Source organism: Thalia democratica, chromosome 6 (assembly GCF_965202585.1).
Source record: "Thalia democratica chromosome 6, ktThaDemo2.hap1.1, whole genome shotgun sequence".
Classification (NCBI taxonomy): domain Eukaryota; kingdom Metazoa; phylum Chordata; class Thaliacea; order Salpida; family Salpidae; genus Thalia; species Thalia democratica.
Window position 1 is genome coordinate 26,787,094 of NC_139170.1, and position 116,995 is coordinate 26,904,088.

Here is a 116,995-nt window from a genome sequence, read left to right on the forward strand (position 1 = left end):
TCTCATAGTTCCTAAACAAGGACTGCCTCACACCATTGGGGAAACAACGTTTATTCCTGTCTTAAAAAGTTTTGGAAAAAGTCATTTATTATAAAAACACCAGTAATGTTTTACGTTCTATTCATTTAAGCAACAACACTGTGAAAAGACGAATAGATAAAATTTCAGAACGTATTGAACAACAGTTAGTTCGTATGATGTGCAATAATTTTTTTTTCGATGCAGGTTAACTAGTCTACTTTGCCGGAGAATAAATGTAATTTTCTTGTTTGCGTACGTTTAATAGTTGATAATACAACATACGGAGAACTAGCGTTCTCCCAACTAATGGAATCGTATAGCATAGAACGGAATGTGTTTGAAAAATTGAAATTTTTTTTTAAGTAAATAAAATATCTTCCAAACATCTTATAGGAATTGCAACAGATGGTGCTCCGTCTATGATAGAAAAGTATCATGGATTAATCACATATTACGAAGAGTTAAACCCTGACGTATTTACTACTTATTGCGTTATATATCGCCAACAGTTAGTTGCAAAAAACTTGAGCGTCCGTTTAAAGGACTAATTAAATTTTGTGATAAAAGCTGTCAAGAAAATAAAAAGGCATGCTTTACAAAGTCGTCTGTTTAAATAGGTGTGCAATGACAATGACGAAGTTTTTGATAAGTTGATAATGCATACAGAAAAGATTTATTTGGTTATCAAAAGGAAACTGTCTAGAAAATTTTTGGATGTTTTTAATTCTGTTATTGATTTTTTTTCTGATTAGGTATTGGTAGACTATCTTTCTAAAAGAAAAATAGACATTGCTTACATGTAAGACTTATATGGTAAGATCAATAATCTTAAAAAAAACTTTACAAGGTAAAAACTTGAATCTTGTGAAAGTCAAAAGTAAGATAACCAGTTTCAGAAACCAACTTAAACTTTATGGAAAAAATTCAAAAACACTTTTCACAGTTTGCAAGTTTTTAAAACTTTAAACTTCAAATAAGTTAAGGTGAGTATTTTCAAATCATCTGGAACAGCTTAAATGTGATATTCATAAACGGTTTATTGACGTTTTTCAATTAAACGTCCCAAAGTGGATTTTGGATCCCTTAGAAGCTGATATTTTTGAAGTAAACGTTGACTTACAGCAAACTTTTTCAGACGTGCAAACTGACATTGAACTTAAAGTAAATTTTACCAAAGAACGATATGAAAGCTTTTGGACTAAACAAAAACTAAGGCAAAAGTAACCAATCATATGGGAAGAAGTTAGATTGTTATTTATAGCTTTTCTTTCTAGTTATGTTGTTGAGAAAGCTTTCAGTTCAGTTATCAACATCTTGAGCAAAAGATCTAATCTAGATATTTGTAAAGGAAGTGACTTAAGGCTTTATTTGACTAATTTAGAATCAGATATAGAAAAACTTGTAAGCAGTCATGAAACTTATCCTTCACATTAGATTAGACTTCAGTAGCAGACGTTATTCTTTTTTTTAATATTTCTTATTTAACCTGGATAGTATGTATTTGAGTATTCTTTTATAATAACAGTTTTGTTAAGTTATTTATTCTACAACAGGTTTGCTTAATGCCTAATGAACATTAACAACGATAGACTTCCTATTGAGTTCGCACTTTTTACCCAAAAAAAAAAGCAAATTTACATTTTCTTAAATTTGATAGAAAATTATATAACTACTTAAGTATTAATAAAATAAAAACTTTATTATACTTAATAGCTTATATTAATCTATTTTCTTTAATGAATGTTTATTTTGTATTTTAATTAATTTTACGTTTTTTCATAACATTATTGCATTATAACATATTGAAATTTGCCATTTTGTAAAAAAAGTGATAATGTATTTTTGAGTTCACGATTTTTGATTTGTTTAAAGTGCAAACTCAAGCTGAAGTCTACTGTATTTATTGAGTGGTTTATGTTTGAAAACTATTAATAGTTATGTTTTGACTTGGTTAATTTTGTAGTTTATACTTGTCGTTTTACATTACAATAAAAGTTTTTATAACACAGTGAATAAAATATTTGTTTGAAAGATATTTATTTGACAGTTTTTTGTTATTACTTGTTTAATCTGTATAAATAAAAAAAAATGATAATCATTAATATTTTTATTTTAAAAGATTATAGATTTTAGGTTTCTATTTGAAATGACTTTCACTATTTCATCTAAAAGATTCTTAACGTCAGTTTTATTTTCTTACTTGATTTATTATTGTTTAAAAATGTATATAATAAAGAATGTTAAAATGGTAGTACAACTGTTTTTTGTTTCATCTCAGTTCAAAATATTTTGAAAGTTAAAATGTGTTATTTATTTTGATAGTTCAACCCTAGCTTTTAATTTTTCACTTTTTTTTTCCTCTGTTAAATTTTTATAGGTTGATAGCTAGAAAATAAATCGATTTTTGAACAGAATTAAATAAGCCATCAAAAGACTGCTACAGTTACAAAAAAAATTAATTTAATAAAAACTGTTTTAATTTATTACTTTATTACTTTCTGATCACAAAATCAACTGTAAAACCTTTATTTTTAGTTTTTTTAAATTTAATACAAAAAAAAAATGTTAGGAGTAAGTAATAGTTTTTTAAAGGTTATTCCAAGTCAAATACTATTTCATGGTATTCTAATACGAAACAGATAGTTTAAAAAGTTTAACCTTACAACTAACTTGTTTATATTATCTTTCAGCATTAAAATTTATAATTTTACTGCATTAACAGAAGATATTGATAAAACCACTTTTCATGTGAGATAATCAACCAATCGGTTAAACTTCCTCAAATTAGACCAGCAATGATGTCTTAATATTTATATTTTATGTGTAAAATAAGCTGTACATTCTTATGTAGTTTTTTAATCTATGGTATAGTAATTTTAGAATATGCCTATTTATAAAATAATTTAAGTATGTTGTGCGACTTAAATAAGTTACTTAGCTTCACTTCTAAATGTCCGAAATTCGTTATACAAAAGATTATTATAATGTCAGGTTTCAGTTAAGATTTTAGATGGGTAACATACGGTCCAGATCAAGTCAAATTTCTGCCCGCTAAGTAACTTGAAAACTACTTGTGCAAAACAAATAAAATTTAGTTTTTTGATACTTAATATTTTGAAATATGCTTTCAATTTGGTTTTCAGTTCACAATAGTACTTCCTGATCACAATAATACTAAATCAATTTATTACAATTTTGCTCGAGTTTTATAATTTTCTAATATGTTAGTTCTATAAATTATGCACCCCGCAAGTACATTTTTTTAACAAGTTGACACTAGAATGGAATTTTTAGTAAAAATGACTTTTTGACTACAAAAGTCGTCCACAACTAACCTAAACGTTTCATTAGTTTCAATACAATTCATATTTAAACAGAATTGGTTACAGATTACACAAGGCTTTTTAATAATTAAGTATTTTAATACACTTCACTGGACTTAACAGAAAATGACTGTAACTATTTTTCAAGCTCTGTAAATTACTTTAAACACAGCCCAAAATGCGTGCATAAGAAGTTCCAGACTAAATTACATTTCGAATACAACTTTTTTGGCTCAAAAGTGATTACTCAAGAGAAGAAAAAACTTTATAAAATCATGGGGGGCGATTTTTTTTCAAATCTATGAAAAGGGGGCGATTTAGTAAATGAGTTTGGGAAACCCTGGTTTAAAATTATCAAGTTGAAAACTTGTAACGCCTGTACCAGGGGCGTCGCGTGGGGTGGAACGCTGGAGCTGTAGCTCCACCTAAAAAAATTAAAAATTATGCTAACTTTATTTTTGACTTTAGAGTTTAAGCCTTAAAAGACGCTGCTTTAAATGGGTCCCTGCCAGACTTCTTAAAATGCTAAGAGTTACTATAGTAATTCAGCAATTAAGCGCATAAACTTAGGTTAGTTTCAAGTTAGTAATTTCACGCTCGAGTAAACAAAATAGTGCTTTTTAACATGTTTGGTCCCTGCTTCAGCTGTACAACCCCAAACTACGTTAAATTAACTTTACAGTAACCTCTCGCTTATTTACGCACATTGTGTCCACAGAAAAAGTGCGTAAAGATAAGAGGGATCGTAAAGATACGAGAGATACCAAATGTACTTACTATAATGGCTGTTTTTTGATATTGCTTTTAGTTAAAAGCATACTTGGGTCTTTCCCACTTTTGACAATTTGTTTACTTTATTTATAAATATGAAAACAAATGATAAAAGTATACATAAATTTAAAAAATATATTTAAAATTATTTAAAATAATAATACTTTTAGATAAATTTTACTAATTTTTTTAATAAGTAGATTTTATCTTTATGTAAATGTGACTTATTTGATACTAAACATATATATTATATCCTACTTAGTAAGTTAAATTTATAATTAAGTATTTGTTGACAATTAAGAAATGGTGTGGTGTCTATTTTAAAATTTGTGTTGCTTTATTTTTTAAAGGGCAAGAGTGCTTTATTATTTATTTGTGTTTTATACAGTCATTATTTCATTACACTTACATTATTCTTTGAGAATTTTAATTTAATCTCTTATTGTAAACATAATATTTGATATACTGAGATATAACTAAATGTTTATTAACCAGTCAAGGAACATATGTTTACAAAGTCTGAAGATATAGAGAGCTGAGATAGCATTTAAAAACATGTTTTAAAATAAAACAATAGAATAAAACTAATTTGTGCAATATTAAAAAAACTAAGATTTTTATATTTTTGATTATTAGAATTCTAAAATGCGTAACTAAACGAGAGTGCGTAACGTCATGAGTGCGTAAAGATGCGAGAGGTTACTGTATTTTAAAGTTGAGAAATTGAGTTTTTAAATGATATAAAAAAATATTTTAACATAAAAAAAAGAAAGTTATGTTATCATGAAGTTGTACAAAAATACAGCCAAATGTGTACATGAACATCGTTAATTTCTTTGCTAAATTAGTTATTTTCACAATTTTATTTTTTATATTCAAAACCTTCCTAAAATTATAGCTGCAAGCTCAATCTGTGTCAGCTGTATTTTAGATGTTTACAAGTTTTCAACACAAAAAATATCGAAAAGTTGAATTCTGACTTACATGTGAATTAAATCATGATCGCTGTTTAAAATTTACTACAACTTGAGAACAATAAGACAAATTGAGCTCGAGCAGGGAATACTCAAGCAGAGGCAACTCGAACAGGAAAAACTCGAGCAGAAAAACTTGCAGGCCCTGTACTAGTTGTTTTTTGTTAGAATTGAATCGTGCACAATTTGTGCTAGTAATTAAAGGCAGTATAACATGAATTTAGACATGCATATTACACATAACTCTGAATTATTAAAAATAGAATTATCATAATTTGATTAGTCGTGCACCCCACTTTAGGATAAGACAGACTAACAGAAAATCATTAAAACTTCGATTTTTATCAGCAATGTTAACGACACTTTGTCAATTTTTAATTCAACTCACTGCCTCAGCTTAAGCATATGCAATGAGTTGAATTAAAAATATTTATATACACAGTTAGTACAAAGATCTAATTGCAGGGAAGAGCAATACTTAAGAAACTCGATAAAATTAGTTTATATTATTCAAGCAGGGCATAAGAAGAGCTTTTAGTTGTCTTCTTAAACTAATTAAAACTTTCTATTGACGTTTAAAGTTAAATACAACTAAAATTGTAAACTAAAGTGCCAGATTAAAAGAGTAATAAAAATATTCTACACCTTAAATTATATACGAAAGCACTGCAAGCCACATCTTTACGCTTAAATTACAAAAAACGCTTTTCTGTAAAGACTAAATAATCAAATTTATAAAAGTAAACATAGTATTTAAAAGCTTACTCAAATTTAAATTTATTTTTATGATAACTATACTTTAAGCAAAAAAAAATTGTTCAATGTACTTTAACTATTTGTTTAAAAAAACAGTTTTATTCCTTATTACAACAATATTACCGTATTGTTTTTACAATAGAAAACATGTTTTTGCATTTTATAAAAAAACTCATATACGACAACTCATTTCTTTAGGCACTATATTTTAGTTATTATGAAATTACTTTTTAACACAATTTTTATGTATCGTCTAACCATCGTCAATTTCTAGAGGTCCAAACAAATAAAGCTTGTCGGAAAATCAAAATTTTCTTCACTCATGGATATTTAGTGTATATATTCATAGATCACTCATGAAGTTCTTGCTGGCCAAACTACTAAGCCTAGTATAAAAACTAAAAAGAAGTTGAGATATTTTTACTGAAAAGGTTTAAAAAAAAAAGTATAGCTTGTATTTCGAACTTAAATAAAAGCTTTTAAAACGACCTGAAAAAACTTGTAATTTATTGTCTAAACTTTTTAGAACAATTTATTCAAAAACTAGAACAGGAGCGTGTTTTGACTGATTTCCTGGAGCCACAATCGCTTAGTTACACTTCTATTAATGATTTAATGAATAATGAAAAAACATTCAAATAATTTGTGCCAAAAAGAGTGATTACTAAGCTTTATCATTTAATTAAACACAGTTATAAACACTGTTTTTGTACACAAAAACTTCATTTACTGACGAAATTTTCTCTAATCAGTTCTACAAAGATAAACGTAGTAACGTACATTAGAAAAAGCATGCAAAAATTGTGTACGATATGTATTTAGTTTAAGTATTAGATATGTACACGATGAATATATTTTTGAAACAGTTTATGAATTTTATCTAAAATAATCATCTTAAATATAAACCAGGTGTGAAGTTAATGAACTAAAAAAGAATTTAGGAACAACAGTATGAATTCATGATATGAAATTATTTAAGATATTAGTTGACAATAACGTAAAAATTAACAGTTAAATTAGATAGCTATTAGTCATACTACGAAACTTTAAAAAAAAAACAAAAAAACATGCATATACAACTTTAAAGTTCTCAAATTTTTATCCAAAATAAATTTTTTACCAAGTTAAAGATCAAAAATTACTTTACAACACTATCTTAGCATTATTTGCATTATCTTAATGAAATATGTTTTCTTTTTCTTTTTAAAACTAAATAAATTTAATTCTAAAAACTTTTATAAATTTCAAAAATCACTGAAGATCAAATAAAGGATGATGATATAAAATAAGTTTATAAAGAGACACAAAAAAATTACAAGTGTTATAAAGTGAAACAAAATTAAAAAAGCATGATATCATTATTTAAACCTGGCTATAATAATTGTTAACTAGGTATTTGATTAAAAGTTTTCAAGTAGATTTGAAAGATGATACCACAACGGTATATAAAGGATAAATAAAGCCACAATTTATACAATAACATTTACAAGAACTTTAAAAAGATTTATTAATTTTACTATCGTATTGATTTTTAGAAAAACTAGTTATATTGCTTTTGTTTTTTCTTGAATAGTACAAGTTTAAAAAAATACATACATTTTTATAGTGATTTATTATATATCTTACTTTAAAAACTTTTGTTTACTCGCTTTAATGTCATTTTAACAACCAAAAAATTAAATGAAAACAAACATTTGTACAAAAGAAGAAAAAATTTCCAGTTTTGCACTTTCTCACTCGTTCTTAATCAAGATATATTAATTAGAATATTTGTATCTTTTTTTCTGGTAAAGTATAAAACTACTTACATAAGCTGTGAAGTACACTGTTTCATATAAACGTAAAAATCCAATATTGAATTTAACGTTGACAACAGAATATGTAGCTCTATACTTCATAGTTTTAAAACTAAGTAGCTAAAAATAAAGAAGAAAATTAAAATAATTATAACATACGAAATGCTAGGTGTAACTCATCAACTATTAGTATGTTTGTTTGAATGAAATATTAAGAAGTATATAACTAATAATGTTAAGTATACATATAACAAATATTTTTTTGATAACTCTTCAAAAATATAGGTTTAATCGTTTGCTAACAAAAGATCCTAGTGAAATAACTTCACTGGAGAATAAATAAAAACAAATTGTACAGTAATCTTCCTTTATTGTACCAACATATGTTTCTGCGTGTTAACGAACTAATGGTTGATGTTTTATTTTTGTTCAAAATAGATTACAAACATAAAAACTAAATTAACAAATTTTGCAATACAAATTAGGTACTTGAAACAACCTCATTTATATTGTGACGTAATTAATAGATGTAATGAATGTATTTTGTACGTTTATTAACAACAGTAAATTTGATTCGGTTATTCTTTCCATTAACGTGAGTGCTTTGTTTATATTATGATTTGTTGTTTTGTTGTGTATTTTAGTTTACTTTACTTGTTTTAGACTTAATAGTTACAAATATTATATAGTTTTATAACAGTCGGATTTAATATTAAGTAGTTTACCTATTATCTGTAGAAATTATTTTATTTTAATGAAAACATGTATACACCTACTTTATTCTATGCTTCTATTCTTTCATTACAGTAATTAATTTTTACAGAACCCAGTTGAAGTGTGTTGATTCGTTAACACACAGAAAAATATGTTGGTACAATAAAGGAAGATTACTGTACAAATTGTTTTTATTTTTATGATAGTAGTTTTAAACAAAACGATCATAGTTTTAATTTATCAGTTATAAATTTAAATCTTAATAAATATCTACTTTTGAAATTTCAACTTAATTTTACGTTAGAAAAAAAACTATAATATATAGTATTTCAAAAAGATACAAAAAATTATTTAGAAGCTTCTTTTACATATTTATTGAGAAGTAAATTGCCTTAAATTTTATTTTTATAAAATATTTTTTTACTACTAAAATTTTTTTTTAAATATTTTAGAATTTAGACTAACACTGTTTGTCATTCTATAACTAATATGATCTTAAGTTATAAATAAAAAGTTACATTTTTTCTAATAGACACTAATTTTTCATATTGATACTAAAAATCACTCGAATCTGTTAATTTGTTTTACTAAATAAACTTATAATGTTTATTGTTTTTCAGTATATAATAACATTCTTTAAAAAGCTTGTTTAACAAACTGTCAGTTTTATTTTTTTTTAATTATCAATTTTTTTTTAATTTACTTTAGATTAAGTCCCTTAAAAGCCTACGAGTGTAGGAACTGATTTAAATTATTTTTAATAAGCTTCTTTTACGTTATTTTGAGAGTATACTGTATGCTTTTTTTAGATATTAATTTTTTGTAATAAAATATTTTACTAAAATTTATTACTTTTTTATATCTAAACTTATACTTATTTTAAATACTTTAAAATGTATTTGTTGTGTAAAAATCAAACAAAACGACAAAAAAAAATATTACTGTGTCTCATTAAAAGACGAAGCTATTTAAACACTATTTTATTCTTTAAAGTTTTTAAAATAAATTAATGTTTAGGTATTGATTTCAGTTTCTAATTGAAGTCTAAATTATAAAAATGTTAGTAAATTAAAACTCTCACGCCTATAAGTTACTTCAAAACTTTTATTATTAGTAACTAAGTTTTAATTTAAATACTTTTGAATAATACTTTAAGGTGTTAACTAAATTTATGTCTTTAATTTGTTTCAAATTATTAAAAACTAAGGTATAAACTTAAAGTAATTTCATTTACAGAACTTTTATTAAGTTAGTCTCTGTTTTACAAAACACTAAAAAATTTATTAATGAATTGTAAAAAAAAAAATTAAATAAAAATTTTAACATAAAACTATATTTTATGAGTTTTATTAGCAATCAAGTTATGAATATTAATTGATAATACTAATATACTTTTGTTACATAGAAAAACAAAAATACAATTGTATAAAGTTATAATTATTTAAAATGGTTAAATTTTATAACTACAAAGTTATGTGTTTGCAGCTTAACTTTGATAAAAAGGAATACTTTAAATCTTTCTTCTGAAACGACTGGGAATCTACCTATTTCCATAAATAATGACACTTAAAAGAAATGTAAATTAATTTATATTTTGATAGTAAACTTCCAATTTTAGCTAATTTTTTCATCTTGTTATTTTACTTTTTACGTATTTATTGAGTTGAAAAACCTGGTTTTTGAAAATAAACGTACAGTTTGTTTTAGATACAAGAAAATACTTGTAAATATGTCCTTACAGAAAATTTAAGTTTATACTTTTTTAGTATTTACTAAAATCTTTCAACTGTTACTAAAGGATTAAGCTTCCGATGCATAAAAATTACATCGTTTTTAGGCTTTTTGCATCATAAGAGTATCAAAAAAAAATTTAAAAGATTTCTTTCGTTAGAAAGTGGTTTCCCTTTGTTTAAATCAATGAACTTAAATTTGAACTTTTAGGTTTTTAAGTAGTTAACTAAAATTTTAAAAGCTACAGTTAAATTTGATGTTTATTTCAAACATTTTAAATAACTAAATTTTGCGTATACGTCGAACTTTTTTTTTGCAGTATAAACTTAAAATTGTTTTTTTGTTTGTTTTTGTTGCACAACCGTATTAAAGTTCATAACACAGTGTAAGAGATTTTTTAATAACAATTAAAAAATAAATTTGAGTTTAAGTTTTTTAATAAAAGTACCAAAATTCCATCTACGATAGTTGCTAAAACTATTTATTTAAACTTGAAACATATAACTTTTTGTAAAATATTGTACAAACTTAATTTTTCAAAGAAATGCATAATTTAGCTTAGTGTAATGCTTCAGTTACTTGCAACCAGAAAGAAAAAAATTCCTGTTATTTTTATACAACGATGAAACTTGGTAATTTTAGAAGGCTTAAGTTCGAAAAAATGTCCTAATTTAAACTTTAGTTGTACTTTTGTACCCTGAGTAGAAGCTTGCTTAATTATCATATACTTTTTTCGCAATAAAACTTTTTATAGTACTTTTTAAAAACTCAACTCTCTGTTAACTTAGATTCATAATTATTAAAAAATGATTTAATAAAATATTATTTAATTTTAAAATAAAATATTGTAGGTCAATATAAATTTAAGCAACAACTTTTTAATTAGTAATAGTAACTTTACAAATTTTAAAAAATAGTAGAGTAAAATATTCAGCTATAAAAACTTTCCGATTAATGAGACATTACTAGTAAAAGTTGTTACAATAACAAAATTTGGTTTTTTAGTTTCTATAAATAACAACATGTTGCTATTTATTTGTTTTCTTTTAGTTACACATATATCAAAAAAGTTTAATAAATTTCTTTATTTTTAAATTAAGGATTAATAAGTTAATTTTCTGTAAAAAGATGTTGTTAGTGTCTTAAATGTCATAAGTTTTATATCAATGCTAATTAAAAATAGTTCATTTATAGATAGAATATCATAACTAATTTTTATGAAATCATTTACTTTTGAAATGAGAAAAATCATGTCTCTTAACAAACAATTTTAAATAGAAAGCTTTATTTTACTTTATTTTATTTTAAAAACTTTTTAGAAGAAAAATCACTTATTTTGAAAATAGATCAGACTAAGACAATCTTAAATGAAAGTTTATATCATCAACTTTGATTGTTTTATTTAAAAAAATAGATTATAAAAAGTTTTATATAGTTAGTGGTTACGCTATACAATTAATTTTAGTTTACCTTAAAAAATTATGTAATTTTTACTTTCATGCATGTTTGATTTTAAAACTAGAGTTAAGTAATTCAAAAAAATTGTAAGTTTTGTTTGGTGATGTTATATAAGACTAAAATTTATTAATTTATTGTAAAGTTATTTCCTTAACAAATAACTCTTGTAGTTTTCTGTATGAAATTACATTAAAACAAAGTTTTTTACTAGTAGAGGCTGACTCGTGATAACATCATAGAGAGACTGGACCAATTAAAACTACCTTAAAATTAATTTTAGTTCGTATGCAGTACATTATATATTGTAATATATATATGTAAATAAAATTGAAAATTATCTAATTTAATGAAGTTTAAGTTTTTCAGCAACCCTTATAATACCATCACAATTTGTTACTGTTAAGTGTGTTTATTACGAACAGAAGAAAAAGTTAAAGTCTTTAATGTAGTTTTTTAATATTTACACAAACAAAAGTTAAAGACAAAAATATATATAGTGCACTTAAAATGTTGTCAAAAAAAAAGACTTTTGTTTTAAAAGTGCATAAAAGGATAATTCAATAAACTATTATATGACAACCCAAACAGTGTAATGTGTGATAAAGTAATAAATATATTTTAAGGCTCAACATATTATTCGTTAAGGTGAAAATTAACGAAAATACTGTTATGTCAACCGTAACGTAATGTTTTTGTTGTTTTATACAGGAAACAGAAACAAGCTGAATAATTTTTTTTCAAATTATACGACAAAATATTGTAGTAGTACTATAATTTACAAATCTAGCAAAGGTAATTAAAATTTATAACCTTTCTCTTTAAAAGTCTTCAGATTTTTTTTGATTTAATTTAGATTACTATTTACTTTGGCATATTTAGCCATTTTTTTATAATTAATGATAAATGTTAATTGCAGCTAGCAAAGGAATTAAATGAAAACATTATTTTAATAATTAGTTATTACTATAAAAAGCGATCACGCTTTTATAATATTTAAAACTACTAGTGTTTTCATACAAGTTTAGTTTCAAAACTTTGTGTTATTACAGTTAGTTTTAAAATAACATATTAAGCTCTAATTTTTTTTTTAAGTGACAAAATACTAGTTTTGTAGGCCAGAAAATATTAATATATACTTTTAAGTATTTTGCATATAATACAAGCACTAACACGGTTTAAAAATTTATTGTTGTGAAATAATGAGTTATCGTTATTTTAATTTCAAAATTATTTTTTGTTCTTAAAAAAAAAGCATTTAATGTAAACACACAATAACCGTCTTAATTGTTTTAAAAAGTATAGTGCTTACTTATTAAAAAAATAAATTCTGAAATATTCAATAATTTGGTTTTTTCTAAAACATTTTTAAGCTATAAAATAACAAAAAAGTTTTGCAATATCAATGGAAAACATTAAGGAACAGTTTTATTGAGATTACTTAACGAGAAAAAATGTTTAATTAAGATTGCAAAATAAATAAGTTGTTTTAGAAAAATAAAACGAAAATGATAAGATTTATTTAAAACTTAAATTGTAAAACACAACAAAAAATTATCTAAATTAATTTAATAATTACAAGGAGTTTATCGCTAAGAAGGGTGTGAAGCCAATTTGTAGGGAGGTGGGCCGATTAAACTGAGAATCGCAGGTAGAAAAACCAATGAGTTCCACAATCCAAATATTACTGTACTCACAAAAATCTGAAACAAAAAATTGTATTTAAAACATTTTGCATTAACTGATGAAATAATACTTTTATTTTAAAAGTTTACAGTATTATTTTTACAGAGTATCTTATAAAAATAAAAAAATAGTATGCTAAGATAGAATATTTTAGAAAAAGTTTACGGATTTTGTAATGTAAAATTTATTTTAGTTCTAAAAGACTTTATTAAATTTTTAAAACTATGTAATAAAACTTTTAAAAAATCAAAAAAAAAAACCTTTAGTAATTAGACAAAAATTATACACGTTTAATAAATACATCAAACAAAGCATACTTTGAAAAATGTCAACGTGACGTAAATGTTTGAACCAGCCAGCATAATGATTGGTAAAAATGTGCTGAAACCACCATTGAAAACTGCTGGTCCCATATTGATTAAAGAAGCTTTTGCTCTTTCGCTTTTAGTACCCTTGTACACCATAAACTTGTACCCGATATGAGAGGAGTAGTCTACGGCTAACCCAATAGATAAAATTAAACAAACCATTGTTCCTGCTTCAATTGTGAGACCTAAGATTTTTTTAAACGACTTAAAAGATTTTAACTGGTTTCTTGTTATATGACATAATCTAAAATACAAAAAAAAAAAATTATACACATCTATGAAAACACTTTCACTATAGCTAGCCTCATTTTACTATACTCATTTAAACAATAAAAGTATCTTATTAAAACTAACCCCAAAAAAATGTTACGCCTGCAACATTTATTATTGTGAGTAAAACACTGATAATGACCCAAAAACAAGCTTGAAGTGATGAAATTAGAAAAAATATAATAACCGTCACAGCAACAAAAGTCAATACTAAGTTGGTTACAATTTCTTTTTGCACCAACAAAATTGAGTCAAGTGATAGATAGTTTCTAGAATTTTTTTTAATAGATTAATTTTGTTCTGCGTTACAATACTATTTTTAATTATTTTTAACACTTATTTTGTTGAAAAATTTTGAATTTTGATGTTGGTTGATATTTTATTATTAAAGACTTAAAATAAATACTGATATTAGATAAATTAGATTAGTTTCTTTTAGTTGTGTAAAGATAATGTTATTAAAGCTTTTTTTTGGCACTAATAAAATAAATTTAGGAAATTTTGAACGATTAAAACACCTTTTACTAAATTTTAACAAGTTATATTTGATTTAGAAAAAATATTTTACATTAATTTTTTCGAAAAAAGCACCAAATAAGTTTTTATAACCTATGATTATTTAAATGTTGCCCATATTCTCACAACTTGTTTAACAACTCTTCGTTCAAAAACATAATCATTAAGAGATTTGTTTTATAATTTTTAATATTTTTATTAATTCGTCGAAATAAATCGTACTGTTTTCTTTTTGAAAACAATCACTTAGCGTAAACACTATAAACACTAGAAAGAAACACGTAAAAGTTTTTATTTAAACCTTAACTACCAATAAGAAACTATTTATAGATGTTTTTATACTTCCTCAGGTTGGCGTAGTTTTACATTTTATTTTTGTTTATACTTTGTTGTTTTGTGAAAAAACACGTTTTTTTTATTAAAAAACGATATTAAAATCATACATACCTCATCATTAAAACAAGACTTTGAAATTTTTTTATGAAAAGACTTAAAAATTTTCTAATAATTAAGTAATTGAATTTTATAAATTCTAGATCTCGATAACAGATAAAACAAATTAATAAACAATAAAAGCAGCTTCTTTAGTTCTCAGTTTTTTTTTAGTATGCTAGATTTTTTATAAACATTAACAAGTTTTACAAATACTAATTTTATGCAATTACCAATAAAACTGTTATTCAATAAACTAGTATTGAAAATTCTTAAGAGTTTGAAAGTATTTTAAGCTTTAAACTTAAGTTATTTCTTAGCAACTTAACATTTTTTAATCATTCAAATATTTTCATAGCGTTTTAATCCTAATCTACTGGACATTATAAACTTTTCTGATAATTCATAGTTAGGCTGGTAATTAATCTTCAAGTCTAGAAACATAGCGTAAAGTGTAAAAATAAACACGGTATGGTTTCATTACGTTTTATAGTAGCGAACCAAAGTGCTACTTTAATTTGAAAAACTTATAGTTTTCAAAAATTTTTACTTGTACCAAAACTTTTTTAATAATTTTTTGAAGTCAAGTGTATAATAACAGAAGAAAAGTTAAAGATAAGAATTTTTTTATGATTTTTTTATAATATACGATATGAAATAAAGTTTTGAGAAAAAACAAGCTCAGCAAAAAGAATATATAATATAGAGCATTATTCTTAATCGTTTAAAATTTTTATTGACTCTAAAGTTGTAAACAATTTGTTTATTATGTAGTTTTATCACTTAACATGTCATCTATTTTACATATGTTTTTACAAGACCAACTAATAAACTTTTATTTTTTTTAGAACCTGTTAACGAGATTTTTAGTTATAACAAAACTAAATTTAGTAACATAACTAAATTTTCTTAATGTTAAGATCCGAAAGAAGCTGTTTGATAACAAAGTCTTGATAACTCACTCATTCAAGGGAAAAACTTCTCCATCGGGCCACCGGAATAATGAGCATATGTCTCTTATAGCTCTCATTCCTGGCAACGCATACGATTGGAGATCTACAGGTTTTTGAGTACACCTAAATCTTGATGCCGTCAAGTTATTGTGTTCTGGATGAATATTCACGTCCTATACATAAATGTTTGTTTAAGTTTTAATTGGTTTCGGTTGACATAGAAGAACTTAATTTAATACAAACTTTTAAAAGAACTTACAACTCTAAATATGGGATGCTCACTTAAAAAATTAATAACACTTGCACTGTAGGTTGTTGAGCTGTTTCTGAAAATTAAATCGTCTGATACATCTATACCTAACTTAGAATTCCAGCTGATAAACTCATCAAACCAGCTAAAAAAAATAAATACAAAAATTACAATTTATTATGATTAAAAATTGAGTTACTTAACAAAATTAGTTGTTGTGCTTTCAATTAATACATTTTATTTAAGTAAAATAAGAACACTCACTTAAACAACTATTTCTTGGAATAAAATTTTAACAAAAAAAAAACTTTTATATATTTAATAATATGTAATTTCAAATTAAGTTTTACTTTTACTTATATTGAAGTTGTTTTAACAATAAATTTTTAAAGAGCTTCACAATTAAGGAGCCTTTATACAATTATGACAAAAGTTAAATTGTTAAAAAGTTTATTACTTAACAATTGTTTCACGCTAGTGCGATGATCACAAGTAAAAGTAAACAAACTAATAAGTTGCAACGGACTAACAATTTATATAGTTTTAGATAAGTAATTAGTTGATTAGGTGATTGGTTAACTAATTGAATTTTAGTAATATTCAGCAAGATAAATTATAATTAACGTAAATACAATCATAACAAAAATCAAACGACAAAACAAAACTATATAATGAAAAACAAAGGTAGATTAAACTTAAATCTAGCAAATTAAGACTTTAAATAAAATTTTGTAAAATGTCTACATTTTCCCACCAGTTCTGATCTCAAGTTTAAAAGTTTGTTTTTATCTGCAAATGCGATTTCGAGTCTTTCTAAGTTACATAGGGTGCAAATTTTACTGGGCTTATTTTGGTTACTGCGATGAACAATTTCCCATTTCATCATTTTTCTTCAATCAGGGTTGCAATTCTTTATTTTGTGAATGAATCTACTTAATCTTGTGCTTTCTTTCTTCTTTACATTATTAAAGAATTGTGTATGTTCGTAAAATCTACTTTTGAATTGTACCAATTGTTGAACCAATGTAAATATGTTCTTTTTTGTTATACATGACTGTTGCTTTATAAATGACTCCTTTGGTAAGACATTCACCTTTAACTGGACAATTATTTTTTGATCTACAATTGCATAATTTGCGGTTTTCTTCAGTTGTATCATTTGAGTTTTGAAGTAATTTCTGGTTGTGATTGGACAGTTCTTTTTCCAAATTGGACATGCAAGAATATGAAATCTTAATTGTATTTCTATTAAATATAGAACCATAAAAGCCTGATTTAGGAAAATGTCTGGATACTAATTTTAGGAATTCTTTCCCAATATTCGTCTTTATAGAATTACTGAAAGGAGGATTGAAGTAAAAAACTTTTTTTTTTCTTAATTTTCTTCTACTTTTTCCAACAGGATTACTGTGAACATATGATAGTTTTGCTTTAAAGCCACTATTTCTAAGGTTTTTTCATACGGATCTTTTATCTTGTCAAATATGTCTTTAGTTTTTGATAGTGATGGTAACCTTTTTTGTATCATTGATGGGATTTCTTTTTTTATTGGGTATGGGTGGTTTGAATTAAAGTTCATATAAATATTCTTAGCATTTTCTTTTCTAAATGGAAGGTGTCTTTCTCCAGGTCCATAGTTATGTCCAAAAAATCCACCCTCTGTGTACTGAGTTCAATTGTCACTTTTAAGTTATGTTGCTGAAATACTTTCGTTAGGGATTTTCTCAGTTGTTCAATAAATCTTGGTGATCGTTTTTTCACTATAAGTAAACCGTCATCTCGATAAAGGCCGCAATTGGATATTTCGATCTTCTTATCATTAATAATCTCATTTAGGATAAATAATCCATCCAGTTCACAAACCTCTGCTCCATGAATGCTTCCCATTATGATATCAAAAAGATCATGAGCAGAATTCTTTTTTATCCAGCATTCATTATTGAAAAATAGGATAGTTTTACATGAGTGAAAAATAATTTCAGCTTGATCATTACTAATATCAATATATTTTCTTGCAAATTGAATATACTTTGTTAATAGTTCTTTGGAAATGCTAGGACTTAGCAGCAATATCTAGCGAGGAAATGGGTCAAATATGCACGAGGAAACTTTTGCGAGAAGACACTTTTTTTTTGAATAATTATTTTTGAACAAAAATTAAAAAAACAACATAAAAAGAAAAAATTAATAACAAAATGAAAATTACTGAGTTAGGAGTAACAGTATCAGTAAAAAATATTAAGAAAAAAAAAGTTATATTAATAAGAATAAATATACCGACCAAGGGTAAGGGTTAGGATGATAACAGTTATAGAAAAAAAAGTATAAAAAAATATATAAATAAAAATAAAATAAATAGGTAAAAAAAGTGAAAAGAAAGCAAAGCTATTGACCAAGAATAAGTGTGATAGTAAAAACAATGTAATATAAAATAATAGAAACATAATAATTAATTTAAAAAATAAGAAGAAAGCAAAGCTACCGATCACGGGTAAAGATAAGGGTAACAGTGATAGTTGAAAAAGTACCAAAGCATAAATGATAAGTTTATAAAAAATAAATTACCAAGCATAAGTAATTCTTAGGGGTAACAGTGATGGTAAAAATAAAAATGAACAATATATGTATATATATTTATATATATATATATTTATTTATTTATAGTATATATATATATATTAAATAATAAGTTTTAAACTCGTGCAAAAGTGACCTTTCGTGCATTTTAGAAACCTACTTTTCTAGTGGTTTGCCTTCAGTTTACTCAAAACAATTTATTTAAACATCAGAACTATTCATAATCACAAGAAAAGTTGCTGCTTAAGATAGTTTATAACATTTATTTAGTCAATTTCACTCTGTAAAAGTAGAAATCTGCGGCAGAGTTTAATAAAAATAATCACATAATATACAATACCTTTTATTTTTATTAAAAATGTACTTTAATGAAAAGTATACATTTTGTTTTATTTTATGAATTTTATGAAAACAATTACTTTTCCTTTTCAAAAAAATAGTTAGTTAAAAAAACTTAGTAAATTTCAATTACTAATAAAAATTCTTTTGAAAAAGACTTTTGAAGATTTTAAACTATTACTAAAAATAAATAAACATACCCATAACAGCTGTTTTCAACGACATATTCGTTAGACTCTAGTTCTTTCTTTAAGTCCTGTTCCATCATACGATTTCGAAAGAAGTCACCATCAACCATATTGATCGTTGTTACAAACTGGTTTTCAGCAAAATATTTTTTTTCAGCTTTGAAATAGTCGCTTAAGTAGCTGAATATTAAATGCAAAGCCTTAATAACGTAGATATTAAATGAGAGTATAATTTTTGCTAAATTCCTGTGCTTATAAGCTATATGTGTCAACTTCAATTAGTTACCTCGCAGTTTTTTTACAAATATATAAATTTATAGTAAAAAACAAAGCTGATTTTAGTCATAGTTTTCTAATATAATATTATATGTATTTTTTGAGTTTTTTAACTAAACTTTATTTTTTTTGTATAATAGTTAAACAGAAAGTACAAAAAGCTACCTTTTTTAAACTAAAAAATATATTTTAAAGTATGTATAGAGCTTATCATAAACTAAATGCTATTAAAATTAAAATAACTTAACGGTTAGCTTAGAAAAATATTTTAAATAGAAGTACATATTTATATTTATTTTGTTACCAATGTTATTAAAAACAAAATCAGTGCTGTTTTTAAATTTCTATGAAACCTTAACTTAAGCGAATAAATTATAACATTAAAAGCAAAATAACCTATTAGAGTCATAGAACCATTTTTCATCATAATCATAGGTTAGATTGGAAACACCCCAGCACATAATTCCCGTTACTGTAAAAGTTGATAGCAAAACAAAAATCTTTACGATTGTGTTAGTTGCGACATAAGACAAAACTTTGCTGAAGAACTTTTTCTGTAACTGTAAAGTTTATTGTAAAACATAACATAGCTTCTTAATTTTTTTACAAAATATTTACTATAATAAGCAGTTTATTCTTTTTTATTTGTTATAAATGAATGCTGTTAAAACTTTGTAGGATATTGAAAAATGTCTATAATAGTGTAAACCCTAAGATTTAAAAAAGAAAACAATAATAATTTAATCTGTTACATTATTTTACGTTAGAACTGTTTTGACTTTTTTAACAAACATAGTAAAAACGTTTTATCAGAAAACGATAAGATTAAAATAAGATTCTATTGTTGTCTTAATTTGATAAAGTTTTTATGCTCTATATTGTAGGCCATTGGTCATATAAGAAACAACTGCAATAAAATGGTATATAAGAACTTTATAAATTCATAGTTGCTTATATAAAAGTAAGGATCCACACATAACTTATTCTGAATACAATTATTGTCCAATTTATTTTTCAAAGAACGTGTATTCAATTTTTTGAATTTGTTTTATTTTTTTTTTTTGTTAAAATTTTACATTTTATTTTGTAATTTAGTTAATAAACGATTTAAAAATTAAATTTCTTTAAACAATTAAAGCTTATTTTGTGTGGTTTACGCGTCATTAACTTTTAATTATGTAATCAAAACTAAAACTGATAGCCGTTGTTTTGATGTCTTCTAAACTTTCTTTCGATAAAACTGGTTTAAAAATAAAAAACATTTTTAAATATTTATCTTTTAAGTCATCACATAGTAAAAAAAAAAACATAAGTAGATAAATTTTCACCTGCATATTCGCATATTTGTTTTCTTTATAAGTAGACTTATGTTTATAACAACTTAAAAGAAACCCATCGTGCTTTTTCATTTTTCTTCTTTCATCAATAATTAGTGCAGGAAAGAAAAATGTTACCTAAATAATAATAACCAAAACTGTAAGTAACTTAAATACTTCTAAAACCATTCAAAAAATACATTACATTTTTAAAAGGTAAAATTCAGTTTTATGGAATATCAAGAGCTTTTTAATACTTTTTTTTGTTTCTAATCATGTTATGAGCTTAAAATGTTTTAAAATAATCTAGTTAATAAATTTTTCGGTAGTTCAAAATTGCTTTAAATTAAATTTGTATTTTTTTTTTGCTAGTTTGTGATAAAAATTGATAATAAAATTAAATACTAGATTAAAAAACTGTGGTTATAAAAAGAGATTAAAAATTTTCTTTGAACTAGCTCATAAAGCTAAAACTTTATATTTTATTGAACTATAAAAGAAAAGTGCTCAAAAAGTTTGGTTTAAGGACCTGTTCTTCGAAAGAGCCACCAGGTAATTTTAACTTTTTTAGTTAACTTTTTATTTATTAAACAGGTTTTTTATCAATTGTAAATCACTAATACAATGTTTCACATCAGTGATTTTAAACTTAAGTTATTAAAGTCTTTATAAAGAGGTGCAAGCATAATAACAATTTTTACATTCAATTAGATTTTCAATTTTTGATATTGTAAAACAAAATTGTAAGTTTGAATTTTCAAACTTATTAGATTAGGAAAACAATTTGTATTTTTTAACTTGCATATAATTTACATTCTTAAAGTTTTTTCAATGACTACTTTAAGCAGTAAAAGTTTATGAAAAATGTATCAATATGTAAAGTTAATTTAAAACTGTTTAGATTTTTTGTTTTTAATACTAGTTGAACTTTAACTCTATACTCAACATAAAGCTATGCAAAAATAAATTATCTAACTAAATCTAGAAAATAAAAAACATTGTAGGAATAAGTCGAATATAATCTACAATATAAATACTTTATTGTTATTTTATGAAGTTTTAAGTTATAAAATACCTAGTATACTTTTTTTTGTTCAATTGTATTTACTTTAAATGTTAAAGCTTTGCATAATAAGTTTCTACTTTGATTTTAAATAAGATACTTACTTGCATGATAAAAAGTGTAACTACACCTAGAGACAAAGTAACACAAAATGATGACAGAAACGGAATTGTTGAGGAAATTCCAATGCAGAACGCAATTAAATCTGTCATTGAAGTCACAGTAATTGAAGCACCAGCTAGCTGTTTATTGTGTTGATATAAATTATAGTTAAACAAAAAGTTAAAAAATGTAATTCGTTCTGCAACATAATTTTTATTGTTTCTTCTAAAATGAAACTAATGTTATTTATATATGATTTATCTACAGAGCATTATACTTTAAGGGATTTTTTTTTAACTTCTGTGAAATAAATTTTTATTAAAACTTTAATTTATAAGATAGAAACCTATTGTTTTAAAGTTAACTACAATAGTAAATTCACAAAGAAAAATTTAAAACACTCCTTTAAATCATTTGATTAGTTTCTATTCAAATTAAATAATATTAAAAAATATCAAAGTTTAGCTAATGTGTCACTTTAATTAAAAAATATTAAATAGGCATACGAAGTTTTTTGAGGACCACAGGTTAGCACAATAAATGTTAATCAAAAATTTTGAGCTGAAAATTTATTTTCTATAAATTCTAAGACTATTCATCTAAGTAGATTAAAATCGACACGTATACAAACACTTAATGCAGATCCAGCAATTTCTTCAATACTCTTATGTTTGTTTTCTGGCATCGAAACTACGTTATCCCAAGTTCTTAAAATTACAAACATGTCATCAACTCCAATACCTAAAAGTAGAAAAGGCGCTAAGAGTCCAAGTTGTGTCCAAGGGTATAAAAGTGCAGCTGACAAACCAATTGTGAAGCCTAAAGATAAACCAATTGAGACTAAGCTAGCAACTGAGACCCAAAACCTGAATTTGAATAAAATAATTGGTTTAAAAGAAATACTCTAGACAGATAAAGAAAGCTTTAACTTTAAAAAAAACCATGGAGTCTTAAAGCTTACTTTATATTCTAAAAAAAAAGTCTTTCGTATCAGCAACAAAAATAAATATAGAAGTTTTACTACACAGTACTATTAGTTTTTTTTAATAAAACTGTTGAAAACAGTATTAAAGTACGTAATAATTTACCTGTGACCAACTAAAGACCAATTTCCGGTCATAACAAGAATATACAAAAAAATAAGAAAGCCTCCATAAATTAAACGAGGCATGTCAGCATAAAATGTTTTGTCAAACTCTATGGTCTCACTTTGGGCTCCTCTAACATACACTTCGTCTAAATTTGGATGTTCCGAACCATTTAAGCTTAATTCAACAAACTTTAGTTCCCAATCAGACTCTGTATACCTAGAAGTAACAAAAACGTTTGTTTCGTGTTTAGTTAACAAACAATATAGTGGTGTTTAGCATTTAAGACAGATGACAGCTCCATACAAATTCTTTTTGAACGTCAAACTGTTTTTAACTTACCATGTATAATATCGCATAAAATGAGCTGTAGCATTTGTTACATTATTATTTGAATTTCTCACTGTAGCACCTGTTTATTTTTGTTTTAGTTAGTATTAAAGTTACCTACCGTTATGCCTAGCTTCATTGTTTCTTAAAATTTTATAAAAGTTGTAAAAACATCATTTAGTTAATCTACATAAACTATTTTTTTTAAATGATAATAGGTTTATTTTAAAGTCGTAACTAGGTGACAAACATAAAAAGATCAAATAAGATTCTTAAACATATTTTACTTTTTATTTTACTATAATTTCTTCTATGTATTCCTAAAACTTAAGTTTATCTTTGAAATAAAAAATTCAACTTATTTTATATTATTTTAGTTGTTTTAAATACTCAGAGTTAAAAAAAGGTACATAAGGGGGTATTTAACCTTTTAATAACCATTTTAAAGAGATACACATAACTTTTTCATAGTTTAATTCATTTTGACCGTGTTTCGACTTTACATTATTTTCATCAAAAATAAAACAGTGCAATATATTTAAGTTTAGTGCTAAAACTAAAAATATTAGACAAATTATTTAACACGATTTTTAATGTTGTACATTAAAAATTATAAAGTACGGTAAAGTTACAACACTTATAAAAAAGTTTAGGTAAATAAAAATTTTAAAAAAATTGTAAAAGAAGTTGCTTGTAAAGAGATGTAAAATCATGTGGTGTACAACTTTAAAACCGAAAGGTTCCATCGTATACCAGGTCCTAAGACCAAACTTTTAGGCGTTTTTTTATCGTCCAATAAACAATATAGTAAAAGATATTCAATTAAAAAGTCATAATGTGTGGGTAATACCCGGTTTAATTAAATGTTTGTTTTAAATTGAACTATAACGATTAATTAAATATGATTCACTAATATTTTAAAATAATGCAGAAATAAAGTTGAGACCTTGATAAGTGAAGAAATTTTGATTAAACGTTATACTCCAACTGTTATGTTTTTACTGTAATTTAAATGTTTATTTACCCATATTTTATTTTAAGTCTTGTAATTTTACCGTACTCTATTATTTTAAATTTTATTTTAATTAGATTATCTTATATATCAGTTTTTAATACCAATTTTAGTTATATTGCACACGGTCAAAACACGGTCAAAAAGAAATAAACAATAAAAAAGTTATGAGGTTATCTTTAATTTAATTTAATGATGAATAAAAAATAACAAATTTTGAACTAGTAATTGATATGAGCTTCAGTAAACATTTGTAAAAGAAAAAAAAAAAGTTTTAAACTTAAAGTTGAAATTAAAGATAAACTTAAGAGATTTTAATTAACCTAGGTTACAAAAAGTTTTTTAGATTAAAACTAAGTAACAAATAAAATAAAAAAGTTAGGTAAATTTTTCAAAATTAGATATGGTTAACTGTTGTAAAAAATTAGGGAAAATTAGTTTTAAACAAATAAACTAAAAACTTTTATATTGTTAATTACTAACTTCTCAGGCTTAAACATAACTATGTTAAAAATAATGAGTTATTTATCTAGGTAAACTTAAATAATTTTTCGTATGAAATCAAATACATTAAAAAATATTATAATCAATAAAACTTTTAGTTTGATTTACTTGAGTGTTATCAATGATAGTTAATAATAAATATACATTATATGTAATTTTTTTAAACAAACACAAATTTCTAGTTATACCTTTCTTTTTTTCTAATAATTTCTTTTTGTATATGTGTAATATATGAGATATTGTTACAGCCTTATGTACTGAAATTTCCTTTTGCACTCTTTTTTACAATCAAAAATGGTAATTTAACGATTAAAGACCGTACTTAATATAAATACTCCATGAACTTAAAAAAGTACTTGTACTATACTAAGTTGTTTATTAAACGACCATAAAGGCTTAAATTTTAGTTTTAAAACCGGATGAACGACAGAAAACTTAGTTTTATTAATCGTATACAATAATCGTTGTACGATTCCATAACTAAAAAGTAAACGTAAAAGTTTACTTAAGTTACTCCTCGATCAATTTAACTTAGAATACAATATTAACTATCTTAAAGTTAATAATCCTACAATAACCTAGTCAAAACAGGCACTAAGAGATACTGATAACTATGTTTCTGACTTACTCATACAAGTAAAAGTCATACATAGCCTAGTATAACTAAAACAATGACGTTTAAAGATTTGATAGTATCTAATGGAAATAGTCATTTTATTTAAAACTTGATAAAAAATAAATAAAAATTATTTAAACGGTCTTTATAAATACCAATGTAAAGAATTATATCTTTTTTCAGAATAATTAATTCTAAGTTATTAATTTATATCTAAATTAATCTAAGCACAAAATGTGCAGTATTATTAAAACAAAGATTAAACATAATCTAAAGTAGTTATAAAAGTCAATATAATTAAAAAATAAAAAATGTACAACAAAAAAAACAAAATGATAACAATTCTATATTTTATACCGTATACTTTTTTTTAACTACAATTCGTAAAAAACCACTTACTTAATCGTAAAATTTTCGGCATAATAAAAGTATTTTATAGGCTTTATTTTATTTTTTAAAAAGCTAACTATTTGTATTGTTATCTTTTTATTTAAAAGGTTCAAAAAGTAAATAATACATAGTTTAACTTGAACGTGTAGACAACATGTTTATTTTATAATTCATAGCTTAGACTCGTTATTTTTAAAATAGGGTGTGTTCGTTTGTTAAACTCTTGTTTAGAGCAGCTAAAAGGCACATGACTAATTTAAACAGCAACTTTTATGTATATGTGTATTTAAGCTGGTTCTAAAAATTATGTAAACAACACGTAAAGGGTTCATAAACTATCGTATGTCTGCGTACTAGGTTATACAAGCACCTTTCTAAGTCACTGCATCGATATTATAAGTAGCCATTATTTTGATTTTAATATAACACCATTTATGATCATAAAAGCTTTGAAAAATATGTAAATATCGTTAAACTTACACAAAGTGTGTTTGACTTGCCTTTAATTTTTAATTTCAACTTTATAAACTATACATATTTCACAATTAAAATAGATAATAAATGATGAACTTCACACGACCAACAACAACAGCATCCGAGACAACCTACGACCGGTTTCGTCCTAATTAGGACTCATCAGGCAAGCATAGTCGCGAGAAGCCGCTGTTGTGATCCTACCAAGCGGGGTTAAATACAAAGTACTGAAGCGACCGTTTGTGAGTAAAATTGAAAAAATTTACTAAGTTAAATCCTTCACAGCCTTAATTTGTCTATTTTAACAATTAGGATAAACATTTAAGAATACGACAATTTAATTAAAAAATACTTTTTGTTAACACATACCTTTTATTAAGTTTAGTCTTATCAATATATAATATTCTGTGTATAAGTGTTGTTAGTTCTACAATAATGTTATTACGTAATAAAAGTCTCTCAGTTATAACTGTTTTTATATCTTTTAAACGAAAAATAAATAGAGTCTTAAATATTAAAAAAATATTCAATAATACATTTTTTTACTAAGTCTTAAAAATAAATATTATAAAGACAAACCTAAATTATTTGAAATGACAAACGGTATGTTAGTGTAAGGACTATAAATTACTGGTGAGCTGTTTAGTTTACTTAATACTTTTTCTTTCGTCAGACTTTCAATAGTATCCTTTTCATAAGACCATAACTCAAACAAGCTAGATCTTAAACATTTGGAAGTTCCATATATTGGAAAACAGATAGCTGCGTTATAATCTAAGTATGATTTATTGTTGCTGTCTAGTGTGTTTACCAACCTATAATTTAAGAAATAATGTTCACTACAAAAATATACTAACAATTTTAACATCATGTATGTAAGTAGATATGCTTAACTTTATATTGTTATAATTTTTCTAGTTTATTGAACAACTAAAATAGACGCTCAAAGTAATAAATAAAAAGACGCACAAAAAACCTTTCGGTTATCAAGTCGCACACCACGGGTACCTTTTAACGTCTTGTCAAGGACTGTAACCAACGCGAGATTTTAGTCTTAAGTAGGTAATTAGTTTCTTACACTAAAAGTTAAGTTTTGACGTTTTTATAATTTTTTAAACTAATAGTATTTAATAAAATAACTTAAAACTAAATTAACTTACTTCTTTACAAAAAACTATGAAGTAGTCTAATAATAATTTTGCTTAAATTTACGTTTATTCAAATAGATTAAATTAACAGTAAGTCTAAGTGATGTACTGAAACAATAGTTGATTAAGTTTGAAGTTAATAAAAACAATTAAATACATAAAAAAAATAATATTTACTTATCATCAAATTTTGCCATGCTTCTAATTTTATCTGTTTTCAAAACATCTTTGCTGACAACTATTACGTTGTTTTCTCGCATATAATGCGGAAAATTCTTAGTAACCACGTCAATCTGCTCCCGAAGTAATGCATCTTCAGGAAGTAACAACTCAACACCTTGTGAAATCTTCCTTTGCTGAATTATCGATACTGTGAGAGTAACTGTAAAATGTAGAAGTTTTCGTTATAGGAAACTTGTACTTTAAAACTTTTGTGGTGAAATAATTTAAGATGGAAAGAAGTTGTGTAATATTTGTATAGAAGATTATAGAAAAATTAGCAGTTTTCCCAGACAGTCAAAAAGTTTTCTTTTGTTTTTTTTTGTTTATATTGTCAACACCCATTATTTAAGAATATAACGTTTTTGATGGTTTTAAAACTGGTAACAAATCTAAAAATCATATGAGAAAGCTTTCGACAAATTCAACTGTTTTTATTTTTAATAAGTACAGATTTGTTTTACTCTTACAACACTTTCAAAGTCTGTAACGCATAATTTTAAAGCCAAAGTGGAATTTAATCAGTTTAGATAAAATAGTAGTTTATTATCTTTTTGTAGTCTATATAATTCAAAAAATTATATACATGTATATATAGTTATAAAAATATTTAAGTATTATTCAGTCGAATTATAAAGAATTTTTAGTTAACTTTTGAAACATGCAGAAAATAATCTTAAAGTGCTTGACATTTTAACCGCAGGTTTTAGACTATTTACCACTGGCTTAAGTTTATTCGTCAACAATCTCAAGTTTTCCTGTCAATTATCAATGTACTAATTGAAATTGTTGCGCAAACACAAAGTAGTTTAAGCTAACTTATTAAATTTTGTGTTTATACATAACTTACATAGTTAAAAACACAATTGTGTAACATTATTTATAAATTTAAATTTTCTATCAAGATAGTGTTGTTTTATAAATTTTAAAGAGTGCGTTTTAAAAAGTAGTTTTTTTTCACTACTGTATTTAGCTTAGTACTCTAACTAAAAAAAACACTATCAAGTTTTAGGCATATTGCATTGTCAATAATTTATACATTACTAGTATAAAATTCAATTAATTGTTAAATTGCATAAAGTTTCTTTTTTATCACGCTTATACATTTTAAAACAAAACTTCTGTAATTTTTCTTACTCAATCGAAAGTTAAACAGTTTGAATGCTCATTAATTTTAACAAACCTCCAACAATTATAGACATAGTCATGAATAATTTTGAATGCTTAGCTGCTTTTAATCCAATGATGTAAAAAAACTTTTGCATTGATAATGATATCCAATTTCCGATTTTGTTAACAAAAGCTAGGATAGTTTTCAACCAGGTTTTAAGCCGATACTTTTTAGATTTGTTCTTTTGATCATCTTCATTACCGCTTGTACTCGAACTTGAAGTTGAACTCAAGTTTTCATCTAATATTTGTTTCGGATTTTTTGTTTTTTCATTAAAAGAACTTTCTGTTAGATTTTTGTTTATTTGTAGTTAATGAATCATTTGAAAGTTTTTTAAAAAAGTAATATGTATACTACATATTTCAAATCTAAAACATTGGATACTTTGTTGGAAGACCTTAGTAAAAATTACGCACTTAAAATTGCGAATTAAATTTAAATAAGTTGAAGCGTTTTGTTAAAGGTTTAAAAAATAGTTTTATGTTTATCTTTTTTCAAAAAAAAGTACAATATTTATACTTGGCTATAAGTATTGATAATTTATACTTGTTGTGTCAAATGATATTAAAACTGATTTCAGTTACTAAATTATAAACTATAAAAACAGATTTAACATTTGATAGTTTTGTAGTAAGTTTTTACTAATTAAAAAACTCGAGCTTTGTTATAACTACTTTTAGTATGTAGTTGCTTAATAATTTTAAGTACTTTAAAGTTAAAATTTCTACAAAGACATTCATTTTTTTAGTTAAATGTGTTACCTTAATTAGATAAGAAATTTTCCATTTATTATATTTAATACCGTATTAACGACATTCTAACAAATTATTGAATAATGCAGTAAAAATTTCTATATTTAAAAGTTGTTGCACAACTTATCAAGTTCTAAGTATTCAAGTTCATAAAATTTCGATTCTAATAGTTTTTAGCTATAGTTATTTACCTCTTTTAATATTTTTTTTTAATTTTCTTTACTTTTTAAAAATTTATATAGACCTAAATAAACGTTTATACATTTTTTGAGTCTAAAACATTTTTTGAGATGTTCTTTAAAAAAGTTAAAATGTGCCTATTTTAATAACCAACACACTTAACAAAGAGAAGCGAAGTTGTTTATAAATGAATGCCAAAATAGGAATGCTTTTATGAATTGTTTAGTGGAACTGTGTCAATTGTTTAACACAAAGAAACATATCTTAGTTAAAATATTAATTACTTTGCAAATTGTTGTTATTATTGTACACTTGTACAAAATTGTTTTGTAAGATTATTTATTATTTAACCACTAGCAAGTTATTATTAAATATTTTTATTTGATTTTTTTTTTTTTTTCCATTATAATTTTACTTATTAGTCCTACTTATTTTTTTCAAACTATAATTTATTTTAAGCTTAGAATTTTTTATAATAATTTAAATTGTCAGAATTTAAATGGTCGTTAGTTGAACAGTCATGTAACCTTTAAACATTTGTAAAAGAAGTCAACTATTTATTGATTTAACTTTTAAAAAAAATTAAAAGAAAATTTTTCAGTATAAGAAAATACTAAATCTATTTTTTATTTTTTAGAAAACTAACTTTTATTGTTTGTGGAATAAGCCTGATCAGTAGTAACAGAGGTAGTAACTGTACAAATGGTTGAGTTTGACCTTGAAATCGTGTAAGTTGATGAAGTTTTTAAATTTGAGTCTGTAAAAAAAAACATTTTTTTAAGTAACTAAAAGTTTCAAAAGCTATTTTACGATAAAATATTTATTAATTTACGCAAGTTTGTTCATTATAAGCTTTTTAGTTTGTCTACACAGTTTCTTTCTAAAACCGATGTTAAATTACTTATCATAAAGTTTTATGTTTATTTTTAAACTTTATAAAGTTTTACAAAGCATGCATAATAAAAACACGGTTAAAGATAAAAACAACATTAGCTAAAACAAAAACTTTTAAGGCTTTTAGTTATTTTGGTTTTTATCTACTGCATTTAAAAAATAATCTATACATTAAAAAAAAATAATGTCGTATGACTTTTCTTTTAATACAACTTAAATGAAAACATTTTTATACAATTAATTTTAATATTGTGTAAACAACTTCAACTTCTAATAATAAACACTCACTAGAAAACTCGAAATCGAACGATTCTTTTTTTACAGATTTCTTAGGGTATCTAGTCCAAAATGATACTAGCATTATCATCCACAAATCGTATATTGCTAGTAAAATTAGAAAAATTAAAGTAAGCAACAATGGAGTATTAATAACTACTTTTCCGTTTTGACTTTCCAGTATTACGGCTCTTAGATTTTCACTGCACACTTTTAATGAAGCTCTTACTCCTGAACAATCTTTTTCTGAATACCCACAACAGATAAACTATAGTAAAAATAATAAAAAAATTACTATGTTTTCTAAAATATAGAAGTTTTTGAGAGTAATTTATCACAACGCGTATTAAATTTTTCAAGTAGTTATGTAGTTATCGTTAAAGTCTCATAATTATTGTATGCAATAAAAAATCAAAGCTACTTGAAAAGTAATGTACAGTACTTAAAACAAGTGAGAAATCAAATAGATGAACTTGAAAATATAAGTTTTAGAATTTTTTTTTTACGTTTTGTATTTTGTAATTGACGTATCGGAATTATGCATCAATATACTTAAACCAAAAAAATAGAATTTACTAAATAAAATTAAAAGACCCCTATTGATAATAGTTGTATATTGAAATTTTTAAAACAAAAACTAGAAAAAATTCATTAAATGTTTATTTAAAAGAATTTTTTGGAACAATAACAAATAAGAAATTTTAATAAACTTAAGCATTTAATTAAACGTCTAATACAGTTTTTAGAACAAGTTACAAATAATTCATATACTATGTCTGTACATACAGTGTCAACAAGCAAAGTTCAGTTACTTCATTATTAATGAAAACTAACATGAAACACTTTTCTCAGATTTAGACAGTGATGCTTAACAGATAAAAGTTTCAAAAGCTTATTTAAAAGTACTTAAACAGTAAAATGGTCAAAGTACATTTTGAAAAAAAGTTTATTACTAACGTAGTTTTCTAGCAATTCTATTGTGCTAGAGTCGGCATTATCCCACATTTCTTGGCCGTAGTAATCCACAACATCTTCTCTTACTGCTGCGAAAACAACTACAACTAATACGAAAAGAATATGTGCGACAAAAGCAATTAACACCTGCAAAAAAAAATATACAGTTTACACAAATGATTGTTATACAAAATAAAATTAAGTGGTTTTATATAAACTTTTAACATATAACGGTTTTATCTTTTTTAAGCAATGTTATACTTTACTTAAGTCCATTTTTAATTTTTTGTAAATAATCGTAAATTTAAAAAAAACCAAACAGTTTATTTTATAAAATTTAATAGAGATAATTTACAGAAAACAAAGTTAAGGTTTTTTTAAATGCAGTTACAATTAGTTCAAATTTGCAAATAAATTAAGCTAGCTAAAAGTTGTTTTATAGCCGAATTTCTATAAAACCTTTTTAGATAAAAATTGCTAAAAAAAAGTATTAATTGGTTTTTAAAGCTAATTATTATAATTAAAGCAACTAGATTATGAAATGAAGGATAATTAAGAAAACACAACTTATTAACATTTTTATTTATTAATTAGTTGTTAGTCTGTGCACAAAGTTTAATTGAAAAATACTTTACAATTTAACATTGAGTTTTTAGTTGCATTTTACCATATGTTTTAACAAATATTGTTTATTGAACGCGAAAAAACGCTCAAAAATTTTGGTCCAAGGACCTGGTGCACGAAAAAACCTTTCAGTTATCGAAACAAAAGAAAGTTATTTCAGTTTAAAAAAGTTAACGATAGGTAACGGCTGTTTTTTTTCACAAACGGAATTTTTTTTGAACTAACTCTTAAAATATATACAAGCTAATTTCTACATACCTTTTATGCTTTCTAAAAATAAAAACTAGTTTTATCAAAGTTTTTTATACATGTATATATATATATATATTAATAAAACACAAAGTTTTCAAATACAATTGTTTCACTGTTCTTTAAACAGAACAGATCTTTAGTTTGTTTATTGTAATAATATCTTAAAACTTTAGTCAAAGTGTACATGAAAATAAGCAAAAACTTTAAGGATTGTTACGTCACTAAATAAATCCTTAAAAAATATAACACACACTAAGTTTGCATATATGTAATATATATGTAGTTATATATAGAATTAAGTTATTTAACTTAATAAATTAAATTTTTCACACTGAGCCCACCTTGAGGGCTTTATTAATAAAAAGGTTTATTTAAAGATGCAAAACTCAAAGAACTCGAGTTTCGTGATTACTCACTCATCAGCTTCAAAACAAGTTTAAAATAGCTTGTTAAAATTGTTTTGAAGCTGATGAGTGAGTAATCACGAAACTCGAGTTCTTTGAGTTTTGCATCTTTAAATAAACCTTTTTATGTAGTTATATATATATATATATATAAAATAAGGTTAATGTTTAAACATAAACACTTTCAACTGAGCCCACTTGAAGGGCTTTTAAATAATTTATTCAAATGGCGATTTTAAAAATTCTGGAACATATGTTTCACAAAGCTTTAATTTTTCATAAAGCTCTGATCATCAGCCAGTTAAATTCAAAATACAAAGCACTGTACTAAACAAAGATACAAAAGTTATGCAAAAAAACAAAAAACAGTATGACGTAATATTGTACATTACAAATATTCAGTACAAAAATCGATCTACCTTCTAACTAATTAAACAACTAAAATTAACGAAAACAACAGTTATTTGACTATAAAATGCTTCAAAATTTGTTGTGTTTTAAAAGAAGCTTTTTTATATGTCGACAAGACGATATAAATTCGCTTCGCTTATTTAAACAACCTTCCTTTTTTAACGCATACATAACGGCTGTTGATTCTTTTAAGCACAGCCTACAAACAGGGTTGTTACCATCTGCTATTGGCTGTGCTCTTTTTATCACCTCCCAAGTTAATTTAAAATCAATGTTTTTGCGCTTAAGGCCGCAAACATACTTCGAAAGCTCAGTTTCATTTTCGTATACACCACCTTTAAAGGATTTTTTATGGTTGGCATACCGAAATCTGAATTGAGTGGAGCATAGGCCGATGTAGCACTTCTTTTCAAGGTCAGAGTTAACTGTTGCCTTGTAAATAATGTTCTCTGACCGGCAATTGCCCCCCTTCAAATTGTATTTACAGCCACCGGCGCAATTACACTGATTTTTGATTGAATTACTTTTGTTTAAAATCCTTTGATTATGTGACTTGATTAATCTCTCCAAATTCGCCATACATGAATAACTGATTCGCATATTATGTTTGTTAAATATCTTTGATAATGGGTTATTTTTGTTGAAATGTTTTTTTACTAGATTTATGAATTCTCTGCCGATGTTTGTTTTAACTGAAGTACAGAATGGGGGATTATACCAAATTATATTTCGCTTTCTTTTACTTTTATTGGTCGTTTTGTTTTTTTGCTCCGTTGTTTCAAAATTAAGTTTATCATTGTAACCGCATTTTTTCATTATTAGTTCGTAATCTTGTTTTGTCTTTAAAAAGTTTTCTTCGTTGCTTGATCTTTTATTTAAACGTTTATTAATTATTTTTGGTATTTGGTTTATAATATTTTTTGGGTGGCTAGAATATTTATTTATATACATAATTTTTGCGTTTTTCTTTTTATAAGGTAAGAAAAACTTACCTTATAAAAAAAAAAAAGAAAAACCCTTATAAAAGAAAAACGCAAAAATTATGTATATAAATAAATATTCTAGCCACCCAAAAAATATTATAAACCAAATACCAAAAATAATTAATAAACGTTTAAATAAAAGATCAAGCAACGAAGAAAACTTTTTAAAGACAAAACAAGATTACGAACTAATAATGAAAAAATGCGGTTACAATGATAAACTTAATTTTGAAACAACGGAGCAAAAAAACAAAACGACCAATAAAAGTAAAAGAAAGCGAAATATAATTTGGTATAATCCCCCATTCTGTACTTCAGTTAAAACAAACATCGGCAGAGAATTCATAAATCTAGTAAAAAAACATTTCAACAAAAATAACCCATTATCAAAGATATTTAACAAACATAATATGCGAATCAGTTATTCATGTATGGCGAATTTGGAGAGATTAATCAAGTCACATAATCAAAGGATTTTAAACAAAAGTAATTCAATCAAAAATCAGTGTAATTGCGCCGGTGGCTGTAAATACAATTTGAAGGGGGGCAATTGCCGGTCAGAGAACATTATTTACAAGGCAACAGTTAACTCTGACCTTGAAAAGAAGTGCTACATCGGCCTATGCTCCACTCAATTCAGATTTCGGTATGCCAACCATAAAAAATCCTTTAAAGGTGGTGTATACGAAAATGAAACTGAGCTTTCGAAGTATGTTTGCGGCCTTAAGCGCAAAAACATTGATTTTAAATTAACTTGGGAGGTGATAAAAAGAGCACAGCCAATAGCAGATGGTAACAACCCTGTTTGTAGGCTGTGCTTAAAAGAATCAACAGCCGTTATGTATGCGTTAAAAAAGGAAGGTTGTTTAAATAAGCGAAGCGAATTTATATCGTCTTGTCGACATATAAAAAAGCTTCTTTTAAAACACAACAAATTTTGAAGCATTTTATAGTCAAATAACTGTTGTTTTCGTTAATTTTAGTTGTTTAATTAGTTAGAAGGTAGATCGATTTTTGTACTGAATATTTGTAATGTACAATATTACGTCATACTGTTTTTTGTTTTTTTGCATAACTTTTGTATCTTTGTTTAGTACAGTGCTTTGTATTTTGAATTTAACTGGCTGATGATCAGAGCTTTATGAAAAATTAAAGCTTTGTGAAACATATGTTCCAGAATTTTTAAAATCGCCATTTGAATAAATTATATATATATATATATATATATATATGTTTATACTTATTTACTATAGTTTACAACATACTATATATAGATACTATGGTTTCTATAGAAACAATTCAAAGTTTTTTAAATAAACAACATAATCTTGTTTAACCAACGTTTATTTGTGGACTAAAACGCTAAGTCACTGAAATAATCAGTTATACCCAGTCAGTTTTTTTGAACTAACTCTTAAAATATATACAAGCTAATTTCTACATACCTTTTATGCTTTCTAAAAATAAAAACTAGTTTTATCAAAGTTATTTATAATAATAATTAAGGTTTTTGGTAGTTTATTGTCGATTGGTAAATTAATTTTTGCATAAGCCGTTATGCATGATTTTTGATAGTTTCAAAATTACGTCATAATCTATTTATGCCAAAAATTTTAACTTTCATTAGTGATTTTGTTTTGTGCTTTTAAACTTTTTTTGAAGTTGATGAGTGAATAGTCACGAAACTCGAGTCCTTTGAGTTTTGCATCTTTAAATAAACCTTTTTAATAATAAAGCCCTCAAGGTGGGCTCAGTGTGAAAAATTTAATTTATTAAGTTAAATAACTTAATTCTATTATATATATATATATATTAATAAAACACAAAGTTTTCAATACAATTGTTTCACTGTTCTTTAAACAGAACAGATCTTTAGTTTGTTTATTGTAATAATATCTTAAAACATTAGTCAAAGTGTACATGAAAATAAGCAAAAACTTTAAGGATTGTTACGTCACTAAATAAATCCTTAAAAAATATAACACACACTAAGTTTGCATATATGTATATATATGTAGTTATATATATATGTTTATAGTTATATATATATATATATATATATGTTTATATTTATTTACTATAGTTTACTACATACTATATATAGATACTATGGTTTCTATAGAAACAATTCAAAGTTTTTTAAATAAACAACATAATCTTGTTTTGCCAACGTTTATTTGTGAACTAAAACGCTAAGTCACTGATATAATCAATTATACCCAGTGCAATGATGGGAAGAGCAATATTCCCTTTATACTTTTTCGTTGCTTAACAAAACAAGTTCATATTTGTAAGCTCGTTTTTATCAATGTAGCGCATAGAAATATACGCAAAGTCATTACAACTGTTTTATACAATTATGCCGAACCCTAACTTTATAAAGCAAATTCTATTGTTTTATTTCTCCTTTTAGTTTATGCTTATATTCGCGATCATCTAACTAATATTTGCTGGTTAAATAATAGTTATATTTGTTTCATGCAACTTATTTTAAGAACTTATGAATAACTACTTTCAAGGTGTTTTACTAACGTTAAGAAGAAGGTGACTTTAGGTTTGTACGTTTAATTATTAAATAAACAGGCACATTTTAAAGATAAAAATTTTTATATATACACTTTAATATCTCTATGATTTATTTTCTTTGATATAGTGGTGAATGCTTTTTAAGCCCATACTTTTTATAATAATATAATATTAGCAATTAAAATATAAAGACAGTTTTAGTTTTCATTTTTACAATATACACATTTAGATAATTTATTGTTTTATTAAAGTTACTATATAGTGCTCTATACCTTAATGCAAAGTAAAGCAAAGTATATATTTAATTATTATATTTTTATAAAGTTTAAGTATATACATATGAAGGCTTTAAGTGTTTAAAAAAAACTATTTAATATTTAGGTATAAAGAAAATGAATCAATCTTATAATGTTAAGAATAAATTTAAATAAACAGTTTGTTAATACATAATTTCCGTTTCAAAAGATTTATATAATTAAAATAAAGTTTAAAATAAATGAAGTAAAAGTAGTTTAACAAGCACTTTTATTTAAAAGTGTTTGAAATAATAATAAAAATTCAGAATCAACTTTAGTAGTACTTACTCGACTTTTTAATTTAACGAATCCGTAACATGAATTTTTCCTTAATCTAAGTACTAAATTTTTAGCTTAAAGTAGTAAAGTCAAATCTTCAGTTAAAAGTTAACCTTACAAATTATTAAAATACTTTACTAAGTATCTAATAAAAGTTGTTGCTTGATAAGTAATAATAAACTCACTATAACTTTGATAAAAGTCTGTTTAGTATGTAACGATAAAATTGCAACTCCGTTGACAACAAACGTTGCAAATCCAAAACCAAAAACCCATTTACCAAGAATCTGTTTTATTAAGAGGTGATTTTTTTGTTAATGTTTTAAATCGAAAAGTTTTTAAATTACTTTTGTAAAAACTGCAACTAACTCCTAATGATAAAGCATGATCTCCATAATTTTCAATATTTTTTTCACCGATAATGAGAATTTGAAGAGGAACAAAAACACCACAAAGAAACGCGCCAAGTTCCTATAAAAATAAAAAGTTGTATAAGTTAGTTTGTTGTATGAAAATATATTAAAATATTAAAACGATTAGTTTTGTTTTTAAAATTTTTATGTTAAGATGATTTTTTTAGCTTAATTGTTTAATGTTCTACTGATTTTTAAGCTATCTTATAACTAAAAACAAACACATTAATAAGAACAAAACATAAGTATATATAAATGATAAAAAAAAAATAAAACTGGTTATTAAAAGTACCCATCCAGCAAATGATGATATCTTTAAAGCTTTTTTTAACTTTTCATAAAATCCATACTTCACGCTAAGACTATTTGTTTCGTAAGTAGTTTCGGTCATTAACTTATTTTTACTAAAAAAAAAATACAATTATAACTCTGTATAAGTATTAATTATTCCACAACTCTTTCTAGGTTTTAAAGTTTCTAATATTTTAAATAACAGTTATTAAACTCATACTAATAAAAAACATATAAAGTAAAAAAAAATATACATTTATTAACATAAATTTCTTTCAATACAGAACTTAAAAAACATTAGCTGTAAAATAAAAACATATATACAATAAAAAAAACTTGTATTTAGCTTATTAAGTACTGTTAGTAAAATTTCTAATAGCTGAAAGTTAAACCTTTGCATTTCAATTTTTTATACGATGAAACAAAAGTAGATGTTAATTACTTATAAAACATCGTCTATACAAGTTTCAGTTAAAGTTACTAAACTGTGAATACTAAAAATAAATAGAAGCTTTACTATACTTTTATTAACATCAATAACATTAGTAAATGTCAAGTTTTTAAACTATTTTTGTGCTTGTACGAATACTTTTGCCGACAAACAAAAGGCTTTTCATTTACAATGCTACATATGCTTTTTTCAAGTTTTCTTATTTTTTACCTTCTTCAACTTAAACTTGAATAACTTCTCTCGTACAAATTTTTAGCTTAAGATTTTTTAGAATTTTTAATCTTTTATTTAGAATATTATTTAATGATTTTATAAGTCTTGTGCCATACATTTTTACTTTTAGGTTTGATGTAATAAAACTTCATTTTTGTCTATTTGATATTAGTGATTTTTATACTATTATAAGTGTTTTTTTTTAATATTTAAATCATATACAACTTAAATAACATATGTACACATATAACAAAAATATTTCAGGTTTTATAGTCAAAATTATATTTATACTTTTAACTTTATATTTTTTAAAACTATCAGCATTTTTTTCACATAAAATAACTAAATTCACACAATTTTTTTGAAGAAACTAAATTTTGCAAAGTTATACTTAAAACATCAACATTACAAATTAAATGCAAAACTTATAGAGATTGATATATATATATATATATATATATAATGTATTTTAATTCCGTGTTAATTCTCACTGTTGTTTGAATAACAACAAAAACACAACAGAGAAACGAACTAAGTTCCTTTAAAACTTCAAAAAGCCTTTTCTGCCTACTTCTAAATTTAACGTTTATTATTTGGATGTTTTCAGGCTATCATTAAAATCAAAAATTTAGAAATAATTTGATAAAAACGAAAAGGAATAAATTAATTTAAAAGTAAAATCAAGAAATGACTTTGTTGGTTTAAAAATTTTTGCACCTTCAAACATACAACTAACAAGAGATAACTTTTGACACTTTTTTACGCTTCTTTAATAATAAAGATATTCTTAGATATTATAATTTCCAGTTGATTTTAAACCAGCAAAGCTATCAGCAATAAAAAAAGTAAAAATTTTAGAAATTTGTTTAACACTAGTTCGGTCAATACTTTTTTTTTAAACTTATTTTAGTTGTAAAACTTGTACTTCTTACTTTTAATAACTTACATTTAATTACTGTTTTGAAAATATTTCATTAAAATAAAACACATATTTCTAATGTTTTTATGAAACATTTTTTAAACAAAAAAAAACATTTATAAAAACATAAAGCATAACAACTACAATAGTAATATTTATTAATCGAGTTTTAGTAAGCATTTTTATATTGATAACATACAAAAAATTATACATTAAAAAATGTTAGGTATTTACTTTTAAGTCATATTTTTAGTATTTCACTACCAAATTAGACTCCGATAACAACTAGTTCTGTGATGAAAATTTAAGTAAAGTGATAACTAGTCTCAATTTTAAATTGATATTTGTTTTATTGGCAATTTGTTCTATAGCTAACTGTTTAGCTTTTATTAATAAGTAATATTTAAAAAAAAAAGTTTAGTTATAATAAAAAATATAAACGATTGCTTTAACTACAAAAACTATCTAATGTAAATACTAAATTATTTGTTTAATAACCACAGTATAACTCAAAAAGTCAATTAATTCAAACTTAACTTTATTAGATGAAAATTTCTCTTTTAATCTTTGTCTAATTCTGAAAACCTAGTTGTTCTTTGATAGTTTACTACAAAGTATCAATCTAAAGTAAAGATAAATGATTTTATTAAAGACAAATTTTTTGAAAAGGTCTAGAGGCTGTATTTGTTCTTAAGCTGTTTTAATGTTACTGGTGCAAACGAAGCAGCAGTTTTCTATGGTGCTTTGAAATACCGAATTTAAGGTTTTAGAAACATATGATGAAAATAAACTATTGATTTTAATAAATATTTTAGATAGAAGAAACTTATGTTACTACAAAGATCTTTTAGAATAATTACAACTGTTTAATGATTTTGGAAAGAAGACAAAAACAGCAAATGAGAGCTCATTTTCGGATAAGATTATTTCGTAGGCAAAAAAAAAAATTTTTTAAACAATGTTTAAAGATATTTCCTGTATACTCGATTTTAGTTAGTTTATTTTTTCAACAAGATGCTTCAGTAAGTTGAGTAGATGAAATAATCAAAGATTGCCATCTAACTTTGCCAAAAACAATCTTGGCGTTTTATAAAATTACAGAATACAAAACAATATAAAAAAGTTACTTTAAATCTTCCCTTTTACACACACTTGTTTTCTGTTGGATTTTTTTTTCCTTTATCGGTATCAAATTATTTGTGAAGTTACACTTAAAAATAAATAAATAAATATGTAATACTTTATTTTGTTTCTTCTACAACTGGTTTCGATTATCAATCATTATCAAGTAGAGATTATCTCTACTTGGTAATGATTGATAATCAAAACTAGTTGTACAAATAAGCAAATAAAGTGTTGCAGATTTCTTTATTAATTTTTCGAGTGTAATATTACAAAAAAAAATTAAGAATTAAACAATTATTTTTTATTTATTATAGCTACTAAAACTGTGTTTTGATGTTTAAGATCCAAAATTTTAGTTGTAATCGCATAAATGTTTTTATATAAAAAACTAAAATATAATTTGCCTACAAAAAAGTATAATGGCATTTTTACTACTCAATAAAATAATTTTTCTCAAGTAAAAACCAAAAACATTCATATTAACCTAGTATACTTTAGTTCTATGTTTGCACTTGCTTTATATACTGTATACCTTGGTTCAACATATGAAGTTACACTTAAGATTAATTTATTTAATTATAAAAACTTGAACATAAGTAGAATTAATTTTAATTAGTCTTCAACGGTTCCTTTTTTCTTGTTTTTCTTTTTTACAAAGTTAGTTCGTCGAAAGGTCATGGTGTACTTAATTCATTATAGTTAGTAGCACACTGTTTGATCATTCCTAAAACGATCCTTTAATTGGTAAGTATTTATTGAAAAAGTTTGTATTTTTAAAAATAGGGAGGTCATAAAAAATTTGTTGTAAAAAAGTTGTTCGAAACAGTTATATGAAAAAATAAACAGACGTATTTTCGAAGAAGATCGTAAAATAATGAGACTCGTAACTTGTAACTAAACTTAATTATTACAACTTTGTAAAGTAATAAAATTAAAAGTATTTTATAGAATTACCAGCCAAAATTATAAATTAAACTTAGACTTAAACATTTCTTTAGCCATGAATAATTTTAGTTGTTAAATGTAACTCCAAACTCTTTGGCTTCGAGCTATGATTACCAAAAACAAACTCAAGTTTTTTATACAAACTTTTTAGAATCAATCTCTAAATTAAAGTCCTACATACCGATTGATGAGAGTAGTAGGGTAAAAGCTAGTTTACTACAAAGTAAAACACATTTTCTTTAAATTTTATGAAGTAATTTATAAAAATTAGACATACTTTCAGATACAAAATTACCATGCCTCAAACTTTCAAGTATTTACATAGTAAAACTCATATATTTTTTTTTTTACTTTAGTAAAACTCAGTTAGAACAAACTAATTTGACAGAAAAGGCTAAGCAATAATTAAACTTAATTTGCTTGTCTAATGTTAAACATTTTGTATACGCTAGCTAAAATGTTGCGTCAAACATATTATTGAACAAACAAATCAATTTTTGCTTTGGCAAGGCTTCAGAAACGTTTGCTTGCGAGGAGCAAATGCAAAAGTATCTGTTGTATAGCAAGTTGGCTGTAAAGAAACGCATCCTCGGTTGTTCAGCACTGCGTTTTAATGAGCAACTTAAAGAGCTTGAATGTCAGCAGTGAGGAGTGGAATGAGCTTGCTTATTACCACGACGAACAGCGATCTACTGTATACAAATAACTGGAAAAATGAGAAAAACTTGGCTTTAAGAAACAGAGTCAGACGAAAAAATGAGAATCAAAATCTACTTAGTTATTTTGCTGTATAGATTTTCTTGTGTTTAATTTATTGTTTTGTACTCTGCAAACGGTTTTATTTTTCAGCTTAACACGCACCGCTGACTTTGGATGATAGCGGGCCTATTACTATCTTATATAAAGCAAACACCCCGATTGTTAAAACCATCTACTCGTATAACTTTAAAATTTAACCTTGGTTTGAAATTGTTTAGTAAAAAGTTCAATCCAGTAGTTGGCAAACAGCGTCCCACCACAAAAAAATCTTGCTTGCGAAATGCCTTATAGATAAAAAACAGCTAATGCAAAACCAACTTATTTAAGCTTTTTAAACATAAAAGTTTACAAAAATATTTTTTCACTACGGAGTAAACTATGCATTCTATTTAATTTCATCACACATTTTCAATTATAAACAGTGTTTATAAACTTTTTGAATTACTATGGCCGACAAAGAACGTTTTCCATTTAATGTGAGCTGCGAAGATATTTTTTAGCGATTATAGTCTCATCCTCATAAAAGGCTGCCGACCCTTGGTAACAGGGTTGCCAATCGTTTTTTCAAAAATTTTTCTAGGTTTTTCAAAATTTTTTCAGGTTTTTAAAAGTACACATTTTTGGATCTATTTTTAATTAAAAGTTAAATTTAAGGTAAGAAACTGTGTTAAATAGTATAAAAAGATTGAAAAGGTACTGTAAAGTTACTTAAAACGTGTTTTTTAATAAAAAAAATTTTGGTGATGACAAAATTTTTATATCTATATGATAAATTTTTTAAGTCAAACTGAAATTTTACTACTGAACATGTTAGACTTCTTAAAAATTCCAGGTTTTTTGTTCAAAATTCCAGGATTTTTTCAAAATTTCTTTAATTCCAGGTTTTTTTGCCTCAATTGTAAAATTCCAGGTAAAGTGGCAACCCTGTTGGTAAACACTGAAGATCGCAGAAAAACTTATTTTTGTAGAAATATTCTTTTACAAAGTAAGGTTTGGATTAAATAAATTATATATACAGTTCTGATACCGTTACATTAACTAGAAAGATTCCAGAATGTGTTTGTTTGAAGCAACCAAAATATTTGTTTTACTGATTTTACAGTACATAACTTAAAAAAACTATTAAACAATTTAAGAAATACAATAATATTCCTTATCAATCAAAAAAGTTTCTCATGGATAAGATTAAAGAAACATTCTTATTTTATTAAGTCAACACAAAAATCTAATGATTAAAAAGAGTACAGTATTTTGTTTACTTTTACTTTTGAAGCTAGTAATATTAAGTATTCAGAATTAACAAAAAGATGCTTTAGTCAGCTTCCTTTGTTAATGCGTATTGCATCATAAAGTTTCTCGATTTTTTGTTGTATTAATTTTTAGAAGTATATTTTTTTACTAAACAGTTTTCTAACATTATTCACTACTAGAAGTGAGTCCGTAATTGAATATAAAAATATTAAACCACCCTAGTCTTAGTTTATTTATTCATTTCATGAGTAGAAACACTAACTTAAGTCTTTTTTTATTATTTTTATTACTTAATGTGTATTTTCATTAAATTAATTCGTATGAGATTAAATTTTGTATTGAGATTATAATTTAAGATTGCACGTACTTATAAGTGAGTATAAACAAAAATAAATTATCAAAATAATTACTCTAACTATAGTTTATTCAGCTTCAGTAAGATAAAATCGAGAAGAAAAAAAATTGTATTAACTAAAATATGTTAACTACGGCTAAGAGTTTTTGAAATAACTTTAAAGAAAGATCAGTAAATATATCAAATGAAAATGTTTAAAATTCATATAGACAGTTCAATAATCAAAAATTAATTTAATTTTTTTCTATACTATAAAACCACAGACACATTAAGACAGTATAAACATATATAAGTATTAAACTAAAGGTTAAAATTTAAGTTCTCTATCTTTATACTGAACTCATCCAAAGATTTCAATTTTTTTCCTGTAAAAATATTATAGTTAAATATACATACTTCTTTATATTAATTATACTTATTAAATAATTATAAAAAGAAAACTATAACCTTGATGTTAAGAAAATGTAATTTAAATTTCAAAATAATAAATTACTTTCAATCAACTTTTAATTAAACATTTTCTTAATTGTGTTATATCACAAAAAGTACTTGCCTAAGCTTGTTTAAATTTTTTAATCAATTTAGAACAAAAATAAACTTATCTTCAGTTTAAAAATTATAAAGTTGTAAATTTTATATGATACTAAATTTTTTTAAGAAACTTAAGATTAACTTTAAATATTTAACTTTAGTTTCTACTTACTAGCACAGGATTGCCACTAGTTTTTTCGAAAATTTTTCCAGGTTTTCCAAATTTCTTCCAGATTTTGAAAAGTACACACTTTTGGGTCTATTTTTAGTTTAAAGTTAAGTTTAAGGTAAGAAAATGTGTTTAATAGTATAAAAACATTGAAAAGATACTGTTAAGCTACTTTAAATAAATTTTTTTACAAAAAAAAAAATCTTTTTTTTAGAATAATTTTTTTACAAAAAAAAAAATTATGGTGATAATATTTTTTAATGATGTATTTTTTCAGTCAAATCGAAATTTCACTACTGAACATGTGAAAATTGTTAAAATTTCAGGTTTTTTTAGTGATTTTTGTTCAAAATTCCAGGTTTTTTTTTTGAGAATTTCTCAAAATCCAGTTTTTTTTTTGCCTACATTGTCAAATTCCAGGTTTTTCGAGGTAAAGTGTCAACCCTGCTAGCATCAAAAGTATATTTCTTACAAAAATTATAGTATATCTATTTAGAGGGAAATAATGGTTTGATATGAGAGCATTGCAAAAAAAACGTTAAGTCTTATTTAGCAAATTTAAATATCAAAAAAAACTCAAGACAATTAAACAACGAAAGTGTTTTCGAATGAAGTGGTGTGAGGCTTTAACGATTTTTATTTATAATCAAAAACCGTCGAAATCAGCAAGCATAAAATTAATTTAAAAAGTTAGAAAAACCATGATTGCATGAAATCAAACTTCGAAACTGTTTTAATAAAATCAAAACTGAACATCAGTAAACAAATCAAAACGCAAAATTCTGATTAAGCAACCAAAAATCAAACTTTTCACTACAAGCCTTATACTCTAGTGACGAACGGGAACTTGGGTTTGGTCGCGCAACTTCTTGCAAATGTGGTCGATCACGTCGCTCGTTGAGTTCTTTCCTCCGATGTCAGGAGTGCAAATCTGAATAAATGTCAAATAATCAGCTAACACCAGTATACTCATGATACTTTGTAAGAGTCATAAGAAAATAGTAATTAAAAATTATTCTGCATAAAACTAAAATATAAACATATATTGTATTACGAATTTAAAATTAAATGTATAAAAAGTACATATAGTACTAAGAAACCAACTTTAATCTAACTATAAAAACACTTTAGCAAAGTGAACACGACATTTTATAAGTAATTATAATACCTTAATTGGTATAAAACTAGTAGAACAACTAGTGCAGCAAAGCCGAATAGTTTAAAAAAAACCACAACAAACCAGTTGTAAGCTAACCAGATAAAATAATGGGTGCTAACACATTTATTATTGAAATATAAATAAATATTTATTTATAAGTTTTCTATAAATAAATAATATTCCCCCACTACTCAATTAAAACCATTCAAACACAAGATAAAAATTATTTAAGAAGTATCAATTACTTAAAAATGTTCTATTAACAACATAAAAACTAGAAATAATACAAGATACGCTTGTAACAACGAGTTTAAAACTTAAACCTAACAGTTTAAAAATTATAACTGTTGATGTTTTGAAATAGTTATAAAACACTTATCTTATTCATTACTGATAGTAACAGTTATAACGTCTAAATACCAGACTGATAAGCCTTAATTAAGTTAAAATACAATTTTGTTTGTTGTTAAAGGTCAATAACTTGAACATAAATAGATAGATATAAATTGATACATGATATAAAATTTTTTTAATATTGTATTAAAAATACTGGATGTAAAGTAATCTACAAACTGGTCCACAAAACTAAACTTAAAACGAAAAAGGACTATAGTTATTAGAAATTGTATGATGTTTAAAAATCTAAATATGTTTTAAAACAAACTCCATGAAAAAAAATATAAAGATGTAAATCTACAAAACAGTTCGAATTAATAAGCAATTTAATCTAAAAATAATAGCACTAAACTGAATTTGCAAATCAAAATATATGTGTTACATTAAAGATAAAAAAAAAACTAAAAGAGTGTATGTACAATGTACATGCACACTAGGGGGCTTATAAATAGGGCGACCTTTGAATTTTTAGTTTTAAAAAATATTTACATTTGGCAAATACCACATAACTACCCTGTGAAAAAATTATGAAGATTTAAAGAAACTTTCACCTTTGAATCATTTAATTTTCTTAGAACCACCCAATGTAAATTGTATGGGCAAAAAATGCGACCTTAAGAGTTATTAGCTGGATATTTTACATACATGTGGTAATTATAACAAAAACATATCATGCACAATTTAAGGAAATTTGAAGAAAGTTTCAAAAAGATTTTTCTCAACTTTTTGAATTAAAAAGCTGAAAATATAAAAACACTATTAAAAAGTGGTATAAATTACTTAAAATCAATAAATGCTTTCATAAAACGTTCTTTAAATCGTCTTAAATTGTGCACTATGTGTTTTTTTGATAATTGCCACATGTAAAAAAATTCCAGCTAATAACTCCTTAGGTCGCATTTTTTGATCATACAGTTTGCTTTGGGCTGGTTTTCAGAAAATCGAATAGTGGAAAGGTGAAAGTTTCTTTAAATCTTCATAAACTAATGTACAATTAATGCACCCTAATGTACATTGTAAAATTTAATGTCACATAAATCCTATATGAAATTTAACTTAGTATAAGAAATAAATTTCTTGGAAACTTGACTAAATAATAGTATTAATATTATAAAACTAACTTATAATGACTTATTCTAGGAACAGTAAATGGACTTGATTGTAAATTATTTTGAAATAAATTGTTAGGAGTTCTTTAACGATTGTATTTATTATTGGATGAAACTAATTTTAAAAAATGAAACTTTATCAAGCTCGACTAGACTAACAAAATAAAAAACTTGTATCAAACTTTTCAAAAAGCTATAGAATCTAATAAACTCATCATCAAGTAAAATAAAAGGTGCTACATTACTAAAAAGTAAAAAAGAAACTTACTCAACTTGGACCAAAACTTTAGAGCAGATCATAGTAAAATTAAATATTGGCTGATTTTATTTATTCTGAGTAAAAAAAGAGAGTAAAACACAAATAATGAAAAATGTTAGCTAAAAATCACATCACTATCATTAACATTAGAGTTCTTTTATTAAATATGCAAAAATAAACCTAATTACAACTTTTTTATATTTTAAATATTTCGTTTAGTTTTATTAAAACGTATCAAACAGCTACAATATAAACTAATTAATTTACTTATTACACTTAAAGTTATTTCATAAATCAAAAAATAAAAATAGATTAAGATAATACTTATATATATTAACAAAAATAGCAGATTTTGCCAAAATACTTAATAAACTACAAGAAATTGTACTTATACCTTGTCTTCCATAACAGTGGAAATAATTGCTTGATTTATTATCGATGCATAATTCTTCATTCTGTTGAAATATAAACTTTAGTAACAAGACGGACTAAATTAATTTTAGTTTTTTGTTGTTATTTATAAATCATACAAAAAAATCATTGTTTGAATTATTAGAAGAAACCACACAAAAATTTAGGTTTCAAGCTTTACATACTCAAACAATGAATTTAAATTCGTCATAAAAATAGTAAAAATTAAAAAAGTTCACAGTTAGTTGGTAAAAATGGAAAACATGAAATTAATCAATGTAACAACTGAGTTTAATCTACATTGTAGATTAAAGAAAATTGAAACTTATATTTATTTATTTTATTTAAGGGCATAGGGAGTCAACACTTTTTTACTAAAATTGACATTGGCTTTTATTTCAAAGCTTGGAGTATATAATTTTTATTATACTTTTTATAGATCAAAAAAAATTCAAATAACTTTTGAGATAAAACAGGTTTTGAAAAAAAATTCAATACAAACGTAAGGAGTAAAAACTTTTACTAGGGTTGCCACTCTTTGAGTCAAAAAACTGCCTATAGTCTAGAAAGGTGAACTGGTCTAGGCTGTAGATCGATAAAAATCAAAACTTTTACTCCGTAAAAGTTTTATTGTTATTTAAAAAAACCAATAACTACAAACATACCCAACATATTTCAGCATAAGAGTGCTAGCAAACAGCATAGCGGAAGGATTTGCAATATTCTTTCCTGCTATGCCAGATCCAGTATTACGTGTACCCTGGAAATCAACATTTTTTTACTTTTGATAACTAATTTTTTTTTTTATAATTTCATCATTAGCAAATGTTAAAAACATGTCAAACTTGTTTTGGAGTAAAAAATTAAAGAATTTTATCTTTTGTTTACCATATCAAACATTCAGAGGTAACCTTGATAAATAACTAAATAAAGTATGAAAAGTATTTAAAATACCAATAGTTCAACATGTTTTACTAAAAAAAACATGTAGAAAACTGAAAATAAGTACAAATCTGTTTAATTAAGTAAGCCATGTTATTACAACAATATTAGATTTTAATTTTCTTTATTTGTAAAAAAAAACATAAACAATTTAAGTTTTATTTGTTTCAAAGATTCATTTTAAAGTATACTAAATATAGCTTGAACAATTGGCATAAAACAGCAAATAAAATGCAACTAACCGATTCAAATACACGGTAGGTATCGCCAATATTTGCGCCGGCCACAACACCTGCTCCACCCACCAGTCCACAACAAATGTTGCCTGAACAATTTATTAGAATTAGTAAATTTTATGAGCAACGAAACGTCTTTAGTCAATAAAGTATTTGCGTACTAAAACAGTTGCTTTGATTTCCGATGGGCTCTGCTTGTTTGAATTTTTAGAATTTAACAGCTTATTACATTACATCTTATTTTGATTAACTTTACTTTTCATAACTTCCAGCTTACTTTGTTTTTTTAAGTTACCATTGCTTTAAATAATATGTATCCTTAAAAAACATTAAAAATGCTTCGTTTATTTTTAAACACCTTGGAAACGAAAGAACTTATTATAATAAAAAACGATAAGCTTACTTGACTATTATTATCGCAAATTTAAACGCAAAAACCACATTTACAACAGAACTAAACAAAATAGTAGTTTTACCCACCGACAATGTTTCCGTACATGTTAGGCATGACCATGACGTCGAATTGTTCCGGATTGCTGACCAGCTGCATGCAAGTGTTGTCCACTATCATGCTGTTAAACTCGATGTCAGGAAATTCCTTGGCTACTTCGCTGCAGCATTTCAGAAACAAACCGTCGGCCAGCTTCCTGAAATTTGCCTTGTTAGTGAATGAGACTACTTGTACGAAGTTAAATAAAAGTTCATACTTATAGGGTTAATGGAAACATAACTCTCACCCAAAACTAGTTGTTTAAAATAAGATATATAGAATACATACACTTGTTTAAGTTATTGTCTTTAAAAGTGTATAGAATTTTTTTGAAGTAAAAGTACAGAACGACTAGCACTAACAGATAGCAACAAAATTTTTCTTGAAAAGTTTTACTTATAGATTGCCGTTTTGCCTCATAAATTATTTAAATCAAATAACAGTTTTTTCAAGGTTTGTGCTTAAAATTTAAATACTTCACTTTAACATACTACAAAGAAATAAAACTTTTACAACAACTTTTTATCTTTTTTGTTATAAAACTACATTTATAGAACACTCATATGATGTAAAAATATTCCAAAAATAATGTACGTTAAAGCTTTAAATATATATTTTTAATACAATTTTTTTAATAATAGATCTCATGTTTCCTTTTTTTCTAATCTAGCTATTACCTTTTACAGCATAAAAAAATTACTATATTTCATATCTATTCAAAATATAAATTTAAGCGTTTACTAATAAAAATCCAAGTGAAACAAGTTCACTGGAATATATTTAGTTTAGAAAGAGTATTGCTTAGATTTGTTATTATTGTACTTTTATATCAGGCGTTTAGTGGTCGCGGACTAAATCTTCGCAGGCTGCAGTTGTAATTTTATGTACAACGTGATATTTTACTCTTCATTACAAACCCCAGAAGTCCGGTGTAAGTTTCGTATTTCCTGTCTATTATTCCTGAGATCTTTTTTTTTTTGACTCCTTAAAAAAATCCTAGAATATCTAGTGTAAGTTTCAAAAATTTCTGGTTTGCCGATCTCTGATTCAGAGAAACACAGTTCTTATTATATATCAATTTTGTACCATTTATTCAATATTATTTGATTATAGAAAACTTTTTTATAAAGTCCCTACTTTTAAAAATTATTTTTAAAACTATGGTCATTAAATTTCAAAAAACATAAAAAAATATTTAAAACTATTTACGGAATGTTTATTGACACTTTGATGTCCTTAGCTAAATATACCTATGAGGAAATATTTTGGGAACTTTCAAGATTTTGTATAAACTTAAGCAAATAAATTGCTTTAGAATCATTTTTAAACAATTTTATTTTGCAAAAATGATGATATTTCAAAAATTTATGTTATGCTTTAAATGTCACTTACAGTTTAGATAACGATTGAAGCAAAAGGTTTTTATACATAAACTTTTACAACTTTAGTTTTTTAACGTGACATAATGTTAAACATAATTTTAACTAATTTTGAATTAATTTTCAAAATAAAAATTGGAGTATTTATGTAATAGTTTTGGTAAAAACAAATTTAAAAACTTCAAAGTATTAACTACTTTATTTTCTTTACTTAAAAAAGATTTGATAGGTTTGTTCAATATGTTATTTACTCACCAACATTTTATTAATTATACCAGAAAAACCTACTGCTTATTTATATCTTTTTAACAAAGAAAATCAAACTTTACTTTTCAAAATATTCACACTGACAGCTATAAATTGAAAACTTTTTGTAGAATTAAAGTACAATACTTTTCTGAAGTTAACAATTATCTTGTTATTATTAGTATTTTGGAATTTACACTAACACATAGGTAGGCAACTTTTCTAGTCGGTAGGCCTGTTTTACCAGAAAAGGCCTTTAACGTGCTGGACCTATCAAAAAAAGTCTCAGTAGGTTGCGCAACTTCGGATAGTTATACTGTAAAAATTCAGAAAAGTAAAATTGTGTTGAGATGGTTATTTAATAAGCACTACTGTGGACTGAAAATTAAATTAATATCACACTTGAGTTTTTTTTTTGAGCTTAATATTATTTACTTTTTACAAGTTTTTCAATTAAGTTAATTTAATCGTCAAGTTACTTACCCTTACACTATAAAAATATAGTTTATTATTGATGAATTGTAGTAATATACAAACGCTATAAAAAGATAGTAGTTTAACACAGTATCAATAAAGTAATTTAATGCCTAAAGTAAATTAAGTACTGTATATTAAATGTGTGTTTTGTTTTTGTGTGTAACGCTATTCTATTCACTATTAAGCGTAATAAAGTTTTATAAATAATAGTCAATTACTAATATATCTAAATTTTATTAGAAAACTATCATAATATAGTTTTAATTTTTTTATTTAGTTGAAAAAGAAGTTTTTCATATCAATAGAAACTAACATAATATTTGCCTTGTGAATTGCTGTGACTTTCTTACGACGATTTCTTCTTGCATATTCAAATGCAAATCGAGCGATTCTTGTTGAATTCTTTTCAGTAATTATTTTATAAGTTTCCACTACACCTGGTACCGCCTTAAATTTTAATTAAATTATTAATAATTGAAAATAATGGTTAATTAAGGAAATGTGCATAAAAGCGAAGCTACAGTTTTATCAAAAAAAGTTTAATAAAAGTACTAAATAGATTGCTCTAAACTAAACTACTACTATTTTTTAAATAGTCAAATGTAGAAAAAATACAAGCAGTCATTGATATAAAACTTACTATTTAAGTAATTGAAAATTATAACGTAACTTGTTTGTTACTACTCAAAAGATGCTTGTTCTTATACAAACGTTTATTAATTAATTAAAACATAGATCATAACTTCATAATAGTACACCATTTCAACATAAAAATGCTATGTTTACTATATAGCATAGATACAGCATTATAAAGTATTTAATTTGCTAATGTCAATCACAAGTAATTGACCAAGTTATGCATCAGAAGCTATAAATATTATTGTTTGAGATTTACAAACACTTTTCACTTGTTACATTAAATAAAGTCACATTTAAGAAAACGTGATAACATTGATATTGTCGTAGTAAAAAGTCTTTTTTTGTCACCACGTCTAAAAATGAAAGAATGTTACATAGCTTGAGGTGCTTTGTTTAATCATTTACTTTCAAAATTAGTCTTGTTACAACTGTTAAATTTAACTAGTTAACTAGAATGTAATAATTATTGCTTACTTTAATTAATTTAAACTAAATAAACTAATTTTATTGTATACAGAAATTCCTTACAGTTTGATCATCACGATTATTATAAGTTTATTAGTATAATAAAAATAGCTACTTATGTGGAACATAGAAAAAATGTAAGACTGATAGTAATATTTAACAAATCTTTTAATACTTTAAAAACAAGAAATTTTATTCAAGTGTAGCGTACACAGAGATACGAAGCGTGAGAGTAAAGAAATAAAATTGTGAAAAACAACTGAAAACTAATTTAGTAAACTAATTAATATTTTATGTTAAAAAATTATACAGCTAAGATATTTGAGAGGGTGATAGATAGTAAATAATATTTTTACTTTATCAAAAAAAAAATCTTTTTTGAAAGTTATATAAATTCTAAATCGAAATTTTCATTGAAATTGTAATTAGTTCAAAAGAAATAAATTAGTTTTGTCATTTAAATGATAAAGCTGATTATTTTAAAGTTGTAAAATTTATAATACCATTCAATTAAAATTAACTTTAACTAGTTGTTTATAAAAAGTAAAGTTTAAAAAAAAATGGTTTGTTCAAATTACATTAATTTTTTCAAGCACTCTAGTTAAAAGCCCTAACTCACTTACTTTAATTATAATATTTAATATGGTAACTAAATAAATAGAGTAAACAGAAGAACATAAAAAATTAAAGTACCTCATGTTCAAGCCCAGAGTATTCTCCTTCAGTGTTTTCTCTAATAATTCTAATGTCAATGTTGTCGTGACGAGTTTTGATTGCTGGAATGGATTTAACTTTCAAAACATTTGCAAACAAATCAAGCTCAGTCCTGTTAATTAGGGTTAATAATAAACAGTAAACACTTAGTTATAAACTAAATGGTATACATTTTAATTTTTAATGGGTTTTACTTAATTAATACATCGTATAGTAAGTCACTAATACTTGATTATCATAAACTATAATCATATTACAAGCTATAAAAAATAAAATCTTAATATAGTAAGATTAATTATATATTATAATCATAAATTAAGGCTGTAGTAGTATTTTAATTTTTCAAGTGTTACACTAGCTTATTTTCTGTTTTGCATGCCATCTATTATTTTAATTTAGAAAATGTTATAGTATATATAGGGTTCCCACTATAATTTCACAAAAAAAAATAATAAAGTAATCCATAAAATAAAGCAAATTTATAGGGAAATTATCATAAAAAAAACAATGAATTTTAAACGTTACGAATATATTTTAAAGGTACATAAAGTAAAATATGTTATTAACTGCTTATAAGCACAGTCCTAATAACAAATTTATGAAAATTCGAGGGTTTATAGCTCTAATTTTAGTTAAATAAGCAAACTTTAGATAAATTGTACTTAATATAAAAAAAATAAAGAAAATCGTTAGATGGCGCCACGAAGTCACAATTTTGTACTGAAATTTCAAAGATTTTAATTAGAAAAAAAAAACTTTAATTTTTTTTTACTTTTTTATTCACGGTGTCGTTGTTTTGGCTTTCAAATTTCAACCACCAAGCAAAAAACGTAATTTATAGGGATTTGTAGGGATTTTCACATTTTTTTCCTATGGATTTTTCAGAATATTGCAAATTTCCAGGGATTTATAGGTAAGTGGGAACCCTGTATCAGGGTTGCCACTCGTTTTTTCAAAATTTATTTCAGGTTTTTCAAACTTCTTCCACGTTTTTAAAAGCACACATCTTTTGGTGTATTTTTAGTTTAAAGTTAAGTTTAAGGTAATATGGTAATAATAAGGTAAGAAACTGTGTTAAATAGTATAAAAACATTGAAAAGATACTGTAAAGCTACTTTAAATATGTTTTTTAATAAAAAAGTATTTTGATGAAGACAAAAATTTTTGATTTATATGGTAGATTTTTTGAGTCAAATCGAAATTTTACTACTGAACATGTGAAAATTGTTAAAATTCCACGTTTTTTTTTTGCCTAAATTGTCAAATTCCATGTTTTTCCAAGTTTCCAGGTAAAGTGGCAACCCTGCCTGTATATATGACAAACATTTTTGTTATCAAATTTAACAAAAAAATTAAGGAAGATAGCTTAAATATTTCAATTCAAAAAAAATTAAATTGTTTAAATAATGTTCCTACTTTTAAAACACTAGTTGTAGTTAAACAATTTGAGTTATACAATGTAAAGTTATCAATAAAAAGAACTTTTAAAGTAACAAAGACTAAAAAATTTATACACAAAATACTTTCAAAAATTTTTATTTAATTTTTATAGTGTTAATTTAACAAAACATAGTTTAAATGACTTAGCAAGCTTTTAAGTTTAAAATATATATACTGAGCTACTATGTGTGCAATGTATCAAACTAATTATAAAAGATTCATTAAAGCTTTAACAAGTTTATAATGGCATTTTATCTTGTCAAAGTAGGATATTAACCTTGATTATGATATATATAAACAATTTAAAACAACCTAAGGTAAACATTAGGAGACTTCTGACTCTCTTCAAGTAGATCCAGCTTTGTTTCAATGTTTCCTGACATCATTTTATTAAATTAGTTAAATAAACTAACTTGCTATAGTAGATAAATTTAGTTTGTGTTCAAAGTTCAAACAAAAAGACAATGTTAGGTGTCACTCAATTTTAAGTACTCATAAAATCAGTATAAATAAAGAATATAAATATTTGCATTAAGTATTTCAAACAAAACGATTTAAAGTATAACAGCTTAATATGTTATGCTACTTCTAAAAATACTTTAAATGAAAAACTAGTATAACATATATTCTATTTTAATTCATCATGGTTAAGCCTAATTAAAACTTGAAACATAAAAATCACAAAATAGCTAATAAAATTTATAATTGGCATTAATTAATATATATATCTAGTTTTTGTATCACTGAAGTAAGTTTTTTATTAACTACTTACCATATTTTTAAAACTGTTAAAAATATAAATGTATAAAATGAAAAAAAAATATAATAAGTTCCTTCATGGATACACATATAGTTACAACACCTTAGTTTACATCAGGGGCGTCGCGTGGGGTGTTGAACTGCCACAATTGCAACACCTTAAAATTTTGTAAGAAAAAGTTAAGTATCTATAACGTTTTCGTTTTAATTTAAAGAACAAAATCTTTTATAAAACTCCAATTTAGAATACGACCATTTTGCTCTCTTCACTGCCGCAAACTTTTAGCAGACTGCCGCAAATGAACTCAAAAAAGCAAAATTTCATCAAGAATTACCGCAAACTCAATATCTTGCGGTAAGTAAGCTAAGTTGAAAATTTCCTAAAACAGTACAGACTTAAGTATCATTCCACAAGCTATTGTAAACAAAAAATGAAAACAAAGCTAAGCAGAGAAGAGGTAACTTGAGTAGAAGCAACACAAGCAGAGGCGATTCGAGTAGAGGCAACTCGACTGAGCAACACAAACAGAGGCGATTCGAGCAGAAAAAACTCGAGCAGAAAAAACTCGAGCAGAAGCAAATCGAGCAGAGGCAACTCAAGCAGAAGCAACACAAGCAGAGGCGATCCGAACAGAATCAACTCGAGTAAAAGTAACTCGAGCAGAGGCAACTCGAGCAGAATCAACTCGAGCAGAGGCAACTCGAGCAGGGACAACTTAAGTAGGGGAAAATCGAGCACCGGCAACTGGATTTTTTTTTTTTTTTTGCACCACCTAGGAAAAATACCACGCGATGCCACTGGTTTACATATTATATAAGTAAACTTAGTTCAAGCTTTTATTAGTACTGGAATTAAAACATTTTATTATTGGTTAAAAATATTATACTTAATTGTTATACCATTTTCTTAGGAATATTGAAACACAAAATTGATTTTTTTTAATTGTTACATAAGTTTTCTTTTAAATAGTTTTTAGTTTAAAAAACGCTTAATAAAGAGTAAATGTGAGTTTATGTGTAAAATAAATGAAAATATTAGCTTAAAGAATATTAATTCAAAAACTTAATTCTGAGTTTTTATTTATTTTTAATACCAACAAAAAAAGGTATTAAAACTTTATAACTTTAATTCTAGATGTGATTTCTAAATTGCGTTTTGGTAACTCTCAATATTAACTCAAAAGCTTATTACTTATAAGATAAATTTAAAGATTACTTTACCTAAAATGTCAAATCTTTTTCAGCTTTAAAAAAATTAATATTTTACAAAATTCTAATGTATAATTGCAAATGATAACTCATTTACACTCTGTTTTTATTGAGGTGTTGATACATATTTTATATAAACAGCAGAGTTTTAATTTCAATAGACATCAACAATTCAGAACCCAACAAAAATTATTTTTTCCTAATTTGTTATTTAAAGCCACGTATAAAAACAAATCTTAAAAAAAAACCTATTTATTTTACTACAGGCACCATCTACAATTATAATTATTTTTTAATTAATTTTACAAACTTTAATTGATTAAACCTTTAATTGCAACCCCATTACGCTTAATGGCTGTCATAGCTTCAAAACAAGTGTCTTTAGTACACTCTTTGTGATTAGTAGAAACTTCTTCAAAATCAACAGGAACACCTAGAAAAATTTGAAAATGTGAACAAGCAATTCTTAATTATAACTCAATCTATTGTAAACACAAAACATTTCTACAAATCAAAAAATAGTTTAATCGTTGCTTACTTTTTTATTGATAGTATTAATATCTTATAATGCTCTTGGTTTATTGTGACAAAACAACTTACACTAGTGTTTCTAAAAATGTAAGCATTTGATAAAGATTGCACAAAGCTTACTAAAAATATAAATAATATGAAAAACAAAATTAACTTTACAAAGAAATACTATAAAGTCCATAAACAGTGGGCTGAAAAAAGGGGTCAAGCTGAGACTGCTTTTTTTATTTGCTAGAAAACCAAAATAGTCCAAGTATAATTTTGATTAAAACTAAAATATAGTTGAATAGTACTGGATATATACTTTTAAAACATAAGTTTCCTACTACGAGTACGATTATTTCAAAAACTACTTAAGTTTTTAATCAGTTAAGTTTTGCTATTTGCAGTTAAAAAATACTTTAAATTCTCAATACTTTTTGCGAAAAAAAAGCTTGCAAATACTACAAAACAATACCAGAAATACTTACAATGGGCTATTTTTTTTACTATTTTTATTTAGGATGATATAATATTTATCAAAACATAACATAAGTTATTTTAAGTTTAAAATCTTTCAATGAACAAAAAAAATAATAATTCATAAATAATTGTCAATATGTAACTATTAAAAACCTTTTAAAAAAATTTTTGGTCACATTATTAAAAACTTTAGTTTTTTTTTGTAGCTTTATATATGTGCCATAGCCTGTGAAAAAACATGTGAGGTTTCCTAAAAGCCTTTTGAATTATTTGACTCTCAGTATTCCCTAGATTTGCCCTAAAAATAGCAATCAGTCTATTTTAAAAGGAGAAAATTTAAAAACTAAAAACAAACTAAATATTTGGAATTTTAATAAATCATAGGTAAATTTTTAACTGGAAGTACATCATATCAGATAAAAATTGTAAATAAATAGACATACAACAGTATTTAAGGTAGTTTTGTGTAGCTGTTGTAGGCTTTAATTTTGATGTAAAATTAAGAATTATTTTGGGTTTTAAAAGAAAAATTTACATAAACTAGCTTACATAACTTCTGGAATACTTATGCAGAAAAGAAAGAAAACCAGTATTGAAAAAAAAGGAACTTAATTCTGTACATCAATATAATACACGGTTCTCACACAAAATTTTGCAACTTTAGACAGACATACCCAATTTAGACAGATATTTCCCAAACCCTTGTTGGTTGATGCCCAATTGTTATCAGATAAAACTAGGTACCATATTAGTTTGGTTGTAATGCTGTGGCCTATTAATAATAGGACTTTATAATACATTAGTGATTCTTTCGACTTTAAATTATTTTACTAGATACGGTCCTAGGAAATATCATAAAAAGTTAGTGGTCTAAACTTAAGTTGTTTTGTAATTGCTACAGATATATTTAAAATTCTACTAGATTACTAGCTCACAGCATGCTTGGCTACAAAAACCAAATGTTTGTTTAAAAAAAAATCATATCTTAATAATATATTCAAAATAAAACAAACTGATTCTCAGTTTTATTTCATACCTTCAGAACTTTTTTAATATAGAAGATGAGTAAGAGTTGTTTCTAAATGTAAATTATAAGTACAAATTTATAGTTGAAGTACTTACAATTTTTGTTTACATTTATAAAAACCACACATCGTATATTTTTTCAAATTGTACTTATTTTTATGAACTTTCTTTTAGTTTAACACAGAGAAACATACCCAACTCAATAAAGCAAGTAATTTGAAAACTGCTGTTATAATAATTTATAGCTCTTCTTTCTTCTTATGAATAATCAAAGTATTCAATTAATGTTCTTTCTCAAGTTATTTACTCCAATTTGAACAATAGTCACATTTTAAAAGTCAAGCAATTAAGTATGTTATAATTAAACAAATTTATAAGATTAAATTGTAAAACATAAATTCAATCTTTCAAATGCTTTTAGTTTTTACTAACCCAATATTAACATTGTATTTTTACAATGTGCAATCTTTATCGTTTAACACAATTACAGTAGTTTTATATTTTTTAAATAAATCTTACTTGCACTATTAAACACTTTTTTAACTCCTTGCATTAACTCAGGTCCAACTCCATCACCTGGAATCATTGCAATAGTCATTCTACCTCCGTAGTTTTGAGCAGTTAAATGTCTTTTTACTTGGAAGTTAATCTCATTTCTCAAAACCTAATAGTACTATTAAATTAAAACAAATGTAAACTTTTTTTTTAAGTTGTAATAATGTTTTTTTTAAAGATATTATCATGGGTTTAAATTTTTTTAGTTGATTTTTTATTTGTTACTTAATTACATTAAATACAAACAATTACAGTGTTAAATTTCTTTGAAACAAAATAAACTAGATTACACAAATAAAAATTAGCTGGAGTTTACAGATACAGCTCAGAATTTCTTAAAGAAGGAAGTGTTGTCCATTTTTAGCTAAAAAAACTGTTAATGCGTAGATTGTTTACAATTTTTAAATAATTGTTTTCAATTTATTTTGATGGTAAAAAATAATTAGTCAAAATCTAACCTTTGCCATGATAAACGTTCTCTAGGCAAAAGCAAGTGTGTTAAATCGTGTTTAATTTAACCTACCCCATTAATATTTAACTGAGTAGAAAATTAAGTAGACAGTATCTATAGAAAATAGTTTAACATTTTTTAATACTAAAAAGAGATTATTTTGAAATTTTTAGGTATCTATCAAAAATAAAAGATATAAGTTTAAATGAATTGACAATGTTAAAATAAAATTGATGGTTTAAAATGTTGTCCATACGTTTGTATAATAAACATTGGTATTATCTAACATGATGTCGCACCAATATTGAGCTGAAATATATTATATTAGAAGTCTATTTTAACTATAATTTTAGGCTAAAAAATGATGTCTTATAAAAATATAAATAGAATTCAACTTATTTATCATAAACTAATTAAACTTCAATATCTAATTGCTTTTATTTTACAATATAAAGTAAAGAGTACAACAAAAATTTTTATATCAATTACACTACTGTAAAATAAAAGCAATTAAATATTCAAGTTTTATTAGTTTCTGATAAATACATTTTATTCTGTTTATGAATTTATATAACTTGTTTAAAACAAACTATTTTTTAGACTAAATATATAAACAATGAACTTTACCGCAAGATCAACAACAACCAGGTTGATCTTGCGGTAAAGTTCATTGTTTATTATTGATGGCATAAAACATCTCAACTTGTTGATGATGGCCGATATAAATACTGGCTTAGACTAAATATATTAGGCTTAAAACATTGATTTTTAGTTAAATTTATGGTTAAAAAAGACATCAAATTTAATATAATTTCAACTTGATATTGGTGTGACATCATCCTAGATAATTACCAAAACATTTTACAAAAAATATTATATTTCAGAATTTAACTTAAAACATTATATTTATTGAAAAGTTACAAACACTTTGTCTTTTAAAATCAGTTTTAATTTTTACCCTTATTAACCATAGATGTTAAAAGTTCATAACTAAAGCTCTTATTTATGAGGCAATGCTTTTTTTCTTTAAGTATTTGGGCCCTAAGTTGTGGTCTAGTGTTCCAGAAACTTTTAAAAACCTAAAAAAGGATCCGTTTGAAAATAGTTACAAAAAATTTTTGTTGAGCAAGTATACTAAGTAGGTTTCGAGGGTTATGGTTGAGTAATTTAGTTGTATGCAGATTTTGCTTAATTACTTTTGGTTGTTTTTTTTTTTATCTGTTTCTCATATATGTATGGTCAGTTTAGTTTTGTTTGAGTTTACTCTGATTTAATTAGCTGGTTTTAGTCTCTTGATGGGGAGAGATATTTGTATGGTTGTCAGTGATTGTTTATTTCCTGTTTTCCAGTTTTGTTATATTTTATTTGTTAGCTGTATATATTAATTACTATTGCATAACTATAAGCTTTTTTTTTTAATAATTTTATTAGACTAAAATTAAATTTACCATTACAAGTTTCAGAAACTACTTTTTTTTTAATTTTTTTTAAATATAATTTACTAGCAAGAAGTTTCCGTGATATTTGATATTTGAATATTTAGATATCCTATAAAACCTAATACAAAACATTCAACTTTAAATAAAAAAAGTCAATATTTATATATTTCTGACAACATTGAAAGTTTATATTTAAGTAATTAAAGGTCTTATTTTAATTTCCCATTCCTTACTTTTTGCTATTTGGCCGTTTTTTATGAGCAGTGACATTTATAATACAGTGATTTTTCATTGTATGTTAAAATGTTTATTAACTGCTTTATGCTTTTAATTAAAAAAATCGATACTTAAACTTTTTTGACACGTTGAAACTTTATATTTAAGTTATTAAAAGTCTTATTTTAATTTTACATTCCTTACTTTTTGCAATTTGGCCGATTTTTATGAGCAGTGATATTTCTAATTCAATAACTTATTTAATATACAATGAAAAATCACTGTATTAGAAATGTCATTGCTCATAAAAAACGACCAAATAGCAAAAATTAAGGAATAGACAATTAAAATAAGAACTTTAAAAACTTAAATATAAAGTTTCAATGTTCTCAGAAAAGAATAAGTAGGGACTTTTTTTATTTAAAGTTGAATGTTTTGGATTAGGTTTTATAGGATATCTAAATATTCAAATATCAAATATCACGAAAACTTCTTGCTAGTATATAATTTAATTCTTAATTTTTTTTTGAGTAAATTTCAGTAAAATAGTTAGTTATTAAGCTTTAAGATAGTTAGTTAATGCTAATGTGCTCATTATAATACTAGTTTGATGCATTATCTCAACAACTGATTGTGGGTTCACTATAGTGACAGTGATCACATGATATGATTGTTGGTTTGTTTTTTTTTGTTGTAGTGCTGGTGAACACTTACTTGGGGATTTGAGCATCATAGTTTTCCCACACTTAGAGGTTTTTAGTGTTGAGATTTTAGCCTTGTCAGTGTTCTCCAAATGGCGTGTCACGAAGGTTTTTTTTTATTTGTTTATAAGATAGGTTTTTGGATAGTTAAAGTTAAATATTAATGGGGCAGGTAAAATTACATGTGATGTAACACACTCACTTTTCCCCAGAAAATGTTTATGTTGAAAGGGGTAGAGTTTGAGACTGATGTTTTTTAACGTTAAAAAAATGTTTACCCAGTAGTACTAAAGATTTATATAAGTAAAAAATAAAACTAAACTTGAAAAAAAAACTCACGGATGATGATAATTGTTTTTGAATGAAAGATTTCAACATTGTAGTAAAATACTTTTGGTCCAAGCTAGTGCAAAAAGAGAATATATTGCAAAATATAAATTGTTGCCAATTGCTTCACTGAGCACAAAATAAGTGGCTTAAAAAAAACACTTGTACTCAATTATTCAATATTAAAAACAGACTAAACTTCTTAGGGTAATGAGCGTTAACTTAGTTGGAATAGCCATTTTTGGAACTTTTTTAAAAGCTCAAAACTTAAAACTATGTTACTTCCCTTGTCTTAAAATCTAACTAGAAAATGCTTTTTATTCAAAAAACGATCCTTTATCTACTTTTCACAACAAATTTGATCGAATTGGTGTTTGACTATTAATGCAGTGCCCCTTAAACTTTTTTGACTTTTATTGCATGTTTTTATTCTGAACGTAATTAGTAAAAAAGTTATGATTTAATATTATTTGATCTATTTCTATATTTTCTATCATTAAAATATTTTTTTTTATCCCAATTCAAGATTACGAAAATATTTGAAATTTTTTAAATGTTGCGTATCTTTAAAAAAAATAATTAGAAAACCACACATACAGTTATAAATACTATATTTTTTATATAATAATTACTTATTCAGTAACAGATGTCAAAAAATTAATATTTTTCGAAATCTTAAATTAGTTTTTTTGACCTCTACAACTGAAAAAGTAATCAATTTTTTTTTTTTTACTTATATTTTTATGTGTTTCATTGTATTGCACTATTGTTTTCTAATTATTGAATTTAACACTATCAGACAGATGAAAAAACATATTTTAATTAAATTGTCTAGCTTTACTTTACATTTATTAAATATTAGAATTATTCAAATAGAAAAAGTTCTGATAACATTAAAGCTAAAATAAGTAAAATGTTTAAAAGTTTAAGAATATAATTAATTTAAAAATATATATAAATTATTTTTTTGAAAGATTATAATAAAACTAAAAAATTATGTGTATTCGCCTAAACTACTGTTTAGAAAATTAAAAATTAACGTAATGTTATTTTTTTACAGTTCTATTTTTATTAAGTTAATGTAATTTTGTCCTTGATAAGACGTTAAAAAGTATTCGTTTCGTGGTGTGCGACTTAATAACCTCAGGTTCTTCTTTCACCGGGTCTTATGACCAAATACTTAGAGCGTTTTTTTTTTCTGTCGTTCAATAAACTATAGTAATATTATTATATATTTTTTTGCAATTAAGAACTTAAAACTCAGTTTAACTAAAACTAGACTTTTAATATTAGTTGTATTTAAAATTTAAATATATTAGAACAAATTTCTACATATTGTACATTTTTCAGTTTAAAAATGCTTGATTTATGAGCTTTAAACTTAACTTTATAAAAAAAATTTAACGTTTTTTTTTGTATAACTTGTTTTTGTACTCATTTAGCAAATGAAATATTTTGTATGGTGTAAAAAATTTTAATTAAAACACTGTAAAGAATTTACATTTTATGAACTTTTAAATTTTTTTTATCTAAAAAATTTAAACGTAAGTCACTCTTTTTCAAAAATAATATTGATATCAATATTTTTTAGCTTTATTATTCTGAGGATACGCTAAACGAAATTAATTGTTAAACTATTTTTGAAAATGAATGACTTACGTTTAAACTTTTTTAGTTAAAACCAGTACCAAAATCAAACTATTCAAATTTTTTTTATAGCTGTTTTGATTACCAAAAGTAAGATACCAATAAACAAATGTTAAATTGTAATAGACAAACTGATTGAATAAATTTGTATTTTCTTCTAAAGTGAAGTTAATAGATCTAGTTGTCAAACTGCTAAATAATAAGTAAAATTATATGATCCTAAACTAGCTTTTTTGAATAAGCACAATTTAATTGAAGCATGAAATATGTTTTAATAAATCTTTGTTCATTCAAAATTAGTAATTAATTGTCAGTATTATGTAAGTTTTAAAGATACATTAAAGATTAAGACGTTTTGTGACTTGAAAATAAATAAACATACATATATTAAATAAACACTTAAAAATTTTAATATATTTCTATAAATATGTTTTTATTGTGAATGTTTTTGTTTTAAGGGATTTTGCTTTTAATATGTCTGTATTAGGCAAAATGTAGTAAATTAAGGACCAAAATTTCCTAGGTACGCACAGTCGGTTGGTTACGTACTTCTGCGCTGTGTTCAAAATGCGTACCTAGGTGGCAATCACTGTACTTATGTCATTTAAAATCAAACATTTTTGCCTAAATGTAATATTATTCTGCGAACTGTTCTAGAGTTTTTTATTAAACAAGAATGTACTTACTTTGTGATGAAATAATTCTTTTATGTTTAGTCACATATTTTACAATGCTAAATTGTTATTTGTAAGTAATCAATATTTTTTTCTTATTAAGATTTAAAATATTTGATTCTATTATCACTTAAGACTAAAAGTATTCGGTGTTACTACTTCTAAATTACTTGCAAAATGCAGACAATTAAAAGTTCAAAAGTATACATTTGAATAAAAAAGTATTTAGTTTGTTCAACTTTGTGGGAGTTAAAACAGTTTTACTAAAATTCGTTGTCAATATAAATTTATTTAACAAAAAAATAAAATAACTGTGATAAAATTCGGCACTGTGTAAACTGATATTAACTAAATAAGTTGTGAGTCATAGAAAAGTTTTTGTACTCCATTTATCTGACAGAAAATGTAAAAAAAAACTTATATACATATTTAATATGCTAAAAATTATATATAGATGCTTAACAAGTATGAGAAAGTTGTTTGAAATATTTTCATTCATTAATCAAATAGCTTTATCTTATTTTAACATTTACTGATTTAAGGTAAGTTACGATTTTTAAAATATTTTTTTATATAACATATAACACTTTTTAAGAACTTTCAATAACGTTAAACACTTTTTAATGTATAATACATGCTTAAAGATTTAACACTTAAATGCACCCTCTATAGCAGATGTTCTTACTGACAAAGTAAGTGTATTTATTATTATTGGAGTTTATTGTGCAAAGATGGACTCGGGCATTAAAACCCGAGCCGCTTAAACAATACACACGAAAAAAGAAACAAACAAATTACATTCAATGAAAATCTAAAAACAACACAGTAAATAAAATAAAAAAAATTACAAACAAATAGTCCTGTACGATAAATAATAACTTAGTATGCACATAGAACAAAACGAAATGAATTCTCATATAAAAACCTATGCATAGACTAGAAAAGATTACACATTTACAAAAATTATATAAAAACTTATAATCTGTAGGGGGAAGGCGTAAGGAAGAAAAATTGATCTTAGTGATACTAATATTTTAAAATGAATTTTTATTCGTTAATCACTGTATTTTACTTGTGTTTATATTATTTAAATCGATTTTTTTTAGTTTTAATCGAAATTGTTCCACCCTCCCACACGAAACCACATCCTACGGTAACTTATTCCACATATTTATTGTTCTGCAGAAAAAAGAATTTTGCCACTGGCTGTTATTAAAATTATATTTACATTTTTTTTAAATTATTTCCTCTCAAATTATAATTGGTCCTAGAAAAAACAAAAAACTGATTAAAAAATTCTTTATATTTACCATTAACAATTTTAAAAAGTCTTATCAAGTCAAACTGCCATCTTCTATACTCTAGAAGTCTAGAGACTCCAATCTGAGTTTCACCAATCTATCTTTGTATGAGGTATTTGAAATGTTGCATCCAATACAAACAAAACGGGTAAAATTTCTCTGCACAGACTCAATCCTAATAATGTCTTTTTTTAAAAAGGGTGACCATATTAGGGTATTGTATTCGAGTTTAGGGCGAACGTAGATTTTAAATAATTTAGTAAGAATACTAGCAGAACTGGTCTTAAAACTTTTATGTATTTGATATGATGAGTTTTGAGCAGTTTTGTATAAATAACTTATATGTTTGTTTCATTTTATATTTTCAGATATATGTATTCCCAAGTCTTTAAAAGATTTTACTGCTGGTATTTTAGTTTTATCAATTAAAAGGTTAATAGAGAAGGGTTTATTTTTATTGATGGTTAGAACTTGGCATTTTTTTGGATTTAAATCAAGTTTTCTTGTTTTTAGCCATTCTTGAATATTATCTAATGTTATTTGTAAAGAAGTTTCTGACTTGTTAAATACTTTTGCGTCATCTGCAAATAGACTTATTTCGCTTTGAATGTGAGTATTAAAAGTGATATCGTTGATGTAAATTAAAAAGAGAAGAGGACCAATGACTCCACTTTGTGGTACTCCACTGTGAATTTTTAGAGGATCTGATAATGTGTTGTTAATGAGTGCACTTTGTGTCCTACTATTTAAAAAATCGCTTAACCAATTCACTAAGTTGTCATCAAAACCATATTGAGTAATAATTTTTAATAATCTAATGTGTGACACAGAGTCAAAAGCTTTTTTGATGTCAGTATAGACCACTGTGTCTGATTCATTGTTTAAGTAAGTTATTAGCCAAGTATGTAAACATGTTAATAATTGAATTCTTGATGATCGGTGGGGAACAAAGCCAAATTGTTTTGGTATTAATAAATTAAAGTCGAAGAGGGGGTTAAATATTTTTTGGGAAAAATGTGTTCAAAAATTCGGGAAAACGTACTGGTTAAGGATATTGGCCTATAATTTAATGGGTCGTGTTTGATACCTTTTTTGTATACTGGAATTACATAAGATGTTTTCCATTGTTTAGGTATTTCTGACAATGCTAGGGAGCAATTAAAAATTAATAATAAATGAAAAACTAATGATGGAATAGCATGCTTAATAAAATAAGGTGGAGTTTTCTCTGGCGTTCTAATAATTTTATCTTTAAGATGCTTCGTCGATGTGTTAATGTCTCCAGAACTTATAATAAAACTTTTCATTTTACTACATTTTTTTTTAGGTTGCTTAAAACTTTGATAATTTTGATCTTGTTTAAATACATTTTGAAAATTTTTATTGAAGAGTGTGGCTCTTTCAAAATCTAAATTACTGTTTTGTTTTTATGGTGATCAAATAGGGGAGGCAATGAAGTAGTTAATTTAATTTTAGATTTAACGTAGCTATAAAACTTTTTTAAATTTGGGTTAGTGGATAAGGATTTTTCATATTCTAAATTGTATTTTTTAACAGCTAATTCATATTCTTTTGATTTAATTTTATAGTCTTTGGAGAATGATTTATTTTTCTTACTTTTTTTGTAAAGAATAAGTTTTTCTTTTAATAATTTTTTAATGTTAGATGGATATTTTTTGCATTTGTTATTTTTAGGGTAAGGTGGAATAAAAAGTTTAGTTGAAGTTTGAATTAAGTCGATAAATTGGTCATAAAAGTGTTGGAGATTTTTTGATTTATTAAATAATGAAGTCCAATCAATGTTTGACAAGTATTTGTTAATATTTTTAAAATCAGCCTTTTTAAAATTATATGAAACTACTTTAGAATTATGTATTTTTTGACTTTCAGTTTTAATGTTAAATGAGATCAAGTTGTGGTCACACGTGGTTGTTAATGGGAAGCTAGTTAAAAGAGATGTTACTTTATCTAAACCCAAATGGTTGCAAATTAATAAATCGAGTATGTTCCCACTTTTATGAGTTGGTTTTTCAATTACTTGAGTTAAAAAATTATCTGTGCAGAATCAAGAAAAAATTCATGGGATTCATTAAAGCTTGTATAAGGAATTCTCCAGTTAATGCTTGGCAGATTGAAATCCCCAAGAATAAAATAAGAATAGCTATTCGGTAAAAACAACTTAATCAGTTTAATTACATTTTTAACAGTTGGGGTACATTTCGCAGCCAGTGGAGGAAGGTAGATACACAAAAATCTTAGTTTAGTCTTTTTAAAAATCACATCTATACATAAATATTCAAAACCAAGGGTATTAATCAAGTTTATATCATTTTTAACACTAAAAACTTTAAAGGAATCTTTGTAGAGAACTGCAACACCTCCAACCCTACTCATCCTATCGTTTCGGACAATGTTATAATTACGAGGACAAATAACGGCATCGTTGACTTTAGGAGTCAACCAAGTTTCAGTTAAAAAAAATAAGTCAATATCTTTCATATATAAATAATTTTCTAAAATATCAACTTTATTTAAAACAGATCGTATATTAGTATAAAAAATATTTAAATTACTGTTAATATAACTATTTATAGAAGACTGATTAATTTTATCAGAACTAGCAGATAGATTAAATTTTTTATAAAAGTTTAAAACGTCTGACTTACAGTCTGTCCTATTAATCCCAGAGCTTCTGGGTTTCGAATCGAAAAAGATGATTCGTAGCTTCCACTATCTCATAGTTCTTTATCAAATATTTTATGTTGAGATTATTTTGTTCTGCTTAAACTTGTTTTCTTTTTAATTCTTCTCTTAGCTTCTTAAATTTTTTCAGTTGTTCAATGGTTCGATCTTGATTTATGTAGATTTTAACTACAAATTCATTTGTCACATACTTGGGATTTCTCAGTTTTATCAGTCTTTCTTTAGCTTTTTTGTCATTTAGTTTTACAATTATGGGTCTGATTTTTCCATCTTCAAATTTACCTATACGGTATAAGGATTTTAGTTCGTGTTTCTCGATTTCATTTTCACCTAAAACTTCTTGTAGGACTTTGAAATCTTTCTTGCAGCCATCAAGTTGAGGAACAACTTTATTTTCAGGAATATTAAATACGATTAGATTTAATCTTTTTTTCTCAATCTGTTTTTGTTCGTTATCAGCTTCTATTTTACCTTTTACAACATCAAGTTTATTGTTTATGTCGGTAAGAACTTCAACTCGCTTGTTTTTGACAATATCAGCATAAGTTGCTTCAAAACTGTTAATTTTAGTATTGATTTTGGATTAAAAGTCTTTTGGTTTCATCGTTTCCATTGCATCAACATATGTAGAAAACTTTGATTCAAATTTGGAAGAAAACTCTGTTTTGAATTCCAAAAAACTTCTTTGTAACTCTGTGACTTTTTCTTCTAAAGAAATAACTCTGTTACTAAACATCACATATTTGTCATCATTCTGAATTTCAACAATACTCTTTTCAATGCTTTTACTTTTTTCATTATACTCAGTTTTTATTCTACAAATATATCAGCCTGGAGTGAGTTGAATTCATTGTCTTTTCTACATCCAAACGCAATCAACTTTTCTTTCAACAGTTTTCCTATTTTGGAACATTCAATCAAAGCTTTGATTTCAGCTTCCATAGACATTTACTTTATTTCTTACAACAACCTTATTCAATATATTTGAAATCTATCGAAACATTGCTTTTAATATTTTTTACTAGTGTGTGAATACTTGTTTTATTTTTTTAAACAAATGTGTCACCTTTTTGAAATTTTAATGAACAGTTATCCACGTAAATTGTTGTAGAGTAAAAAGTTTTTTCCAATTTTTTAAAATACTTAACAATCAAGCTTATTAAATTCAATTTGTGTAAGCTTATTTTTAATATTGTCCTTTTTTACTCTAAATTTATTGTTTTTGGTAGTTATTTTTAGAAGGCAAAACTATTATATATCATTAACGCTCTATTCTATTAAAAGTTTACCAAACCAAGCTTTTAAAAGACACTTGTGTGTTTTAATATTAGTGCCTGTTGATTTTCTGCATACATTTGTGTGTCTAATTATTAGATATACTCTAATATATGATACAGCTGTTCTACTTCTATGCCTAGAAGTGGTAATTTTCTATCAATGTAGATTTGTATAGTAAACTAAAAGTAGGGAGTTAGTGAATTTAATATGTTTGATTTATTGCATTTTACGAGAACACGAATACATCGTATAGAGATTGAGAGTTTTCGGTAGACTTTACAAAACAGTCTCATAAATATACACTTTGAAAGCAAAAATTTTGAACTATTTGTAAATATGGTTCCTTTAAAACTTGAATAAGGTGTTCGTATCGAAAGTTGTTGACAATACGCCTCCAGTTTTTTTAGAGGAACTCAAGTATAAAGGCTTTTAATTTCTAAACTAGTAGAATATTATTAAGTCTATACCAATTTATTTTTTGAAAAAAGCTACTTATGAATAAGTAGTTTATCTACAATACTTTAAATTGCAGATGGTATAGTAACTCAATAAAGAACATTTCTTCAATAACATGTAAACTTTTATTTGAGCAGTAGTTAGTATCCTATGATAATCTATCTGTATACTTATTTTCATTTTTTCTAAAAAGCTTTGAGAAAGAATGGTCTAAGAGCTCACATGAAAGTAAAAGTGTTAAATTATTCATAGCTATTTTTAAACGTGTAAGATATTGACAGTGTTTAACAATAAACACTATTCAGTATTTAAATAAAAAAAACTGTTCAGTATTTAAAAAGCACTTGTCGAACAATATTTCTTATTTTTACTGCTTAATTGAATTGTAATAATATTTTTCTTCAAACTTTATAAAGAAAACATTCATCAAAACTTTTAAGCTGTGTATAATAAAATGTAGGTAAATATTATTCTAAGTGCTAAGGTATTCTACACTTAAAACAAAGTTTAAATTTAGGTTTAATAAGAGAATTATTGTTCATTGGTTTGCTCAATAAAAACTTTAATTTTATTATTATTAAGACGTTTAATAAAACCTTTTAAAAATTGATTTAAACGTTTATTAAGAACAGTTTTATTTTATTATAAAGTGTATATTTTAGTTCGTAAATTTCTCTATTAACTTTTTTTTCTCACACTTAACTAGTTGCAAAGCTTCTAACAAAAAATAACTAATTGTTTTGAGTAACACTTTTGAATCGTATGTAAAAAAAAAATTACCTTTCATTTTAGCTCGTTGCGAAAATAAAAAGTAGAAAACATGTTTCACCACTAATGGTACTTTAAAAAAATATTAGTTTTTATTAAACTAGTTGGTGTTTTTGTTAAATATTTGAACAGACTTTAATAATTTGTAGAAGTTTTTGAAAAATTAAAAAGCTGATTTTTATATCGAAAAGTTATTCCTATCATAGATATCAGTAATACTTTTACATCAAGTTTTTTTTTAAACTACTGATGTTATAAAATAAAACAAATCGTTGAATGAAGCAATACGAAACTTAAAAAGAATTATTTCACAAAGTTTTCGAACATAACAAAGTTATTTTTAATTACCACAATGTAAAAGGAATGTTTATAAGGAACTGTTCGGAAAATATTTGTTTTAGATACAAAGAAAATAGTTTCTCAAAGGTTACAATGAACTTATTCCCTTCTAATTAACGTTGTTTGGCAAACAAATACAAAGTATTCACCATCTGTAGAAAAAAATCAAGTCGATTTTGACTGTGATTATGAAGTTAAAAAAAAAGAGAAAATGTAAAACCGCTAAAAACTGGTGCTAGAAAAAATTGAGCTAAATATCTTTATCAATTTAGTTTGTCAAGTTTTCTCATGTTTTTTTACTTGTATTTAAAACTAAACCATCTACAAGATAATAAAAACGAAACTTTAGTGCCACAGATTTAACACGTGGTATAAACAAAAGATAACCACTAAATTTTATATATTAATGTGCAGCACACCACTACCATCTATAACAGATCAAAATTTGTTGAATGTTCAAAAAAAAAACTTTGAGTTGGCAAAAAGACAACATATGGTGATGTATTTAAAACTTAACTGTACTGAAAACTGCTGTGAAGGATTTGAATAAAGAAAAAGTTTAAAAAGTAATCAAGAGTGAAATTTTAAAAATAACGCTTCTGTTCTTGATGAAACTAGTAGAAAAAATTGTTTTAGACTTTTATTTTTTAGAACTGATATCTGTATAAGTTTACCTATTATTTATAAGTTTAAATTGATTAAAAACAATCAGAACTAAGATAAAAATAAATGTCTAATAGTAATCAGAAATAAAGAAAATACTGCTTTTTTAGAAAATGTAAAAATTTAACTAGTAAGTAATGAAAAAGTTATAGTTGATGAAGTTTCATAAGTATTAAGTATACTTCAAGTTGTAAACACTATAACATAATATAGCGTTTTTGAAAACAATCATACAAATACATTTGTTTCACTATGCTTCGTTGCGGGTTTTCATCAATGTACTGTACAAGAAATAGATTAACATAAGTTGGTATAATAATATGCACAATTCCTAAACATTTTTAATAAAACTTTTGTGGTTTGTTTACTTGCATTCTGTTATAAATAAGATAACAATGACAACATTAAGTAAATATTTTATATATTTTTTTAATATTACGTAATAATAAGAAAAGTATTTAGCATATTTACTTAGTAGGTTGACGGATGTTGATGTTCAACCATAGAAATTTTTTAGCGATTATAAAATTTAAGTAAACACTTATTTAAATACTGTTTAGAGTAATTAAGGAAAGAAATAAAAGTTTTTATTTCACTTGCTTTAAAAAAGTCTAATATATATTCTAATATAGACAATTACATATATAGTATATAATACAATGGTTAAGTAGTTAGTTGTACTTGATATAATAGATACGCTAGTGATAATTGATAACTAACTTTACCCTAATAATAATAAGCAAATTATTTCTTTTGTTTTCAAATGATAAAATTCTATAAAACGATCTTATCTCTTAATGCTTTTTTCCTCAACATAAACAGTGTTTCGATAATTATAAATAAGAAATTTACAATTCAAAGTTTCAATTTTACTTATAACTTAAAACAAGTTATCATCAGGTAGCTGTTAACTATAACTTAACTTGTTGCATGAGTCAGTAGCATTAAATGTATATTACTCGTATCTTCAAAACATATGGTACATAGTTTATTATACAGTAATAAAAAAAATTCAAAAAACTTTATTGTCTACAAATGGAAAATGTTTTTTAGTGTTGTTCAAAGGCACAGTATACATCAAGTACACAGAACCACTTTATTGATAAGTATGTCGAGTTTGAAATTGTTCAGTATTAATATTTAATAAAATTAGTATTATCTTGCAAAGATTTAATGTGAAAAAGTTTATGACATTGAATAAAACTGCATTTATAAGTATTGATACAGATAGTTTTAATGTTTTATATATTTACTTACTAAAGATGTTTAATAATAAAAAAAAAGTGAGACAAGTTTTTTGAAGTATGATAAAAACAATATTTTAAAGTACTTAATTTAAAAAGCAGTGTTAACTTTATACTTTTTTACAAAACATATTTATTGAGCAAACTAAGTTTTGTTGAAAGATCTCGTCAGTACATTAAATAAATAACTATGTAAAATTATATAGAAGCAATTGAAAATAAAATGTTAGTTGAGCAATTCTTTAATACTTTAATCAAAAGCAAAAAATACACACTAAACATCTAATACTTTATAAAGGTGTAGATATCGATATTTTTTATTGATTAAAAATTACCTATGTCAAAACAAACTATATATTTTTGGTAGTATAAATGGATTTTTTTATTGGCTGAATTTTGGTAGAAATGTATGCTAAGAGGTTTTAATTGTTTGTTAGTATATTAAAATTAAGTAAACTACAGTTTTTAAAGAAATATATTTAGAAAAACTTAGAATTAATCTTTTTAAACTTGCATACTCACGACTTAAATATAATTAATCAGCTTCAGGAGCATATACTAGGTGACATAGTTTAAAAAAAATATGCTAAAAGTTTGCTTAAAAATTTAATACCTTCGTGTTGCTTTATAAATTGAATTCAAAATTATATTTTAGTTTACATGCAAAAAAAAAAACGCTTAAAAGTAATAAAACCTTATAAACAGTGCTTTTTATCAATATTAATCATCTTTGAAGTTTGAAGAACTCAAGACACTTTAGATAAATCCAACATGCGATATAGCTTAACAGAGCTTTATAGAGCGAGATTATATCATTTTTACTTTGAGAACTGTAGTACATTTGGTATGACTGAAGTAGTTTTACGGTTTATATTTTATTTTTAAAGTAAATTCAGTCAGTTTAAACAATTTAAACACATTTGAAATACTTTTAAAATTCTTATTTTTTATGAATTCGTATTTAATTTTAAGATACGTAAAGTTAAAGGTCGGAACGTATTCTTTTTTTTATTTCATAAAAATTCGAAGTAATTGCATGAGAAGCTATGCGTTAGAAAAGCTGCTGTATCTAACTTTATTTAAAGTTTGTTAGGTAATAAGAGCTTATTGATTTTTATGAAAGTTTGTAATTCAAGATTTTTTTTTTATTTTAAACTGTAACTATATTTTAGTACTAAACTACATTAATTAAACCCATTTATTTTCTTAGCATATAATTTTTGCAACAAAGTTAAAAAAAAAATTCCGAAAAAAGTTGCCAAAAAAAAAAAAAATTTTCCAGACCAAATAAAGTTTCAGGAACAGTCATAAAAAACATAAATAAAATAAAGACAATGAAAACTATAAATCTGGAACAAAAATTCGGTTCAGTAAATGATCATAACAATAAAACGAATACGATTCGAAAACACAAAATTTACATATTAAAGCCTACTGATCAATGAATTCAGACTAAAACAAACCTATTTTCCTTTTATGAAACTTATTACTAATTTGCATTATATAGCAAGTAATTGTTAATTGTTTAAGATATGTGAACACGATTAAAATTAAACGGTAAATATAAGATTTTGTAACAATTTCATCAACTATGCTGAACGAAGTTATGAAAACAGTCCAAATATATTGAGCGTATAAAATACAAACTAAATAAAGAAAAAAAAAAGTGTGATTATTGAAAGTTTTTTTTATCAAAGTTAAACATAGTTTAAATAAAAACATAAAATTTCAATGTATCAATAAGCTGATCTCAGTTAGTATCTTAAATAAGTGACTACTGAATACAAATAAGTTACTACTCTTCTCTCGCAAACTATGAATGAAATAAATTTAAAAATAGATGATTGGTTCACAGAGTTTTTAAAGTACACAGAAAATTACTAAAAAGATTAAAATATGAATATACTGTAGTCTAGATTGGAGTTTTTCGAAACTTACTGTGCACTGGTGCAAACTTTTAATATTAACTTATGTTCTAGTATAAAAATAACTTTTATAATATTTTAGATGCATTTGTTACTGAACAGCATACTAAAACTATATACGCAAAAAAAAAATTAAATAAATTGAAAACAAAAACAATACTTCTACGAAAATACATAAAATATAAATTTGTGTTTTGAAAGTTTTACCTTTAAAGAAAAAAATATTACAAGTGAGCTTTTTGAAACATATCGATGTATATGTCGTAGAATAAGTTCAAAGTTTAAAAAGGATGATGAAACTGAATGACTTACTCAAATTTGTGTTTGATCAGAAGTCAGATATAGAACGAGCTTTAGACTCTGAAAGTTTTATACATTTTTGCAAATTGAAGACTTATAATTTTTATAAATAATAATGAGTGTGCCAGGTAACACATATTTTCTCACCAATTTTTCAATTGACAATGCTGTATCGGAGTTCCTGTAGTAAACGACGATTGCTTCCTGACCTGATTTCTCACGTTGACAGCAGCAAACAACCTGTACTTTATTATTATCCTATCTCTCTGAAATCTTTGTTAACTTCAAACTGAATGTCGTAAACGTCCACTGTTTCGCCGGAACCTCCGATCTTGTTGTTTCAAAGTGCTCGCGCACATACTTAATTAAAAAAATTGTTTGTTAAAAAAATGGTTAGCCGAAGAACAAAGTTAACAAAGTAAGACAAAGTTAATATATTTACGAAGAGATTCACACAGTATAGCCATACGTTTTGCCATACCTTTTACTCTTAACATCAACTATGTTTAATTTTATATTTTGAACAAATATTTCTAACTGTTTACCTTAATACCGTACTAGTAAGTCATAAACATGAGAATTATTAAAAGTGTATTTGAACCTTTATTCATTGTCTTTTAACTGTAATTTATAATTTTAATCGTAACATATCTACCCTGTTGCTTGACTCACTCCCTTTGTACTAAAACGTTTTTAAATTTTAAATCTCTTAAATCTTATTAGTTTTTGTTAGATTTCAACTTCTTTCCTGTTAAATGGTATCTACAATTACTAGTCCTAATAAAACTAGAAAGTATAATCACAGTTTAGTGAGACATCTTGTGCGAAAATAACACTCGATAAAACTAGAATTAATTTGTAAAAAATAACTCTCCGTGCAGTTATGATTTGTTCTCATATGTAATTAAAAATTTTACTAAGTGATTAAATGTTTGAACAATTAGAAGTAAAAACATTTTATAAGAAATGTAATAAAAATAGGTTTGACTAACTGTTACAAAATTGACTACACTTTTATTTTTAATCTTTGGAACATAAAAATATTTAAATTGATTGCAAGATTTATGAGTTTTTTTCTACAGTGTGAACTTAAGACTATAATGACAATATATAAACCTAAGTCTTTAAATTTTGTCATAATTCAAAATCTTTTTCTAAGTGTTATTTTTGTTGTTAATTGAGTTTAAGAATATTTTCAGTTTTTGTGCAACTGTGACTGAAATATTTAAGGTCTCAAGAATTTTGCATAAGTAGGTTTTATTCTATTAAATTTTAGCCATTCCCTTAAGGAAATTTAAGGCTGTTATTTTTGTAAAGTCTCATAAGAACGTATCTTTAAATATTGTATACCTGCCTGATACCTCTACAACTAAACATTTTGTAAAACCTCACCTCGCAACATTTTTTCCATCATTCAAGCATACTTGCTTAGGTTAACTTACTCATTTTGCAAGCTTTTTTGTATACAAACTCTTTTTTGGCCAACTCAAATCTATATAACAGCAAATGTGTAATAAATTTCAAAGATAATAGGCAGCAGTTTACTAAGTAAAAAAAACAAATAAGGGCAAATTTAATTAATTTAAAAAAAAAACTCGAACTAGCCTCTACTTCATTAGTTTTTTTTTAATCAAAAAGAACGTAGCAGGTTGTATTTTAGACTTTCACAAATAGCTTCAAAAAAAAAAAAGACATGTTAAACAGTTATTTGGATGTAATTCACAAATAACAAAAAATTTTGTGAACCGTAAAATAGATTCAACGCAAACTACTTTTTACAAGTGCACTTTTTGAGAAATACTAGTACAAATACTAACTTATACTTTTAAACAAACTTTTTTCCATAAAAAAAAAGTAATATTAAGTAATAGTATTATATGTTTCGGTTTTTAGAAAACAAATAAAGTAATTAATAGTATAATAAGTAGTTTATGTTTAAGTTTAATTTAACACTTTTAAAAATTACGACAAAACTTTTAACAAGAACAGGTATCAAGACAATTAAAACTATGCAACAAAAACACAAAGATTCAATCAAGCAAATTAAAAACTCAGTCTTATTGGCACTCTTAGAAAATGTAGTTTTAGTTTGCCCTTTGTATTGATTAAATTTATGTCTTGTGAGGTCTTATTTAAATTCTTTTTTTTTTTGTTAAAATGAGAGTAAAATTTACCGTAGTTTTCAAAGATTTAGATACTTAACGACTTTTTAAATTTTGTACTTTTAAATATCAGTAAGGTTTCGTATAGTGTTCTTGTTGTTCTGTTCTACGTAAAAACCAGTTAAAGAATTTATGTTTTAAAACAAAATCATAAAAAATCATCTTCAAAAGAATTATAGAAAAAGATAATAAACAAGTCAAAAACTGGAAGACATTAGATTTCATCTTAGATTTTGTTTTTCTTTCTTAACTTCTTGATAAAGCAGATAATAAGTCTGAGAATTCTTTCAACCAAATTAAAAAAAAAATATTATACAGTAACAAAGAATGATAAGATGAAGCAAAAAGCGATGAAAATGGATAGTAAAAGTATTCCATATGAACTGTTATTTAACAGCTTATGCATTTATAATAAGTTGATAATAAAGGATTCTTTAGATCTTAACTTATGTTTTTTAGCTAAGAAGACATACATTTTTAAATGTACTCATGCTTTTGTAGTATGTACTTATATTTTTGATAACAAAACGTTTAGGTATTTATAAAAAAAATTTTAGTACATAAGGATGTAATCCTTAATGAACTAAATTTAGTTTGATAAAATAATGCTTTTAAATCAGTTTGCAAAACACGGATCGTCTCATATGATTTAAAATATCACGGTTTACATTCATCACGTTACAGCTTGTCATAATTTATGAATTCCAAAGCATACCAAGTTAATCAATTTTAAACTTTTTTTTCACATAATGGTGCTTAGATTTGTTTTTATAAGTAGATAACTCAACTTTTTTTTATCGTTTATAATATTTAAGTGCTAAAAAGCTTTCTAAAGTACTACCACTAAATTTAGTTATAAGGTCGAAGTTAAAGCACCTTTATGTTAGTTAAGCTAGAGATAATTTTATTAAATTAAAACGGCTTTGATAAGACTCAGACAGAAAAGTTTTGGAGAAAAAACATTTTTCTGATGTTTTAAAATGTTTATAAAAGATGATTATAAGTCTTGATTACTTTTGTTACTTAATGGTTAGTGTGTCACTATTATTTTCCATGAAAAAAAAATATTAATAAAGAAAACAAAAACTTACATATGTAGTTGTACAGATTAGACGAAGTCAATAAGAAAATATGAACTTACATCTTTTATACAAATACTTTAGTTCAAAAAGATAAATAGGTTATTTATAACTTAAAATTCAGTTTTGATAAGTTATTACAAGCTTTTTGATAAGCTCTTAATTCGTTCGTGCAATATATGTTTTGCAAATCTTAATAGATATAGTAAAAACTGTTTGTTCTTTATAAACATAAAAAGTTATTAAACAAACTCAAATTAAATCTTCAAAGGCTCTGTACATTCATAGGCTCAATTTTTCATAAACCTTTCGTTGTTTAAAATTACTAATTTAGATAAAGCATCGGCAAAATTCAGCAATTGAAATGTTGTAAAAAACTTGAAGTTGCATACGACTTTGCTTTTATTTTCAGTAAATCCAGTAGCTTTTTCATAGTATTTGAAATATTTCTTGGTTCGAATAAAATTTTAAGTATAAGTACACGTTACAAACTGTTTTATTTGCTTTACAAGCCCTCATTATTTTAAAGCTATATTTTTTTTTGAAAAACAAAACCGTCTTTAAAATTTTGTTAGCTAACACAAAATATTTTAGATTCCTTCAAAATTTTCATTGAAATTAATTTAACAGTTTTCATTAAAATATTTTATTATTTTTTTCCTTTAATGGATGTATCGATATAAAAACAATACTTACTGGATATAAGTAATGAATAACTAAGCTGTAAATAACTAGCTTTTATATAATGTTTATTAGAAATATTTTTTCAGTTTTAATTTAATTTCAGTTTAACCTGCTCTACCTTAATTCTAAAGGCTATATTTAGAGTTAAACAATCTAAGTATATTAATCAGTTATTGGTAATATGTAGTAACATTAGTATGAGTTTTTAACTTTTCTTTCAAAATTATTGTAAAAGACATTCGATTTCTAATAAATGTAAAAAATTTAACATATTTAAAGATGTTAGACTGGAGATCAAGTCTTATTCTTGAAACACAAAACTTACCAATTTAAAAAGTGATTTAGTATAATATTAAAAAAAAAAATTAAGTTAAAATTATAATCCATTAAATCTTATCAATGAGGTGAAAAAAAGGATGGTAATCGCATAATTAGAAAGTTGCATAAAAGTTTTTCTGTTTAATATCTAGAGCATGGGTCGACTAACTGCGGCCCATGAGATATTTTTCAGCAAAAAACATACTTTTTTAAAGCAATAGAAAAAAAATTGTGGTGAAAACTTACAATTAAGCTCTTATCTAAGCTATAACTGATTACTAGCGCTTTTTTAAAGCTTATTTCATCATATTTTTGGTTTAAAATAGTATTTTCGGATAGATAATTGCAATTATTTTATAAAAACTGCGGCCCGCGAAGGCTTTTTTCTACACAGTGCGGCCCGCGAGAATTTTTTCTGAGAAAATTGGCCAGCGACTTATAAAATGCTGCCGACCCCTGACCTAGAGTAATATTATTATAACTACTGCGTAGATCATAGAATTATAGTTTTTTTTTTTTTTCTAATACTTTTTTCAGTAGTAAAGTATGTTTATAATCTATATTAACTATTTTCGAACAAAGGTCGGCAAACTACAGTCCGTGAGCCGGCCTTTTACATTTTTAAGTATAAAAAGTAGTGCTAAACTATATTTTCTATAGTAAACTTTTACAAATTTCGCTCTTAAATTAATTACAACTAAACATATACTTTTAGTAGAACTATTATAAATTTCAACGGCCAGAGAAACACTTTTTTATAAAAAATCCTATCTGCAATACCTTTGTCTAGTAAATTTGGTCCGTAGCTTATAAAAGGTCACTGTCCCTTATATAGACTGTAAAAAATAAACATAACACAGACACGATGTTTTAAAAATTTATTAAACATAATTTTTGAACTTATAAATTATTCTTAAAATTTTAGCAAAATGTTTTTGCAATAAATAGATCTGTTTGATTAAAATTATAAATTTGCAATAAAAGGCCTGAATGGCAGTTAAATGACCTAAAAAGTACAATATATTACTTTAATGCAATGAATGCAAACAATGTCTTTTAAAAAAACTAAAATTTTTCAACGAGTGTTTTGAATCTATAAACTATTTACAGCTACAGTGGCATAGCTTCCAAGATGAGCAGCACGGGTTAATTTCTGATGATTTCTCCAATTTGGAAATAGAATTTTGGTAAAAAAGTTTTGCACTTGTTTTCCCCAAACATTGAAATCGTTTAAAGTGTTCGTGTTCTTATAGTTGTAGAACTCAGACTCATTTAATCCTGGTAAAACGTCATTAGACAAATTTTTGTTATGGTGCATAAGTTTAACATTGTCGAAACCGTAACAGAGAGCACACCCAATTAGCGCTTCAAAAAATTCTAAAAAGGTCATTTCCAATTCCATATTACAATTTTCGACGTTGTCAGAACTAACTAAAGGATCATCGAAAGCGAGTATTTTTAATATTGTTTTAATTGACAAATGTTTGCTTAAAATTTCAAAGTCACGAAGCATGAAAAGAAATTGTCGCATTTTAGGGAGGTTTTTATTAGAATAAGTAGCACATAAATACTGATAAACACGCCAAGAATTTTCCATATATAACAAAGCTTTTGTTGCTTTTTTGTTGTCGTTCAAAAATTGTCCGCTAATAACAAATGAGTAGTTCATTAAATGATCATCTAAAAACCGTTGCAAACATTTTGAAAGTACTATGTTTTCAAATTTTGAATTTAAAAAACAGTCTTTGTACAAACTGTAACTGATAGCAACACAACACTGAAGAAAGCCAGAGAACTTAAACTTATCAGTAGGATTGTGAATGTCTTTAAACTCAAAGACTATAGAAGTAAAGTTATCAATATTTGCAAGATTGTGCCCACTTTGGTGATGAACCTTAGTGTCTTTAAAGAATCTCCACAACTGAAATCTAGTCATTGATGAAGTTTTTTCATCATATTCAAACTTTTTTGGACTCCCAACTTTACAGTAAAACTTGAATATCTTTCTAAATAATACTATATTTCTAAGAATGGCAAAAGTAACTTGTTTAAGTTCGTTATTTTGGTTATGTTTAGGAAATTTTTCTAACAGTTTGTTTATTTCTAATGTTAAGTTAGGACCTAATACATTTCCACTACCGTCTTTTGTTACTTTTATTTTAACTAACTTTTCCATAGCTTTAATTCCAACCGTTATGTAGTTTAAACTCTGTATATAACATTTATATTCAATATATTTATAACTGGTTAACTGTAATAAATTTTTAAGTATTATTACTACTTTAGAATATGAATATGTTAGTTTTCAATTTATAAAACTACGAATAAAGTATGTATTAAAAATTGCAAGTACTTGAAATTTGGTCCTTAAAACCACTGAAATAAAGAAAAATATTGCCAATGACACTGTTATATACAATTTTGCATAATTTCACTACAACCATTTACAGTTTTTTAAAGTTTTCTACAGACTAGCTGTATAAATAAAAGAAAATAAAAACATAACATTAACTTTTCAAAAAAAAAAAACTTAAAAATGTTTAGTTATTTTAATGACGAGGTTAAACTTTTTATTTATAAAGTATTTTTATTATTGTATTTAAATCGTCTACTAAGTTTGTAACACAAATTCTAGCATTAATGTGCTTATAACCTTAAAAATATTTTGGTGAAATATTTCTGAGAATTATAAGTTAACATTTTTTTATGATACATTACGTATAGAAAAGAAAGAACTTAAAAAAAAGTGAAGTACACAATCACAGCTTTATTGTTAAATTACTTAAGTATTTATTCATCTATTTTTTTTCTTCTTATTTACTAATGCTTTTTTATCTTTTTTTATTATGATTGATCCTGCTTTAGAATCTTCTTTGACATGTGGAAGTTCGTCAGGGTGAGCAGAAGCTTTGTTTTGGTTAGGGCTAGTAGGTTGATCTTTTACTCCAGGGTTTGAAGTTATTGAAAAATCACCATCATCTACTTTTTTGTACAAACTAAGTAAACTACTATTAAGTTGTGTTTCATTTAAAACATTTTCTTCTAGCTTTTTATCGTATATTTTTTTCTCATCTAATTTTCTATAAGATAGCACCTTTTCTTTTAAAGTTTGTAGATTATCCCAACGTGGAAAAAATATTTCTTCGAAAAAAAAATTTAGTTTACTACACCATTCTTTAAAACTTTGTTGTTCAGGTGAAAGTTCAACTAACTCATTTGATTTATCAGACTCATTGACATCTTTAACAGTAACATTTTCAATTTCTTCATTTAAGAAGTGTTCAGATAGAGTCTGTAAGAACTCACCAGTTCCACAAGTAGGCGCTGCTCCTAAATGAGCTTCAAAATTGCTTTGTGTATTTTGATTACTTCCTATCGAATTCTGTTCAAAATTATCTACAGAAGATTTTTCAGTTTTATTGTCTATTTGTTTTGAACAATTCAGATCTACTTTTGATGGTATATTTAAATATTCGTTTGCACAACCAATTAAGGCTTCAAAAAACTCTAAAAATGTTATTTCCATGTCAAAACTAAAACTATTTTCACTTACTATAGTAGAGTCATCAGCTGACAAAACTTTTATAATTGTATCAATGGTTAATTGTTTACCAACAATTTTTAGGTCTTTAAACAAATAAAGAAATTGTCTTAGAGTAACAAAGTGATCATACGGAGACTTAGATCTTTTTTTACATAGACAGTGGTAAATTTTCCAAGACTTTTCCATATAACTAAATCCTACTACTGCATATTGCGGATCAAACAAAAAGTTTCCATTTATTTTGCATGCATTCTTAAATACATAATCACACAATATTTTACTAAAGCAAGATGAAAATTCAGACATCTTGTCTACTTTACATACACTAGCATTTGTATTTTTAAATATCATGTAACACAAAATTACTACATTGTTTAAAAATTCACGAAGTAAAATTTTTTCCATTGGATTATGAATATCTGTATTGTTGCTGTTATGTGAAAGAAGACAATCCATACTAATAAGCGAAAACAGTTGATGATGAATTTTACAATCTTTTACAAAACGCCAAAACTGCAGCTTTGTCATAACAAAGGTATTGTCAAGAGACCCATCATGTCCTAGACCGCTGTAAAAACTATAAACCCTTCTAAGAACAGACACATTTCTCAAAACTAAGTAAGACAATTGCTGAACAACATCATTGTGTTCGTCTTGTTTAAAGTCTTTTAAAACAAAAGTAAGATCAAGTGAAACTCCTTGTCCAAACATACTTTTGTTTAAAACTTCTAAATTCAAGCATGTGTTTTCATTTGCAAGTGGAGTTCTTGCTCTAACTCCGGCTGAGTCTGGTGAAACTGTTCCATCTGCAGCATATTCAGGATGATCTACCATGTGATCATTCTCAAACAGACCTTCAAAAACTCTTCCATTTTTGAAAATAAACTTACCCCAACCTTGTTTTTTGTTTCTATACCAGTTTCCACTGTAAACAGCACCACTGGCAAAATAAAACTTACCATCTCCTTGTCTAAAACTGTTACAAAATTCTCCAATGTACTCATTTCTCATCAAATATTGAGTACCAGGTACTCTTTGCAGAAACCAGGTATGCGAACCAAAACCATGCTGAATTCCATCTTTCCACATACCAGAATACGTTTCATTAGATGTTATCCAACGCATAGTTCCTTCTCCATGACGCTTATCATGCATCCACTCGCCTTCATACTCATTTCCACTCTTATACCTTCGTATTCCCCAACCTTGACGAACATTATCAACCCAGTCACCTTTGTACCAGGAATCATCACTAAAGTTCATAATAGCTTTACCATGTCTACTTCCATTTTTCCATTCACCTGAATATGAAATACCATGGCTTGTTTTAAAAATACCAACACCATGCCTAATACCATCAACTACATCACCTTCATAAAAACTATCATCAGCCCATTGGTAACGCCCATACCCTTTTATTTTGTTACAAACAAAGTCACCTTCAAACTGAGTACCATTAGTCCACTTATACAAGCCTCTGCCATGCATAACACCATTAGAGAAAGTACCTTCATAAGTATTTCCATCAATAAAAACAGCCTTTCCATAACCACTAAACTCATCCATAACACCACGCTCTCCATCATAACTTGCAATTATAGTACAAGCAAGATGTGGTGGAGATTCTGAGAAGTATGATGGTATATGCTTTGATACTTCTTCCTCTGCTAGTTCATCACACCTGTTAAGATCTGATATTTGCTCAAGTTCTGTAATTGCAGCGTCAGCAGCTGTATTATTTGATTCTAACTCTATGCGATCTTCTTCACTTACCACATAGTTTTTTTGAGGTTTGTTTGCATCATTTACATCTTTATTTTTAGTACTAACATTTGCCTTTGAAACTGTTTTTTTAGACAAGCCCTTTCTATTTCCTTTTGTCATCTTCAATAGATGACAACTACCTTAGAAACTACATAAACTTACTTGAAAAACCTAAAAAATTTCAGTAAAGTTAAAAATAAATAGGCAAGAAGGTTTTAAAACTAAGTTAGTAAGGTAGTTTTATTAATTATTTTATTTCCTAGTAGGTAGGTCTTTAAGTTTGCAACTTACTATTATCAAATTTTAATTTTTTTTTTAGATTATTTACTTTTGCTTGTTTTTAAAATATTTTCCAGATGTGTGCTGTAGTTTTATCTGTGTTGTATTTGCATGTATACAACACTTTACTTAGTAAGAAAAATTATGTTTAGTTAAACATATAGTAGAAAAATTAATGCCTTATATTAAATATTATATGACTAAACTACTAAAGTAAAAATATTATAACAATAAATCTAGTATATATATATATATATATAAAGTAAGGTATTAATGTTGAATAAGAGCAAGTAGAGTCTGATAAAGAATACTAAGGGCAAAGGTAAAACCTCTTTATTTTTTACAAAAATTAACATTGGTTCCTAAAATCTTATTTATTTTATATCACATATAATACTTTTATTTAATTATTGAGATACAATCATTTTTGTAAAAATTTCATAATTTTTTTTTAAATTTAAATTAATTAAATTTCTTTTAAAGTATCTATAATTTTTTGCGAGGTAGCCACTCTTGAATAAAAAATTGTACTGAGTAACCTGAGTTTTTTTCCATCTGGATTTTTTTTTTAACTTTTCAAAAATAAAAAACAATTTTTTTAACAAAATTGATTAAAAAAAAACTAAACATTGAAAAAAAAATAACTAAATCTCATTTAAAATATAGCAAAATATGTCCTGAGATTATTAAAAATTTTAAAACTATCCTGAGTTTTTCATAATAAAACAAAAGTATCCTGAGTCAGCCTGAGTTTAAAAATAAGATTTTAAAAATTGTGAGTTATCCTGAGTGTGAGGCAACCTTGTTTTAGAGCTAGAGACCTCAAATTTTTATGAATATTCCTTAAATACTTTAGATACTACAAGTTGGAATTTTTAAAATATTGAAAACAAAAGTTTTACACAAAAAAGAAAGAGTAGTTTTTAAAAAAGTTAAAATACTTTTTATTCAAAAAAAAAAAGTGTTTAGAGTAAATGTTTTAAATATTAGTAAAAGATTAACTATAAATTAAAAAAAAAAGATTGGTTAAAAAATAAAATAATAAAAAGATTTATTTTCAGTAAAATAAACTTTTTAGCCTTCAATAAGGAATTTATAGAACTCATTGATAGAATATATATTTATAGAATTTAAAAGCTAATTTTGATTTTTGTTCCTATAAAAATTTCAAAAAAAAACGTAGGGAAAAACATGGAACAATATCAAAAATGCTAGATGGTGTTAGAGAATTACTGTTCATACTTTTCTTTGAGGGCATAGGGGGCTTTAAAACTTAATAAAATAAGACTAAATTGTGAAAAAGGTGATTTAAATGCTTTTAAGAGCTAGTTTTTTAAAACTTTTTCTTTAAACTAAATAAATCAAAATTTAAAAAAATAAGTTATTTTCAAATTTAAAGCATGCTTTATCCCTAAACACAAACAATATTTAATTAATGTTCTAAGATAAAAATTACTTAGTAATCAAAAAATTAGCACTTTTTACATCTTAAATATTAAACCTTTTGTGCTTTATTTCTTTTACAAAAAATAAAATGAAAACCAACAAAAATCTAAATAAAAATGCTGTGTAATATCCTGCTAAATTCTTTACAATTTTACTCAACTTTTTTTAAAGCTACAACTCAAAATATAGATAAAGTTTATCAAACAAAAATGATATCAATTATATTATTACTAACATTTTAATGACTCAGCAAAAAAGAAAAGTAAAATTTAGGGATTTTTAGGATTATGCCAAAATCTAGGGAATTCTAAGGAAATCTAGGAAGTAGGAACCCTGTATTTATAAGCCTTTTATCTCATGTACCAATATTATTTACTGATTGATTAGCTTTAGAAGGATAAAAAAATATTTTTGGAACTTAACTAACTCAATTATATTTAAGTTATTTTAATATCAATAAAAACAATTAATTGGTGAGTTTAACAAACCCTGTATCAAAATTCAAACAAAATAATTTTTTTAAATATAATTCCTTGATCTTCCTACGGCCTTTAAAAGATACACCTAAAACTTAAAATAACTACTAACCTTTGTTGTGAGTATAAATGCTTAAGATGATAAATAAACTTATTTTTCTGTTTTATTTGATAAGAATTTATGTAAATTGACTGTAGTATTTTTTATTATTGTTGTAGTAAAAATATTTCATTTACTTTAATTTGGTGGCCACTGTAATTTTCATTAAAAGAAAAATTCTAAAAAACAACAAAAAAAATTGTTTTTTAAAATTTTGGTCATAAAATTTTAATATTGAAAACTACACTTCCTAAAAAATTTGAACTAAATTGCTAAAATATGAAGGAGATGGATTGTTAGTAAATTTTTTTTAAATAGTTATTAAACAGTTTTTAAGATAGTTTTTAAATTATTATGTATTTATTATTGTAATAGCTTATTGCAGTTTTACAACTGATTCTGGGTTCACTCTGGTGACAGTGATCACATAGTTTGAGTGTTTTGATTTTTTTTTTTGAAGCTCTGGTGAACACTTGCTTGGGGATTTGAGCATCATAATTATTCTACAGTTTTTAGTGTTGAAATTATAGTTATGTGAGTGTTCTTTAAATGACCTGTCACCAAGGTTTTTTTTAAATTGGTTTGAAATTGTATATTACTTTTATTTGGGATAACTAAAAGTTAAATATTAATGGGATAGGTAAATTTGCATATGATGTAAGACACTAACTATTACCCAGAAATGTTTATTGTTGCAAAAAGCAGAGTAACTGTTGTTTCTTACCATGGAAAATAAAGTTTTCAAAGTACAAGTTTATTTGTTTCTTTTCAGTAGAAAAATAAATTTAAGGTTAATTAATGTTTTCAAATTACTGAAAAGATAACTTAAAATTACCATTTTAAATGTGTTTAGTAAAAAATAAGCTTTTAAATAGCATTGAACTTTTTTTGTGTATTTTATCTAATCATAAATTCACTGTTTTACATGGAAATTGATAAAATTTCAGGTTTTTCTGACTTTTCAATAAACATCAAGTTCAAAGTTTCTAAGTTTCTTACTGTTAATATTAAAACCTAACTTTTGCAGGAAAAAATAAAATAAAAATGTCTAGCCTACAAAAGATAAATACATCATTATTCACAAATTATATTTTGAAATGTTATGAATTTTTCTAAATTATAACAATAAAGCTTAATTATCAAAAAAAATTGTGAGAATGCTTCTAGCATAGAAGTTTTAGGTACTCAAAAGATAAGTATAATTTATTTGGAAATATTTCTCAAGTAGATTTATTTAAAGGTAAGTTTGATTTTAAGTTTAAATATGTAAAAAGCCTACAGTTTCCAAGTGTGTATCTATGATTGAAAATGGCTTTTTAAAAGCAATACAATTTACAAGGACAAAGTCAAGGTTAATAAAAAAATCGAAAATAAACTGGTTACCAATCTGAAAAAATAGGTTATGTAAACAATAAAATAACAACGATGAGCAATTTAAAAAACTCTTGATATAGTTATGAAAAAATACCTGAGTTTTATTCGTATTTGACCTGTATAGACTTAGTAAGAGAAGAAGTATAAAAAGCGAGAATGAAAAATTTTATAAAACATAATATTGCCTTATATAGATAGACACAGACGTTTTTATCAGTAATATAAATTTCATCAATAACTTTTGAAAACATAATTAAATTAGTAACAAGCAGAATAAAAGTAAACCGCGTTTTTTTATACACTGTATTAATAAGTTATGATGATGTGAAAACTAAATATTTAAATTATAAAACAAAATTTTGAATTATAAATTACTATTAAAGGAACCTTGTTTCTTGATACTGCAAGTAAAACTGTAGTTTGTTTGCTACAGAATGTATTGTAAAATATTTAAATTTTGTTTTCTACAAAAGTAAACGCTTTATTGAACAAGTTAATTAAATCTTTTGTAAGTTAGCCTACTTCTGTTATATTATAATTTAATTAACTAAAAAGTCTATCTTTTAAAAATACAAAACGTTGTTGGCACAAGTAAAGTACTAATATTTTGAATTAAAATAAGTAAGCAAGGCACATTTTTGAGCTTGCTTTCTTCGACAAGTCTTAACTAATGCCTAAATTAATAAAATTTATTAGTTTTCAAATTATTAAAAATAAACCTACAATTAGTCAATGTGTTTTTTTTTTATTAACACAAATTACAATTATTTAAAAAAACAACTTTAGAAAATATCTTATTATCAACTATAAGCTTCTAAAAAATATATAAAAACGAACATATAATTATATTCCAAATTTTTAAATTTAGATTAAAGTTGTTATCAATTATCTTTTGTTTAAGAAACTTAAAATGTTTATTAATTGTTATAAAGCTACAGTGTCTCGACGTTAAAAAAAGGGCCCTGAATCTAAAATATTCCTCTATTTATGTTAAATTTATTTTGTTTAAGCACTTTTATTCTATTTGAATAAGATTTGTTAAAGCACTGACGAGGTCTTTGACCGAAAATTAGTTTGTAAAATAAATTCTTGAAAGAATAAATTCATTAAATTTATTTTGTTTTCAAAAACAAAAGTAAGTTCTTTAACACAAAATAGTTTTTTTATATAGGTTGGTAATTACGAAAAGTTTTTAGTTTAAACAATAAAATAATAAGTTAAATATTAGAAATTTAATAGTACTTTTGTAACCTTTTTAAGTTAGTTTTAATCAGTTTGTAGTCGTAAAACTATGCAGTTTATCAGTATAGGACCTATATAAATAAAAAAAGTGTAATTCTTATTCATAAAATTAGATAATTAAATAAATAATAGCTATCTAAGTTTGTTTTCTTTTTTTTTTATTTGTTATTTTTTTATATATCAATAAGTACAACTTTATAACTTGATTAATGGTTAATTAGACATTGACAAAATCGGTAATAAATATAATTTTTTTTTTGCTAACTAAGATATTTTCAAAATGGTATCAAGTTTTGAATAGTAGTTTTTTCTTAAAGTGTTTTAATTTTTTTTTTAAGTTTTGTTTTTTGAAATAAGTATATATTAGATTAATAAAATTTATCTTTTTAGTTTAAAATATTCTTAAAATTTATTGAAATAGTTTAATGATATTTTTTTATGTAAAAGTATTTTTATAAGTTTTTAAACAATTGAGCAAACTCTAAAATCTTTGGCTAATTTTTTCCACAAAATATAAACAACTAATAAAGTAAGAGGCACATAAACCAAAATAATATAAATAAGCAACAGAGTTATGAAACTAAAAATAACGTAAACAATTATTGAAACAAATTAGTTATTAAAATACAGTGAAATTTACGGTCAATTCTTAATCAGGACTAATATATACATTTATTTATTAGAAATTTATTTTTCTGAATAAATAAAGCATCAACAAATAATTTATTATCATAATAACTACACAACTTAATTATTTCAAAACAACTATAGATGCTTTCAGAATTTTAATAGAAACTAAAACTATCTCTATGTACATAAAACTATACTTTTAATTGAAATAATGTGATTAAAACATTTCAATTATTAGTTATATATTAGTTATCAAATTAACCCATTGATCGGCAAACTGCGGCTTGCTAGCATGTTTTTATTTTAAATGGACAAGGCCCGCAAAAGGTAAAACTGCGGCTTAATGCGACCCGCGAGCAAGCAATCTTCTTAAACTGTAACTAGACATTCTATGATCAAAAATTAAGAGAAAAAAAAGAGGACTGAGGTACAATTTATGGGAGGTTTGAAAATAAAGGGTGACGTTGTAACCAAAACTACAACTACAACCTTCAAAGATTTTTGTTTTTTAATTGGCCCGTGACTACCAAATGCCTTTTGACCCCTGTTTCAACTTATAATGTGTTTAACTTGATATAAAAACCCGTTCAATTCACTAAATATTTTAGTTTACTCTGTAATTAAAAAAAAAGAACTTTATAATATAAAATGGTCAAATACGGCCTGTTATGTATACTTTTGCGACTTTTTGTTTAGTAAAATTGTAGTTTTTGCAAAAAGTGTTTTTTATTTTCTTTTAAGTTCACTAGGTTCGCATTTTTTATAAAAAACTTCAATTTGATCTATACTTTTATTTTTTCATTATGGTGTATTGTAAATGTCATATCTTTGTTCAGTTACTTAATTGTTTAATGAACTGTTTTAATTATAATGTATTGTTTTTAAAAGTAAAAAAAAATATTGTCTACAAAGCTGCAATAGCTTCTTGGTTCTTGCTGTTTTTCTAGCAAATCTTTCTTTAAATAATAGACAAACCAGTTTTTCATCGGTGGTGTTCGAGAGGAACTCTTCCATAAACTGTTGAAATCTTGATAAACTATCCCATTAAAAACAAAAAAACTTTGCATACATGTTCCTAATAAGTTTTTGTAGACAATGTTATTTGCTTTACTATTAAAAATATAAAACTTAGATCAGGGTTTCCGAATCAGGGGTTCTCGCACCCCTTGGTGGTGCGAAGCAGCATCCCAAGGGGAGCGAAATAGCTTGTGTATTTTGTTTCATAAATAAGGAGATTTTTCTTTAACTTGGTTGACTGTAAGCCGAAATTTATTTTACTAAACAAAGCACTACTATTGGTTTTTAAAGCTAACAAGCAATTCAAATAATTTAAAAACACTTTAATTTTTGCGATGCAGAGGGGAGAGTGAGTTCTTATGTTTTGTACCTTAGAAAAAAAACTAGTTTGACTGCAGTTTGTTATTTTTTTAATTTACATATATTTAATTTTTATTAATATAGAAATCTATCAAAAAAATGATGTACAAATCTTCATTGTTTTCTTTCATATTACTCTCAAATAAATCATTGCATTTACTGCAAGGGCTGCGAGATCAAATTAAAACTTTTTAGAGGTGCGGGGCATCAAACAGGTTGGGAACCACTGACTTATATTATGAGTGTAAACGATTTTAAAACCTTTGTATTTTTTTTTATAATTACAGTAGTATACAACCTTTTAATGTCAAATGGAGCACACTTATTGGCATTTGAAGGTGAGTTAGTGTTAATTTGTCAAAAACTTTAAGATTAAGTTTATAGTCTAACTTCTTTATAAATATGGCTTTAGCTCATTTTCAAGCCATTTACAAACTTTCTATAAAGTTGTATATAACTATTTATTAATATTCTTATAGTTATTTATAACCCAGGTCTTAAAGGGGGCAAAATTCTTTATGGTTTTATTTAAATCCTTAAATTTACTTTGCTGAGCTGAGCTGCCTTTAAAACTAACTTATAATAGTTGTTTTCATTGACTTTTCTTTCAATATGCTTATTTAACAGTCTGTAACTACTCTTTTTTTGTTGTATCATGGTGCTTTTAGATATTTATTAAAATTTTAATAAATTTCAGTGTTTTAACTTTATATATGCTTTCTTATATCAAGATCTCTATGTTATTAGAGTTTTCGGTATTCAAAATTACTACTCCATTTCTTTTATTAACTTTAAGCATTTCATGTTTCTATATCTAAAAAGGTCTCCTTAAGTCTTACGGATTTTGGTTTTATTGTTGAAATATACCTTTTTTTAAACATACTTACTACTACTCACTAAAGCAGCATTAAAGAAAGTATATGTTATATGCTAAACAAAAAGTTAAAGTCTTTTTATGTTAAATGTTTTTTTATTTTTAGTTTAATCGAGAAGTTAAATTTAAAATTTTGTTTTTAAAGGTTACTACTTATTTTTTACTACACTTTTTAAAACTACAGCTACACGCAAAGTTTTTTAAGGTCCTCTGACCTTCAAAGAATTTTTTATAGTAATTTCTTTCCCTTTCTTTTTTTTTTGCTGATATCTACTTCATAGTGTAGTGTGTTGTTAACGACTTATTTGAAAACTTAGTTTATCAGGACAATCTTTTTGGAAACTAATTTTCCCCTTACTTTAAAACTAATATACTAAATTTTCAACATGATAGTTCTTCAAACCTGATAGTGTATAAGTTTTAAAAGTTACAAAGTTGACTTCTTATACAGTTTTTAAACCAAGTAAAGTTGCAAAGCATAAAAATATATGAAGAAAAGTAGTTTCACTGATTTTTAATGTTTTTTATATTTGTACAGTTAAGTTTTAAAAGAATACTAAATTTAAATTTTTCCAACCTTTTTTGCTTTACAGTATAAATTTTCAAAAATGGTTATAAAACAACTAAGTACTGTTAAGGCTACATTGTACTCCAGAGTTTAAATTTGTTGCCATTTCGGACACTAAAAAGAAAACTCTGTGCACTAGATAACTACTTGTACTATCTTACAAAACCTACTATATTAACTAAATTGAAATTTTTAGTAAATACTATCTAACAGAAGAAGCTTTTAAAATTAAGAAGATAAAATAACTTTTATAAGTCTTCTATACCCAGCAAAATAACATGTCTTATACTGTATTGCACATGCATATTTTGAAAAAAATATTACTTCATCACTATAATTTGAAACTAAATCTGTAATCCCGTGAATAAAAACAGCAAACAATTAAACGTTTTATATTTGTTAGATGATTTTAAAGCACTTAATTTAAAAAAAGATATTTGAAATCTTTGTTCAATAACTATTTTTATGAGTAACTATTATTGATTTTGTTTTACAAGTTTTTTCGTTTTTTTTTTGTTTTATAAATTTATATGATTTTTCAATAAACACAAGTAAAAATTTTAAAAGCTAATAAATAATTCAATTATCGATAACAGATAATTAGTTATTTTTTTACAAAACACTAAAAGAACCGTGTGACTTAAAGAAATTATTTATTAAAACTAATAAAATCATATTAAACATTATTAAGTAGAATAAAACATAAAACAAGTAAATCTAAATTAAATTAAATTTTCTAGTTTTTTAATTATTTTCATTTTCAATCAATATACAAGTTGTTGTAAGAAACTGTCATAACAAAAATTATTCATTGCTTATAACTTAAAACTATCAACTTACATTTAAATTTAAACAATTACGATTACATTACGTATAATTTATATAGTTAAATTTTGGTACAAAATTTATAAAATGATATAAGCAAATACTATTTACAAGCATTTATAACTATGTCAAAATATTTTCGATTAGTTTTTTCAATTGCTATCTTTATCAACTAAATTGATCAACAAAATCTGAGCAAGTAAGTTAAGTACTGAGAGTTTAAAGTAGAAAAAAAACACTGTTAAAGAATTATTTATTTAACTAAATTCTTTGTCATCGTAATGTTTAAAGCATTCAAGATTGTTTACTAAATGTTCTTCAATTGCAGAGGAACCTTTGTTGGGCTTAGATCCTTTGGCTATCCATTTTCTTATCGATTTTGTTATGTAATAATAATTTTTAATTAAGTCTTTAAAACTTTCTTCTAAAAAAAAAATCACAAAGACACAAACTTATACATGATGCTGCTTTGTTCATGATCTTGATTAACATTTTTGTAAAAACAATTTAACACGACTACCAATAAAAGTCTACGTAATATTTTTCGAGCTGGTTCTGTCCTCTTATGACTCATCAGGTAGATATACTCGAGGTGATTTAGTGAAGTTCAATAATATATGACAACAAGTTTTTACCTTAAAAAAGGATACTAAAAAATTACAATTCTATATACTTTATAGTTTATTGAACGACAAAAAAAAGGTGTTCAAAATATTTGGTTCTAGGACCTGGTGCACAAAGAACCTTTTGGTTATCGAGTCGCACACCATGGATACCTTTTAACGTCTTGTCAAGGATTGTAGTATTATACTTGTTGTCTATTAAAGTTAATAAGTCTAAATTGTGAAACAATATACTCTTTTGAAATCATACTTTTGATACTTACTATAATTTAAACTTTTTAATTACTTTACTTTTATGGTGTATAAAATTAAAATTTTATTAAACACGGCGAAAATAAACGCACAAAAATTTTGATCAAAGGACTTGGTGTTTAGACAAAACCTTTTAGAAATAAAGCTTAAACTATAAATAGTAATAATATATTAGCTTAAAAATATAACAAAGAAAAAAAAAATGAATTGAAAAATTTCAAAAGACCTTTTTTATTTTGTGTACTTTAATTCAAGCCTAAGAATATATTTTTTTAATTAAAAAACGCTTTTGTTTTACTATTTTAAATATTCAATCTATTAAACAACCGTTCAAAATATAAAAAAGTAAAGCGGTTTGTTTAAAGCTTTGCTAAAAATTTTCGATAAAAAGTTGTGTTTCTTTAGTAACAAAGCTTTTATTCACGCAGTTTTTAGTTTATAAATAGTTGTACTTTAAAAAAGTTAATTCAGTATCGTTACTTTTTAGTTTGTTTTTAGTTTAGGTTTGAAATATAACATAAATATATTTCAAAAGCTTTAAAACAATCTTTTACAAAATTTGTAATAATTCAATACTTTGGTACAAAAATATAAAAGAAATAAAGCGACATTTAAGTTTGTTTAAAATTTATATAAATATATTTTTTCAAGCCTATAGTTATTTTATAAACTTAATGACGATTAAAACATTATTTTATAAATATAATACTCTTTTAAAGTTTAAATTTTGAAGACTATTTTAAATTTATGATGATTACTTAAAATTATATTTTTCGTGTAATTATATAGCTTGGTCAATACATTAACCTAGTATAAAAGTTTAAAAAAAAACCACTCGTTTATTGTTAACTTTTTTAACTAATGAAAAGAATATACAAGGCATCTTGCTTAAAATTGTTTACTTTGAATTTTGGAAAGTTTCCAGCTGTTAAAAATGTTAACAATCAAACTTCAAGGTCTCAGCTTTTTGTTTAAGTAAACAGTAAGAATGTTTAGACTTCTCATTAGTAAACACAAAAACCTCATTGTTATTTAATTTAAAGTTTTTAAAAATAGTTATGATACCTAACGTATTTTATAAAACTATTCGTTTTTCAACGGTACTTATCAGAAAAAAAAACATAAGTTTTAATGCAAACAATGAATATTTAGAGTAAATGTTTAAAAGTTTATTTATGTTTCCCTTTATGCTTAATTTGTTTGTAAATTTGGTGCACATGATTATTACAAAAAAAGCTTAATATTTTTTAATTCTTATGTAGATATCTTAATTAAAATGTAAACAAACTGTACAAAATTTATTCTTCTCTATTTAAGAATAAACTATGATTGTATTTTATGACGAAAGTCTGCTTTAAACTTTATTTTCAAAACAAAAAGGTGTTTCTAAAGTTTAAAGTTGGGTATACAAATTATTTACATAATTTTCGTCAATTCAAATGTAAAAATCGTACAATTTTTTATTATTATACGTCTAAAAATCTGGAGATAAAAGATTTTAACAAATATTTATTTGTCAGTTCACTTTTGATTTAATAAGAATGGACGAACATTTGAAATATTTTCTCACACTCTAGTGCTTTCTGATCTTATGCTTTTTACGATTTCCTTATTTAGTTTACAATTTTAAAGAAGTGTTAAACTTCTGCAGTATAAATTTCATGAAGGAAAACTAGCTTATGTGAAAAGCAAACAATATCTGAAAGATAGTAGTTTTATTTGTTTAACAATATCTAAAAATTTCAATTAAGATTAGTGTAATATCTCAAAACAGAATTAAAACAAGTATAAAACTAAGCAAGCATACTAAAAATTTTTTCTCAAATAATTTAATAAATTAGCAGTACATTTTGGATGCTTTTGTTTTTTAGTCTAAACAAAGCTTAAAAACACTGTAGAATTTACTACTAACTTTAATTTTAAAATATACTCCTTTGAATTTTGCATATATTTTCAAATTGTAAAAGCTGTTCAATTTGCTTAAAGTGTTCAATATTTTAGTAAAAACGCGTAAACTTTAACTGTTTTAAATTTTGATTATAGTATATTAAACGTGTTTTTTACCACATTTAAAATAATGTAATTAGCGTTAATTGAAAAGAGTTTTATAAAACAAAAATAAAAAGTTTCTAAACAAAAAGTTTGATTTCAAGCAATTTAATACTTTAATTACATTGATACAAGTTAAACAACTCAAGGATATGTAGCTGTATTAGTTACAATAAGTTTGAAACTTCTCTACAAAACCACAAATAAATTGTTTTGATTAAATGACACTTCCCATCAAAGACTAGGCAATTTTATTCTTTCGTTTTTTAAAACTAGCTTTACTTTTACATTGATAAAAACAATTATTCTAAAAATCTTTGTATTAAAAGATTAGGCATTTAAATAGGTGTTGAAACTAAAAAAAAAATAATTGAAAAAACAAAAGTTATTTTTAAAATATGAGTAGTAAATAATTTTTTTAGCAGTGCTGCAATAGTTTACTTTTAACTTAAAAAATATACAGTTAGCAACTTACAGAACATTTCTTTGATTTAAAATACTTGCGTATGTATTTATAAAAAAATACTTTTTTACTTATGCGTTAAAAATAAAAATAAATGAGTTAATTTCCTTTAAAAATGTCAAAACAAATCAAAATTTTTGTTGTAGTTAAAAGCAATCAAATAAGACTTATTGGAATCTTAGAAGCCAATTTTTTCATCGTCACAGAAAAAATCTCCAATTAGTGTTACGTCATTCACAGATATCGGATCAAAGTTTTAACGCTTTTCCGTTCGACCTTATTAAAATTCCTTAAATTATTTAGCAAGATTTTGAATTAAGAAAATATTAACAAACGCACAGTAAAACAAATTTACACAACGTTGCAACATTTTGATAAACTTTAACAATCGTTGAAGTTCGTCCATGATGTTTTATACTGTAATCTTTTCTAGAGCAAAAAATAAGATTGAACATTGATTGACAACAGACAAATTACTTTAGAAATAACCAACTTTTGTTGCCTTAACAGCTTTTGTACGTTTTGTGAGAGCGGACTTCTAAGCTTAAACTTGTTGGCTAGGAAAAGAATGCTTTTTTTGCGCTTTAAAATTACTTTAAACATCTTAATACATTCAACATCCTTATACAAAACCTGTTATTGTTACGAATCTTAATTGTACTGTATAAATTGTAATGTGGAAAAAGTTTTACTTCAAAATGTTCGTTTAATTATTTTATTATTTTGCTGTTATTTTTACAAACTAAATAAAATATTAATTTGATACAATGACTAAATCTTATTTTATAAAATAAAAACGATTTTCTTCTACGTTGAACTTTAGTTTTATACAGTTTTAAGTGAAAACTTTTCCCAAAAACTTTCACTATGAGTATTGTGAAAACTTCACTTAAATATAAGTATTTTACTTACTAATTAATTTAACGTTTACTGGAAAAATAAAATAAGTATTATTTCAAACTTCACTTGAATTTACCTTAAATACAAAATTACAATATTAAAGAACGAAAGACCGTATCAAATCTTAGTTTTTAACAACTTTAAAACAACAATAATGTTACAAAAATGTTCATGAAAAAACGAAGCTGCTTTTTTTACTATTTAATTTATTTGTACTAACATTAAAATTTATCTAATTTTAAGAAAAGTATTTCATAAAATTTACTAAAGGAAGATAGAGATCAATTAAAAAGAAAAAAGAATATTGTGTTCGTTCCTATTTTCGTTGGCACTTTTAAATAAGTTTATAGTAACAAAGAAACTTGTAACTTCACCTGAAAAGCGATTTTCGATATGAGTTTAAACATGTTCAATTTATTTCTAAAACGATTTGCGTATTTATAACGTTTCCTTTATTAATACAAATTAAGACATGACAACTTATTGTATAAAGCGATAGTTTGGTCAGTTTTGTTTCTGCTTTAAAAAAAGTAACAATAGAGAAATTAGCTCTTTTACTATTGCTTAAAGTTTATGATAATGGTATTGTTACGGTAGTTAGATGTCTTATACAAAAACAATTTATCACACTTGTCAATTCATAATGTTAGCTGTTTAAGTAGTCGTGTATTTTTTTTGGAACTCTAATTAAATAAAACATTAAACTGATTTAATCACTCATATTTTAAAAATTACTTACTTAGACAATTATAAAAAATTAATACATTTTTAAACATCCGATAAAAAAAATTTAAATAAATTTTATAAAGGATTGATAAAGTTGAGGTCACGCTATATAGTCACTTTGAATTTTTTTGTCAACTCTATAGAAAATCCATATTGTTTTATAAATTAGAAGTCTGGATTTGGTATAACAATTTTATTATACACGGTAGATATTTTACAACATTGTTTTATTTAGAAAAAAAATTGTTTAAAATGGTTTTTATAGGTCTTTATGAGAAAAAAATATATATTAAAAAGCTTTCAACAAATAATTACAATAATTATAAAAAAAAATAAAATAAAACGTTTTGAATTTAATGTTTGAAAAAAAAGTCGTACATTTACTTAATTAATTTCTTATACGTAAGTTTAAAAAAATAACCGTTATATTGCATTAATATTAATCGTAAAACTAATTATCAATTAAATTTGTATATTTCAAAAAAACAAAAGGATAGTTTCAGTACATATTTTGAATAACTATCATTATATTTAGACTATTTTGTTTTGATTTAAACCATGACTGTATATGTTCACTCAGAGAACATTCATGCTGGTTCAAAAACCAAAACTAAAAAACACTGAAGCTAGGCTAAGTTTTTTTTATAAATAGTCAAAAAGTTTCTGTAGGTTTGAATTAGCGTTACTAGTATCATAACTGTATAATAAGCTTTAATCATTGATGAAAATTTTAAAATAACAAAAGTATACTTGAAATAAAAGTCAGGAGCAAAACAGCAAGTAATTTATTTACTGTTTAACAATTATCTATTTTTTTGTGATTTAAACAGTAAAGCAAACTTTAAGACTCTAACTTATTCAAACTATTTTGCACTGCGCTTAAATATGATTTTGTGTATACCAGAAGAGTTAGGTTCAATTGACTCCAATTCAAAGTCAATGAAGGGTTAAACAAGAAACAATTGACTTTTTTGGATTTGTCATATTTAATGTCATCATAGGTGGTCCATGCAGCTACTTCATGCATCGTACTCGATTTTTTTTAAAGCTCAAATCGTATTAGTTTTTATACTTTTGCAAAATTTCCACATATCAAACAATGATATTATATTTGTTTAGGTTGAATAAACTTTTAACAAAGTCTTAAATTGTTTCAATAACATGTGAATACTAATCCATTAAAAAAAATCAAAATATTTATAAGGTTACGACTTAATACATAGCAAAAAGTTTTATATTAATAAAGAGAATAAAATTATTAGGAAAAACTTTATATATGGAAATTTTAGTTATACAGCTATTTAAAAAAACAATATTTCAAACTTATACAACTTGAACTCTGTAATGGTTATATGATTATGAAAAAATCAAGGACTTAACTGTTAAAAATTTCAGAAATACTTGTTTGAAAGCTTTGCTTTAGCGTACCAATTTACTTATTAACCTTTTTTCAATATAAAGTTGAAATCCAGTCCTAATTTTAAAAAAGGTTACCTTAAAATTTGCTTATACTTAAAGACAAACTACACAGGTAAGTTTGTTATTAAAAGATTAAAACGGATACGTATTATAACTTTATGCATGTAAACAACACAAAAATTAACGTTCACAATAATAAATAATATCAAAGAAGGTGAGCGAACAATGAGTCGATTTAATCTAGCTGCGGGATAACGCACCTTTGAAAATCCATCTTTAAAAAACAAAAGTCATACGCGCCCACGCTCTTTGATTTCTGTCAATCACTGCCCGTTTCGCCACATTGCATTTTGTTTTGTGTATGTGTGTGAGCTCTGTGCGGCACCGACAGTCGATTTCCCCTCTATCGCCTTTTCGTCGCTTCAAAACGCATTTTCGGGTTGGTACTCGATACTGCGTTGGAATCGCTACAAAGCGCCTTAAACAAGTGCCAAAAATAGTAATCTCCATTTTAGTTTGTTGTATCAAACTTCGTTTTTTGTTGGCCGACTCGAAAATGTTTGAGAATCCCCCAGATGTAACTGTATGATTTGCTTGCTTTATTTACTTGACTAGTTGCATTTAAATTAAAATTTCATTTTCTTAATAAACAAACTGTTACGGATATAAAAATACTTAAATATACCAAAGATAGAAGCAGTAATAAATCGAGTTATAAAGTGTAGCTAAATAATAAATTAAAAACAATTATCTCAGTCGAGTCAATTTTATTTTAAGTGTATTGTGTTTGTATACAAAGAAATATATATTTCATTTTTTTTTGTGTGTACATAAAGTTTGAAGAAACTAAAAATATATAAATTAAGTTGAGTTTGTTTATGCAAAACCTTATGTATTTACATAAATGAATTCTGCAGCTATTCACTGCGTACAATTAACAAAAAACAAAAATTATTGACTTATCAATTGCTTTTTACCAAATGTATTCAACCTGTTGCCTTTTATCGATTAAAGATTTTATCAATTACCAAAAAACATTAAAGTCATATCTAATTTTATATAATTATTTCCGATATAATATTGTTGAAACAACATAAACAAGCTTTACTCGCTGCCTTTTGTTATTGTTACAGTTTTTTTTATTAAATTAAATCAAAAAAGATAATTTTTTGTTACCCAAATCGAAGAATAGGTTTAAAAGGTGATGAACAGACAAAAATACCCCTGATTTACACCGTCGGCTAAACAACTAAAATCATTAATACCATGACACCTAAACTCAAACTCTAGGCTAAACAAATAGGCAACCAGTTTAAAGCGTTTGAAATTGATCTTTATGTTTCAATTCAAAATAATAAAACAATAAAACAAATATAGAAATTGTAGCAATGTTTAAGTAAAAAACGTATTTTTTTAAAATCTAATTACAAAAGTGACATAAATGAAATAGCTTAGTTTCTTACAAATTACTACATTTTAGTCTATAAAGAGACTTAACTAAGTTTATTAGTGTTTTAGTTTAAATATGATATGACCATTTTTATACTATATTGCTTCTAAAACATTAATATTGTTAAACCTGTAAAAGTATTATTAGTTTTACAATAAAATGTTGTTCTTATTATGGAAATTTAAAGCAAAATGTAAGTTACATGTAAACTAAAAAAAAATTTCAAGTAGTTGTCTAATAATTATATTTAATAAACAATTTCATAAATTTTTTAATTAGATTTTAAAACTATTTATTCAAAATAAGTGTTAAATGTAAACTTTAATTTTCGTTTAAAAATACTTCCTTTTAAATTAAACATTTAATTTATAATTTAACTCATAAACTCTGTGTTTGAACAACTTCAATAACAAAAAATTGGGTAAAAAATATTTTTTACATTTTGTTTTACATGAAAAATTGTTTTGTAAACTCTGCTTATATTAGAACAACTTCGTCGTTTAAATTTAATTTAGGCCATAAAATAACAAAATATAATGTCATCTTAAAAACAATTTTAAATTGAAAAGTGTTTCTTCTATTGTAATTTTATATTCATACTATTTTTAAAGATAGCACTCACATTTTTTAGTTTGTAAAAAGTTAGAGTAATCTAAACCATTAAGTGTATTTTTATCTTAAAATACATTAATATAAAAAAAACATCTGCCTTTATAAAACTGTTGCGTTGTAGTTAAATTTTAGTTTAGAATACATAACAAACTAACTTAATAGAATTTAACAGCTCAAAGAATTGATAAACATAAAATAGGAGTTGTGCATGAAACTAAAATTTTTTATAAAAATGTATATTTATAATAACAGCTCACCGGTACATACCTACTTTATACCATGTATATACCTACTTTAGCTTCTATTCTTTCCTTACAGTATTTTTTTTACAGAGCTCCATTGAAGTGTGTTAATCCGTTAACACACAGAAACATGTGTTAGTGTAATAAAGAAAGGACACTGTATAACTTGTTATTATAATTTATAATAACATTTATTTTGATCAAATATTATATAAAAAAACAACACTAAAACTAGCTTTTTATTCAAAACTTAAATCGTTATTTTATATATATTTAGAAAAAAATATTCAAAATTAATGTTTTAAATAAATAATTAATTAACTTCTACCAACTAATTTAATACTTAAATAACAAAACATATTTTAAATTATTAGCAGATGTTTAAAGTTATTACTTATTAGGTAAATTATAACATATGCAGAGTGAATTTGTTTGTAGAACATATTTGCTAACTTGTAAATTAAGATTACTTTATTAGATAGAATTTTTATTTATTCATTTCTTATGTGAAGTTTTTTCAGAGTATTGTACATAAATTTGTTTTCATCAAGTAATTTTGAATTTTTTTTAGCTATTTTTTTGTTTAGTCTATATAATACAAGTTATACTAACTTTTAAAAACGTAAAATTTTAAATTACATAAGATAAAGTATATACTTATAAAAAAATTCATATCAGATAAATTTATCGTTGACTTTAAATAAATTTAAAAGAAGTACGGTTTATTAATTAAAACTCGCGATAAGTATATTTTTTAGGTTAAAAAGAACTACAGAACAGTTATAAATATGGACAAGCAAATTATTTTGTACTAAAAAAAAATAATCTTCGTAATTATCTTAACTAGTTATACCTTTTTTTTAATTAAAATAAAAGTGATTAATAGTACACTATATCAGCGAATAAAACAAAGTTTATTTGCGGAGTAAAACTCACAAGGGAAACAGAGTTGAGTTTATTTTTTTTGAACTGACTACACCGTTTTTACCATTGAAAAAGAGTAACAGATAAGGCAATTATCGTATTATAATTTAAAGTATATGTTTAAAGTTTTTATAAAAGTTTTGGCTATTTTTAGACTAATTTCGTTCAAAATGATTTAACTAAATACTTTTAAATGTTTATCTCAAAGTTCTTTTCAACATCTAGTTTAATGATCTCGCTTTTTGACTCAAGCTTATTGTTTATATATATTTTTTTTTTAATGTTATTATTCATTAATAACTTTCAGGATAAAAACTTAAGTACCTTAGTGAGGTCATAATTTAATAAAACTTACATAATTTTTAAATATTAAAGTTACGTTAAAGTTGTATCTAAAAAAAGATAAAACATATATCGTACATTTTATATTTGAAACAGAAAATATTGTTGTGTATTACTTTTTATATGAAAATTAGAACATTTCAAATATTTTAATATGTTTATTTAAAATGCAAATATTTGAGTTAAGAAAAATAAGAAATCATAAAACAAAAAAAATAAAATGAAGAAAAATAGGTTCAGCTAAAGCTTAACAAAAACTTAACAGAATTTTTTTTTGCAGCATCAGAGTTTTGTTCTTGTTATATTTAACTAATTTAAAGAAAGAAAATCAAAAAAGAAACTAAAATTAAAAAATCGACGCAGGTTATTGTATTTTTGGTAATTTTTAAATACCTTTAAAAAACTTATATAAAGGATATTTTAAGGCAAGAAAATATAAATACAAAGTAAATTAACTTTGGTTTTAGTTGAAACATTTATAGTAAACGTGAGTAGGTGTAGCAAAATTAATATTTGTAATAAAAAATGTTTGGCTGTGTATTTAGACTTCTTTGTTTCCTTTATAACAAAAGGTTAATAGCTCGATCTAAGCTATAAATTGATGATAAAAAATATTTATATAGATTTTGTATTTTTTCACCTCTAGAAATTTAAACTTTGTGTCAGTAAACAATAACGTTAAACTGTATACAACCAAACTTTCTTAAGCAAAAAGTGTGACTTTAAAATTTTGTAAAGTTAAAAATACTGAAAACATGTAACAATAAATGTCATACACATTTTTAGGAGGTAAAGTGTAAGCATCGGGTACAACACTAGTTCATGCCAGCATGAGGCTAAGTATAAATAATAGCAAAATTAATCACAAAACTTCGGCAGTCGTTTCAATAAATTAGTATAAAAAGCAAAAATCTAAAATTCATCTCTAAAATCATCACCTTTTGTTAACATTCTACCAAAATCAAAATACTAATTACACTCTTTTATCGAGTATCAAGATCATATATACTTTTTTATACTAAAATCTTTTATATATATCTTTAAAATGCGCGTATCGAAAAGTCTTAACTAGTCTTACATAAAGATTGCCTTTTTATAAAAGTTACCGGCAGCCACACTCTTCCGCGATCATTTCAGGATAAGTCTTTAGCACAACTTGGTCAGTGCGGTCCAAATACAGCATTGAAAGTTCCCCCAACTTGGTCGGAACGCAACACGTTTTCGGTGCAGCGCTCTTATCAACGTCATTAACCAGAGTCTGTACAACTGCATGGTTCGTGGCATTCATGAACCTGGACAGTGGGAAATTGCATGTTCCTTGGCAATAAAACGCCTCGTAACCGTGAGGAGCCACGATCCAATTGCTCCAGCCGACCCTTTCAAAGTTGACGACTAGACTATTTCGTCGACAGCTTCTTTGACGGCGTCGCTTCCTTCCCTTTTTGCGTGTGACTGCTTCCCGCTTGTACTTTCGGCGTGACACAGGTGTTAAGTTTTCATACGAATGAGTACTGTTAAACCCATCCTTACTTGCAAAATACTTGCTTTTCTTGTCACCTTTATCTAGACTTCTTTTTACTTTACTTTTTCTAACAAGGTTTGTTTTTCTTCCATCATCTGAGTAAACGAGAAGTAAAGGTCTTTGGTGGAGCCAATCGGTTTGCTTTACTTCTTCTCTTATAACTGATCGACGGAGTCTTATATGAGATTTTAAAGAGTCTAATGAAATAGTATGATTGTTATTTAGAGCCACTACCTTAACAATAAAGCCATGATTCGGCTTTACTTTATGTTTCCACTCTTCAACTAATTTGCTAACATTGAAAATTTCCCATTTCGTGTCTCTTAAGGACTGTATTTTTCTCGTATCAATTAGCTTCAACTCTTTTGCACTAGTTGCAGTCGACTCCCGCAGAACCTCATACACCTTGATTTCGTGGTTGAGCAAAGACTGCATGTTTTCGGTGATCGGCAAGAGCTTGCGGTGAATATGAAGATGCGATGCACGATGAAGTTCGTCTGTGGGAAGCGAAGAAATGTCGAACTTGAGTTTCACTTCATATTCTTCAACTGGATCACTGTCCTGCTCACTCGACTCTGTTTAGCAAAAAAGTCTAACAGTTTTTCAAATGTTTATTTTAACTTGTGTAAATTCAAATTACGTGCAAATGTTTTTCAAATATATTTTACAAACACATATGGCATATTAATACCTTTATAAATACATTTTTTTTATGATAACTGCTGTTGTTATGAAATTAGTTTATAAAAAGAAAGCATGTGTAGCCATTTTAAAACAGATGTAGATGGCAAAAATTTGTTTGTTTTTTATTTATACACAAAACTTTATTATCTAATTATCATTGTTTCTCAAGTATATGAAGACTATGCGTAGCGTCTTAAATAAAACTTAATCTTTATTTATTCCAAACGTAGGCTATACTCAAGTATTTATAAACATATGAAAACTAAAAAAATATTTAATGACTAAAACTAACAAAAAAACTAACAAATAAAAGCATTGGTAGCAACAAAATAACTTAGTTATAAACAAATTGTTTCTAAAACATGTTTTTTCAAGAAAAAAGAAAAAAAAATGATGAATTTTATACGTATTCTTTTTCATATAAAGTAGAAAATGATCATGAAAACATTAAGCAGAAAAATGTTTAGAGTAGCTAAAAAGTAAACAAAGACAAAACTTTTACTAAACCAATAAAATACCAAGGTGAAATTTATTGTTAGTGTTTAAGCTTAAGAATTACCCTTTACATTATTGATACTTTAAGCATCATAAAGTAAACAACTTATAGTTTTATCATAAATTAAAAGTTTTTGATTTTATATTTAGCTTTGTTTTGTATGAAAAATTAAAAGTTTATTTTTGCTCCTACAACTTATGTTTAAATTCATTTAAGATAAGACTTAAAGTGTTTAAACGAATAATTAATTACCTACATTAAACGATTCTAACATTAAAAAAACTTAAAGCAGAGCATGAATTACATACATAAAGTCAGCTTACCTATATGCAACAAGCTTCTCACTGTGTTTGAAACACTGGCAATATCGTAGGAAGGCAATGAAAAACCATTATTGTCGTGTGTGAGCTCTTTCACATCGAGCACGCTGCCTCGCGTTGGCAAATGTTTGCCCGTGTGAGCTCGGTAAAACTGCTGCATAATGGCGGGTGCGCGAGCGTCTTGCGCCGGGGTCGGCACTCTTTTCAAGCCGAGCAGCTTCAGCAAGCGAGCTTCGATTTGGCTCCTCGTCTTTTCGTCCGCGTTCAACTGGTCAAATTCTCCGACTTTGTTGAGAAACTCGTCATTTTTAAACATTGGTTGCACGTCGACCAAACAAAGTTTGTTAAGCAGTAAAAGCAACAATATACTTTTTATATAATTCATCGTTTAGTTTTTGTTGTTAATGTCTAGTGAATTAGCTGGGTTGTTTAATGCAAATATTACAAACTGTATAAAAAAGTACTTACTTTTCTAATTACTTTAGTTTTGAACTAATTTTTCTAGATTTTGTAACAGAAGTCAGAAATCTTTAAACGCCATTACCTTAAGTATAAAAACAGTTTTTAAAAGTATTTTATTCAATATGATAGTAAATCATAAAAATGTATAATTAATCAAAGTGTAACAAAACAAAACTCATAAACATTTCTCAGCTTAAAATTTTTAGATTGTTTTCTATGGGTTGCTAAAACTCACACTTCGCTTAAACAGAACACTAATGCTCTTTTGTAAGACGCAACCTTTTTATAAGTAGCCTTACTTGTTGTGAATGAGACGATAAGTTTTGTTTGAGGTTGAAAATAGAAGAAAAGAAAAAGGTACGAATGAATACAAAAAAGAAGAAAAGTAAATTCAAACTAGATGACGTTATATTGTATAATATGTTATTTTTATTTTGTAAACACAGTAATATACATAAATTTATTACTTGAAAATAATGTTTAAAGCTTAGTGGTTAACGAACATTAAAGTTTAATTTTCAAACCGATTTTTTTTATCACATAAGTTCATTAAGTTTGTTTCCATACACAAACAGCTATTTAAAATATTTTCTGCCGATAAATAAGTTATTGATTAACATTGTTTTTCTCTTCAGTTTAATTAATACCCAACAACTGCGGAAAATTTTCTGCCTTTTGTTTCAAATAAATGAAGCCAGCAGTGCGTAGCTTTTGTTTAGCCGTAATGTTCTTAAACTCTAACTTGAAAGCTTAGTGCACATATATAGCATTTATAATTACTTGGCATAAATGTGAACTTGTCACTTCAGTGATAACCAAACAAACAACACATACAAGTTTTTTTTTCTTCGACAAACAGTGAAATCGCGTATGTTTGCCGTTTTTCGTAAATATATGTAAAATAAATAAAATTGACTATTTAGTATCTGATAGAAAAAAAAATTCTTGAAGAAATTGATTTTATTTAAAAAATATTTTTATAACATTGCTTTTTTTTTTGTACTTAATATTCAATATGTAACTAAGTATTTTCATAAAAAGTCCTCAGAAATGTTGTCTTGCTAAAACTTCACACAACAATTATTGTTGTAACTTATTTGTTAACGGAATACTTAATTACTGATGAACTATAAATAAACACTAAAAAAATTAATGAAATATATATAGATTATCGTTTCTAAATTGTTTAAGTAGTAAACAAAAAAGAAAACAAGAATTTTAAAGCATATATCGATTTTTCTCTAAAATTGATAGCAGATTTAATATCGTTGTCAAAATAAAAGATCTTTTTCTCAATATTTTTTTTTATTTTAAATAAAAATTAAAAGTATTGTTTTAATAAGTGTTAAATAATTTTTTCTTTAAAAACAAAAAAACTTCAGTATTTAAAAAACTTAATATTTATTAGTATTAACACTATTAAAGTTTGGTTAAACGCTTTTCAGCTCTATTTTAAAATACGGTGACGAAAAAAGTTCTTGCTTTTAAAAGACTATGTCAAAGCCTTTTTCATTTTTGTAGAAAATAATCTTTTTTATGGAGAAAAAGAGTTTAACTGTATCTAAAACTTTGTAAAAATAAATTAAAACTAAAACCGTTAGTTCACTTAATATTGCTGTTATTCACTTTAGCATATACTTTTTTTCAAGGTATCTACAAGTTTTCGGATAGCATTTATTAGAATTATAATTGCATCCAATACGTTTTTAGGATTAATGGTAATAACAAACTGATTATCACTCAAATATTAAAAAATATTTATATTTACATTGTATTATCTAAGAACTATTTATTCTAACTAAGGTATAAAAACGAAAGTATTGTAAATACCAATATCAAAGACATATAAAACACTTTTTTCCACATTAGATGGCTGTTAGAAATTTAAAAAGGTTTAAAAAACACAATGTTTTTGATTATTAATTTAAATATTTACTTAATTTTATACAATAAAACAATAAATTGTTATGTAGAGTTAGTAAGTTTTTAAAATTTGTTTTTTAAGAAAGTTACGATTAAACTAATAGGTACTTTTTTTTACAGATTTAACTAACAAGTTTTTCTCAACAGTTAATCATTACTAGTTTAAGTATGGTCATTTAGTTTTGATTATTTGCTATAGTACGTGTTCTACTTTTTCATTCAAATAAAGTTTACGTTTAAAATTGTACAATTAAACTTATAAGTACAAACCTTTTCACAAGAAAGTATATTAGTAAGTGACAATTTTTTTTAATAAATAAAGTGTAAAGTACGTAATTTGTAATATAACTATATAATAAAACAAATGCTTAAAATTCTAAGTTTTGTTTTTTAAAGAATATGTTTATAGCTTTTTTATTCAACTATTTTTGGTTAAACACAGTTTTGTTTTTTATAGACTATGTTTATAGTTTTATTTATTTAACTTTTTTCGCTTATACAAATCAAGTGAAATTAAATGCTAATTTTAGTTAGGTTGTTTTATACTAAGAGTATTTAGTTGTAGTATCCTTTTTTTGACTAAATTTTTGTACAGGTTGTAGTTTTAGTGTGCTTTGTATAATCATCAAAAGTGTATATAAAAACGTTTCCAATCTTTATCATCTCTTCTACTGTTTCTTTAAAGTAATAGTTTTCAGAAAAATAAAAACACTATACTTTCATTTAGAGAGAAAAATATTTAAATAAACAACGTATTTATTAAAAAAACTTTTTTTTTATAGTCGACTTAAACTTTTACTTTTAAACAATAGAAAATGTACAAAATTTTAGGATAATTTTTTTTTTAAATATATCGATGATAATTCAATTTTTTTTTAACTATGTCTCTTGAACTTTTAGAATTTTACACTCTTTAACAAAACTTCAGTGGGCAATGATATAATTTCAGCTTTTATCCGATAAAATAGCTGACTTTTATCAAATTTTAGTAAATTAACTTCTTCTTGGTCAAAGAATATCTAAATTACTAACAAGCTTAAAATACAAAATAAAGCTCACCGTGAAAATAATAAATAGCAAAAAATGCTAAAATAAGTAAAGTTAAACGCTAAAAGAAAAACGAGTCTAAATAGCTAGATAATCTGTGTTTAACAGGATTATAAAAACATATTACATTAGTGAATGGTGGTGAAAATATTTCATTTAAGTAGAAGAACTTTTTTTAAGTTTTTTATATTTGAAAGTTTTACATCGAACTTAGACTAATTAAAAATATATTAAAACTGTCCTTAGCCTTTTTAAGTTTAAGTAATTTTAAAAGATTTAAGTCAGCCTATATGTATACATATTAAAGAGCCTTATAAAAAGATTGTTAATATATATTTTTTGATGCTGATCTAGTTGGTTTCCTAAAGCTTATTAATGATTATATAAACTGACCCAATAGTGAAATTAACAATACCATTTATGTCATTGAATATTGAATTATATTTTTTTTGTTACAATTACTAATTTTATTTTTTAAGATAATAATAGAATAGTAAAAATTAGTTTAAATAATTTACTTTAAGCAAAAAACATACAGCCATTATAGGGCAAAAAATAATCATTTTGTTATCAAAATTGTTTCTTAAACTAAGGTACATAAATCTAATTAAATAAATACCTTTATGATTTTATATAAAGTGATAAGAAAAAGTCCTCCGAGTAAGTAGTAGGAATTTTTTTAAGATGAGGATAATAGCTGTTTAAACACTCAAAATAATAATTGTTATTTGAATTTAAGTGCAAATAAAACTTATTTCATGCAGTCTATAGCTTTTAAGTTCAAAAAAGACTGTAGTAAAAGTACAAACGGTTTTAGACTTAAGGGTAAAATATATAGTTGTTGTAAATAAACAGGGTATCATTTAAGAATGATTTTATCAAAAATTTGCTGAAAAAAAATGTTTTATTTTGATAGATTGAACAATCTAGTAAGAAATAAATGTAATTTTAACTATTGAAAACAGATTAGTATTTAACTTAAGTATATATAAATTTTGAGTTTTGACCATAAACAAAACTATTATTGTAGTTCTACAAAAAAAAAACATAAAAAGATTCAGTTAGTGTTGAGAATTTGTTCTTTTAAAAAAATTGAATAGAAAATTCACTCACTAATTAAAGTTGTTTATTACTAGTCTATGAAAAAAAAAAACTATTTTTTCAATAACTTTGTTTCTACCACTTTACATACTATAAAAAGCAATTTCGAGTTTATACACTTTTATTATATACATTACTGCATGCATACATAAGTTTAACATATTAGCTTAATTTTGTTTTTTAATTGGAAAAGTTTAAGTATATAAAATATACCAATAGTGATTTCTTAATAAGTTTTTAGGAATAGAGTTAAAACAAACATACTTTAATTTTTAAAAAGAGGTTTTTCTTTCTGATTAAAGTAATTATGTTTGTTGACAAAAGTAAAAAATATTATACTATTACTATAACTGTTATATTCTTATTGACTTCGAAGTATATTTTTTATCCAAATTTTACCTAAAATATGTTGTAATAAGTTAAACATATCTAATTTCAAAAATTCTAAAGAGATTATATGTTTAATTAGAATTTATTGCCTAATAGATTTCTATAATATAAAATAATCGTTAAAATTTCTTAATCTTTAAGCTTTTATATTCATGTTTAAAAAGAGTTTCCGGTTTTCGTCTTTGATAATTAACTCGTTAAAACTCTGGCCAACAGCTCATCAGATAATTGCCACGTTTTCAGATTTTCTCATAGAAATTGACAACATTAAACGGATACTTAAACTTTGTTTAAAGTTAAAATTAACAACCTGAAAAAATGTTCATACCTTAATTACTTTGAAAAAACTAAGACTTAGGTTTTATTAATTACTGATTGTTATTAATATCAGCAATTGCAATTTAAAATTTTATTTACTCAAAATATCAACATGTTTATTTAAATACTTAAACTATAAAAAATATGTAAAAAACATAAATACTAAATAATTTTATAAATGTATTTAAATTAAATTATTTAAAACTGTAAAAATTTGAATAAACAAAGTATTAAATAATCAATTACCATTTTAATTTCAAATTTAAAACTTTGCTCTGATTTTTTGTTTTAGTTTTCAAAGCAATAAAACTGAAACTTTTATAGTTTTCATTTATAATAATTATATACAACAAAATTATAACTTCCTTACGTAAGTTTTATCAAATATTTTTATAAATCTTAAAACTAGGCTTCATAGTAACATTAGTTAAAATGCGACAATTAAATAGTTTTGATCAAAGAAAGTTTAATGTAAGCAAACCTAAGTGCTTTAAAAATATTTTGTGCTTATAAGGAAAACATACAACTTATCTCTTAAGCTGAGTTGACCGTTAAACTTGACAAAAAAATGCTGTATTCAGTCAACCATTAAGAGCTGATCAAATAACAATTTGTGTTATTATTACAAAAAATTTCAATCATTAATTCTGTTAAAACTATTTGTTATATTAAGTTTAAGGAGATATTTCAACTTATTTAGCATATTTTTAAATAACAGTATTTTAAGATAAAATAAACTTTCAGTTATAAATGGCAATACTGTGCAGTACAAATTTTAAAGTTAGTTTAGGAGAAAAGATAGTTTCTTCAATATTTTTGTTTACAGATTAAATATAGTTCAAGTACTCTGACGTGAATTGCTTAATTCCTTTTGATATATTTAAAGCAAACCTATGTTAAGAGGCTAATTCTTTTTAAAGTGTTTGTTTAGTTTTTTCATACTTTTAGGTAACGTGGTTTTTAGCTTAAAACTACTTTTATGATATCATTAAAAGTTCCTAAAAAAGTATAATTATGATTAAATATTATGTGAATTTACTTAAAAAGCTAATAAACGTTTTTTTTTTAATTTTAGGAAGATTCTTTAGACAGTTTTTTATCTTTATATACCATAATATCAAAACTTTTGCGTTGTTTTTAGAATATGAGTTTTAAATAATGTTATTGTTTAAATTAAAGTAGAATTTTTTTTATAAAGCCAATTCTAAAATTTAGTTTAGAAAAAGTGTTTTAATTTAAAACTATATAACTTTTGATGATTAAAAAAAGTTTTGTAATCTAAACGTTTTATTTAAAAAATATAGTTTAGTCAAGAGCCTAAAAAAAATCTATAAATTAAAATCTAATTAGATTGTACACATTTATACATTTGTTTACATTGACACAATTGTCAATTTTTAAAAACATTTTCAAAATACATTGTTTTCTAATAAAAAAAGTTGATAATAATTAAGTGGTTTTTAATATAATTTCATCGTTTAAATATATTTTTAAATGGTTAAAACAAGTTTTCAAGTAGCTGAACTATTTATTAAAGATGCTTTTTTACAGGGGTCGGCAGTTTTATACATGTTGCGGGCGGGCCAGAGCATTTAAAAAAGCTTCGGCGTTTGAAAGTACTAAAAACCATTGTTTGAAAAAATAAAATAAATACCCTTATATACCAAAAGTATGATAATATATTAATGAATATAGTTAAAAAAAAGTATCTTTTTGACTGAAAAATAGATCAACGGCTAAATTTTTACCGCAGGCCGCAGCTTGCCGATTCCTGCTTTATTAGAAAGAAAGTTTAACTTTTAGTTTTTAAAGTTTGGACACAAAAAAAAAAAGAGAATAAAATAATCAAAGTATTCATATTACTATCTAAAAACTATTGTATCGAGTAAACTTGCTGCTTACAGACACATATTCTCGATATATAATGCAAAACATGTGGTTCTATCTGTGGTAGAAAAGAGCATTAGTACATACTTTTTTTTAAGATAAGTTGTAAAATATTCTGTAAAACCAAGATATTAGTTATACTAACGGCGTCTTTTTCGTATCAGAGGTACTTAACTTTTTACTATTACAAATCGTGAACAAAGTATCTAAATATTAATAAAAAAACTTACTGCAAAAAGTATTTAAAGTACTTTTAGTCGTTAGTAAAAACAGCATATTTAAAATAAGCTTTAGTATTTTTTACAAACCTTAAGGTAAAATTAAATAATTATTAAACAAACTGTGTTTAATAAAAATATTTAGTTTGAACTAGTAAAAATTAATTTCCAAAATTAGAAACTGCAATACCTTTAAAGATTTTAATTATACTAATTTAGATTTATGTCAACAATGTAAACAAAACTTTATTTAGATAATAAAATAATTTTTAAACCAATCAGAATCTTTTTTTTTAATGTACAAAACAAATCGATATAATTATCTCAAAAGTCAAGTCTGGAAAATGGACTTTTCTGTTTACATTATTTTGGTTGTATAGTTTGTATATACAATGCTTCCACAAATAGTACCTAGAAAAAGTTTTTACTGCTCTCATATTTAATTTATTTTCTCATTTAAGTAGAAAATAATGATAGTCGACTAAGTGTAGAACAATTACAGAAAGTAGTCTGACAACCCTGTTTTCTTTTACTAAGAATATAAATAAGTGGAGCATTGGATTTATTTTTTTAAAGTAACAACTTTTCTTGTAAACAATACATTTAAACTTATTGATGGGATAAACATCTTAGTAGATTTAACTTTTAAGCTAAAGTACAATAACCTACCCAAAAACTAACAGTTCATTTTTTAGAGCTATATTATACACTCTTCTATATAATTACCTACTGAAATGAATATTTTCGATGACTGTATTGCTCATTTTTTAAATATTTTAATGATCTTAAATACTTTTGTAAATGATAACTTTAAGGACGGGTCTAAAACCGGGATTTGGAAATTGCGACCCACCGAGTAGAAAATTTTACTCGGCCTGTGATATGCTTCCAAAAAAAAAAAAAGTAAATTTCTGCCTATTTTATTTTAACGTCATTACACATTTGCTCAACACATTTTTTACTTTAGTTTAAATTAAAGTTTACAAAAAATACTGTGGCCCGCGAAAGACTTTTGCTTAATAATGTGGTTCACAAAGAGATTTTTTCTCAAACCTATCCTGTTCCTTGTAAAAGGATGCCGAATTTTGGTCTTAAGTTGTCTGATAAACAGTTTTATCTCCTAAAAGATTGTTTTGGTTTTTTTTTTTTAACATAAGAATGAGTATTGAAGAGCTTTTAAGAAAACTGTTTTACAAAATCTTTAGTAATTTTTGTAATTTTTTAATAACGAATGTACTAATTATTACAAAATGTGTTTTAGTTAGTTGTACTAAAAATCTTCTGTTTGTTGCTATATTGATATTTTTTATGATGATATGTATTATAAGTTACATGTAACACCTTAGCAAATGCATAAAGTGCACTGTATAAGTGATAATTTCTAGGTAGTAAAAATAAATTTAATTATTTTTGAATTTTACTTGTTTTATGCAGTAGTTGAAAGTGTTGTTATTTTAAAATTTTA

At 24.8% G+C, this 116,995-nt stretch overlaps 4 protein-coding genes across 6 annotated transcripts; all 4 read right to left on the reverse strand.

Annotated features, from left to right (window-relative positions):
• Nucleotides 1-12,694: 12,694 nt before the first annotated feature.
• Nucleotides 12,695-38,504, reverse strand: LOC145837914 (patched-related protein 18-like). The gene is made up of 21 exons (XM_082945402.1): nt 38,366-38,504; nt 38,030-38,131; nt 37,846-37,947; nt 31,889-32,032; nt 30,944-31,199; nt 30,408-30,518; nt 28,842-29,114; nt 27,617-27,821; nt 26,871-27,106; nt 23,308-23,377; nt 22,966-23,184; nt 22,509-22,743; nt 21,880-22,017; nt 20,725-20,850; nt 19,793-19,956; nt 19,133-19,300; nt 16,026-16,161; nt 15,776-15,939; nt 13,950-14,134; nt 13,545-13,780; nt 12,695-13,244 (listed from the first exon to the last, which is right to left on the reverse strand). The coding sequence occupies exons 1-21, from the start codon at nt 38,462-38,464 to the stop codon at nt 13,134-13,136; spliced, it is 3,480 nt and encodes a 1,159-aa protein (XP_082801528.1). The 5' UTR covers nt 38,465-38,504; the 3' UTR covers nt 12,695-13,133.
• A 5,935-nt stretch (nt 38,505-44,439) lies between these two features.
• Nucleotides 44,440-63,296, reverse strand: LOC145838478 (isocitrate dehydrogenase [NAD] subunit gamma, mitochondrial-like). 3 transcript variants are annotated; one of them, XM_082946082.1, is made up of 12 exons: nt 63,133-63,296; nt 59,951-60,095; nt 57,738-57,845; nt 55,757-55,820; nt 53,984-54,116; nt 52,500-52,633; nt 50,075-50,241; nt 49,601-49,683; nt 49,082-49,176; nt 48,400-48,460; nt 45,924-46,013; nt 44,440-44,747 (listed from the first exon to the last, which is right to left on the reverse strand). In XM_082946082.1, exons 1-12 carry the CDS (start codon nt 63,169-63,171, stop codon nt 44,736-44,738), a joined length of 1,131 nt encoding a protein of 376 aa, XP_082802208.1. In that variant the 5' UTR covers nt 63,172-63,296; the 3' UTR covers nt 44,440-44,735. The 3 variants fall into 3 exon arrangements, with proteins under 3 accessions (XP_082802208.1, XP_082802207.1, XP_082802206.1); XM_082946081.1 differs by having other exon boundaries at nt 45,904-46,013; XM_082946080.1 differs by having other exon boundaries at nt 45,890-46,013.
• Nucleotides 63,297-83,272: 19,976 nt separating this feature from the next.
• LOC145837933 (radial spoke head 10 homolog B-like) lies at nt 83,273-86,135 on the reverse strand. Its single transcript, XM_082945426.1, has one exon. The coding sequence runs from the start codon at nt 86,087-86,089 to the stop codon at nt 83,456-83,458; it is 2,634 nt and encodes an 877-aa protein (XP_082801552.1). The 5' UTR covers nt 86,090-86,135; the 3' UTR covers nt 83,273-83,455.
• Nucleotides 86,136-105,463: 19,328 nt separating this feature from the next.
• LOC145839549 (bone morphogenetic protein 2-like) lies at nt 105,464-108,589 on the reverse strand. The gene is made up of 2 exons (XM_082947148.1): nt 108,188-108,589; nt 105,464-107,259 (listed from the first exon to the last, which is right to left on the reverse strand). Exons 1-2 carry the CDS (start codon nt 108,567-108,569, stop codon nt 106,265-106,267), a joined length of 1,377 nt encoding a protein of 458 aa, XP_082803274.1. The 5' UTR covers nt 108,570-108,589; the 3' UTR covers nt 105,464-106,264.
• Nucleotides 108,590-116,995: the final 8,406 nt, after the last annotated feature.

Excerpts from the sequence above, each read along its gene's own strand:
- LOC145839549 (XM_082947148.1), bottom strand. The coding sequence starts at position 108,569 with ATGAATTATATAAAAAGTATATTGTTGCTTTTACTGCTTAACAAACTT. Across the intron at positions 107,260-108,187 it reads GAGAAGCTTGTTGCATATAG|AGTCGAGTGAGCAGGACAGT; the intron begins GTAAGCTGACTT and ends TTTGCTAAACAG.
- LOC145838478 (XM_082946082.1), bottom strand. The coding sequence starts at position 63,171 with ATGTTGAAATCTTTCATTCAAAAACAATTATCATCATCC. Across the intron at positions 57,846-59,950 it reads AAAAGTGTTTAATAGTGCAA|GTGTTCCTGTTGATTTTGAA; the intron begins GTAAGATTTATT and ends AAATTTTTCTAG. Across the intron at positions 49,177-49,600 it reads CCTACCGTGTATTTGAATCG|GGTACACGTAATACTGGATC; the intron begins GTTAGTTGCATT and ends GTTGATTTCCAG.
- LOC145837914 (XM_082945402.1), bottom strand. The coding sequence starts at position 38,464 with ATGACCGAAACTACTTACGAAACAAATAGTCTTAGCGTGAAGTATGGA. Across the intron at positions 23,378-26,870 it reads TGTCATTTCAAATAATTTAG|GTGCTACAGTGAGAAATTCA; the intron begins GTTTGTCTTTAT and ends AAAAATAAACAG. Across the intron at positions 19,301-19,792 it reads TGGTTCTATGACTCTAATAG|CTACTTAAGCGACTATTTCA; the intron begins GTTATTTTGCTT and ends TTTAATATTCAG.
- LOC145837933 (XM_082945426.1), bottom strand. The coding sequence starts at position 86,089 with ATGACAAAAGGAAATAGAAAGGGCTTGTCTAAAAAAACAGTTTCAAAG.